General features: G+C 44.5%; 11 protein-coding genes and 1 long non-coding RNA gene across 22 annotated transcripts in view; 8 read left to right on the top strand and 4 right to left on the bottom strand.

Annotated features, from left to right (window-relative positions):
* Window positions 1–18,585: 18,585 nt before the first annotated feature.
* LOC119214158 (helix-loop-helix protein 2-like) lies at window positions 18,586–20,287 on the top strand. Its single transcript, XM_037465678.2, has 2 exons — window positions 18,586–18,792; window positions 19,502–20,287. Exon 2 carries the CDS (start codon window positions 19,543–19,545, stop codon window positions 19,912–19,914), a length of 372 nt encoding a protein of 123 aa, XP_037321575.1. The 5' UTR covers window positions 18,586–18,792; window positions 19,502–19,542; the 3' UTR covers window positions 19,915–20,287.
* Window positions 20,288–29,423: 9,136 nt separating this feature from the next.
* vangl1 (VANGL planar cell polarity protein 1) lies at window positions 29,424–61,304 on the top strand. 4 transcript variants are annotated; one of them, XM_037468942.2, is made up of 9 exons: window positions 29,424–29,571; window positions 37,239–37,476; window positions 42,640–42,766; window positions 52,647–53,078; window positions 53,520–53,695; window positions 57,279–57,412; window positions 59,174–59,321; window positions 59,431–59,665; window positions 59,775–61,304. In XM_037468942.2, the coding sequence occupies exons 2-9, from the start codon at window positions 37,406–37,408 to the stop codon at window positions 60,033–60,035; spliced, it is 1,584 nt and encodes a 527-aa protein (XP_037324839.1). In that variant the 5' UTR covers window positions 29,424–29,571; window positions 37,239–37,405; the 3' UTR covers window positions 60,036–61,304. The 4 variants fall into 4 exon arrangements, with proteins under 4 accessions (XP_037324839.1, XP_037324810.1, XP_037324830.1 ...); XM_037468913.2 differs by having other exon boundaries at window positions 57,279–57,439; XM_037468933.2 differs by lacking the exon at window positions 29,424–29,571 and adding an exon at window positions 29,584–29,706 and having other exon boundaries at window positions 57,279–57,439.
* Window positions 61,305–63,458: 2,154 nt separating this feature from the next.
* LOC119222011 (calsequestrin-2-like) lies at window positions 63,459–69,211 on the bottom strand. The gene is made up of 11 exons (XM_037478338.2): window positions 68,745–69,211; window positions 67,067–67,151; window positions 66,781–66,881; window positions 66,254–66,362; window positions 65,483–65,556; window positions 65,091–65,221; window positions 64,971–65,016; window positions 64,838–64,892; window positions 64,633–64,733; window positions 64,462–64,536; window positions 63,459–64,381 (listed from the first exon to the last, which is right to left on the bottom strand). Exons 1-11 carry the CDS (start codon window positions 68,985–68,987, stop codon window positions 64,172–64,174), a joined length of 1,230 nt encoding a protein of 409 aa, XP_037334235.2. The 5' UTR covers window positions 68,988–69,211; the 3' UTR covers window positions 63,459–64,171.
* Window positions 69,212–69,599: 388 nt separating this feature from the next.
* On the top strand, window positions 69,600–73,697 carry poglut1 (protein O-glucosyltransferase 1). Its single transcript, XM_037479182.2, has 11 exons — window positions 69,600–69,719; window positions 70,231–70,321; window positions 70,481–70,624; window positions 70,751–70,886; window positions 70,987–71,108; window positions 71,212–71,271; window positions 71,407–71,506; window positions 71,642–71,700; window positions 71,831–71,998; window positions 72,419–72,475; window positions 72,569–73,697. Exons 1-11 carry the CDS (start codon window positions 69,647–69,649, stop codon window positions 72,723–72,725), a joined length of 1,167 nt encoding a protein of 388 aa, XP_037335079.2. The 5' UTR covers window positions 69,600–69,646; the 3' UTR covers window positions 72,726–73,697.
* Window positions 73,698–73,812: 115 nt separating this feature from the next.
* On the top strand, window positions 73,813–78,713 carry timmdc1 (translocase of inner mitochondrial membrane domain containing 1). 3 transcript variants are annotated; one of them, XM_062561360.1, is made up of 8 exons: window positions 73,813–73,977; window positions 75,016–75,183; window positions 75,583–75,748; window positions 75,890–75,978; window positions 76,428–76,495; window positions 76,807–76,885; window positions 78,150–78,260; window positions 78,403–78,713. In XM_062561360.1, exons 2-8 carry the CDS (start codon window positions 75,056–75,058, stop codon window positions 78,548–78,550), a joined length of 789 nt encoding a protein of 262 aa, XP_062417344.1. In that variant the 5' UTR covers window positions 73,813–73,977; window positions 75,016–75,055; the 3' UTR covers window positions 78,551–78,713. The 3 variants fall into 3 exon arrangements, 2 of the variants coding, with proteins under 2 accessions (XP_062417344.1, XP_037318666.2); XM_037462769.2 differs by having other exon boundaries at window positions 74,851–75,183; XR_009955937.1 differs by lacking the exons at window positions 78,150–78,260; window positions 78,403–78,713 and adding an exon at window positions 77,213–77,231 and having other exon boundaries at window positions 74,851–75,183; window positions 76,428–76,885.
* An 84-nt stretch (window positions 78,714–78,797) lies between these two features.
* On the top strand, window positions 78,798–103,583 carry LOC119212161 (ATP-binding cassette sub-family C member 4-like). 2 transcript variants are annotated; one of them, XM_037462761.2, is made up of 32 exons: window positions 78,798–79,732; window positions 82,558–82,668; window positions 82,953–83,073; window positions 83,568–83,792; window positions 83,888–83,977; window positions 84,055–84,218; window positions 84,383–84,508; window positions 87,358–87,607; window positions 87,997–88,101; window positions 88,187–88,276; window positions 88,388–88,579; window positions 89,120–89,214; window positions 89,780–89,866; window positions 90,688–90,784; window positions 91,218–91,427; window positions 91,628–91,765; window positions 92,906–92,943; window positions 93,036–93,151; window positions 93,252–93,398; window positions 93,952–94,031; window positions 94,163–94,313; window positions 94,474–94,593; window positions 94,765–94,875; window positions 94,984–95,084; window positions 95,173–95,364; window positions 95,435–95,590; window positions 96,971–97,060; window positions 97,128–97,300; window positions 97,379–97,484; window positions 98,047–98,181; window positions 98,302–98,326; window positions 103,451–103,481. In XM_037462761.2, exons 1-31 carry the CDS (start codon window positions 79,656–79,658, stop codon window positions 98,314–98,316), a joined length of 3,909 nt encoding a protein of 1,302 aa, XP_037318658.2. In that variant the 5' UTR covers window positions 78,798–79,655; the 3' UTR covers window positions 98,317–98,326; window positions 103,451–103,481. The 2 variants fall into 2 exon arrangements, with proteins under 2 accessions (XP_037318658.2, XP_037318656.2); XM_037462759.2 differs by lacking the exon at window positions 98,302–98,326 and having other exon boundaries at window positions 103,451–103,583.
* LOC119212134 (ATP-binding cassette sub-family C member 4-like) lies at window positions 98,675–115,624 on the bottom strand. 2 transcript variants are annotated; one of them, XM_037462758.2, is made up of 31 exons: window positions 115,125–115,622; window positions 114,502–114,612; window positions 112,838–112,958; window positions 112,406–112,630; window positions 112,185–112,274; window positions 111,637–111,800; window positions 111,198–111,323; window positions 109,082–109,331; window positions 108,659–108,766; window positions 108,038–108,127; window positions 107,717–107,908; window positions 105,964–106,058; window positions 105,748–105,834; window positions 105,173–105,269; window positions 103,847–104,038; window positions 103,500–103,637; window positions 103,356–103,393; window positions 103,131–103,258; window positions 102,901–103,047; window positions 102,577–102,656; window positions 102,200–102,350; window positions 102,008–102,127; window positions 101,811–101,921; window positions 101,627–101,727; window positions 101,326–101,517; window positions 101,085–101,240; window positions 100,422–100,511; window positions 99,622–99,794; window positions 99,438–99,543; window positions 99,192–99,326; window positions 98,675–99,115 (listed from the first exon to the last, which is right to left on the bottom strand). In XM_037462758.2, exons 1-31 carry the CDS (start codon window positions 115,400–115,402, stop codon window positions 99,047–99,049), a joined length of 4,161 nt encoding a protein of 1,386 aa, XP_037318655.1. In that variant the 5' UTR covers window positions 115,403–115,622; the 3' UTR covers window positions 98,675–99,046. The 2 variants fall into 2 exon arrangements, with proteins under 2 accessions (XP_037318655.1, XP_037318654.2); XM_037462757.2 differs by having other exon boundaries at window positions 98,675–99,326; window positions 115,125–115,624.
* A 7,299-nt stretch (window positions 115,625–122,923) lies between these two features.
* cldn10a (claudin 10a) lies at window positions 122,924–125,804 on the top strand. Its single transcript, XM_037462771.2, has 5 exons — window positions 122,924–123,143; window positions 124,042–124,203; window positions 124,350–124,431; window positions 124,520–124,628; window positions 125,682–125,804. The coding sequence occupies exons 1-5, from the start codon at window positions 122,924–122,926 to the stop codon at window positions 125,802–125,804; spliced, it is 696 nt and encodes a 231-aa protein (XP_037318668.1).
* Window positions 125,805–129,110: 3,306 nt separating this feature from the next.
* cldn10e (claudin 10e) lies at window positions 129,111–131,045 on the top strand. Its single transcript, XM_037462770.2, has 5 exons — window positions 129,111–129,342; window positions 129,431–129,592; window positions 129,955–130,036; window positions 130,119–130,232; window positions 130,422–131,045. The coding sequence occupies exons 1-5, from the start codon at window positions 129,111–129,113 to the stop codon at window positions 130,771–130,773; spliced, it is 942 nt and encodes a 313-aa protein (XP_037318667.2). The 3' UTR covers window positions 130,774–131,045.
* On the bottom strand, window positions 130,099–132,769 carry LOC119212334 (uncharacterized). The gene is made up of 3 exons (XR_005119796.2): window positions 132,640–132,769; window positions 131,071–131,195; window positions 130,099–130,214 (listed from the first exon to the last, which is right to left on the bottom strand). It is a non-coding gene; the product is annotated as an uncharacterized LOC119212334 (long non-coding RNA).
* LOC119212318 (claudin-10-like) lies at window positions 132,346–134,052 on the top strand. The gene is made up of 5 exons (XM_037462772.2): window positions 132,346–132,872; window positions 133,064–133,225; window positions 133,304–133,385; window positions 133,470–133,577; window positions 133,685–134,052. Exons 1-5 carry the CDS (start codon window positions 132,641–132,643, stop codon window positions 133,851–133,853), a joined length of 753 nt encoding a protein of 250 aa, XP_037318669.2. The 5' UTR covers window positions 132,346–132,640; the 3' UTR covers window positions 133,854–134,052.
* Window positions 134,053–135,816: 1,764 nt separating this feature from the next.
* The window catches only part of dzip1 (DAZ interacting zinc finger protein 1), a 10,084-nt gene continuing 8,969 nt past the window's right edge, over window positions 135,817–136,931 (bottom strand). For all 4 annotated transcript variants that reach the window (XM_037462765.2, XM_037462764.2, XM_037462767.2 and 1 more), the window contains 3 exons: window positions 136,912–136,931; window positions 136,659–136,800; window positions 135,817–136,354 (listed from right to left, as the gene is read on the bottom strand). The exon at window positions 136,912–136,931 is cut by the window's right edge and continues 102 nt beyond it. In XM_037462765.2, the coding sequence (XP_037318662.2) occupies window positions 136,263–136,354; window positions 136,659–136,800; window positions 136,912–136,931 (254 nt within the window). In that variant the 3' untranslated portion in view covers window positions 135,817–136,262. The remainder of the gene's footprint in view (window positions 136,355–136,658; window positions 136,801–136,911) is intronic.

The raw sequence follows: 136,931 nt of genomic DNA, 5'->3' as shown, positions 1-136,931 counted from the left end.
AATAGAAGAAGTCCTCAAGCTTGCACAGATGGAATTAGAGAGGCGGTCAAGAAAGTCACAACGCACTCTTCTCCCCCACTTTGCATACAGCCGGCAATATTAGGTGATGAATATGGTAATGGTCCTCATTCTAGTGGGACTATCTCCTTTCAGAGAGGAAGATCTGGTTCTGCTGTTAGATTCGATTAATTCCTCTTCATGCCACTCCTCATTTTTGTGCGTGTGCCCCCCCTTCTCTCTCTGCTCCCCCTTCCTCTCTCTAACACTTTCAGGCCTATGATATTAGATGAACAATCGCAGAAACAAAACGAGCTGGAACAACCAAGATGGGAACAGATGGCACGTAATTGCCTGGTGGAGGAAGCCAGGGAGTCAATTTTTACCCGTCCTGGGGGAGTTGCAGTTGCAAAAAAAAAAGGGGGGGGGGGGGGAGTGCAGGTGCATTTGTTTTGATCAGAGATGGCCTAAAGGAAGCATCTGAGAAATATTCATCACACGTGCATCAGGGAGTGGAATCTAACAAAAAGTGTTCTGGGTGAGACCCGGGACACTTTGATCAGGCTAAGGGGGGAGATTTGTGGCTGAAGCAATGGCAGCAGATGCATCACAAATTAATATCGCACGGAAGTGTTGCAAAAACTGTAAAACTTTCAGATGGTGGCAGTCTGTCTATACTTTTGCCAACCTAATTTTAGGGTTTTGCAATAAAGTAACACTATGAATAATGTGAGAATACTTCCAATATTGGATATGATAATAAACTGGTTAGTGTCTAATTCTTCCGAGAAGCTATAAGTGACATATTTTTTATATTTGCAAACTGTATACTTACACAATGTATGTTCCAAATACTTACAGAATCGACAATGTAAATGAATGTCATTTTCATGAAATTACTAGAGAATCGCCTCTTATAGGCTATTATTATTATTATTATTATCATTTTTATTATTATATATTATTAAAGAACCATTCCATGTTAATCTGATAAACTGAATACAACAAATGCCACATTTCTTTTTTGGAGTCTACAGCCGTGCTGGTTTAGGTGCAGCACGGCTTCGGGTTCTGGGGGCAACCTGGTCCGAAAAGGGAGGCCGTGGGGGGGTCGTGCATCAAACCTGCATTCTTATAAATGCCCATCGGGAGTGACTCCTCGGTTCACAAAACAACATCGTAAACGTGTAATTATAGACTCAATCGCTAATTCAGTGCTCCACAAATACACTGAGAGTGGAGGAAGAAAGCACAGTCACCATTGACTGCGTTTTGATTATTTCAAAATGGTCTCCTTGCGCAGAAAGTTGTTGTGACCATGTGACCAATCAGGGCCCTCCAGTGTTTTCACTCAACGTTTTAGTAGTGACGCACCACACAGTGGGAATGTGACATTGGTAAGATTAAGATGTGTTGCTAGATCATCAATCAATCAATTTAGATCATCGTCGGGCTTGAGTATTGAGAGTGGTACTGATCTTCTTATCTAACCCTCCGCAAAAAGGAAATGAGCATTTTTTTCTCTAAAAGTTGTTTACTACATTCTAGTTGGCAACCATCATCTTTGGCCGTTGATCTAGCCCTTCATGTCTTCGAAAATCCTTAATTTCAGCATATGGGTTAGCTCAATCAGTCGGATGCAAGTTTTTCATCATTTCATACCCGCAGGTTAATGTCTCTGTCAAGACTACAAAGCTTGATAACACTATTTGTCTGCATCCACTTCACCCTTGGACATGAATCAGTCAGATACTGTACTGATAGATGAATTTCCTTTTTCTCGGCCCTTTAAGCTCTGACCACATCTGTTCAATTACCAGCATGGAAAGTGCATTACCATTGGCTTTGTTGTTGGAGACGCTCGATTTTCTTAGCAAAGAAGCGGATGCATTTATAATGTTGCTATCCGCTCTCTTGTGAATCTCTTCAGCGGGCAGAAGCCCGGGATCAGAATAAGCATTTTGATGAGCTATAGGCCGTCTCTTCTTTTTACAATCCCAAACTTGCGCTGCCCGCCCAATATCAAACTAATAAATTACAGCCCCCGTCTCCCACATAACTCACTGATAAATAAAAAAAGGGCTCTGCCATAGTGTGCAGCTGTGACCCAGGGTTACCTAGCAACAGGTCATGCCCAGACGTGATGCACAAGGTAGAGATACACCTCTAAGGAGTGAGGGAGAGGAGGGGAGGGACGGGGACAGAGGAGATGGAGGAGCAGGGGCTGAACGGGGGAGGAATGGGGGTCTCATCCTCACTCTCTATGACCCTTGACAGATAGAAAACGCACTCAGAGGAAACAGCGTTTGATTGACAGGGATATTTGAGGAACCTCAGACTCCTTGGTTTCATCATTATGGTTTTCAGACCGGACTTGGAGCGGCTTTACGCCTGAAAGGATAAAGATCTGTGTACTTTTATGGAGACATAATCGCATAATCATAAAACCTTTTTCATTCAGCCAAGGCACACAAAGAGACACTTGGAACTTAATTAGAATTCATGCTGGAGATGTGGTGTAAAAAAAAACACATTCACATGTTTCTCCAATCTGTGTGAGGAGCATCTTTCCTCTGTAAACATGCATTAACACTCACACACACACAACACGTTTGCCACACTCAAGTGCTCGATCGGCTCTCCAACTCCTGCGCCCGCTGAAATGTCTGATGAAAACTCTAACTGACAGGCCTAAAAAGATTGAGCAATAGCACAAGAGACGCACATCCACAGCGGTGTACAATGTCTTTGCCAGAACACGGCGGCATGGAAATGAGAGTGTTCAGTCCGCTCCCCCCCCCCCTCCTCTCCTCCACGCTTCCTCTGTTGCCTGTGCGACAAACCCTCAAGGGGACTCTGCAGCTGTGTGGGGTTAGCACATGGTCGAGTTAGGGGCCACACAAACAAACACACACGCACACGGACAAACACAGCTCGTTGTCTTTGTAAATATGGAATATTTATGCCCTGTAAACTGTAATAAGTTGTGCTTTAATGAGAATCATTCTCTCGGGATGATTGTCTGAATCTCAACTGCTGTTGACAGAGAACACAGCTGCCATTTTGAGTCTCTGAATGCTCAACGCTGCTGTACTGCTGTATCAAATGTTATTTATGAAAGGGTTCGCTTGTTATGAATCCAGGGAGAATCGTCACCAACTCAGGCGTCCCAATAAGATATATAAGCGTAATACTATATTGTTTTGGTTGACTCTCACGGCTCTCAGCAGCATCGCTTTGTCAGCAAAATATATCTTAAAAAGCCAGTGTACACTACTGAGCACCAAACAGAGCCTAGTGCAGCATTTAAGCCTCAGTTTCTCAGGTGGGTCATTGCGAAGCTTTTGGGCCTTAGTGGCAAAAGCTCTTTTCAAATCAAGGTTTTACCGTGAGGTAGTAAAAGATCACTGGGTTTAGCCTCTACCGGGTTTAGCCTAGGCCCATTCCAACCGGCACAATCTGCAGCCTAACCATTCGCCCCCTCGATGAATCCTTTAAGCCGGGACTATGCAGACAGACCGAGGTGGGAAAAACAGCGAGGAGCAAAAGGGCTTAAAGGTAATCAATAAAATGTTATAATCGATCCCTAAACAGACTGGGAGCCTGCAGAAAAAGGCTCAAATAGGTGTTATGAGGTCATTCCGTTTAGTGTGGATTGTCTGATGGTCTCAGCTGAGGTCTGTGTTTTCTTTCAGCCACACCACCTCACTGTAAACATTACAGACCCATTTAGTTAGGTCCTTTCTTTGACTCCAAAGGCTTTTTTTGGACCTTTTTCAGATCCTGTTGGTTTAGCTTTAGTAAGTCATGATGGCGATACCTGCCAATTTGATTCAGGATAAATAATAGCAAGAACTTTTGGATGGATAGCCATTCATTTTGGTTTGTCATGGTCCCCATTCATTCATTGCAACCACTTGGTTGATCCCCTGGCTCTTTATCAAGTGCTGCGCCATTATCAGGCTTTCAATTGTAAATAGTTTTGTTCCATGAACGCACCACTCACCATGACAATTTCCTCGGATGTCAAACATACTTGGCAAATAAATGTTTCTGATTCAGATTTTAAACTAAATTGCCTGCTCATTCAAGCACGCAGTCTCTTCAAAATAGACTTCCTCCTTCATGAAACAATTTACGTTTAGTCAACAAACTACTTGTTTATGAACCTCACCAGCTGAGATAGTGGGCCACGCAATGGGAGGGGGAGGGGGGGGGGTAGGGGGCGTGCACCTTCTCATGCAGATAATGGACAGCAGACACGGCGAGGTAATTCACAGGCAGCAAACATGACATACGCCATCAGATGCTAGTGTGAGTAAAACGGGCATCCATCACAGATGCTAACAACTCTGATTAAAAATACATAATCTGCAAGCGGCCCCCCTGATACCTCCGTCAAGCCATTTTGGGTCTAATTGCAATTGGTCTCCGTTATGATCAAAGGCAAGTCACACCTGCTCGCCTTTAGCTTTCGTTTCACTGGTTACAGTTTCAAATTTCATCAACGTCAAGTGGATGGATATGAAATCACGATGTAGACCTGTTTACTCGTGGTGGTCAGTACCATCACATCACTAAAGTCCTGTCTCTCCCCCAGACTTCTACTTTTTTTTTTATCGCGGTTCTGCTTTCAAATCAAACGTGACGCCTCACAGTGCACTGAGAGTAGGCATATGGGTTAAAGAATGAGTTGCCCGCGGTCCGGATGCACACACAATACAACAGACATGAGAGTAAAACCGCTTTACCCCCCACCTCTTACCCGCCACCTGTATCTCTGGGGGTGTGAGTGAGTGACAAAGCATTGAGAGGACGAGCACTGAGCCTTCACTCACGAGGCTGTGCACTCGCCCAATTTACACCTCTCCCTGTCCCTGCAAAACCCCACCCAAAATCCCCCGGTGACAGCGCCATACTAACCGCCACCTCCCTGCTGGCGTGGAGGAGGGGGGGGGGGCGCAAGGGTGTGTGAATGTGCAGCAGAGAGTGAAAGGAAGCAGAAGAGCATGTGTGGTATCCTTGTGGGAAGCAGATTTAGGCTGAGTGGGTTTTTTTTTTTTAAAGGAGAGGTTATCTTGTTCCCTTAAGTGCAGAGTTTAAGAGTCCATTGGCTGTAAACCTTACACTGTGGCTTTGATTTTTATTTTTGTACAAATCCTGTGCAGTATACCTCGGCATGGTATCCCTAGGAATAAAGTCCATTACGGACAAATCTGCAGCTGATGTACTTCCGACGCCTACGGAGGAAGTAACATAGCCGCTGATCCAAGTCCTCTTTTCCAAGTTCTTTGTTAGTGCTTTTTTTTTTTTCTTGGCTCACAAGCTGAATCTCAGAAGATTGCCAGGTCGATTTCATCCATGCTTTCCGATATCACAAATCACAATTGACCTCAAGGGTCTTCACGATCTCTGCCGCATACCAGATCCCTCATTTTGAAAAGGGGAAAAACTCCCCCCGAAAAGGCCCTTTAACAAGAACAAATGAAGTGAGAAGGGAGACTTCTCCCAGGACATACGAGTGCTAGATGTTGTGGTTCCACAATAGTCAAGCATAATTAGATTGCAGTTTAGGCAATTCAAATGACAACAGTGAATGTGATTTGAGGGATGTCCTGTTAACCTATCTCCCTCCTCCACCCCCTTTCCTTCCCATAGTAGCTGAGACAGTGCAGGGCCAGAGGGTTTGTTTAGTAGACTATACTGTATGTTAGTCTGCTTTGCCTGACTCACTGATTTTTTTATCTGAAGGAGGTTTACCATCTGTGATGGGCCGCGTGTTGATGCATCTGTGGCGCTGTCCATGGTGCTGAAGCAGAAGGAAAAGTGAGACTCTTGAGTTGTCTGGTGACTTCCAATAACTCTGAATAAGGAAAACGTTATTGTAATCTGTGTCTTTTGAATTGACACAAAACTGGAGAAAACTGTTCAGATTCAAACTTCTATGAAGAAAAGTTGGCAGTGAGTTACTTGAAGGGGCAAAAATAGTGAAACTGGAAACTGCCAAGGAAAAGCAAACTAGAACGAAACAAGGGTTGAAATAAGAACAGAACACAAAAGCAAAGCCAATCGTAGCCTCCAATTCCACATTTAAATCTTTTATCGTAACATGTTCTAAACGCACAAACAATTTCTCTTCAATCAATCTTTTATTTGATTCATTTTATTTTATTACATTTTTTCCTTCCCAACATGAGCTTACTCTCCCCACGACCGTGCCGGCTGTCAGTCACAAGTAAAGCGACAATTCGTTGGGAGCCCCAGCTGCTTGCTATTGCACACAAATTAAAGCCTGATTTTACAGCTGGAAATCTCACTTCATATTTAGACTGCCTGTGAACGTACGATCTGGCCTATCATTTAGAGCGGGGGGAAAACTGTGCACTGGTAAATGTGCCAGCACCTTTCAAAGAGTTCTACCTAAAAGCCAATGTAAAGCTTTATCCCAAGAACCACCCGTGAGAGGTTCCACCCTGAACCTATGAGAGGATGCACAACCCACCCTTGAATAGTATAGGTTCCACTAAGAAACCTCTCTGGAGGTTCAGACCCTTCTCATTTCATATTCTACCCAGAGGTTTCTACCAAAAACCCTTTTATTTTCCAGGGATTTCATCTAGAACCCAGGTGGGTCGGGACCCGCAGTGATGTCGTCTGGATTGTAGGTGTTCTCTCTCTTTAATAACCGTAATAGTGGTTGAAGAGTTTTTTTGCCCCACCACAACTTCTAACCTCTGGTCACACTCACAGTAAACCCACTCCCTTCCAATCAGAACTCAGCTGTTTAGTGATCAGCACAGCACCCAAATCACAAAAAACTGACTGTTTGAAATGTTGTACCTACTGTACGCACAGCCTATTTAACCATCTTTACAGGATTAAAGTGGAGTTAAACTGCTTTGCGGGCGCAGTTAATTGAGGCGGATGAGGTTTTTAATAAAGCGTGCAGTGTTAGCAGCTGACAAATGGCTCAGCTGACACACAGGGGAAATTGCATTTAATGGCATCAGGTATGTGCTTTGCCGGAGCTTATCACATTACACTGGTGGGTGCACATACACACACATACATGCAAAAACATGCACACTCTGTTTTCCTCTTCATTTATGTATGTATGTGTTTCCGTGCCTGTGTGCGTGCCCACATAAACACACACGGCAACATTACGTAGTTTTGTTTTGTGGTTTTGTGGTTGTTCCCTGATGGATTCCAATTACGGTGCGGCGGGATGCAGCACATAGGTTGCTAGGTAGCTTGCTAAGTATAGCAAGTGTAGACGGACAGGAAGACTCACATCGTACCTACTACTGTGACTGCTATTTTTTAGGTTCAAGGGTATTTGAAAAGGAATGACATGCCCTAGCTGCCTCTGATTGGCCAGTTGCATTTGTTGGTTGGATTGGCTGGTCCTATGAGGAGGGAGATTTGTCAGGGTAAGCCAAGTGGAGTAGTGTGGCCCTTCATCACCGTCAGTGTGGAAGGTAACCCACCTGTTACAAACTGCCAGCTTTTTGTGATTAAGAAGAGTTTTTACTTTTCGTCAGTGAATATTTTTTTTGGTCTGGTTTGACATTGGCCAGTTTGTTGTTGTACAAACACACATCAAATGTTTTACATCCATGTGTGGCCAACACAAATTGGGTGCGCCCGTTATCCCCCCATGCGTAACAAAAAACAAGATGGCGACGACAGGACAGCACAAAGAACGCTTTTACCAAGACAAACATTTGTTTCATTGACAAAATATCAAACCGGGAAAACACATCTTGTAGTTGATGGAACTATGCGGAAACAAGAAGTCACTTCACATAAAGCTTCAGAATAATATACATATGTCAGACAGTGTGGACCAAGATTTTTTCAACTGCCATGGAGCTATTTAAATGATTTAACATTAGCTTTGTTGCTTTAGTTCTAAAGTCCTCCTCCGTGTCTGACTGGACACAAAATGGGCCAGGCTGAGAGCAGAGCAGGTCCTTGCCATCTTCCTATTTTATTTTATTTTATTTCTTTGTGTGTGTTCATTTCCTGCAGATGATGTTGTGTCTGGATTCTTTGGATGCAATAAAGGCAAGAAACTGTCAGAAAGGACAACACAAATTATTTAAAGTGATATGTTGGGAGACCGCTGCATAGATGCCCTTTAGGAGTTGTCAGTTTGATATCTCACCCAGTACTGCACACACACACACATACACACACACACACACACACACAGATGCATGCACAACACACTTATCCAGTCAGAAATTCCTCATATAAGAGGACAATTAGAGTGTCTCATTTTGCTCTAATATCAATCATGCGGCTCATGAATAAAGACAATTAGGTCCTCATGATTCCATACAATTGCATCTGCCCTTTGAGCCCCCCCCACACCACCCTCCTCGATTTGGGAGCAATGCCTCTTGGGTATATGGCGCTCTCATCACTGTGACTCAGTGTGAGCCGCCGCAGTCAATAATGGGAGACAAAACAGGAGAGGCAAGGGCCCTGTTTCAGACTAGATCAGATCCTCTGGACGCGTGTCACTCTTCATTAGGGAGGCGGGGTAGCAGGGGGATGCCCTTAAGGTGAGGACGGCCACGAAGCGACGGGGGGCGGAGGAGGGGTGGGGGGAGGGCGGAGTGGCAGCTGTGGACAATGACAGAATCTCTGTCCAAGGGCCCCTCAGGCCAAACACCAGCTCTCCTCCACCCTGAACTGATCTCTCCCCTCTAGACCCACCGAGGAGGGAGGGAAGGAAGAAGGGAGGGACAGAAATAGACCAGTCACACTCAGTGGACTTTCTATCCACACTCGCTGTACTCAAGACTGCGGCTGACATTTGATGTAACCCATCGCATCACTGTGTCTAATGTCATATTCATAGAAACGCGATTGGTTTTCCTCGGGCCTGGGTGGTTCCCCTCTTACAGCCCAGCAGCTTGGATAATGTCAGGTATTAATCTTTCATAGGCCCCCGTTAAATTAAGCACTTTGATTCACTTATTATTAATTTATACTGATTGCTGCAATGTTGGCGTTCAGGCGGGCAGAGGCAGTTACTAAAGGATAGCCCTCCCTGGGATTGCCATTTGAGAAGATAGGCAGTCGTTTCACATGTAAGAATAAATGTGGCAGTATTTGCAATGTTCCACCAAGTAGGTGGGGTGAGTTTTAAGTGTCCACCTCAACTGATGTATCTCATGATCTTGTTGCAGATTTCTTTCAGTCATGATTCAGGTGATTTTAAAGTCAGAGTTATAACCGCGTCCATCTGCCATTCAGCGCTGAGCCGCTAGTGTGCTGGAGCTTGAAAAAGAGCTTCATCTGCTTCCTTTCTCTGTATCACATCATTTTGAGATGATCATTTGATTTTGTTATGATACAAATATAGATTCAACCCACTTTACATTCATCTCCCAGCTGATTTGGCAGACCCTAGCATGGCATATTGCTCATATTCTGGATCCAGAATTGCGGATTCCGCCAATAGCATTTAAAACCGCTACAAAAGAAAAAATGGTTACTGAAAAAAATACATTAGACGGTTATCCTATATTTGATAGGGTCAAAAAAATCTACATCTACACTGTTTTTGCACCCCTTACATCAAGCACTGCATGTGCACTTTTTTTGTCATAGCAGTCCATCGAACCAATAACCTCGTCTGGAAGAAGGACAGCGGGGGCCGCGGTGCTCCCTCTGCCACGCGTAGGTGGCACACACTCGCCTTATTAGCCGGGTCAAACATAATCAGTGATAGACACGGCAGGGCAACTTTAATTATGGCTGGCAGCTGGCAGCGGGGGCCTTCCTTTAGGGGCCGGGTTATACCCGTGCATGAACCCCCATCACCACCGCCACCCACCACTGGCCCAAATGGCGAATAAATCGAACCCCGCCTTTTTGTTCGGAAGGGATGCATGTGGCAGCCTCTTCATTTAAAGCGATCAAAATCTAGACAGAATTTGAGATTAATAGAGGGGAATGGTGCATTAAATTAGTGTAATTACGAGGTAAAAGCAGTATGTGTGTGTGTGCGTGCGTGCGTGCGTGTGTGTGTGTGTGTGTGTGTGTGTTTGAGCATATGAAGATGTTAAAGAAAATCCGCTGCAACAAGAGCAAATCAGTTTCTTCAAACAAACAAACAGTGCACCTGAGCGACTACAGTTCTCCACTACAGTATTTTTCTTCTTCTTTTTCTTTCCTTAATTACACAGCGCCGAAAGCCTGTTGAGCTGCACCTCGGTTGACAGAACAGATGTAGTCACACAGCTCAGCGGGCCTGGAGAAAGACGCCAGAGCTCCCATCACAAACAGCCTGTAAAAAGAGCGGGCGAGAGCTGCTGCGTCACCGGAGAAATACGGCTTCATGAAGTCTGTGACCGACACAAACAAAGGGAGGAAGAAGCACTCAAAGGCTGATATACTGTTCGGTTATATATTTATACACCCAAAATCAGCTCTGTGTGTGTGTGTGTTTTTGTGTGTGCGTGTGTGTGTGTGTGTGTGTGTGTGTGTGTGTGTGTGTGTGTGAGAGAGAGAGAGAGACAGAAAGAGAGCTTGAAGGCCCAAGCAGTTGTGCGCTCTGATCTCCCAAGGCTGTCTGATCACACACAGACACACACACACACACACACACACTTACACATGCAGAGCCCACCGATTCAGCCCCCTCTTGTATATTGATCCACTTTATTCTGCCTCAACGAGATGCAGACAGCATCCCGGCACCAAAAGCCCGCTCATAATAATCATGATATAACACCGGGCCGCGTTGAAGCCTGCCATAGGAAGGCATAAATCGGATAATGCAACAGCCGGGATAATGAACAATATCAGATGACATATCGACGTTGTCAACGCACGTGGGCTCCCCCCCCCCATCCCTTTAATGAAACATAAATATGCGTTGCGTAGCGTAGGGATTGTTGCACAGCTGCAATCACAAGTTTGTGTGTGTGTTTTTCCGTGTGTGTCCTGTGGGGGGGTAGTTCTGAAAGGAGTTGTGCACTTTGGAAGCCGGACCTTGGGACGACGCTTCCATTCACCCTTGATTGCCACTCGGCGCCTGTGAACTTAAATCCACTGTCCTCCCCTTCCTCCACTCCCGTACCCTTCAGCTTCTCCCCAACCACATCTTGCCGTAGCCATGGCAACAATGCACCCCCTCCCCCACCCCCCCCCCACCCCCCCACACACACACCTTGATCGATCCAGCGCCACCTAATACCAAATGTTTCGCCGCACCAAAACTTTAACAGATTAAAGGTATTATACCGTTCTGTGCGTCGTTATGTGCTCTGCAGACAAAGACAACAACAATCACAAAATTGCTATATTGTTTGTTTATTGTGAGCTTACTTGGAGGGAAAAATATATATAACCGCGGCCCATGAACAAAGCAAACACAAACGCACAGGCTTTGGTAGCTGCACGGCAGCTGGAGGGGGGTGCGCGGGTTTATGTGAGGAGGGATGTGTCACGTTTACTTTACGTCAACAGCCGCGGATAGCTGGTCAGGGTTCAGGGTTCACGCTGTGATATTTCACCATGCCTCCCATTCCCCATAACCTCGCAACGTCGTGTCCACGAGCTACGCGGCCCCGCTGTCCCCCTGTCCGTCTTTTTTAACAAATATATTTGTACGTCTTTGTGTTGCGTGCAGAGGGGAGGACCGACGGGATACACAATCCGAAAATAATCAAACGAAGGAAAAGAAGGAGAGATGGGGAGGAGAACGAGGGCAGAAGGAGAGGCAGAGAGAGAGAGAAAGGATGAATGAAGAGAAAGCTTATTACCAGAAAACAGATGGCCCCCCCAATTCACAGCAGTCCCACAGGGACGTGGAGGGACAACGCTTTGCACCTCCGGGTTACCAGCGCCGCGGAGAGGGGCGGGGCCCTTAAACACGACTCTGCATGTGTGCACTTTTGTTGGTTAACTTGTAAACCAAAGGCAGACTTGTGACTTCCCCTGGCGAGGTGCCATCCGGAACGATTCTCCAGGAGTTCGTGTTCAGGATTGGTTACACCGGAAGAAAAAAAGGATGCAGAGTTGACGCTGAGCATTGCGTATTAATAAAAAGAAGGGGAAAAAAACGGAATAATACTGGCGTCACCTGTTTTTTACATTTTTTTTATTTCATCAAACACGTCAGTCAACATCATCGCCGGGCGAGCTAATGTCACAACATCCGTAAAATGAGATCTCACACGCGCTCAAACCTTCACACCCTTCCAGTGTATGTGTGCATATGCAACTGTACGAGTGGACACACACACACACATGCACAGATGACAGGCAGTGAGTGGAAATGAAGGATTTGGAGTTCCATCCCGTTACATTATGCAGCAGATGGCGTTCAGGCCAAGCCCGGCCAGGCCGCTCCCAGGAGAGAGGGGAGAGAGGGAGAATGAGAGAGGATGGGGGGAGGTGTAGAAAGAGGGGTGAGGGACAAAGCTGTCGTCGTTTTTCTTTTTTACTTGCGTGAATGTGCATGTGTTTATTTCCTTTTTTTTTCTTCTTTTATGACGGACCCCCGGATACCCTGTGGAACACAATCCTCGTCGTCTTCTTCTCTCCTTAACCCCCCCCCCCACCACCCACCTACCCCTCCCTTCACCGCCGCCCAGCTGAGGCTACACCTGAGCCCAGACACGGAAGGCCCCCAACCTCAGATGACCCGTCGCCAAGAAGAAGCAGGGCGGAAGGAAAAAGGTAAGAGCGCAAAGAAAGGAGGAAAGCACGAAAAGGGAAAAGTTCAGGTCCTCTTGCTAACTCTTGTCCTCGTTGCTGCTCCACAAGATCCCTGCCTCGGAAAAAACGGAGCGCAATTATCTCTTTGGGCAAAGCAGCCGTGCACCTCGACTAATTTGTGCCTGGCTTCACACACTCATGCGCCGCAGTCCACTTGATCAAATGCCACGATCAATACGCGCATGCACACGTACACAGCGGCCTGCTAAGTCCCCCCAGATCTTCTGCCCCCGGGCGCTTTTTGTTTTGTGTTTTCCGAATTAATTGAGCCGACGCTCAAGAGTGGGGGCCAGATGTCACCGCGACCTGTGGGGATTATTAGAAATCTGTTTCCCTCATTGTTTATGTGGACCCCTTCAGACCACAACGCCTTGCGTCTCTGCGTCCAAAGTTTCTGGGGAGAGGCGGGCCCCCGAACCAGATTGCTAATGTGCAAAATAACAGTCCCCGGCTTCAGAAATAGACACAGAGCCCGAAAGTCGACATGTGGGGCATTCTGGGACTTTTGCTGTCCCACCTCCAATGCATGTGCCCAATGACCAACAGGGGCCCCCATGATGCCCTCCCGGTTTGGCCCCGAACAGCGGCATGCTCCCTGGCAGAGCTCTGGGCCTAATGAACTCATCAGCCAGCTGGAGGCCCTGGATGGAGGGACAGGGGCCACTTGGGGGCGGCTGTGGGGCCAGAGGGAAGCGAGGCAGAGGGATAGAGGAGAGAGAGGGTCTAAGGAAGATGGAGGTGAGCTCACCAACATGGTAAATGAGGCAGGTGCAGCTTCAGGAGGGGGTGGGGGGCCGAGACAGCGGGGTCAGCGCGCAGGAGGAAGGACTGTGAGAGATGTAAAATGTCGTCCTTTGTTGAAATGGGATGAAGAGGGAGCGATGGAGGCTAGGACTGGATTTGTGCCTCCAAAGTGGAGTTCAGATTGTTTTTGAATGCTAAGCTAAGGTGAAGAGATACCGATCTTCTCATATAACACTCAGCAAGAAAGCGATGAAGTGTGTCTTCAAAATGTCTTTTAAATTCCTAAATGGTTCCACTCCTAAAATCAAAGGTTAACAGGTCATGGCCAGACTTCTGTACTACTTATTTTTGCAGTAGAGGTCTGTCAGTTGGAACCACGAAGTCCATTGTTCTATGGTTCTGGTTCTACCGCAACTCCCCTCCCTCTGGCAGTCCAGGCAGTACGGTGTCATAGTGTGGTGTTGGCTCCCAGCAGTGGGGTGTGGGCGGGAAACAGAGTTTAAGGGGGGGGGGGGGCAGGAGGAGGCTGAGAAAGGAGCTTGGGGCTTTTTTTCAAAATTATGTTGAGACATCAGTATTGAACCAGGGCTAAAGTCCAAACAGCTCGTGATTGACATATTTACCCTACGAGATTAAAAGAAGATAAAAAAGCATACGTGTGAGCTGACCAAAAGGTCACACTTGGCTCTTAAAAAGGATCATACTTGTGTCGGCATCATCAACAAGACGCCATCCCAGCGCGGCCCACGGACTCAGCGTTTGGTGTTTTCCCTCGCTGGCCGTGTGTGTGTGTGTGTGTAACTGCGCGACCGAGCACCTTTTGTGTGTCCATATGTGTCTGTGTGGCGGGGAACGCGCTGCGGGCGCCCTGCTGGGAGCACAGATGGTGCCGAGGCCTGCCACCGCAGCGCTGACGACGGACACATTCTCACATGGGACCCCCAGCTTTCTGGATCCCACACCTCCTGTTCAGGCCTGAATCCACAGCCCCCCCCCCCCCCCCCCGCCGTCCCCCTTCCTCTCCTCCAAAAAAAACGTCCTATTGCACCACCCTGGAAGAAAAGCACACAGAGGAGTTTGGCGTTCCCGAATCAGATGGAGAGGTTCCGAACGCTCAGTTGTCTTGTTTTCTCGGGAAAAGAAAAGGAAATGTGTCTCCCCGCATTTCGTCTTCATATTATTATTTTTTGTTGCACAGGTTCAATTTTCGCCGGTGTGTCTGCTCCCCTCCGTCTTCCCTCACCGGTCTCTGATTTCCTGTCGCTCAACCTCTCCCAGACCCCCCCCCCCGGGCCTCCCGTGGTTCGTCGTCCACCTGAGAGAAGCCTCGTACATCTCCTGACAAAGTGACTAATCCTTCCCATTTCACAGCTCCATCCCACTGCTCCCTGAATGTGTGTGTGTGTGAGATAGGTGACAGGTGGGAGTGTGTCGCGCAAGTTCAAGGTGTTTTTTTGTTGTAACAAGCGACTCAGACAGCTGGGTCGTCCGCTCTGACTGATTAGAGAAACATCTCCATCGCAGACGTCTCGTCACTCTGCGACTTTTCCGATGACAGCTCCTTTTGAAAAGGACGCCCACCCGCAGATGAAGACGTGGTATTTTTGGTGGACCGTTTAGCCCCGAATAGAATACAAACCATCCAATATTCTCCCCCAAAACTCAGGTCTTTGTGTCTTATTTCCGCAGAAACTCTGCCGTGTCAGGCCTCAGCTGCATCTGCGATATAAGCCTTGCAAAGAATAATGATGACCATAAATCAGTGTACTGCCTTCTGTGTGTGTGTGTGTGTGTGTGTGTGTGTGTGTGTGTGTGTGTGCCACTGCATGATTATGGACGCTGCAGTGAGAGGGCTTCTCATTCCAGACTAAACTCCTGTTCATGAGGTGGTCGTTTTTTAGAGGAATAGGTCTCCCCCTCTAAGCAATAAATGAATGAATAACGTAGGATTTCTATTGCATTTAATGCAATAGTAGTGGTGTTTTTTAAGGTGTGAGTAAAGGACCTGATGTCAGTAGATGTTTCTACTGTGTGCTTTCTTTTATATATTTGTGCCAGATATCAGCTGCTAGAAAAAAGTGTTGGCATTGTACATTTTTTGCAAATCACAGATATGTTTATACATGGTTAATGAAAAATGCATGGTACAAAAATTAAGTCAATTAATAAACAAAGAAGTTCACCAATGGAGTTTGGGTGAAACAAACCAAGCGATTTCACCAAGGAGACCGCTGTTCGTGTCCCAGGAAGAACCAAAGTCAACGTTGACTTTAACCTTGTTGTGTAACGCTTGTTACATAACTTAACCGAAGTGCAATGTCCGCGAAGGGCGGGTTTTTTTTTAAACGTAATGTTGTTTTGTAATGTTACATTTTTACAAATGCCACGTAATCTGTGGATTTCCCTACATGACATTTCCATCAGATGACGGTAGACATGCAGAAGAGTGACGTAACATGAGATCCAGTGCACCCAAAACCTCTTTGACCAGCAACTTCGTGACCAACAAAGGTGTCGTGCCTCTGACCCAAAAGTCCTCTGGTGCAGTGCCCCCCCGCCTCCCCCGCCTCAGAACATCAGCTGTGCCATGTAATTGTAGCAGGCACAAACAAAACAGCCTTAGAGGGGTCCTACATGTCTTTGGCCGAGGGCCTTGCGGACCGAGGTGGGGGGTGGGGCAGAGGTGGGAGGGAGGTGGGGTCGAGTTAGACCACCAAGCATAGACCTTCTCCACTTCTCCGTCTGTGGAGCAATTAGGGTGGTGGGCTGTGTGTGTGTTGTGTCTGTCCGTGGGCTCCAGCTGTCAGGAGGCCTCTGTCTCCCGGTCCTGACATGTCTCCGATACACCCCGCTGTGAGTCTCTCTGTGTCACACAAATTCTGCAAAACCCGAGGCTAGCTGCCGGTCAACTCCCACACACTCACACACACACACACACACACACGCACACACAATCTCTCTCTCTCTGACACACGCACACAGACATGCTGAGTGTTCACTGATATGGTCCTTCTGGCACTATGGTAGTTCTTCTCTCCCTCATTCACTATGTGTGGGTTTGTGTGTGTGTGTGTGTGTGTGTGTCTGTGTGTACGGCGGCAATAAGCATGACGGTGGCTGCGGGCCACGGCAAGTCATCCGTGCTTCCCCTTATCGTTTTAATCACCTCGTTAGGCGCAGCTAGTCCCCACACGTACTGGCTACTGTCTATCTCCTGGAACCGTGCCCCCGTGACCCAAAGCTGGTGGTGCCACCGGGCACAGGGATGCACGATGGGGGGCAAGCGCGGGAGGGAGGGGGGCCGAGGAGGGGGAGAAGAGAGACTTGAGAACGTCCATCTGAAATTTAAAGGCACTGCTGAGGATTATGTCAAACAAAGTTCAAGTTGGAGCTCTTTGCCACGTTTCACATTCATTGTTTTGTTGTTACAACGTCTCACATTGTTTACTTTCATTAACTGTCATTTATCTCAAAAGATAAGTGTACATAGAGGGTGCGTGAACCGAGGGTCGGGAACGCTTCAGGACATGAAGTGATTGTTGATCTAGGAATTGTTCAATAAAGGAACACTTTAGATCGTCATACAAAAACCTGTTAAAGTCACCCCTAAAACAGCGAATGTTTTCCATCCCAAATTAGACCAAAGTTGTAAAGATCTGACTGTCAAATTGCATCTTCTCCTCTTTTCTTCTTCTCTTGTAGGAAAAGATATGTGAGACATGTTTTAATCGCATTGTCATGTCTGTCCGAGAACTGTCAGGTCCAAACAACTTTGATTGGTCTATTCTCACCTTAAATGAAACTCCTTTTTTAAAATATTATTGACACTTAAAAACTCATATCTGTTTGTGTGTGTGTATATGTCTGTGTGTGTGTGTGTGTGTGTGTGACACACTTGATAACAACTACAAACAAGGAGTCAACAACTTTACATACACCAGGATTAATTAAAAACAAATAGTGGCAAATCAAATTCACACACAGACAAGGAATTAAATAATGAAAATAATAATAAAATAATTACAATTTAGGACAACGCTTACACACTGATGCTGTCTCATTCAGTGGGAAACAAATGACAAAAACAGTGTGTGGTGCTTCCATCTCCTCTCCGAGCTGTTGTTGTAATAACTCCCATGGGAACATTTATTCCTCATCTTATCTCATCCTAAATGACAACGCAAATGTTAAGAAAAACAAGACGTTTTTTGGATTAAAGCTTTCACATTGGTTTTAATCGAAAAAATGTGACACTCTCTCCTTTACCTGCACTTAAAAAAAAGGAAGTTCGTCTTTTTTTTTCATCTGTTCGTCGGGAAGAAAAAAAGCTACGCACGTGCACAAACTCACAACACGGCATTTATTTATTTTCTCTCCCCTTCCTTTTATCATGCACACATCTCTGCTTTCCCTTTGCCCACTGCACTCCCACGGGAGGGAGAGTGCTCGAGGGCTGAGGGGCGTGAAGGGAGGGAGGAGGTGTGCGTGTGCGTGTGATGGAAAGAGAGAGAGGGAGAGAGGGAGAGAGGGCGGCGTTAGACAATGCCATTCCTCAAATATATTCCATCCCCGAAGTGAGCCTTTATTAGTCTGGATCGTTTGGATCTTATCTCGCATATGACACTCAGCGGAACAAGGACTGGAGGTAAAGAAAAGACAGAGAGACAGAGAGAGACAGAGAGAGAGCGGGGATTATCCGCGACCTGCCCTCCGATCCGCTCATCCCTGACACGGGGAGAGCCGCGCTTATCTCGCCGCTTTTATCCCCATCTTCCCGCGGCGGATGGACGAGTAGCCCCGGCTGCACTTTCTCCACTATCTTCTCTTTTGTCTCTCCATCGCCGGGATCCACACTGGAGTGCTGGTGGAGGGAGGGGTGTGTGTGTGTGTGTGTGTGTGTGGTTAAGGGGCTGCTGACTGATCCCCGCTCACATCATCATTATCATTCTTCTTCTTCTTTTTAAAATATATACACATGTATATATTTGAATGGACTGATCACAAAGCATGCTGTAGGACTTCGGGACTGTTTTGATGTGCGGAAGTATTTGTTTTTCTACCCACTTGACGTTTGACCCCACGCCCCCGCCCCCTTCGAACCCCCCCACGCCCCCCGCGTGGTTTCCAGGTCGCAAGTTGTGAAAAGAGTCAAAACTGCTGCTCCATTGCTTTTGGTTTGGTGTTAAATCATCCCGCTGAATCGAAAGTCCGTCTTTTTGTCCGAACATCGAAAATGACCTAATCTGGAGTTGAGGCGCTTCGAAGTTCGTTTCCGAAAGATTTCTCTCCTCCAAACTCTTTGTCAAGGTGAGTCTCAGATGAAGAGAAAACAATACTCTTTAAAAAAAAAAGGAATGAAGTTTGTTTTGAAATGTTTGTGAGCCCGTGAGCTGTTTTTCTCTTTCTACACATTGGCGCGTCTGCTTTAATAATAATAACACACAGTAGCTTCGATAAGTTCATCTGCAGAAGATGTCAACATTATTTCTGCCGTCTTGTGCCTCCATGCTGTCAAGTCACCGCGGCCCCAGCCAAGCAGATGTGTTCATCCCACTGTGACAGATGGCCGATTCTGATTATGTTAATTCACAAAGAAAGGCACTTTCTTCTTCTCCAGTCGTCACAAATCGCACTATAGAGAATTATAATTTGAAAATATTTCAAACCGAAAAAAAACGTTTTTGAAACATTTGCCATTTTATCGGCTCACTTTAAAGCCTCTGGCTTTGATAAATGACCGTTATGCGATTCTCTTATAGGGATTTATTATTTATGAAATTTAATGTTATTATGCAACGAACGTTGACTTCATTTTAAATTATGGGGAGGGGGGGCTGGCACCCAGAGAGGCACCCCACTGTGGCATCCCTCACACTAGGGCCTCGGGTGACAGAAAAACTAAAGCAATTTCATTTTCATTCTTTATTTCTTTACACCAATTTTCGATGCTTATTGTTGTCATACAACTTGGTAAATCGGACCAATCCGTGCTTTAATCGCCGGTTCCCGCCCACAGGTTTCTTAAGGAGGAGCGACTGCCAACGCCGGGGAACAAAAATGATGCTGAGTCCGGACCAGGCGGAGGGGGACCTCTCCTGGACCCAGTCCGACCCGGAGTCCCTGCTCAACGGCCTCAGGTCGGCCGGCTGTACCTCGGACGAGCCGGCGGAGGGCGAGGAGAGGCCCAAGTGCAGGGCCGACCAGCCGCTGAGCCGAGAGGAGAAGAGGAGGCGGCGGAGGGCCACGGCCAAGTACCGCTCGGCCCACGCCACCCGAGAGCGGATCCGCGTGGAAGCGTTCAACGTGGCCTTCGCGGAGCTGAGGAAATTACTCCCCACGTTGCCCCCAGACAAGAAGCTCTCCAAGATCGAGATCCTCAGACTGGCGATATGCTACATCTCCTATCTCAATCACGTGTTGGATGTTTGAAAACAAAGCAAAAAAAAAACACAGAGGGACAGAGATGGTTTGGGTGGAGGTGACTGGACTCTGGGTGGGGGTCGGCTCGGTGGTCAGAAGGGAATGGCAAAGTTGGCAGCAAGGCGGACTGTTGAGGGGAATGCCTTTAAAATGGTCAATTTTCGGGTGAAAAACAACAACTTTATTCATGATCCTGAATCCATTATAACATACTTATATTTAAAAAAAAATCTAATAAAAATAGATATTTCACCCCAGTTGTTTAGTACAAAATGCCAACTTAAGAATCCATGTGGAAGAATTTCTCCCGCGAATGAAAGTATGTATCGTCCCTGGACCCTGGATGCTGGGACTTTGTAATACCACCCCCCTCTCCCCCCTCCCCCAGTCTCCCTCCCCCCCCCCCCCCCCCGAGTCCAGCGTCAGTTATTGTTGACGATAGTGGTGGTTGTTTTGGGGGCAAAAGAGCTCACTGAACAAAAAGAGCACGGTGTGATCTGTTATAGCTGCAATAATAAGAACACTCGGGGGGGGGGGGGGGGGGGGGGGGTCATTTCAAAATTGCTATCATGAGTTTTAAAAATTCGGTGTAATAAAATGAACACACGAGGCATTTTCCGACACTTTGGAGTGAAGGATGTAAACGAGACAATAGCTGCTTTAGATTCTAGTTTAGGCGATGTTTTCCGTAAAGGAAGGGGTGGGCGGGGGGGGGGGGGGGGGGGGGGGGCAATGCGTAAGTGCCACTTATGACAGGAAATTGTGACCTTAACCCTTTTTTTTATAACTCAAGTGTATGGAATTATTTATTTAATTGTGTTGAAATTTAAGGCTAATTTATTTATGTTGATATAAATATTTTTTTGTATAAATGTGTTGTTTGTTGCTTCTATATTTTAGGTTGTGAAATTGAACTTGAAAAGTGATGGTGTTCTATACTCTTTAAAAAATGGCACTTTCTGTTGATCCATAGCATCACTTATTCGTTTGATGTATGTTTGATGTATTTCATGTTTTTTATTTTATTTATTTAATTTATATATTTTAATTTCACGTCTATTGCCTATCAATAGCAACGATAAAGCACTTCAAGATCGGGTTCATGGGCCCGTAAATGTTTATTTTGCCGAAATTGTTGTCTTCAAATGTCACACAGAGAATAGGAAACGGGCTTATAATTTGTGTTAAATTCTGATATTATAATCATGTAAAGAATGATTCCGTCGAACAGTTTCTACCACTTATCATAGGGCTGCGACCAAAAAAAAAACATTTTGAAAAAAAAACAAGAAAAAAATAGCCTGACTTTATCCCCGTCAATGTTTTGATGTTCTGTTTTTCGTTTTCATTCATTTGTCTGCTTTGTAACGAAATCCAATATGTAATTTTATAGTGAAGAAAAAAGCAAACATATCCTCTATCCAAAGATTTTCTGTCATTCAGGGTTGTGTAGGCTACTTGTTGCTTTATGCAGATCTTTTGTAGTAGAGGTGTCGTGTGACAGCTGGTTTCTAATGAACAAACTTTTTCATATTTTCCGTTTTTATTTGAATTAAAACGGAAATACTTGAAAAAAGGCCCGTCCTGTTTTTGAAATATATTTAGAAGATTTTCTCCGTCAGAAAAAATAGCTAATAGCGACAACAGCTGCTAATATTCAGCTGACTGGAAAGGATTACGTCACGCCTGCACGCACACGCGTGCAGTGCAAATCAGCGGTCGCGTTCAACTTACTGTACACACACGCACGCACCCACGCAATGCAAGGGGAAATAAATGCAAACCTGATTTAGCATACAGATGAAAACACACACAGGCTCAGGTTCAATACTGTACAAACACACGCACACACAATGTAAGGTGAAAACAGAAAGCTCACCCTGCACACACACATTCTCTCTCGCTCTCTCTCTCACACACACACACACACACACACACACACACACACACACACACACACACGCACGCACACACACAGTGGTCAGCAGCTAAAGGCAGTGGTAGCCTCCATGTGTGCCCCCGGCTGAAAGGCTCTCTCCCTCCCCAGAGAGGGGGCAGGTGTTACTCCAGACGAGCCAAGACAACCAAATTACTGGCCGTCTGGCACCTCCCGTGGGAAAAAACCCGGGGAGAGAGGAGGGATGGGAGAGATTGAAATTTATGAGCAAGGAGCGAGCGAGATGTATCGCCAAAAACGGACAAAAATTAAAAAAGTGAGAGACACAAATATTTATATTAAACTGCGATGTTAAGACCGCCCGTTGCGATTGCGCTATAATAATATAAAAAAATGCTGTAGTTTAGTTGCAGGGCGCGATGTGGAGGATGTGTGAACCCTTTTATTTGAGACACATTAGATTATTATGAGGGAACCTGTTCTTCTTTGCACGAGCGGGGACTGCGAATCACCCAGGAAATACCACATGTATCTTTCTATATCTTTAGCTGTCTCTCTCTACCTCACTCCCCCTCTCTCTCTTCTTTCCTTCTCTCTCTCTTCTCTTTCTCTCCTCCCTTCCTCTCTCTCAGGTGGCAGCAGCTGCATTGAGATTTTAGCAATAGTCACGTTTGGGGGTTCAAACCTTCTTTTTTTTGTATCTTTAGAAAACTGAAGGTTACATGAAATGTTCTTTCATTTTAAGGCTCAAGGGCCTGTGTCTCGTTTCTTGTTCCGTTGGGCATCTGTCAGTTTGTCAGTCAACCGCCCCGTCTGACTCTCATTTTACCTTCAGCACACAGAAGAGGTTGAGGATGTTTGTATGGGGACAAGGTTTCAGTAAGCAGTCGACCTCCTGGATGTGAACCTGAAAGCGCGACTTTAACAGTGTGTTGGGTAAACAAATGCGAATTAAGCGCTCCACCTTTTCGATTTCCGCCAAATAGGTGGAGTGAAATTCTACGCATGTCTGTCATTTGTCATTTAGTGAAGTAGAAGAAGAAGTATTTTGCAATCGAAAAAAATGACTTTGAAGATCGAGGGAAGACTTTCATTTCAGCTTGGCCAAGTTTCATGCAAAAAGGGAGCTGATATGAATCAGGGAACAATGGTGCTGGCCATTGGAAAACGTTGTTGCTTTTTCAGCGTTTCTACAGAAATACTCCCAAAGTGAGCATAATAATATACCGGTACAGGTAAAAGCTAGCTGACAAGCATGCTTTTTCGTTGCTAAAGGTAGCAGCTAAAGGCACAGAACAAACTCCCAGAAGGCTACAGGTCTGGGGAGACTCTTTGAATTAAGGCAAGAGACTTTAGTTTTTGCTGCTGCCATTCAATTGAACCAGATTCGAGAATTATGTTTATTCAAAATCTTTGGTTTAGGGAACTAAAGAAAGGTTAGGGTAGAACCTTGGTTTTGGGAACCTATAAAACAGTCCAGTGAAGATTTAATAAAATTTAGTTCTAGGAATTAGAAAGTGGACCAGGCAGTAATCTTACTTCTTGGAACAGTACTAATTAGGATTAGTCAGTTTTTAATGTTTCAAATGCTCTTAATTTTTTTTGTCTGTTGTTTTGATGGTTTTGATGTGTAAACGAGCAACTGTTTTGCAAAAAGATTGTCACCATATAAACGTACTAATAGATGATTGTTTCTGCTGCAAAAAAGTGCCCACCATGTTGAGAGCTGTGGGGACAATCCATCAATATTCTGAATCCAAAGCGACCCACTGAGGAGAACTGTAGGTCATTACGACTGATTTTTCTTCTATGTGCAGTGGGCCGCCCCCGGGACGTTACCCGTGAGCAAGCAACAGGTTTGTGGTCAGTTCCTACAATAGAACCTCTGGGACCTCCAGTTACTCTGAACGTTTATGGAGACGATATTTTCACACACTTTCAGAGTGAGCCAAGACCAAAAAGTGGCAGGTGGAAGGTTCCTTTTTCAGAACGGAATATTCCATTGCTTTTCATGCCTTCGACTGACGTGCCGTTCATATGATCAGAACATGCCTTCGACAGACTGACGTGCCGTTCATACGATCGGAACATGCCTTCGACAGACTGACATGCCGTTCATACGATCGGAACATGCCTTCGACAGACTGGCATGCCGTTCATATGATCGGAACAGGCCTTCAACAGACTGACGTGCAGTTCATACGATCGGAACATGCCTTCAACAGACTGACGTGCAGTTCATACGATCGGAACATGCCTTCGACAGACTGACATGCAGTTCATACGATCGGAACATGCCTTTGACAGACTGACGTGCAGTTCATACGATCGGAACATGCCTTCAACAGACTGACGTGCAGTTCATACGATCGGAACATGCCTTCGACAGACTGACATGCAGTTCATACGATCGGAACATGCCTTCGACAGACTGACATTCCGTTCATACGATCGAAACATGCCTTCGACAGACTGACATGCAGTTCATACGATCGAAACATGCCTTCGACAGACTGACATGCAGTTCATACGATCGAAACATGCCTTCGACGGGCAAATATGACTGGTTGTGGTCGGTTATCAGAACATTGGCATAATAACCCGTTTCAAGCTGTATGATACAGAATTCCTTTGTCTTGAGGGTTAGGGTTATGAATGAATTCATAACTTTGTTTAAGACGCTGTGCTACTTTCAAGTAACTGTGCTTTGCTAATGTCTCAACAAAGTTAGAAAACAACATTTATGGCAAACCCATAATCGTAAAGATACTCATTTACATGGGATTTGCATGAGGAGGAGGCGGCGGGTCCATGTCGCTACACCAAAGTGAGATTGGTTTGTGGTCTGAAAAAGGAATGTTCAATTTTGAAAAAGAAATCTGGCTCTGGCCACTTTTGGATGTTGGCGCTACTGCACTTTCAACTCACAAAAACTCAAAAATGTTGCTTTCTGGTCCATCTGCACACACGCAAACCTCCCAGATATGTTATGGCAAAACACCGTCATGAGTCACATGAAGACAAAGGCGGGTCTGGCTAGGGCAGGCAGCGTTAGCAAGTTTGTGTATCACAAGAAAACAAAAACAAGGAAATGCTTCCATTTTGATATCCGATAACATTTCCATTTTCATTACAGAATTTCTTGCACACATCATTCAACTGTCACAGGCCGCTCCGTCAATGCTCCGACAAGAAGCAAGAGAAAAGAAAAGAAAGGACCACCCCCCCCACGCACACACAGGCACAATATGGTTGCGTCAACAGATTGTCCCCTTCAGAACACAAAAACAAGCTCGGCGGCTCTGGCACTGGCGCGGACTTCTGCTCGAGCGTTATTGAATGGAGGGGTCCATCTGCACGCCGGCCCGCCGAGCACTGCAAGGCCATTTGTGTTCCTCATCCCGAGAGCTTCTCGTACCAATCGTCCCTCTTGAAATGTATTCTTTTCAAAAAAAAGACCCAGAGCGCAAAAGGCGGGGGGGGGTGGGGGGGGGGGTGTCAGGCGAAAAGCCCGGACCGCTGAGGGGCACCGAACAGCCTGGCTGACACTGTGGCCGGTGCTTGCCTCTCTATGTGTTGGTGCATGCGTGAGAAAGTACCATGTTTTACAGCAAACGCCCCGAACCCCCCTCCACACACACACACTCTCTCTCTCTCTTTGAACGGTGGGCTTATGTAACGGTGGAGGCCGAGGAGTGACCATATGTCAAGAGGTGCGTAGACAGCAGGGGTATTATAAAGCAGCCATTATCGGAGTATAAGGACATCCTTCATCTCATCATCATTCAGGTATACACACACTCACACACGAGAATCCAATTCAGGGCGGTCGCTCTGTGTAAATTGGACAGGGGAAGAAGAGTATGACAACAAACAGCCATATGTTCGCAGCGCGAGAAACATCATTCGTGGCTCTTTTTTTTTCTCGGATGCCGCCCTCGCTGTTGTCCTCCTGGCCCGCCTTGGAAACGTTGAAGTCGAGATCCCCGCCCCCTCAGGTGTGCTAGTAGTAGTGGTAATAGCATGAAGGGTGCTCGTGCAGCAGGAGTACAAAGCCGGGTCCATGTGTTGAAATGCGGCCCCCGGGATGGGCCGTATTATCCCTGCCTACTTCACCAGCAGGGTCCCGGGGCTCGGAGCTGGCTCGTGGCCCTTTGTCTCCCAAACAGATGGAAATGTGCAGAGAGAGAGAGAGAGAAGTGGAAAAACCATGGGAGGAGGGAGGGACGGTGGAATAGAATGGGCGGGGAGGGGTGAGGGAGAAAGAGTCAGTCTGTTCTCATTAAGTGCTGCATTGAAGACGCCCTATACACCCTCCTCCGTGCTCCCCCTACAATGCGTCAGCAGCCGCATACCCCCCCCTTCACTCCCCCCACCTCTCATTCAGACTCACGCTCCAACCATCTGTACCGCCGGCCTGTCATGAGGTGTGCGTGCATGCATTAGGGCCTCCGCCGCGGCGCGGGGCCCAATCTGGCGAGTTGAAAAAAAAAGGGGAGATATTCATTCGGTTTCAATTTGGTTAAGATCTTTGAAATCCAATTGTTGGGCCTTTTGTTGCGGATGCCTCGCCGGTCGCGAGGCACTGTGAGCATGAAGGGGAGTTTATTCAACATCCTGCTGTCACCCCGCGTCTCCGAGGACACACACACACAGACACGAGAACACACACACAGAGCCATGATGCAGGTTTCTAATTAGTGAATTATAAAGACATTATGTCGACTCTAATCCTCTGTTATTAGGACACAAATGTGTTGTTATTTGCTTATCTTTACTGCACACATTTGCAGTTAAACAACAACTTTCAACGTCTTTCAACGCACTTCGGGGCCCGTGGTGTTTATTTTAGTTATGGTCTTTGTGACTATTTAGAGTTATGTTGGTGTATATATTGCAATTTCTATTCTCTACTGTTTAAAATAAAGAAGTCAACTTATAATGATATTTTAAAAACTACATGATATTATTTTCCAGCTGGTTACAGATCATTGAAACTCCAATTATTCATTTGGCTTTTTTTTCTCGTGGTTAAATTGCTTGAAAATTTGACATGCATATGTATTTACCCTATATGTATTATTAGCTGTACATGCCTTGGCATGAACCACACACACATACACACATACATGCCAGCTCGGGCCTTTAAGCCGTATTTGTCACAGGCTGAAAGTAATTGGCCAGGGACAGAGGACCTCATCTGGCTGACTGTAAAGTGGGCTGAAACGTGTGTGGTCTTATAAACCGCATCTCCTCCCACTTCGTCTTCATTTTTTCGCGCGTTCATTTTTCTCCCCTATTTACCAAAAAAACCTTCTGAACTCATAAACTCTGTGTCTTTGGGGAGGAATCCATCCGTCTTCCGGACACCAAATTGAATTGATCTCGGGGGCCCCCACCTCGCTTTTCTTCAATACCCCCTACCCCATCTGCGCACACCTCCTGCTTTGAGAAAGTGGTGTGGCATATTAGTTAGACGCCATATGGATTTGAACCCTTTAATCACGTCTTTAAATTAACTTTAAAAAAGGTTGAGTCCAGCTTAAATTGTTTTAAAATAAAAAAGCAAGCAAATTGACACGTGATCAACACAAATAACTTTATGATATAAGCTTCATTTGGAAACATTTGAGGTGTAATATGCAGCAACCATGCAGAACGCGTTCATCCGAGCTCTAATGCACCCTTTCAAGCTTTCAGCCCGTGTAATAGCGGCAAAGTGCCACGTGGTGGCGCACCTATCTCAAAATACGCATTGACGTACACATTCTGAGACGGCATCAGCATGAATGTTGAATATAAGAAAAAAACAACCAACCAATGCAAAGTATGTTGTTATTAAACAACCTATAGCACGATTGTTTTATTTTAGTTATACATTTTTTAAGGAAATATAAAATGTAGTCTGAATACTATCTATAGAGATATCATGAGTGTTCTTATATAAATCCCTGTCTTTTAAACATTTTTAAAGCCTCTATAAATAATATTGAAATAGATAAAACCCTGTCTCACATCGTTGACACCAGTATTTGTGTTTACCCTGCTCTCTGTGGGCAGGGGACAGGGGTCGTGACCCAGTCATGACCTCCATTGTGTTCTGGGATATCTCCATGTGTGTCTGTTTGTGTGTGTGTGTGTGTGTGTGTGTGTGTGTGATAGAGAGTTACAAAGGGAGACAAAATATTGATTCATACACAGCTGTGTAATTGCTGAAAGCATCTGTTGCCCCGTCCGTGTGTGTTTGGAGTGTGTAAATGAACTGGTCTCAGACCCCCCTCCCCCACTCTTTTGTGTCATGCCACAATAGTAGAAGATGCAGCAGAGTAATGTGAAATCAATCGGTGGCGATACATGTTTTAATTGATTTGGTGTTATCTTTATTGAACCCGATGGACTTGTGGAGGTTAAAGGTGCACCTGTGTAGAGGTGGCGGTTACTTCTTCATGCATGTGACATGTTAAAATGTTAACTCTGTCATGGTATTATAACAATATTGCTGAGAGATAAGCAGTGTAATGAGGGTCAGCGTTACATTTTAAAGATGTCTGTGTTCCTCTCTATTGAAGGACAAGAAGTTATCTGACAGAAGTATGTTTAGATTCCCTTTTATTTTACAAGGCTGCTTCAAGGCCTCAGTGACTTCATTGTCTCTTTCGCTGACTGTGTCCGGACCGGATCGCTATCGCGCTACCGCTTTGTTCTGTTGTTCCGGGATTGTTTACCTTGTTGAGCTTCATGAGCCGTGAGCTAAACTCTCCTCTTGCTTGAGTGGACGAGAGAATAGATGGTGCTTTTCCTTTTTTTATATTTAAAGGGAAAGTTTTAGTTTCAAATTGTGTGACATGTGCTTCTGACATGACTGAAACAAGGGCCTTTCTTTGGAGAGGGGATAAAAGATGCTCTTGCTTGTCTCCATGGAATCAACAGTTTTAATGATCGCTGTCAGTTTCCAACGGGGACATTTGTGACATCACACCAATCCAAGTCTTGCCGAGGCTCCCATCTGCTAGTCTACTGCAGACGTCTTTGGGAGATAATCAACAACAAATCCTCAGCATTGACAGAATGGATCAGTATTTACAGTATACATCGTTCATCGCTCCTTGGAGTACTTCATTGCTTTTTCCACTTTTAAATTAGCTTTCTATTTCAGCCCATTTTGCACACAAAGGTCATAGGTCGAAACTCTTTTTTGTCCAGGTTGCCACGGTGTTTGGAAAGAAAGGGAGCAGAGGACAGTGCAAGCACATCATCTTGGGAACTTTGATCCATCTGAATTTCTTACACATGAGTAGTGAATTAAGGTTGTTTTTGTGTGCGTTAAACTACTAATCCTGAGACCCTACCGAGAACATTTGCTTCTATGACTTTTTTTGTTCAAAAACATTCTAATTTAAAGAATACGATTTAAATATAGATTTTGAAGTTGATACTCTAGTGTGCTATATATTCTGCCCCCCCCTTGTATACAACACATCACTGTACCACCGAACCCCTTCACTGTGCAGCAGGTTCACTTCTTCTCGCTTCTTGTGACATTGGCATGAGCTTCACGTTTCACGACGCGCCCCCTAGCGCCACTTTCCCGTACTATACCCCCCCCCCCCCCTGTGAAATTCCTCGCTGCCGGGGTGATTCCTACGGTCACCAGGGTCTGCTTCCTACTGTACTCACACCCTGCTCTCCGGGGGGGGGGGGAGAGAAACGGTGACGGTAACCTCTGGATTAATGACCGACTCCGGGAGTGATATCTGCGCCGATAAAGGGTGAGTTCTGCCCCCACACCGCGGGAGGCACCGACGCTGCGATGCATTCTGCAGATGTCAGTGTGCGAGCTGAAGTCGCGCGTGAAGCTGCGTTACGTGTCATAATACTGGACCCTCGTGGACTCGGCACAAAACGTATGTCACCGTCACTGCTTATTCTCTTTGCTTCACGGTCGGGACAAAGGCTGCGGTTCAGTGTTGGGCTGAAGTGCCTCTTAAAGGCAGACGTGGGAACACGCCCTTGCTGCCTCCCCTACCTGCATGAAAGGGAGCGCGTTCAACTTCGCTAGAATGCCCTCAAACTGCGGCCGGACCGACTCGCTGCCCCGACATTGGCAAAGTTAGTCGTGTTATTTTCTTCTACTCTTCTCATTCGAGTTTTCTTCGTTGTCCGTTTGGCGAAACAGACGATTTTTTTATAGCGCCCCCATCTCCTGCAAGAAAGTCACTTTGAAAAGAAAAAGAGACGAAAAGTCAACTATGTTTCGTTCGGTTGACTGGAGCCGCATTACCGCGGCTGGTGCACCGCTGCTCAGCTGTAAACTGTGACCCGCGGCGGAGGAGACGCGGACGGATACATGGCAGCACTGACAGCCCTCTGAAAGCAGCCAGTGCGCACGAAGACGCGTGGAGCCACTGTGCTCGGTTTCACGCAGTCGCGAGAAAGGTTACTGAGGTAAGGGCAGGGGAAAAAGGAGGGGTGGGTGGGCAGGAGGGCTTCCAGAGGCCACAGTGGGACCAGGGACTTTCCTTCCCCTTAGGTCCGCCTGCCTGGCGGGTCACGTGTAGGAGCTGGCCGGGTACACAGTCTGGAGCTCCACCAGACACAGAAGTGGTGACAGGTGAAGTGGGACATTTTTCACGCCGTGTTTTCCTCTTAGCTTAAATTCGGCCACGTTTATAACTCTTCCTGTTTGGTTGACTGACCGCAGTTATGAACCATAATCCAGCTCACCAGTTTTTGGTCTAGTTATTACAATGATCCATTAGCTAGCTAAGGCCTCTTTAAAATTGGTCAGAAATGCTAAGCAGGTGCTGTTGCACGTGCATAATCCGATGACGTCTAATTAATTACTATCATTTGGTTTTTCGATTTACTTTTGAAATTTTCCTTAGAAATCCGTACCCAATGAAACCAAATACATATGTTTTTGTTGAGCTGGCTGATACTGATTAATCTTTTAATTCTTGTTTTAATGGTCTACATGTGAAAATGTATAGCTAAAAAAGATGAATAGATTTGCGGAGCCAAATGTTAACATTTCCAAAATGTTCTGTCCCACTAATTAGGCCGGTTATGTAGCTTCTCTTATTGCAACATATATTGTCCCAAAAACAATTGTGATACATTATATTGTCCGCTTTATGCCACTGATATAATGATATAACAACATAACAATTCAAGTACACCATTTCAAAGAGCAATACATTTGAAATGCTTAGGAACATTTTGACATTGTAATGGGCGATAGGAAACTCCTTGCTGTTTATGGTCATTTAGGCAAACATGCATGTTATACTGTATATATAACTCTGGAGCTCCACCAGACACAGAAGTTGTGACTGCATTAGAGCAACTTCATGCCATACTCATCCTAACACAAACTGACTGAATCTAAGATAAATTGTATTAAACTTGATGTAAAAACAAGCAAATCCTACTAACTATTTTCCCATTCGAAGTGCTGAAATATAGAAAACCTGTAAGAAAAGCATATACACTGTAAGAACACACAAAGTATCTTGAACCTATGTGGCTGCCTGAGCAAATGCTTTGTGTTTACATACTCTGACGTAGTGAGATCCCGACGGACATTAAACGGCAACCACAAATGCTTCTTCCTGCATAAACTATGAAACACCGTCATTATAATGACGACATGTCTCTTTCTGATCTAGATGAGATTTGCATTTGAGAGTTGTGAACAGATTTGTCTTCTTCTTCCTCTCCATTCCGGCCCAGTAAAAAAATGGTGTTTATTTCCCTGAGAACATCTATGGCGACAGCTGTAAAGAGCTCTCAGACGTGTGTCTTATTAAGGCCAGCTACACCGGTGTGCTCCTCACTCACAACGTATATGTTAATATCAGGTCTGAACTTTTAACCTTTTAGGTTATAGTGTGCACATCGTCTAGGCACTGAACTCAAGTTAAGGGAGTCGTTGTAGTTAGGGCTACATCAGATGGCAACAGCATTTATGTTGCTATTGTGATTTTAATAAACAAGAGGTACAACAACCTCATGTGTCTTAGAAAGACTGTTGATGTCTTTGTCATTTTTCAAAATGTCTAAAAAGGCTAGATCTAATATAAGTTGTTGAATTGTCGTTAAGAGGGTGACCGTGGTGTTGCTTCGAAGAAGAAGAAGAGACTTTCTTGTTCTGCCATTTTTGTCCATTTCAGTAGTAGTCAACTTCTCATTGTTGGACTTTAGCTTTAAAGAAAAGGCAGTTCTATCGGTATGCGCAGAACACATATCCATATAAAACAACTAGGATCTCATCTGTCAGAAGTGAGAACTACCATTCCAAACATTCTTGGCCGTTACCTTACTAAGCAAAGGGTTGCTTTTGAAATTAAATTAATTTTGTCTGTTAGTAAGCAAGGATTGCTAATTAGCGGCCAAGTTTTCCATTAGCTCCTGCGGTCCACAGCGTATGCGTTGTGCCCTGACGTGATCTTTTTTGCCAAAAGCAGGCGATGTACCAGCACTCCCCTGACGATTTACCTATTGGGCACACCTGGTCTAACAAATTTGCCCACACAGTGCGACTGATTAGAAATAGCAGCTACTTTTTTGTTTAGCTTATGTCTTTCTGTAATAATCACAATAGCAAAGTCATTTGTCAGGCCGCACTGGACTCGGATTCGGCATGTGAGCTTTGAGTCGGACACTTTAAACTCTTTATAGGTGCTTGAAAAAATGAATACAAAAGGCATCCATATGACTGACTAATGTGAGACTCACTTTAGATGGCCTGTTGTGCGATGGATTTTTGGTGAAGTAAAAAATAATGGACTAAAAGTTGAAATGGTTAGCTAAAAGTTTCCTAAATGTAGTAGATAAACGGTTGAACAAGTTAGCTGATCATCTAACACATTGTTGCCAATGCAACAGAGCCCACACCTCAGGTTTAGCCAGGAGGAGAGAAGGCTAATTTCAGAGAAGTCTAATTAGGCTAGTTTAACCTGACAATCCAAGGCCACACGTAGTCTTAAACTAAGTTTATGCAACTGGCCCCGAGGTTTGTTTTCTGTGCTGAATTGTTGAAAACCGTTTCATTTTGCTGCCTGTTTTTCAGTCTGGTCTGTGAATCTGCTTATGTGAGATGCGAGACATGACATTAGATGAACGTAGATACTGTGAGAAAATGAAGTTGTTAATTAATGTCATCATCAAAGGCCGGCTGGTGTATTGACTGACCGCTCAGGATCAGCTCATTGTGGTTGCCTAGGAACAACAGCAGAAAAAGGAAAAGAAAAATGCAACAGGTAAAAAGCCAAATGTGAATCAAGCACATGGGTTTGAGTCAGACACACTTGTTACTCAGATCGGTCTGTAATCAACACTGCACAGGTGCAATGTGCACACTGTAAAACTCCAACCTCTTTAAATGCTTATACTCTCTCTTGCCCCGGCCTCTCTCATGACACGGTCACCCTCTCTCGAGCTGCTGTGAAGTCGTCACCATCAGCTCCTTCTCCCATCATGCCGCGAGGAGACTTGTTATCGCGGCGATAATAGAAGCAGAGCTACGAGGGTGTCATGGTTACGGGAGGGAGCGGTGAGGGCGAGAGGGAGAGGTGTCGGCCAACGAGCCGCATGCTGATGCAACGAATGAAGCAGGCTTTGTCTGTTTGTGTGGCAAAAGCAGATTTTATTTTTATTAACAGATTATGCCAAAAGGCTAAGGGATTCTCGCAGCCTAGTTATCCAGATTAAGTAATTTGTTAATCCCCAATTCTGCATGTAAAACCATCATCCTGTGTTGGCTAAACAGGTCATGTACACACACCATTAGCTATAAATACCTATGAGCTTTTAGCATCTTGGGCTTGAACTGGCAGTGCTCCAAGACCACGTGTTGTCTACAAATTCAGACCTGAACCTCAATGTTTCTTTTTGTCCACGCCGTTGGATTATTGTTGTTATTGTCAAGAAGAGAAACAACGTGCGATAAAGGATGAATCCCTGTTTAGTATGAATGAGCTACAGGAGGTATGGTAGGACATATATTTTAATATGAATAAAACCAATATGTAACTTCAGTATTTTGCAGTAACTTTATACTCTTTTTTTCTCATTTTTAAAGTTAATTGCCAAAATATAGACATCAAGAAAGCGTGTTAAGAATAGATAGAGGAGAAAATAAAACCTGAATAATGGGATTGAGGAAGAGTCTGAGATAAGTGTACATGGAACAAATAAGTGAGCTGTGCTCGTTGGACCCACACTAGTTTTTGGGCAGGATTAGCCACTGTTATTAAGTGGTCCATAAAGGCTCAATATGGTGCAATTTGTCTTTGCTTTCCCTCAGTGAGAACATTTATTTTTCCCAATGCCAGTGCTCCATGACATCGTTTATAAAGGCAGAATGGGCCTTACTTTGCTTCCAGTTTATTAAAAACCTTTCCGCTTTCTACAAATATTGCCATGTTATATTCAATGAAAGGTATCAAGGGTGCAAGGGGCAGCCTACATTAGGCGGCTATATTTTTTGATGAGCACAATCGTTGTACCCCAAAGCCCGCGCCTGACTGAAGAGTAATGGACCCGCATCCGGCTCAACACAACAGAGCCCCTAAAATGGTTCATTAGCTGCTTATCTGCCCGCGCCACACGGGGCAAAGCGGCGGCTCTCCTGCTGCTCCTCGCTCACCAACACAGGTCACTTTGCAGGGCAGCTCCAGCCTGTCGATTAGAGAATATTTAAAAGACACCGACATGCTGTTTGTTTACACCCCCAGCTTGCGCTTCAACCAGGAACTTTCACGCTCGGGCCGCTAACACCTGTTGGTTTGTGTGTAGAAGAACACTTTTTATCTCGCTCCGTCGAGGCCCTTCCCCAACCTCGCAGTTCTTGTGTTTCATTGAGGAATTCGAGATGGTGTTTGACACACAGAAGCCCCCCCCCGCGGTCCAATCACGTTGCCCATCTTCCTTTCATCCTCTTCACAGAAACGGACAAGCCGTCGTCTCAGCGCGGGGGGGGGGGGGGGTGGCGCCGAGGGTGTAGGATCACAGCGAGGAACCTGCCCGCTTCCTGCTTCCTTCACCCTCCCTTTTAGCGGCGAGGATTCCTGTTTCAGCCTCGCAAACTTGGATGAGGTTTCCGCCTGCTAATTTCTCTGGCACGGCAAAGACAGAAACCACATGTGAGAACTCCCCGCTGATCTTGTTCCTTTTGGATTTAGACGTCGGTGCCAGGATGTGGGCAGACGCTGACTCGTGCTTTCTTTCTGTTTGTCTGTTTGTGTGTGTATATGAGGAAACGCACCAAAGCAGGAATTATTCAATTAGCCTTGAACAGGCTCTCTTTTCTTTTGGAGGCTGAACTTGGACCATGCACTCATATAAACCCGTTACTTCCCGCCTTTGGTCAGGTGGCCTTCCCTTTTAAGAGGATTAAGGCAGGTGATGGGAAGGCTTCTCTGACTGTGTCCAGCTCGCTCGGCAGTCATTATCTGCCAGTGAGCAGCGCTTGTCTGGTCCCTTGAAAAACCTGGGTCCTTAAACCACAAAGGGTCATCGGCCCAATCCAGCTACGACTTGAATGCGCTGCTGTATTGTTGTTGTTGGCGTTTTTTATTTTTATTTGAAAGGAACGGTTTAACACTTTTTTTTAAGCGACTAGCAATCAGATAACCTAGCTTTGATTAAGTGTAAAAATGGGGATGGGGCCGTGCTCAACCTTGTCCAAAGGGAACTAACTTTCCGAAGCATTAACACTTGTTTTTTTTAATCATACATCAGTTGTTTCACATTTCAATTACCAAAGCCATTGTTTTTTAAAGCATTTTTTAGAGAGAAATTATAAGTGATCCAAAAAGGCGTTTGGGAAACCCCTCTGTATCTTGGAGAGAACCAGTTGAGGGAGGATTCGTCACCTCGCATGAATGATTCAGGCATTTCAAAATGATTTGCACACAGGCATATTCAAATATGCTAGTTGCGCAACCTTCAAAAGCATTTTTGGGCCGTCTGGGACACTCACATGAACATGCGTACGAACAGCGGGGCGGGGGTTAGGGTAGGGGGGCCCACAGATGCGCTGATGCCACAGAACTGGGTCAGGCGAGTCGTTTTGTACCGCCGTGTATTTTGGGACCAAGTGAATCGTGTTTCCCTTGAAGTCGGCAGATAGGGATCGTGCACTCAATCTGGCTCAGTGACCGCAATTGTGAACGCAGAAAAGCGCCGAAAGGGGCACCGCGTGGGATTGGGCCGTGCCACTGCCGTGTTTGGTTTGTCCCTTCTGTCCCTTCAGGACACGGTTCCTGGAGCTTTGAATCAGCCATAAATCCCATTAGTACTGGAAGGCCGTAGCAGGTTTGGATCCGGAGGCGTCCTGCAGCTCGGAGATAGGAGTGTGATGATTGATTCAGATAATTAGGAATGAATTCACACTTTCCCTAGAACATTGTAGATGAATAACTTTAAAGCAAAGAGCGTTGAGCCCCGTGGTTATAAAATGGGCTGTTTCTGTTAGCGCGCCTCAGAGAGCACATGTTCAGGAAATTGAGTCACATCTGAGCGCAATTTAGTTGATTTAGTTCCTTTCGAGTCAAGTGTCGACACTACATCTCTCATCCCACCTGGAGCTGTCTGAGGGCTGAGTCACGCCCATGACTCACCCTCCTACTTCTCTCTCTATCATGCTTTTAGTGCAGTCCCTCCTTTTTCCCGCTTACTTGGAGCACACTGAATCAAGCACGCTTTTTTTCTGCTTTTTCTCTTGGGAAGGGAAGACTGATTTCGGTGGAGATGGCTTGAGGCAGGGTCCGAACTCTCCCGGGACAGCCAGGAATGACGGCTCTAAAGAAAGTAGTTTATCGGGGGAATAAAAGCCTCCACCCGGCTGGAGAAACTTGCACATGTTAGTGCACATAGAGTGAGATGATTCGCAGACTCATTTAGTTCTTTAACTGTAGCACGTCTCATTGTGGTGTCCCCAGACGGGTTCATAGTAAGAACCATTCATCTGTTGATTTGGTTTGAAAACATTCATTAAACATAGTAAGGACAAGACGATTTGGAGCAGTTCTGTGATTGTCTTCTTCCTTCATTCTTGGGGGGGGCGGGGGGGGGGGCTTTGCATCTTAGCTTTTATCACTCCTTGTTGTTGTTAGGGTAAACTGTAAATAGTTCTCTGTGTATCCGTCAGGAATGAGAGCAAATTGCTGTTTTGCGGCAGCAGTGGTTCTTTCATGTGGAACCCTCAGCTGCTGCACCCCCCCCCCCCCGACCCTCCGAGAGCTGCCTGTAACTGAGTGTGTGTCACAGCGGGATCCGTGCATGAGGTGGTAATGAAATGATAATTAAAAAAAGGGTGAGAAAGCGGATTGATTGTGTGATGTTCTTTATTACACACAACGTCTCCGGCTTCATTTTTTAAAAATTTTAATATTTTAAAACTCTGGCCGATCTCCTTCTCGCTGTCCTGCAGGTAAATGTTTCCTCTGCGGGCCCCCCGACGGTCGCTTTTAAATCCAACCGCCGACAGCTCGACCGCCTCGTGAGCGAGTCGGTCCATCGCCTCCAGCTCGACATCAGCACCACCCGCAAAACCATCCGAGCAGCCCAACGCTACCCCGGCCCCGCCTCCATCCTGCCATGGACACAGAGTCCACGTACTCGGGTTACTCCTACTACTCTGGACGTTCCCGGGGATCCCACAGGCACGGGTAAGTTGTAATACGTTTTTGTCAAAGGTTTTTTCTTGTTTGCAGAAGCTGTTTTTTTGCGATTAGAATGTTTCTTGCCAAAATGCACCTTGGGAGTTGAGATTTTATAGGCACAGAATTGCACCTTCAACTTTTCCCCAAAGAACCTAATATGTATTGGCCTAGTTGTTCACCTTCTGTACTGATGATTCACGAACCACATGCCTGCCCGCTTGTGTTCCTCCCGTCTTCGTCTCATGGCATGCGGGGGGGTGGCATGTGTCCGTCGGCAGTGAAATGGCGTTTGAAAGGCCTCAGGAAAGCCGACTGACTGATGGCCTGTCGGACACGCTGAGAGGAGAGGAGAGGAGGCTCCTTCCCAGCCCCCAATCTAGCTTTTTCTCCCTCCGCCGTATACCCTTCTCAGTTCTCCGCTGCCACCTGTTGCTGACTAAGGAAGCTGCGGGACACCTTTCATCGCCCTTGTACTCTTTATCTCTCTCCGTTTCCCTCATCGTAACCTCGCTCTTTGCTCCCACGTGTCCTCTGCCGTGATGTGAATGCAGCAGCTGCGCCCTTTCTGGTTTGCTCTTAACCCCTCTGCCCCAATGCCCCCCTCCCATCTCAAATGGATTCCTGACAACTCTCCCGAGGATGGGAAGGCCCGGGCGTATCAGTAGTCCCCCCACCCCCCACCTCCCTCTCTCTAGCTGGCATTCCCCGGGGCAGGAATGTGCCCTTGTAGCTCAAAGTAAGAGCAGAGCAAAAGTGGTCTTGCATTGATTTGGAATCAAAGACCGGGGTGAGGGGGGTGGGGGCGTAGGAGGCTTAGTGGGTAGCTTCTGTTTCTACAGCCTTTTAAGTGAGTGACTGCAAATTGGAAAGGAACATACGGGCTTCCCCGCCAAGCGTCTTTCCCGCATCTGTGCCAAAGCCACCGGCTGGCACGTAATTCCATCTAAAAAATTAGAAGAAAAAAACAAACAAATTGTTGCCATTTGGATCCCTTTTGCATCGTTGTCTGAAGGTAATTTCCCTCCGAGGGGTACGACGGGTGAAGCAGCTCTGGATAACCGTGGTCTAATTACCTCGATGTGACGAACAGATGCAGGCACGGTGAAGCGTGATCACATACAAATAATCACACAGCGACATGATTCTGGTTTTGTTTTTTAATCTGTGCATATTTGTGAGTCAATCTCCAACATAACTCGTCGGGAAATAATAGAAGAATGGGATTGGCTTAGGTTTTCATAAACAGATGGTGCACAGTTTTTGGAGTGATTTCCTCAGTTGGCTTTCTGCCCCCCTCCCCCCATCCTGTGTCAGACCCAACTGTCGTCCAGAATACTTTCCCTTGTTATTCAGTAACGACCAGCGGCAACACCTGGCTTCCCAATGGGGAGGAGCATTCTATCAAATCCCTAGAAGTCTATGGGAAAATTACATATAATGTCTTGCCTCAGTAAAGACTGCAAACATGAGTTTATGGTCAATTGGTCGATTGGTGATGTATTATTTGGGCAGAAAGGGTAGTAGTGGGGGGGGGGCATATTGGTTGGCCTAACAGGGTAGTCACTCTGGTGCTCTGCCCGCTGCTGCGAGCGCCACACAGACTTATTCGCGACATATTAATGTCAATGTTGAACTGCCGTGCGTGGAAAAAGAAGAAGAACAACAGTTTTAATTGCACACTTTTTCAGGGTGGGGGGGGAAGTCTGTTATAATGGTAGGAGAAACACTGGTTTTTGATCTATGCCCGTTGACATATTTAGTTGAGTATTTTAGAGGGTTAAGGGATACTCAATAATTTAATAATAATTTAGTTTTAATATCAGCCTTGTCATTTTTAAGGATTATAGTGCCAACAACAATAGTAAAAAATAAATCAAATGATATAATGCATTTTGGGCTGCACGACAATTGTGTACCAGCTTTGGTATTGATGTTTAAACTTTCAAACCCCTTATAGGATCATGGTAATTTTGTGTTGATTCACCTTTCCTCAGTTTCTCCTTCAAAAATTCCTCAAATCTTGGCTACTTCACACTTTCAGATTAATACAAATTATGATGAAAATTTAAATGATCAGGAAATTGCAAATCTCATATTAGCTGCTGCTCAAGTGGAAAATTGTTTCTTTTCCAACTCCAATTAAAGGGCAGCACGTCGCATCAACATAATTAATTCAGTCTCATTTCCATTTGGAGGTTCCGTTTTCATCTCACTTTCTGGACTCAGGCCACAGGACTGTTTGTCACCCCAGCTGAGCGTGTGGCTGGCCAGTTTTTATTTGGCTCGGTGACACTACCCATTTGGCTGAGGCCGAGGCATCCACTGACACGTCGGGAACGAGTGGTGTGTCGCATGTTTCCCCCCGCCAGCCACACACAGAGAGAGAGAGAGAGAACAAATTGGTCAACTGGCGGCCCCAGCAAGCCATATTGGTCTTCCTCACAGGACCCCCACACCCCGCCCAACACACTTGAGGGATCCACGCTGAAAGTCGAATTCCGTTAATCAAATTGCGGCACAGCGCGCCGCGGGAAGACCAACGAGCCGGCTGCATGTTAATGGAGCAGGAAGAGGATGCAGGGAAGGAGTGGTGGACGAAGGTGTGCGTTGGTGTCTGCGCGTGTGCCATTGGCCAAGAAGCATTCTGGGGGTCGGGGGCAATGCGGGGGGAAGGGGACGGGCCGGCAGACACAGGCCAGTCTGCTCAAGCAACTCCCCCTTCTGCCCACGGCTGCTCGCCTCGGTGTTTCCTGCCTGTGTGCGTCCTCCACTCCGTTCAGAATGCCGTTCTATACTATTGTTTTCGTCTTTTTTTTTATTTCTCTTTGCTTCTTCTACTTCTTGCGCATCTGTTGTCTCGCCAGCCTGCTGAGAACCAGGTGTTCCCTCACCCGGTGCTCGTGATCCTGGCTGTGAGTCAAGCTTTGCTGTGATACACACATGGACGTTACGCATGCTTTGTGTGCAGACACCCACTCACACCCTGTTTACTATCAGCTGGGAGTTCACTGCCTTAAATACCTGCCTGTGACTGCTCATTACTCGTTATCTCTTGATGTGGATGTGGGGGAAGTTTAATCAGAGAGGAATGTTATGAAGAAGACCAGGCCAAGACCAGGACATTTTTTCCTAATTGTAGTTGTACTTCATCCTGCTACATTGATTTGAATGGGAATGTTTACTCTATTCTATTCCATTGATGCCTCTCAGTGGAGATATTGATAGTCCACGGAGCTGCTTACTATTCCGCTGATCACTCTGAAGTAGGATCACTATCCCCTCTCTATAATGCATAATATATATAATCCTAATCAGTGACGGATGATTGCTCCCACTGGAGCGCCGGTTTCTCCAGCAATGATGACAGCCATAATAATATTTAAAGTAATAACGGTAGCTGTAATATATTTAAAGGCTTACATGGAGCTAATCTCCTGGATTTATTCAACTGGAAACCTCAGTCGCTGTTGTGATTGTCCGTGGGAAAAACGAGTCCACGTTGTGAAAACGGGAAGTACAAGAATAGAGGCGGAAAGCAGACTGGCTAACACCCTTTAATAAAAACACTTCCATCCAGCCAACGCTACTCTGTGAGGCTGTAACAGCTCAGGTTCTGTCAGTCACACAGAATCCTCGGTTCCCCCGGCAGGCAGGATGTCCTGTCCATTACGCTTATGAATTGTTTTTTTCTTTCAAGGGTCACTAGTGTTTGTTGTCTTTTGTTAGTGAAAAGCTGCTCTGATAAAAATGATTGTGGCCAAAACGTTGTAAATGCAGCTTGAAAAGGCATAGTCACAATCGTGCAATTGACTTTGACTCGACGTATTTATTATCATTTATTTATTTTAACGCAGACGCTTTCCAAAACGTTGAGTTCCATCTGTAATTGTGAAAAAACTAAAAATATTTTTCCTTGACAAGTGCGGCACAGACCTCAGGTCTGTTCTTACCCTTCATAATAAAAGCCCCCGTTTTTTAATATGTGCCAGTGAAGGTTTCTTTTATTTTTGCAACATCCTGTGCTCGAGTGTGTTAATAGAGAGAATGGAAATTCGATTTGCTAGGTTCCAGTGTGGCTCGTAAAACTAAAGTAATTACCACGAAACAATGAGCGCACAGAAAGCAGGAAGTTATTATCGTCTGGAGACAGCAGCATCTTTTAAATGACCTCTTTGTCGTCTCCAGACGGGGAGCCGGAAAAGAACTGCCTGACGACTCTTTCAGTCGCCCCCAAGTCCAATATGTTTGTCCCAGTAACCTCGGTAGAGCATCTGCCTCCCGCCTGGTCTTAGCCGACAGCTCTCCAACATGTCACCTGGGAAACCCAGCTGCTGTCATCCAAACGAAACCTGTGCTTAAGTGTACCGTATGTCCTCCATTTGAGATGTTGGCGGCTGGAGGGGGGAGGGAGATGGACGCAGGATTAACTTAAGGCTGGTGCTGAAAGCCGGTGTTTCTTGGTCTGTGCAGGATTAGGGCGATGGGAGGATCTGTCCTGCTAATGGAGCTTGTATGCTTGAGTCAGGGGGCCTTGTGATGAGTGATGCTGTGATATGCTGTGTGTGTGTGTGGGGGGGGGGGTCTGTCGAACGTAAATCCGACGGAGACGGTTTAAAGGCTGCTCTCTTTGTTGTGTCGAGCTGTCCGTCTCTTTTACAGTGCTCGTCTTTTGTTGCCGTCAAACGGGATGAACAAAGAAGCGAGGCGGAGGTCAAAAGGCGGAGGTCAAAATCAAGGCTGCCTTTTGAAAAAGTGGCTTCTTTTCGTCAGGGGGATAAGTCCAGAAATCTATTCATAAATGATTCTTAAATGTTGCTCACTTACTATAACTACATAACAAATCTGTCAGGCCTTTAAAACCTCTGATGACCAAATTTAATTTTTTTCCTCCACTCTGACAGCGGTTATGTTTTCGGGTTCTTCTTCGGGTCCGATCTCGTTGACGTGATATCTGAGGAAATGTCCTCGAATCCAGCCCAAACGTCCCGCTTCACTTGAGGATGAACTGATTATAATGCGGGGGGGTCAAAGGTTACTGTGATATAGATATTTAGGCCGCAACTGAATAATTTGTTTGCGGACTAGGAAGGTTTCACAGAAAATCGACTAACTTGATCTACTAGTATTTCTCTGTCAATATTCGTACAAAACTGTCTGTTTGTTTTGCAGGGAGCGAAGCCGGGACCGACACAAGTCCCGCGGTAAAGACAGCCGCTCAGAAAAGTCCGTCACCATCACCGCGCCGCCTGCAGAGCCGCTGCTGGGCGACCCGGCGGCCCGGGGCGAGCAGGTCCAGGTAGGGCTCGAACACGGCGCCGCCTCACCCCCCACCCTCTGGAGTCCCCTCACACTTTGTGTCCGCCCGCCTCTACCACAGATCATGATGATGGGTATATGCGGCGGCCCGATTTAGAAAGGGATTTAGAGTACGGGAGATTTATCAACCGCTACTCCAAATGAGTTGGGATGATGGTTGAGTTTATTGGACCGGGCCATCTGGTATTTGAGGGCAAAAGCCAGACGGGCCACAACGGGATAAGGATGCGGCAGGTTGCCGCGATGGTCATCTGCACTTTTCGCCACAGCCAATTTGTTACCTAGCGTTTTGAGTGGTCTCTCTGATCCTTTAACCTCGAAATTCAGATACTAAAAGTGCCATATTTAAAAAAAAACAGTTGCAAATGATTGGTGTCATGATAAAAGGGAACACCTGAGTATGCTTGGGTGTGAAAATATCAGTATATGTATCTATATATTTGTATGTCACGTGAAACACAAAGTATATAGACAATATATGAGGAAAAACAAAATTAGACATCATTTTTAAAATAGCAGTTTTGGGGCTGTCATGATATACAGCTTTCTTCAAATAAGTCCCTTGATATAATTACATCACCGTATTCGCTTCGTTCATCCGTTTTATCTCTAAGTGTATCGATGGTGTTACAGATGGAATTTTTTTTAGTTTTGTGTTTCTTGTGCTTGCACAGTTTACAACAGTCTTAACAAGGTGTCCATCGTCCTGTTTTTGATCGGATGCAAAGTAGCCGAGCCCTGATTGTGAGTGTGACATAAATGACTGAATAGGGCTTTAAAGGCATTGGAGATGTAGGCGATACTCATCTATAGTCCGTGTAGATGGGGATCCGAGGCCAACATCCATGATCTCTTCAAAGCGGCGTGCTTTGAAAGAAGGAAACTTCAACACTCAGTTTAATGAAAGACAAGCTTTTAGCCTCTTTATAGACTAACAGCAGCCTGGCATAGTGCCCCCCTCATCAAGTGGTTGGCTTAATCCTGTGTGTGTGTGTGTGGGAGGGGGGGGGGGGTGTAAACACAGTGCAGACCCTCCAACGTTTGCCAATCGTCTATTGACCTACTTGGCGAGACTCATTTAGCAGTCTTTCTCCTTTAGTGAGTGTGTGTGTGAGTCAGTGTTTTCACAGGCGACAGGATTTTCCATGGAGCAAAGCTGGTGTTCTTCTTCCCCGCTCCTTGTCTTATTCATGCTGAGGGGTTTAACGGGTGGGGTGTTAGGCTCCGTTTTTTTTGTCATCATTGCCCAGCAACTCTGCCGAGATGCGCAGGGATCAACAGAAGACTTGACAGGAGACGTCCTCCTGGGGAAAGAAAGTTTCTCACTGTGTGTGTGTGTGTGTGTGTGTGTGTGTGTGTGTGTGTTTTCACTTGGCAGCAAGCATTCACAGCATTAAGGACACAAATATCAAAGCACATTCTGAGGATCAGTTTGACTGCCTGCATGCTGATGGTGAACCCAGAGCAGCGGGATAACAAAGTGAAACCCTGTTTGTTTAATCAAGTCTTCATTGTTGTAGAATGGGAGGGGGGGTATGCTTTGGAATATTTATTGGCTGGGACCAGTCACAAATTAACAAGGAGAGATTCCACCTCTTTGTAGGGGAATCAAACGTAAAGGATCTAATAAGTTAAGGAATTAGCTTTAGAGACGCTGGAAGGTCAACGTTGTCACATTTGCTAACATCTGCTAGCCTTTGTGCCGAGCCAAGCTAACCGCCTTCTCATCCAGCCCTCGACAAGTGAGCGAATGATCATATTTCCATGAAGGTTACACGACTTGTTGGGGAGCCTTTGTTGCGGTTCTTCACACGTTGCAGTGGGGCTTTTTGGCTGATTTGGGTCAATCCGTCGTGCTGCTGCCGCTGCGTGTACCTGGGTATCTGAGCGGATAGCCTGAGTGGATGACGGGAGCAGCTGCGGTGGAAGCGCCGCGGTGCCGGGCAGCGTTGTGCGAGGTGTCGAACAAGAGGAATGTGATATGTTTGAACCACAAAGCATTCTTTGGGAATTAGTGCCTTCCTATCACAACAAGGGGTAAGAGGGAAGGCGGGTGGGGTGGGGGCGTGGAGCTGCGTTTATTTTTAGATAAGCAGTTTGAAGATGGAACCGCCGCCCCCCCCCCTTGTTGGCCAGCTGTTGAGCAGAAATCAGGTGCTTTCTGGCAGGGAAATGTTGAACAACAATCTGTTTCAGAATGCACTCAAATCAGTGTGAAAACCCTTCCACATTTAAGTAATTTAACGGCCTACGACACCAGAGCTCTAATGTTCCTGCCTCTTGAACCCAAATCTCTGTCATCGTTCCTCCAGCAGTACTGCACCACTGCAACGTTTCTTCTAGGTCTCTTTTTTTAGAGGTAAACTGAACTGTTTAGGGGGACCTTCTTCTCTTCCAGCCTTTATCAGCGGGTCGACAATTGAGTGATGACAGAAGCGAAGGGCGCTAATCCAAGGTCATTACCTGACCTCTATGTCACCAGGGCAACCATTTAAAAAATGTAATAGCACTCAGAGAAGAATTTTATGGGTAAGAACTCGAGGTGAGGTCAATCTTAACAATTCTTCCCATGATGTCTGGCTTTGCTTTATTATCGTAGCCAAGTGTTTTTTTAGTTTTTATCAAATAAGGCCGTTGCACTCGAAAATATTATTATCATCAATGTGGTCACACATCATCTGTGCATCCTAATACCGTGGGTGAGCTTGTATTTTCATACCTTGCTGCGCACACACACTAACCCACATGCAGACCTTAACCAGTGGCAGCGCTGCGACGCCACAGTGCTCACTGGGTCAGAAGCGATGCGCTGAGAGTGGCGCCGAGGCGAGCAGAGAATGAGAGAAAAGAGAATGAGAGAAGATGCCTCAAGGGAGAGATGGATAAAGGGAGAAAGAGGTATAAAGAGAGGGAAGATGATGGGTGAAATGATGGCTCCTAATTGGCGTTGTTGACTCTCTGGACTGTTCATTAACTGTACTCCTCCACTCCAGCTCTGCTTCTCCATCCATCCATCAATACCCCCCCCAACATCTCTCCTGCTATCAGGACATCCCATGTGATCATCATTCACCCACTTCCTCCCTCCCTGCTCTGCGCGCTTTGTCGCTCCTCCATCTCCATTCGTGGCGAGCGCACGGGCTAATACAATGCCTCCCGAGGCATGATGGGAGAGATTTCTATATATAGGCGCACACACACACATACATGCACTCTGGGGTGTATCGGGCAAAGGAAGCACAGAGACAATGTTTGAGCGAGCTGGACTGAAGTGAAGTTCGAGGATGCAGGCGCCGCCAGTGATGGAGGCAGGAGACCAAGTGCTGCAGGTGCTCGAGGTGTGCGAGGCCTTAGAGGAGATAAGGGAAGTGATTGTCACCACCCTAGAAGAAGACCCTATTAGGAACTCTCCTCCTGTGGCCAGCTGTGAAACAGGGACCAAACCGAGCCAGGTAAGAAGAGAGCGGGGGAACCATAGACGACGTTCTCCTAGAGAAACGAATGACGTCTAGAGCTCGCTGTTGTTGGACGTACAGTGTACAGCTCTCACAGGAACCGCCAGGAAGCTTTTGTGGGAAAGGGTTGCTTGACTGAGAATGTCCTTTGGTCAAGGACAAGTTTTGCCATAATTTAAGCATGTAATGTTTCTGAATTTAAGAAAGTTGCAGTTGCATTGATTGATTGATTGATTTGGCTGACCAGTAGATGACGTCACCTGGTGCTCCAGGATGTTATGCCGAGTTGCTGGAAGCTCTGTGTAACAACCCTGCTCCACATATACGGTTGTCATCTGAATGTCCACGTTCATTTTTCTTTTGTAACTTTAGAATTTGGAATATGTAAGTTCTAATTGATTGCTCTTAAAGACCGCTCTTCAAGTTGAAACAAATGTATCCTTCACACTCAGTAAAGAGCTTCTTTACCCCCTAAATCTGCTCTTGAGAAGATTTCAAAGTGTAATCTTACAAAGTCATCTCAGGTTTCTCCGCCAGCTCTCCCTCTAATACCACATAATCTTCACACCACTTTCCGGGTTTTGCTAAATTGGAAGTTCGCAACCTCCCCCTCCTCCTCCACCTCCCTGTGGTTACCTGACATTCCTGTGAATAATCCTTTTCAACCACGCTGCCATTTTACCTCTCCGTCGAGCGCTGCTCAGCTGCATGCATCCCATTGTCCCGCCGCCACCCCTCTGTCCTTCGTATTAGTCGGGGAGACTATTTTTGCTTCCCTGCCTTGTCCTGACAAGTTCTTGGCAGCCTCGCTTTGTTGTTTAAGCAATGGTTGGTTTTATGGCTGAGAGCAGCTCTCTGGGAATGCAATATTTGGCATACACATGCATACACACACACACACGCACATACCTCCCAGGAGTGAGTAGAGTGCACTTGGTCCTGCTCTGAGCGAGGGGGCTTTGTTTGCAGCTCACTTATGGCTGAACAACAGAAAACAGGTTTTTATTGCATATTTGATTTACTGAATATCCAGAGCGCCAGAGACAATGGCTGTTATTTATAGAAAGAATGCACAAAAAACTCAGCTGAAAGCTTTGGAAATAGATGCAGGCTGATATAGCTGGTTAGTGTACCGTATATATATACGCTCAGTAGTTTTTTTGTGAGCCTTAGTGATAGTTCCAAAAATTGCGTTATTTAAACTCAGACCAAAATAAAATGTTCTAAGCTTTTGGGGTATTATTTAACTTTGTTTTGTCGGGTAGAGGCGGGACACATCATTTAAAAACAAAAATCAAGACACCCTGAAGGCCTTTTAAGCCCAACACATCAAGAAACTCCTTCAATCCCCACAATCACGTAAACAAGTGTATGTGTATGTGTGCAGTTCAAATTTCCTGCCCGATGCGTTAAAAGCGCGGCAGACTCAGTATCGTGATGCAGCACAGAGAAAGTGACTCCGCTCTTCTTGCTGCTAGCTCATAGCTCCTTTTGTTTGGTTATACCTTGCTCCTTTCCTTTGAGAGTCTCACAGAGACGTTTTAAAGGAATAGTAAGCTCTGCATAGACCGTAGCTTCATATTCATGACTGACATGAGTGTGCTGTATCAATCTTCTCAGCTACTCCTCCGCAAATTAATCCTGTGATTAGTTTTTTGGGTTCTACTAATAACATCTCATTTGTATTTGGTACCACGTTGTACTCCGCTCTCCACCATCAGTAGCTTATTGTTTATATTGAACCCTTCTTTATTTGTACCTCCCTTTAATACCCCTTTCATTGTCTCTTCTCTTGAGAGTGTGTGAGGATCACATCACGTCCCCGATGCTCGCCTTGTACGGCTGTCGAGTCGCCGCCCGAACGTCGCCCCTTCCCACAGCGGAGGAACTGCTTGTAAAACCTTCGTCTGGGTTGTATAAATCCCTGTCGGCGTCTCGCCGCAGTAGACCTGACAGGTGTTTAGTGGAGGTGCATTTTATTCATGACACATGTAGTTGTGCGCTGAGGATAACACACGTTGGTAATCCCCTCCGGCCTTTGAACTACCACTGGTCCTGCTTTGCCTGCCTGTCTGGATCAATTCTTCCCCGTATAATTGTCTGGCTTGTTTTCGAGCGCGTCTCTCTTGCCCTCCACACCCCCGTTGCACCCCCCTACTCCTCTTTGTTTCCTCTCTCCGAGCCGCTCCTCTTCCTCGGCTGCTGGTTCTGAAGCAGATCAGCCTGAGGTGGCTTCTCTGCTTAATCCTGTTAGGAAATGTGGGTCATTAATGTCTATTTTTAACTGTGGCGACTCACAGCCCAGGTAGAGAAGGAAGGAGCCAATGACAATAATGCCCCAAACTTTATTAGCTTCAAGGCGGCTTGTCAATGAGCCTAATAGACTAAATCAGTGACTAAATGTTCTTTAGTGCGACTATTTGAGAATCGTTTCGTATTTGTTAATTCACACGGCACGCTGACCGCCTCGTAGCTCTAGCTTCAAATAGAGTTTGCCTTTTAGTGTCCGCCACAACAAACGTGCCTCAGAGACGGTTTGTCACGTCGGGTTAAAGTTATTGATTTATCTGCTAGTTTTTGTCAATGTGGCAAACTATTATTAACAAATAGCAAAAAAAACAGGCTTCATCACAATTTTCCGGAGTCCATAATGACTTAAAATCTAAAAGATATTCAATTAACCAACACAGAAGACAAGGAAGATATGCATATTAACGAGCTGCCACCAGTAGATTTTTTTTTTCTCCGATCTAATGCTTCAAAAAAGTATAGAAGATACATCTCTGTATTCCACTGATGATAGACACCTTAAAATACTCCTTAAGCTTTGTGTGATTCAGCAACTCATGTTTCCCCTGGGTGCTCTGGAGGTGGTGAGAAGAGACCTTACAAGTAATGCCTTTTGTTCAGAATCAGATTCCATTTATTGCAAAATATAGGAATTTATCTTCATGCTTGGTGCGATATAAGAATTGAATTATTAAGATGAGACGCTCTGTACTCAAGTACATCTCCAATCAAGAGGCATGAGCAAACATCCCGGCACGGACGCTTTTTGGTTTAACAGAATAGCTCCAGAGCTGCTGAGGCATGCACGACGTCGTCCCTGATGACTTGTGAATCTCCGTGTGAAGGAGGTTCGTGGAACACTTGTCCCCCGCTAACTCAAAGAGAAAATAATGAGGCCTTGCTTACTTTTGTCGTGCGAGGGGGGATAATTGCTTGGTGCCAGTAAGAGGCCTGTTGCAGAGAGGCTGAAGGCCTCTTCAGTCCGCCCCTCTTATTATTCATCAAGAGGCTTACTGTTCTGTCTGGGGAAAAAAAGGAAACCTCCACTCCAATGGACTGGGCATGACGTTCATTAACTTCAGAGTTGATCGACTGTCACTGTTGGATCAAAACGTGCATTGTGTTAATTAAGGAAGGGTTTTATTTCACACCTTTGGTGTAGGGACATTATAATAATTTTTACTATTCTGTGGATGTACATATGAACATATATTGACATTTCTTAACAGAGGATGTTCCTATTAGTGGAAAAAGCCTCTTGAGCGTCAAACCTCAGGCTGGGCAGCTGATTGATAAGTGAGGGCCGGTGTTGCTAACCATTGTGGTGCTAACCTGGAGCAGGCCATAGACCTTTACTTGGATAAACTATAAGACGCCTGTATCTTTAGGTGCATCCCACTTGCAAGGTGGAAAGTTATGCTAACTAGCATCCTCTTGGTAAGCTAGTTGGTAAGTTAGTTGGCTAGGCTCGCCACAGATGGTTCATAACGTTTCACACAAAAAGTAGAAGTTAGAAAGCGAGGCTTACTTGTGGAGTCAGCCATGATACAGAAGAACCATTAAAGGATACGTGCCTTCCCTTGTTGTTGCACGGTTAAATGAGACGCATACACTTTGTCCCTCGAGCACAAACGTCTGAGGAGAGGAGAAGGGTCGACATCTTCACTCTTTGACCTTTGGAACCCGGGTCGCACATTCCACTGTCTGACTTGCGGAATTGGGCGCTCATGATGTTTGGGCTCTTCCTACCGGGGCGCAGACGTCAGGCTGAGGATTTACAACCGCGTTTGTCATGTCAAAGGTCAGGTGAAACCGAACCACCTCAATGAGGCTGCCAGTGAAACCAGCCAGGCAACATTTGGCATGTCGTCTCCTGTAAATGATCCCATGAACAGAAAATGTTTAGGGCTCATCACATTTTAATTGTGAAACCACTTTTCATCTGTTGTTGTCCCTCCAGTTTTATCTTGTAATTAGGGCTGTCAAAAATAGCGCGTTAACGGCGTTAATTAGCTGTTTGTTGTTAATTACGTCAATTTTTTTGACGCATTTCACGCATGCGCAGTGTGACAAATTATTCAGGTCCGGAAAGAACCTCTTCTTCTAGGGAATGCACTTCATCCTATACAACACATTACTGCCACCTGCAGGCATATGTCAGGCCGTCAGGTTCAGCAAGTTGTTTGCGCCAGAGACCCGCTCCCCCCCCCCCCCCCCCCCCCCGTTCTCGCGCAGCAGAACAGAGAAGAAGAAAAGCTCCGCCCAGCAGAGCAAGAGCAGCGCTGTTCTGAAACATGCGGAGGAAGAGAAACCAATGCGATCTAAATCCTCCCAGGTATGGGAATATTTCACACTGAAATGGGGGTGGTAGCGGATTTCTTTGCAGCGCCAGTCGTTCTAATCGCCGCGCTCGACTTCAAGGTGTAACCTTTATTATTGTTCGGTCTGAAACGGCGCGCCCAGTGACGGGTGGTGCAGCAATATTGTTGTTCGGGTGGAAATCGGGAGAAAGGTCGGTCCGGGAGATTTTCGGGGGGGGCTTTGAAACATCGGGAGGGTTGACATGTCTGGTCATGTCTGGTCATCGCAGGAGCACAAACTCGCAGCAGAGTGGGATAAACTGCAGAGGCTCGAGACCCTTCTAGAGCCATGCAGGGAAATCAGTCTGTAACTTATCAAATAACATTGATTTGATTATTTTCTGGAATGAATTAAAAAATCAAATATCAATAACATATATTTATGTAAAAAATAATAATTATGATAATAATAATGATAATTATGTATCTGTGTCCTGTTATTTATCTTTAGTATGCATTTCAGAAAGAAAAAATGGTTAGGATTCAGGTGTGATTAATCATGATTAATCCACTGAAAATTCTGATTAATTTGATTAAAATTTTTAATCATTTGACACCCCTACTTGTAATGAAGGCTAAAAATATGGATTTTCTGCTCTTTTCATAAATGTCTATGACTTTCTATACAGTAGAGGACATTCTGTTGGTATACGAGTGATAATAGTAGCCTCTTTCTTGCTTCGAACACATCCTGAGCTTTCTGCCCGGGTCCTCCCATTGTTCTGCTTCATCCCTTTCTCTGCTGTTTTAACCCCCGAGGCCAGTGGGATGTTCTCTGTCCCAACGCACCATCCTCCTCCCAACCAACCAACCCCCCCCCCGTCTACTTCAATCACAATGCATCTCCTCTCTGCTCAGTGATATAGTACATAGTCTTTGAAATAGGATTGATCTGCAATGGTACTGCTTGCTGGGAGCTGTGCCTTTTGGTCATCCAAGGTTCTTGTAGCCACTCGTTGGCCCTCTTATCGTCAGTGGGTCCCTTGTGACTGACTGTGTAAAGAGTTCTTATCTTCCTTTGTTCGGTCAGCTCTTATGACCTTCATTATCTGCGGATGCAGTGCGGTCCAGACGTCAGCAGTTGGCCCATTTGGCAGCTTACTGCATTTACTTTTTCCACTTCCTGACTTCTATTACTTTCTTTTCTCGTGCGTGCATGGAAATGACCTGCAGTTTGTTTAGTTTTGTTGAGGTGATGTTAAAAAGCTCATCTGAAAAATTTCTTATGACATCATTGTTTGACAAGAACCCACAGATACATTAGAACTGTATTCACTGTGTGCTAAAACTAGTTGTAGAAATACATCCATAGCCATAGACAATTCTGTAAATATATGCCAGAATTATAGTGATGTGTTACATCATGTATGACTGGATGAAAGACTAAACTAGACTGAATAATATGATCCATCATCATACAAACGAGGCAGCATAATTGGTAGGCATCTGGATCTACTATATCTATATCTATATCTACTGTACATACATACATGTCAAAATGTGTGAGACATGCACAAATTATAACTAATGTAACTTACACTTACGCTTTAAAAGTATATTCAGCGAGCATCAATCATTAAAACATATTCAAACAAGATGATGTAGAAGAAAATAGATAGAAAAGAGATGATATGACCATACCCGTTTCCATCCAAGAGGTTCAGAAGCTAGGAAGGAGGAAATGAGGGTTTTCAAGACCCACCCATTCTCTTAAATCCTCCCTTGTGTCCTTCCTCGTCCTCCATCTTGTCTCCAGGATGACAACTGGGGCGAGACTACCACGGCCGTCACAGGCACGTCGGAGCACAGCCTCTCCCAGGAGGACGTCGTCCGCATCACCAAGGACCTGGAGGAGAGTGTGGGGCTCGACTGCCGCCGCTACCTTGGCCTGACTCTGGCCGTCGTCCTGGGCCTGCTGGTGTTCCTGACGCCGCTCGCCTTCCTGGCGCTGCCCCACCTCCTCTGGCCGGAGAAGCTGCAGAGCTGCGGCACGGCGTGCGAGGGCCTCTTCATCTCCGTGGCCTTCAAGCTGCTCATACTGCTGCTGGCCGTCTGGGCGCTCTTCTTCCGCCCGCCGCGGGCCGGCCTCCCGCGGGTCTTTGTGTTCCGGGCGCTGCTCGCCGTGCTGGTGCTGCTGTTCGTGGCCTCGTACTGGCTGTTCTACGGGGTCAGAATTCTCGACTCGCAGGTGAGCTGGAAGCCAAATGTAGTGAAATCATCACTTGTGAGTGCACGGTAACTAGAGAATAAACATTCAATCTGTGCGTGTGTATGCGCACACAAACAAATATTTCCAAAAGCAGCGGGGGAGGCACATTTATTTTTAATGCCTTCAGGAGCTTAACAAAATTCAAAACAACCAAGACAGAAATTTGGTTTCCCCAGTGCTGTGTGTTTACTGCAAGAGTCGTAATTTTAAATCCTGATTGGCCCCTCATTCAGAATGCATGTAGGAAAAACAGTGAGCCCCTTGAAACCCTGAGATATGTATCTAAATATTCATGCGCTCTACATCTTGTCTTACATGTGAATCCTCTCCTTTTTTTTATCCCTCCAGTAGTGTGTGTGTGTGTATATATATATATATAGTTTACTATAGTACAAATGACCCCTTTTGATGTCTTGGCAGGACGAGAACTATCAGGGCATTGTGCAGTACGCCGTGTCGCTGGTAGACGCGCTGCTCTTCATCCACTACCTGGCCATTGTGCTGCTGGAGCTCCGGCAGCTGCAGCCGTGCTTCTCCGTGTGCGTGGCGCGCTCCACCGACGGCGAGGCGAGGCACTACAACCTGGGGCAGCTAAGGTGAGGAGGCCGCCCCGATCTCCGCCGCCCACGCCGATGGTTGTTTTATCAAGAGGTTTTCATGCGTTATTCAAAGGCTATGTCATTCCTTCTAACATGAGGAAGTATTCTGTTCGTATATGACTATTTTCCGGGGCGGAAGAATCAATGTTTGGTGCTCTAACAAGTATTTAGGGCAGCGGGACTGTGTGTGCAAGATCAAGACAGAATAAACTAGTGTGTGTTCATGGTAACAAAGCAACAAGTCAGTCGGTAAACCGTGTGGCTCATTGATGTGAACAGTAGAGCTCAGCAGGAATCAGCAACTCCTTCACAACACAGCGTTAAATGTCTGTTCAGCTTTCACACCAAAGCATCGGGTGATGCAGCTGATATTAAGAGCAAGCTAAGGCAATACTCAAATGTGAATGTAGAGCGAGAGAAGGAGGAAGAGGAAGCATGATGATTGTAAGAGCAGATTTATTTTGTGGGTCATGATCTGCTGATTGGCGGGCCAGTCTATATAGGATAGGAACCTTTGGGGGCTCGGCAGGTGTTTCCAACCGGACTAGAAAGGAAACAGTTTTTGACCGGTGTTTAATAATGTGTTAGCTCCTTGTGGATCTATGTGTGTAACGTATGAAGTAAGGCATTAGATAGCAAATAAATGGAGCTTAAAGCATTGGCGTAGCTTCTACAACAATAGATTCCTTAACTGTAGGAAGTAACTCATACAATAGGCCGAGGAGTAAGGAAAAAAAACGAGAAAGTGAAGATGGATGAAAATGTGCCGGGAGGAAAACAACAAATGAGAAAAGGAAAGAAAAGGGTGGGGAAGACTTCAGAGAGGCAAGTCCTCAGAAAAGAGCAGCACATGGAGGGCGGAGTACAGAGAGGAGACCCAGGAGACAGAGGCAGGGAGAGACAGAATAGAGAACGAGGGATTAATACTTAATGGGAGGCTGAAGGATCGTGTATGTGTGAATAAAAGGGAAAAAGAATACTGCGTGTGCGCTTGCATGTGTGTGTATGTGTCACAGAACAGCTCAGACAAGACAAACACGGTTTTTATGACTTTACTATCTTTGAGCAAAAACAGGAATATCCCATTTATTTTAAGCCAAACTCCGCAGCTCTCCCGCTGGCCCCATGATATCAATACGCAGCCCCAGGTCCCACATAAATCATGATGGATTTATGGATGGGCCTCTTCTTTATGACCGGATGGATGAAGTATCATCTCCCACATCTGCTCTCCCACTAAGGTCTTCTCTCTGTGTAGTTTGTGCAGGTGGACTGGTTCACACGTGTCTTGGAAGTTTATGCTGATTCTAAAATAGTCTAAATGCTGTAATTCATTCCCCTCTATGTGACCTCCATAAGCGTTCTAACGGCAATAGATCTCACTTTATAACCCTGTGCCAAAAACCTTCCACTCCTTGAAGTGTCTATGGCTTTTATCCCAAGTTTTTGAACTGAAAAACAGCTGCTATTGCCCAACCTATGCTGGAGTTTCTTTTTTCTTTATAAAAGCCAATGCTTGTATCAATTTTCGAAAATATAGGATATCAAGGAATAGATTGCCCACGCACTGAAACTCACTCACTCTAGAGGCACACACATAAAAAATCCACATAACAAGGCATTTTTCTGACAATAATTTTTAAGATAACTCAACTAATTAAGGAACCTTTAACAATCCAAATCTCCATACTTGAAGATGTAAATTAAATATATGGTGACATGAAGGTATTTAAAATGTGTAAACACTGTCCTGCTTAAATTAAACTATGCTGAAAAGCAATTTTGATTCAGTGTGTGTGTGTGTGGGGATCTGGCCGGTGTGTGAGCCGTTTCGCTCGGGGGGTGTTGTCCTTTTGTAAGCTGTGTCGTTCATGGTGCTTGGCTGGCCTCGCTTTGATGTCCGTCTGCGACTGTAAACACGCGGCTAATTAGCGGTCCCTGCAGACTGGAGCGCAGCATCTGGTGTGTGCGCACGGATGATTCGCGCATGTGCACCCACAAACATGCATCATATGTGTGTTTTCTTTCATGTGCCTCCTCCACTAACAGAAGGGCGGCTGTTGCTTTCATTCCTGTTTGTTTTTGTTCTTTCTGACGGGGTTTTGCTTCCTCATAATGGTGACCAGCCGGGGGCCCCTTCTGCCCGGCCTCTGATGCCAATCTAAAGGGCCAAAGGAAGCCTTTTTGACAAGTCAAATATGAACGAGGGGGGGTGTGTGTATGCATTCTTAGTTCATTTAACCAGTCAGTCCTGAGGAGCAACGTTGGAGGAGGTCTCCACAGCAACCGGTGAGCCTCCAGTCAGTCTGATATCAGTGTGAGATTCCTTGAGTGGTTTTGCTTTGTGTTTGCTCGGCTTAATGATTGATCTAGTCGGGAACTGCACCCACTAAACAATGGTCCTGTGTGTTTGAATGTGACAGAGCTAACTGCGGGACAACCGCCTCCGCCCGTGCTGCAATGTATTTGTTCACGCTCCAGGACAAAAAAGCCTTTGCAGGCCTGAAACATGTTAATTATTACATCTACGGATGAACTTAGAGAGACGGCGCCTATCCTCTTTCCACACACAGCCTGTAAACAATCTAACATCCCCTGTTGTAACTCTGTTAGCCCGCCCTAATGTCACACAGCGCATGTGACTCTGTGGCCTTTCTAACGACTCCGCCGCTTAATGAGCAATTTGTTCCATCGAAGGAACTGAAGCAACAAGAGGTCAGAGGCCACCCCGCGATCCTCCTTCGGGATAATGGGAAGCGCATGCAATACGTGCTGTCGTTCACGAATATCCAGTTTGCTCCTCACGTGGCGAAAGGGCACAGTGAGGACTCGCACACCTCGGAATAGGAGAGAAGGGCCTAGTTTTTAGCGGAGAAGTAGCGGTGTTGTGGGTCGGTTAACAGCTGTCAACATCTGCCAAACGCAGGTCACAGGAAGTGAGCTAGAAGCAGTTACTATATCCGTACATAAGCTGTACAATGGGAATCACTGCTTATAGTGAAGAGAAATGCAAATTCACTTCCAGGAAAGGGGATGCAGTGCTTGATAAAGGAGCCGGTGATTTATGTTGTGTAACGTGTGAGTACACACCCCGCCTGTGTACAGTTGGTTTTAACTGCTCGGTCTACAGGACATGAGCCGGCATGCTTCGTGATCCTCAGCGTGGAGGAGAACCTCTGTGTCTTTCTTTCGTACCTCCTAGAAGGGCTCAAGGAGCCACATCAAGGAAGTCTGACTTTTTTCCACATCCTTCCTTCTATCCTGTTTCCTCTGGTGTGTGTGTTTCTTGTTGTATTTCCACAAGGGAATTTATTTATTTATGTAGGTAAGACCGTTAGATCCGTTTAGTTTTTAGGCGGCGTGGACTCCTCGTTTCTCAACTTCCCTCAGCACCCACTCCTTCCCGTCTCCCCCACTCTCCCTCTCCACAGTTTAGCTTTGACAGCCCTGTCCTCTAAAATAGTTCAGGTAATTCACATCTTAAAAGGTTGAGGCCGCCTCATGGACGTAGTCCCTCGTGTTTTCCTCCGGTCTTGGTGCTCTGCCTCTCACGCTCCCCTTTACCTCCTCTCCTCCGCAGCATCCAGCGGGCGGCTCTGGCCATCTTGGAGCGCTACTACTGCGACTTCCCGGTGCACAACCCGGCGCTGCTCTCCGCCTCCAAGTCCCGCGCAGCCAAGCACCTTGCCGGCCTCAAGGTCTACAACGTGGATGGTGAGTTCCCAGAAGCCCCCGCTGAGGGTGAGTGGGACGCTGTTTGAACTTCCTGTTTAGCTCATTGTTTTTGTTTTCTGGGTCTTTAAGTTCTGCTTTTTATTTCTAACTTATTGTTATAGGGCTTCAGCTAACTGTTTTCATTCTTGAATCATCTTTTTAGCTTTTTATATCTTCCATCGGTGCTTCCAGGCAGCTTGCATTTATTTTAGTATAATATAAAAAGTATAAAAATAATAAAGTTTGATATAGTTGTTTGTTATTTTAATAAATATTATGGATTTTATATATATATATATATTTATACACTGGTACTGTATATAGATTTTTGCAAGGCAAAATCAAAGGTAAATATATTGCATTAAGTCCTGTGTACATCTTCATGTGACAAAATCCCCCAAAGCCAAAAGCTATTAGTTATTAGCTGTGTAACCCCAGAAGACTATAACTGGCACATTTCAACACTTATCTTTTTGGCATTCACAGCTGCTTTTTTGCATATATTCTTTTTTTTCTGTTCTTTTTTAACCGCCGCAATATATCACCTTTTCTGAGCGGCTCCCATCAAGTCTCTACAGGTTGACTTGCGTACCGCGCTGGAATGCGCTGCTTCCGATCTGCGCCCGTTATCAGCATGGGTGTTTTTTTAATGTACGCCCTCAAACGCTCTCTCCTCTCCTTGTGTGTCCCCTTTCCCCGCTGATGCTATCTCTTCAAGACGCCTTTAAATCTAAACTGAAAGCCTACCTTTTTGACAGTAAGTAAAAACGTTGCGCTGCTCTCGTGCTCATCATGGAAGCTGTGCAGTGTGCACGTTTGGCATCCTAGAAGCTACACTTTTTCCCACGGACACAACTTCACTCGTCCACTCACTCCTCCCTTGGTGCATGCCACAGGTTGATGGGGGCGCTGGAAGACTGGAGCCTCACCCCTAAGTGCACTAACTTCACTCCATCCTTTTTTCTCCGCCTTTCTTCAGCCTCATCTTAAATGTTTGCCGGAGACGGACGATACAGCAATAGCTGTTACTCTCCCGCCGCCATTTTCCTCCTGCAGCAGCTTCTCTCACTTGATGAAAATCGTTCCTTTATTAAAGAGTGGTGATCTCCCCCCGCCTCTATAACACTCAATTACGCTACACGGATCTGGGTGATTTCATGACGCCCGACAATTGAATTTGTTTCCCGCATTGTTCTCTAAGCTCCCACATCTGGGATTGAGGACATACATACATATTACAATGTTTATTGTACATCTCCTATTAAAGACCCATAAAAAGATTTTCACAGGTAAACTTTTTTATGCGATATAATGCAGCATACCCCTCTCCCACCCCCACGCCCCACACACACACCTCCCCCTGAATTATTCTGCTCACGAAGGATCCCATCCCTGCATTAATAATTCAGCGGCTGTGCCTTCTCTAATCTGCATTAACACCAGGCAGAGCTCATCAGCAGCCTCTCGTACTCGGGTAAACTTTTGAAGTCTTTAATTCTTTAATTAGCCCGACGCCGCGCAGTGTAGGAAACGCTTCAATAGCAATACCGATCCAATGATCATGGTGGACAATGAAATACTCTTTGTGATTTGTGCCACCAGCTGCAGCGATGAAATGAAATGGGCCGCGGTTTATCTACAATAAAATAACAATAATCGCCCCACCGCCGACCCTCTAAAAGCACGCTGCATCCTCACGTCACTATCGAGAGTTCTGTCGCTCGTTTGCCTTTACCTTTGAGGCTTCTGTGTCCTGGACAGGCCCGGGGAACAACACGGCGGCGGGGATGGTCCAGTCCCAGTCCAGGGCCATGATCGCGGCCGCCGCCCGCCGCAGAGACACCAGCCACAACGAGCTGTACTACGAGGAGGCGGAGCACGAGAGGCGTGTTCGCAAGCGCAAATCGCGGTAAGGTCGGGGGAAAACACGACGGCCTTCTTCAGCGACAGAACATTCCAGTCAGGAGTAAAACGCTTTCTTTCTTTCTTTTCTCTTTCTTTTTTTTTCTCCTCTCCAGACTGGTGGTGGCGGTGGAGGAGGCGTTCACGCACATCAAGCGCATGCAGGAGGAGGAGCAGAAGAAGGCCCCGGGGGACGTGATGGACCCCCGGGAGGCAGCACAGGCCATCTTTCCGTCCATGGCACGCGCCCTGCAGAAGTACCTGAGGACCACCAAGCAGCAGCACTGCCACAGCATGGAGAGCATCCAGCAGCACCTGGCCTTCTGTATCACCAACAACATGACACCCAAGGTCCACACGCACTTCTCTTTTTTAGAAGACTGCATCCCACCGTGAGCCGACTGGTTCCGAGTTGTGATAACTCTGTTTGTGTGTCGGTCTGCTGCCTCCCTTTGCCCAGGCGTTCCTGGAGTGCTACCTGACCCCGGGTCCCACCCTGCAGTACAGCCGGGACCACTGGCTGGCCCGCAAATGGACGCTGATCAGCGAGGCTTCAGTCACCAGCGGCCTGAAGGACGGCTCCACCTTCGTGCTCCGCTGCCTGGACTTCGGCCTGGTAGTGACCACCAAGAGGATCCCGTACATCCAGATGTCCGAGGAGTACATCGACCCCAAGTCGCACAAGTTCGTGCTGCGGCTACAGTCCGAAACCTCCGTGTAGGACACCGAACTGCTGTTTTTTTTAAATTACTCACGCTCAAATGTTTTCAGTTTGGGTTTGCAGTCTTTATTTTTTATGTTTTGGGGGGGGCTTTGTTTTTATATATTATATATGAATTTATATATCACACTCACTTTTAATGTTTTTGATTATGATGAAATCAAAAAAAGGAGAATGTTGCACAATCACCCGTTATCTTTTTCTGTTCGAGCCGAACGAGAAAGGAGCGTTTGAGGTTTCTGACGTCCACACAGAGACTCCTTTATTTCCACTGGACGGACGGACAAACCACTAAGGAATGGTGACTTGGACTTAGGTTGTCTTTAAGCCTAACAGTAACACATGACGATATCCTCACCTGCAGCATTTGAAAGCGATCCAATGCTCATCCAGATGAGATGTGTTGAACAGAGATGCATCAATCTTTCCTCCATGCTATCTCCTCATCACTGCTCTTACAGATGTGGCTCTCTCGGTGAACGACAGGTGCAACACAGCAAAATCCGAGATGCATATCCGCTGCGGTTGGGAACAACACAGACACGCCACGTTGAACTCTGTCTCTCAAGAGACATTGTGCCCGTAAAACATTCGTCCCCTCCTTGCCGGCTCAGTGACCTTCTTGGGGCTTCACAGCAGCAAGGAGGAGAGAAGGATAAACAATACTACTGATCACGCCAAATGAGGAGTCGTCCTATGTGGGTTACATAGCTGCAAAATAGAGTAAGAGTGAGAGAGTTTCTGTAGTTGTGATCCATTTTCTAAGTCTGATCCAAGTTGTTTTTTCACCCCCCACTGTTTGTGTCTTCAGAACTGGTAAAAAACAATAATCTTTCTGTTAAATTTCTGATTAAAAAAAGATAAGCAAAGAAGAAGAATCTGACTTGGTTGGAGACAAGCGTGTTTCCTCAGAAGTCAGTTTATTTAAGGTTCATGTTTTGTGCGAAAATACGGTGGCAAAGCACTACACCCCCTTGTGGCCAAATTGAGTATTACAACAAAGAAAATGGATCACAATAATGTTTTCTTTCTTTCTGGCCTTTTTGCCTCAGGCTACCGTGTATAGGGACAGGAACAACAAGTCCTCGTTTGGGAATTGAGCCATGTACGTTACAGTTAACACTAGACAACCCAGGCTGAAAGATATTGGAGGGGAGAATCCTCGGCTGGGAGGGGCTTTTATGCTGTAGAAATGGACGCTGCACTGACTTTCTCGACTCGATAAAAGGCGCCGCTAGTACACGGCATTAAACAAACGATTGAACCTTTCAGTGTTTGGATTCAGAGTGAATCACTAGTGAGAGCGGCAGCAGGGCGGATCCTCTCCCCAACAGGACCGTCGGGTTTTCCTTTACACCCATGTCTCACCTCCGCTCTTCCACAAACACGCTCGCCAGTGAGTCCTTCAAGATCACAAGTGAGTCATTTCTCTTTTTCTTTTTTTTATGAATCAGCCAGAAGAATCCAGTTAACTGCACTGAAAAGGAACCATTTTGCATCATGTCACACCCTGTTGGAAGTGATCCAAGCAGCTTCACCAAAGTGGTAAAAGAGCTCATGTGTAACTCACTCAAGAAGGAAAATATAGTTGTCTGTGGTTCCGAGCAGGGTCCCCTACTGCCCCCTGGCTGCTGAGCATAACACTGTCAGTTTGGCTTTGAAAAGGAAGCAGAGACATTTTTCATTAATGAATTACCTAAAAAAAAATATACACAAAGATGCTGTTTGTGTAAGCAAAAGCAGTATTTCACTGTAAACCGTTATTTTTTGAAAGGTCACATTTTGTACCTACTGACAGATGAAATTTGTATCATCCCAATGTTACACGGCCTCCTGTTATACACTGTAACTATTTATGTATAGAAGCATGTCTGTGTGCGTGAGTGTGCGTGTATATTTGGATGTATGTATGCCATTCCAGTTCACACGACCAGCCTTTACACCCCCTCCTCCTCCACATCACCACCGTCTGCTACGCTGTTTCCAAGTTACAAGCCTTTGTTTACCGGGACAGCTCTGTGATGATGATAACATTGCAAGGCAAGACTTGTTTCTCTTTCACAGGTATGAGCATTTGTATGAAAAAATAATAAACAAACATTTTTATGAAAATGTGTAAATCTGCTGTATAAGACCATGTGGGAAAATGAGATGAATGTCTTGTGTTGTCTATTGAGTCTTTTTGACTCTTGTTAGTGGCCTCTATAATGGATTTATTTTCTTTTTGGTTACCTTAAGAACTTGTTAAGATATTCTGTATATATTGATCAAAACTTTTGTAAAAGTCAGGTGTTTTTACCCTTTTTAAAGTCCTTCAAAATGCTGATTTTGCGACGCAATAACAAATCGGATCAGCGTGACAATGACCATTCTAGGCTCCCGTAGAAAAAAGTTTACCACGGGTGATTTGCATTTGTCCCATTCTCCCTGCAATCAAACTGCGTGTCTTTTTTTCCTCTATCTCTTTGATTACCACTCTGCCATTGTTCCACACTAACTCCTCTGCATCTCCATATGCAGTAGTTTCTGTGCCCCGGCTGCAGGCCACGCCAGCACTCTGCTCTGTCGCTGCCCATTAAGCATCCGGCCCTGCTGCCGAGCGCACAAGAGCCAAATTCCAGCTCCTCTGGCCGTGATTTGGTGGCTTTTTTTTCTTTTTTTCTTGCCGAAAAGCTCCGAGGTAATTGGCCTGCCATCAGCCTGTCAGAGCTGCGCAGCCAGGCCTTGTGGGTAAATGAATGTTGGGGCGTCCAGGCGCTGAAAACAAACAGACTTGCACCCTCCGCGAACGCGTGGACGGCCTGTCGGAACTCATCTGTCCCCGTCCTAATCCCCCACAGCACCCCTGGCTGAAGGGAGAGCGCAGGATGAGGGGCATTTGCATCTAAATGGAATTTTCTTTTTTGTATCCCCTCATCCACCCACCCCCTGTCTCTATTTGTTTGGTAATGACTTTGGTCACGTGAGAGAATCCAGTCCTCCTGCCGCGGCGGCACTCATGTAAAACACCATCACACTTGACATTCGCAGGGATTATGTCACCCGAAGGCCCCCGTAGAGCCCCGTGTCACCGTCTGCTTCCCTTTCTCCCTCCGGAGAGGTGGCGTCTTCTGGCCTCGGGTCACGTTTTTACGCTTACACAGCTAACCTCCCTCGGAGTGCGTTTGAATCTCACACCATGAGGAAAAACATCCTGTTAAGTCTCAAGCCACCTCCCCCCGTAGACCCACAATCCAGGTCCTTTGCTCTCATTAGGGGGAGTAATGATACTGAATTATTCACCGACGTTTGAATAATTCAAGCTTGTTGACCGAGGGAGGAAATGTGCCACACTTTTGTCTGGACCTTCCTAATGAGGGGTAGAACTGTCTCACTTCCACATCCTAAAAGCAGCAGCAGTTCACATTAAAGGACACACACAGTTTTTGTGTACTTTTATTAAGTCCTGAATAAATCCCCCAAAAACAATTTTTAATTCTACTCACTATAAAAAAAATGTGTTATTTATTGTCACACATAATTTACATCAATCTTGAAACTGCTACAATCAATATAATGTGTGGAATGGGATGGATATCTGAAAAAAACTCATGAGGTCAAGCAAAGATGTGAAGAAGAATTCATGAGGACTTTGGAAAGGACAGTACCATAGGCTTCCTTTATTGTGGAAGATTTCTTACCCATAAACATTGACTTTCTGGAGCCTTCTGCTAAGCGAAGATGAAGCACCTTTTATTTGCATTCAGAGGAGTTCACTTAGATAATTCTGTTTTTGTTTCCCTCATTTAGGAACCTTAATGAAAATGTAATACTGTTAACTCCCGCCTAGCACCAAGCAGCAGTGGGGCAAGAATAGCAACTAGCTAACATTGTGCAGCATTTAGCAACTCAAGAGCCAGAGAATATAGCTCTGTTTTGAGTGGGGAACGAAGCTAGCGGGAGGGCTGAAATTGGACTAGCATTTATCATTTGACGATACATGCTAATGGTGCTTCTCGTCTGCTGGATGTGTAAATGTGCCTGTTAATTTCACCTCATTTGAATTATTTGGTTTAACTTGTAAGCATGTGAATGTGGTTGTAATGTGCCCAACATGTTCAGTCTTCCACTCCGGGTCTGAACTTCCGGCCTTCGGGTTAGTCGCCTCCATCATCCTCCTCGTCCGGGTCGTGACTCTCGCTGCTGTCCTCCGGGACGTAGTCGTCGGGGTCCTCCTGGTCGTCGGCGGGCTCATCGTCGTCCTCCGTGTTCACCCTCCCCGACAGGACGTCCTCGATCCAGTCCTCCAGCTCCTCTGGGGTGGGAAGGTCCTCGTCGTTGGACATGTCCAGCCACACGCTGTCAGCCTGGAACAAGGGAGCAACCAACAAGGTCACGGTGGGTCGATCCGCAACTGGGAGGTCTTAATGTTCACACCACTACTTACATCTGTGACGTTCACCACACCAATCTGAGGTCTGAACAAGTCCAACTTGAAGGTTTTTTCCCAGTAAGTTGTCAGCTGGAAGTGTGGCGAGACAAGTTAGCTTAGACAATCGCCGACAAATCGATTTGATTCTGTTCTTTTGGAAATGTGTAGTGACTGATAAGGAAGAACCAGAGGGAAGTCGTCAGGGTCGATCCAGACGATGCTGAGCTCTGGGTTGTTGGTATTGTCTCTTGCTACATCTTTCAGGATCTCCAGGAACTCATAACCATCTGAGGGTGAAAGAACGGAGTAACCTGAGCTCAGCTTCAGGCCCTAAAGAAGCGAAAGAGCGAAACGACTGCAAAACAAAAAAAGGGGGTATGGGGGCAAAGACCTGGATCTTCCTCCTCAGCAAACGCCACAATATGAATTCCGTCCATGTCGTCCTCCTGGGAATCCAAACAAAGTTCAGCGATGTAACTAAACTCTATTCGAGACAAACCTATGAGACGTTAACATCTACTCACCCAAGTTTCAAACATATTCTCTGCCCGGAGCTTCCTCAAGGTAGCCCTGTAAAAAGCAAATGTTTAACCAGGTTCTAACAGGCATTGAAGTAACGATGAAAATGGGAATATCTAGTCGACCTTCGGTGCTGGTTGACGAACTCGACGATGTCCATCTCCGACAGAGGTCTGCCGGGCAGGATGGCCGGCTCCTCCATGAACGGCTCATAGAAATTCACTTCATTCATTTTGAGGGAGAGATGCTTGGCTACCTTCAACACACAACATGGCAGGATGTCACCGTGATGGTGAGCGGGCAGAGGGGGGGGGGGTGGTTGAGCGTGTTTGTAAAGCATGTGGCGGTGATCTTCACATCTATCTCTGCAAGAAAGCTGATTGCAGAGAGTGTAGACCCGTATGCCAAAACATCAATACCATAACATTAAATGATGAAATGCTGTGTGAGAAGTAGTGATCCTTGGATTGGGATTATAAATACAGTTAAGGACATGGTTTTGCATCAAAAGACTTACAGATTTATCAAATGTGGCAAAGAACTTGATGTAAGGTTGAAAGCGCTCCGAGGCCTCCTGAAAAGCTTTGTAGTCTGAGAAAATGGGAGAGGGGGAGGAAGAGCGGGAGAGAGATGGATCAGGAACTAAAATACAGAAAGATTCAACAATGGAACTTTATTATTCCCATTCTTCTCACATCCACATCCCAAATCTCCTGTATGTGATCAGGGAGGCAAGCGGTGGAGCGCGCTCGCTTCATTCAATTTCCTATCATGATTCCACTGTCTTCACCCAAAGTAACAAGGGTCTCCTTAATACAGTTTCATACGCTCGTAACGCGCTCCTGGCTTTGCTCCCAACAAGGTCACGACCAGGAACCAAGCTATCTCTGGACAGAAATAGGCTCCATAATGAAACTTCAGGCCGCTGTCGTATCTTGCCAGATAGCAGCTTCCTTGTCTCCCTTTTTTCAGAAGAACTATAATTGCAATTTGACCTATTAGACAGAGAACTAGAAGCTATTTAAAGGCCCTCGTGAGGCCGAGTGAGAACGCCACAGTCTAGAATAAGGTTTCCCTTTAGCACGGTGATGTAGCTCTATTAGCCTCTAGATCCCATCGGCGTCTGGGGAACACAGTGTGGCGACTTAAGGGGATGGAGGAACAGTGTAGAATAGATTTTTTTTTTAACCCATCAACCACATATGTGTTTGTTAATACAAACAGAAATGCTGGGTGGACACATCACTTGCTAAAATAGATGCTAAAACGAGTCCGGTGGGAAACTAACGAGAATCTTCTCCCTTGAAGTAGCCAATGAGGCGGATGTCCTCCTCCATCCTCTCAAAGGCTCGCAGCTCCATGGCGTTGTTGAGCATTTCCACCGGGTCCTCCAGCACCTTGGGGGCAGTATAACAGAGGTAAGTGATTTTTACCGCGCAGAAGTCTATTTTGGTAGACACAGACACAGATAATACCACGCTCAAATCTGTACGTTTGTTGAATGATACGCAACTGCCTCAAGGTCTCTGGTTAACGAGTTATATCTAATTTAATCTTTACAGGATACAAACTACTTTGTTTATGAATAGTTGGGTACCAGACCATTCAATTATATTTATATAAATATCCTTTAACCGCCAAGAGAAAAGTGACGTGAAAAGCTGCTCTTGCTGAATCATGTATTGCTATAAAATTCATAAGTTGCATGTATCTTAATAAGACAGCAGCAGGTAATTGCTTGACAATATCTTCTTTCATTGGCAGCCAAGATTACACATTCAATTTACTTTTTGATAGTGGCACCCACTCACTCACATCTAACAGGAACTCCACAAGTGTGTCTGCTGAGAGCTCGCCATCAAACTCAATGACTCTGTCGTCCTTGAAGACGTACAAGCTGCCCACCTCCTCCAGACCTAATTAAACAGAAGGGAGCATGTGCTATTAGGAAAGCTCATATCGTGGCTTTGTGTTTTGGAGAAGAGTAGCAAAGGGAGAGGATTTTACAGAAAAACACTGATGTTGGATGAACATCAACAACATGAATCCAGATGTTCATGTAATACAAGAAAAACATGGAATAAGAACATCTGAGTCATACCCAGTTTTCTGGCTACTTTGGCATCCTTCTGGGAGTCCACCATCCCAAAACCGATGTCTCTGTTCTCCAGGACCTGAGCTGTGAGCTGTGAGTTCAAACAGACAGTTGACAGTCAACGTAGAGTCATTGAAAATCATCTAATCTGGAAAAGAGACCAGAAAGGAAGTTGATGTTTTGGGACTTGGATCTAAATTTTCAAAGTTTTACGACTCTGTTTTGAAACAGGATGTCCTATTGTTGATCCGTATATTAATCTTTGGCAGTTTTTCCCAATAGGGTTCAACCACGAAAAGCTCTAACATGACAACTCACAACATGAAAATAAATCAAGATTGTAGAAAGCTGTTAAAAAGTACAACGGACAGCTCCACCAATGAACAAAAACATCCGTTTCATGGTCCATGAAGCTACATAAAGTTTTGTTATTCTATCAAAGATCCGTAAGCTTGTTTTTATCTATTTCTTTTTAATAATGTTTTATTTTGGCATCATTTTAAATTATTGTTATTTTTAAACAATTTCAGTCTATGAAGGGATTTAGTGGGTGGCACTGGCACCGCCATGGGGCAGTGGTTGCCAATCTAAATGGGGGGTCAGTACCTCAAGAAGATGAGAAGGAAGCTTTCTGATGGATAAAAAGCAGACAGTGCAGTTAAGACTTGACCTAGTCCTCGAAAATGAAATGCTTTAACTGCTCAACTCAAAACACTTTGTACGTGGTGTAACTGAGCTTGCATCTACAGCTGCAGCTTCTGCTGTCAGCACATCTTTCCATTGCACAGGTGCATTTGTGAGTGTGTGTGTGTGTGAGGGCTTAAAGGCCCCTGTGGAGTTTTCAGAACTGCTCTCGGCAGGAAATAAGAAAAGCACATTCAGTGGAGAAGAGGCCATGGTTCTGTTGAGCCGAACGTGTTCCTGCTCTCAGTGCACAACGCGCCACGGGAAAGCAAAAGTGAAAACATACTTTCATCTTGCGAGGGAAGTTAAGCAAGTCAAATCATTTCTGGTTCACAGCCAGATAGTAAAGAGTTTTGGGAACAAGCTCTAATTAGCCAAATGACCTGGAAACCATCCCTGGAAACTGACAGAATAGCCCCAAAGGATTAAGCTCAACAAAAGAGGTCATACGCCAATATTTTCTCTGATGTCGGTTTCTTTGCTGCTATTCTCCTGTTTAACATAATTTTCAAAAATATAATGTTTAGATACATTTTCTAATGTAATTCAATGTGAAACTTTTGACCTCTGTATATCTCTTAATTCCAGAATGCTAATCAAACAAAGCAAGACATTTAATTATTTGAGAAAGTGATTAATTAATATCCATTTTTGTTCATGTTGGGATGCAGGAAATGCAAATGTTCCATGCTTGGCAGTCTATTTTTCATGTCATCATTTTTCTAATAATAATACGGTTGATAAATTGCAAACATTTGGCTTTGTTCCGATTTAGTTTTCTAATGTTTTATAGATTACTAAAAAAACACTTATAGTTTTCCAGTCTGATAAAGGTCTTTGACCGGTTTGACTACACTATTTATTTGTTAATCTGATAAGGGACAGTCCACATTAAGAAAAACATTGCTGTAAATGTGTGAGGTAGCCAAAATGCTATTTTTCATTCCCAAGTCCCAAGTGACCCCCCCCCCTCTCTCTTCCTCCTCCTCCTCCTCCTCACCTCCAGCACCAGCTCTGTCATCTGGAACCGCTTCTGCAGGCCCTTGCTGGCGGGCAGCGGTTCGTGGTAGAACAGGCACAGCAGGTCGTAGCGCTTCAGAGCTTTCTTGTAGTTGCGCTCGCTGACGTCCAGCACCCGGTCCCTGCCGTCGAAGTTGGGAAACTCCAGACCTTCCTCGGCGCCGCAAAAGAAAACCAGGTGGAGGCAAAGGCCCGACAGCAGGCAGAGCCACGTCCCCCGCATCCTTGTTGCCGGGAGACAAAGTTGGCAGAGAGATCAGAGAACCTCTCGAGGCCCAGCTTGGAGAGTTGCAATATTGAAGATAAAGGAGATTTAGATTTGATCTCTGTTACCTCCCGACCAAATGTGAAATATTCTCACAAGTATTTCATCCCTGTACTCTTTCCTTCTGCTTCTGCCTTTATCTCTCTCTCTCCACCTGTATTCTGTCTCCTCCTCTCTCTCCGTCACCCGAAAATCTCCCAGGAGGGTCTCTTTCTTTCTCCATTTCTTCTTTCTCTGCCCGAAGAACTTATTGCAACGGCCCATGAGCAATTATCCATGTGATGGTCCCTTTTGTAAATTACTGTATTTATTGCCAAGGACGTGAGGATTTCATTAGCAATCTAATTATTTGATTCTAAAATGTGTGCAATGGCAAAGTGGATGTCATGCTATAAAACGAACGAATAATTGAATTGCAATCATAGAAACAGGCTGTGAAATGGAAAAGAGATTTTGTGAGAAAATCCCTTTGTCGTCAAAATATTACGGTAACGTGACCTTTAAATTCATCTCGTTGTGCGCATTACCGTAGTTACGGTATTCAGCCCAAAGTAGCAGATCCCAGATCCCGGCATTGTTTCTCCTCCCCAGACAGAGCTGGAGGATAGAAGGAAAAAATGGAGCGGTCTTTGCTGTGGAGGTTTTTAATACTCTTGCAGCTTTATGTTTTCGGTTTTGTCCCCGCGTCAGGTAATGCATATTCAAACCAGTACGGCGATATTTAAACGGGATGGTGAGACTTTGCTGTTTCTAGTTTCGCTGTAACTACTTGAGCCAACTTCTGATGTAAAGAGTCATTCATCGGTTCCCGAGCTAGCTTACTAGCCTATGAGTTAACTTGACACAGCTAACCATGCTAACTTCATGGCTGGAATGAGTTTTGATTAAACGTTTCGCTTCTAATAATATGAAATAATGTAAGCTAATTAAAAGGCTTGCCTTTATTGATGCTGTGTGTGTGATTTTTTGCACCAAATTAGCTAGAGGTGAAGTTAGTAAGCGCTAATACAAGCTGCTGCTTGCTTCCCTGTCAGTATTTACTGTCTTGATTGTAGCTTCAAGTAGTTATTATTAATTCACTGAGTGTGAAAAGGAATAACAACAGAGAAATGCCATATCTTAAGTATTTGATACTAACTCCATAAACTCTCTTCCTTATTGGATGCATCAGTTTTGTGACACCATCTCCCATTGTTTGTAGGTCAACAGTGGAAGGAAATTAGAGACAAGATAGCCAATGCAGTTAACAGGCACACTCCGTGCAACCCTGTTAACTGCAGTTGCCATTTGAGGTGGGTGTGACGCCATAATGTGTTTGCTTCTCCTTAAACGTGGTTTCTTCTTGCTACAGGACAAGGTAACATCAGTGAAAAGGGTTTGCATTCATTCTATGGGAATTTGATCATCTCTATGTTGCTTTTCCTCTGCCGTTCTCCACTTCTGACCTCCAGTGTCCTACGAGACGACCTGCGGCCCTTTAAAGGGAGAATCTCTGAGGATGTCATGGCTACGACCGTCCAGAGAGGGGTGGGCACCCACTACCAGATCATCGGTCACAAGCTGTACAGGGAACACAACTGCATGTTCCCCGCCAGGTAAGGAGGAAAAAGTGCCAGATGGATTATTTGAAGTGTTTGATTGCATCAGAACACATTTGCTTACTTCCAACATAGGCAGTATGCATACAGGATTTACCATAAATGTAATGGGTCTGGTATCAGGTGCAGCGGGGTGGAGCATTTCATCCTGGAGGTGATCGACAGGTTGCCCGACTTGGAAATGGTGGTAAATGTGAGAGATTACCCTCAAGTCCCCACCTGGGTGCAACCGACCCTGCCAGTCTTCTCTTTCAGTAAGGTCAGAACTTTAGGCATCGATATTAAAACACATACACACACAATGTTGTTTCATTAAAACTTATAACTGGTTTTGACGCATGCGTTTTGGATCTGAGTAGACAGCGGACTACCAGGACATCATGTACCCAGCGTGGACGTTTTGGGAGGGAGGGCCCGCTGTGTGGCCCATATACCCCACTGGACTGGGAAGATGGGATTTGATGAGGGATGACCTAAAAAAGTATGGTTTTATTTCTGCTGTTTAATGGTATTCCACATTTAAACCAGTATTTACAAAAGAAGAAAGGGATCCGTTGAACATAGTGTGGTGTTTGTCTTGGTAGATCTTCAGCACGGTGGCCATGGAAGCAGAAAGAGTCAAAAGGATTCTTCAGAGGCTCCAGGTCAGCCCTGCAATGTCTTTAGTTATCGCGACACATACAGCAACCATTTTTTTCATGTCATTTTTCAGCTCTGACTTTTACCCAGCTGCAAAGCTTCGACTGTTGAGTTGTTGTCTTCTCTGTTTACTTCGACAGGACCAGTCCGGAGCGCGACCCTCTGATCCTTCTGTCCAGAGAGGCTCCGGAGCTGGTGGACGCAGAGTACACCAAGAACCAGGCCTGGAAGTCGGAGAGGGTCAGTGATGCTGACACCACGCCAGGGACACACACACTGTCATAATCCTTATATGATATTATTGTAACTTGTGACATTCCAAAAAGGAATCTTGTGTTTTTTTTAACCAGCCCTTGTTTATCTGTCTGTTTTTAGGACACACTGGGGAGTCCCCCGGCCAAAGAAATCCCACTGGTAGATCACTGCAAATACAAGTGAGCTGAGATGACATCAAGGACAAAAACTGCTCTTTTCAGACGGCAACAGCTTCTCTGAGAAACAATGTACGCATCATTTTCGAGGGGCATTAACGGTCCCACCCGCCCCTTGCTGTATTCTCCCCAGGTATTTGTTCAACTTCCGAGGCGTGGCGGCCAGCTTCCGCCTCAAACATCTCTTCCTCTGCGGTTCTCTGGTGTTTCACGTGGGGGACGAGTGGCAGGAGTTTTTCTACCCCCAGCTGCAGCCGTGGGTGCACTACATCCCGGTCAAGCAGGACCTCTCCGATGTCCGGTATGTACTGGTGTCAGGCGTCTTTCTCATTTGCGCTGATGATATCTTTCAAACGCTTACCTTTTAATTTTTTATTATATTTGTAGTCAGTTAGTCCTTTCTGATGGGTAACTGCTATGTATGCAGAGTGGATGGCCTACCAACGCCTCAACCGAGTTACTTGTTTGTCATATCCTATGCTTTTGGTGTTTTAAAGGTTTAAGACCCACCAAACGACATTTACCAACAACCTGTTAAATGTGAAATTATGCTTTTTGCACATGTGGTCTGGCTTTGAAGAGATTGATTAAAAAAAATGTTGCTGTGTAAAATTGGTTCTGCAGCTGTATTTCGAGATGCGGAAAGTCTAACATACCCCAGTGGGACTCCTCCGTGTGCACGCTGATTCACGACTTGTCTTTGCACGCTGTGTCTCCTCAGGGAACTACTCCAGTTCGTCCAAGAGAACGATGCTGTTGCGCTGGAGATTGCCACAAGGTGAAGCCTCGTATTTAATGCTTGAATTATTACGCAGCGGCTCCGAGTGTTTAGTTGAGTGACGGTATTTTTTTTCCTTCTCCGTCCCCACAGGGGTAAAGAATTCATTGTCGACCACCTGCGGATGCAAGACGTGTCTTGCTACTGGGAGAGACTCCTCACAGAGTTTGGCCACCTTCTCGCCTACAAACCCAGGAGGAGGGAGAACTACAAACAGATCGTCCACAGACCCAGCAAGACGGAACTATGAGAGCTACAGCCGGCGGGACCGGGGGGGCTGTGGTGAACTCTAGATGATGAATGTAATCGCTGCACCACTGCGCCATCATTTCTCTTTTGAAGAAGCGCCATGTGCCAGCTAACCGCTTTTCTTTTGTCTTCCCCCAATGTAGCTAGTGTGAAGTTTAGTCAGTATTTGTTTGTCATAGTTGTACCTTAATATGTTTAATGTGGATGTTGGTGCACAGATATCATATTTTTACAATCAAACACTTAAAATGATGCAGGCATTACAAGCTAAGGTTGTGATTCTACATTTTACACTCCCACAACTGTGGAGCACATATATCTTTAAATTGAAATACATGAAGCGTGATGCTTCCTGCTACTCAAATATCCACCAAGGATGTACCAATAATAATACTAGTTATGACTGCTGCCATATTGTGACATATTTAATGAAGTTGAATGTATTTCAAGGCATTTCTAGAAACTGATTGGGATTCATTTTTTGAATAGAGATAGATATACTTTTTTTACTCTACCCACGTTTGTTGATCTAAAAGTCCACATCTAACCTGGTCCTATTATTTGTATTGTAAAGTGGCATAATATTGATTCTTAATTGTATTCCCTGTTTAGTACAGAGTTTGTTGATGGTGAGGCGCTCCTCTCTGCTGGACAACCGAGGAAACTGCAGCCTTCAAGTGTCCCCACGACATGTCGGGTGGAAACTACTTGTTTGCTGCAATTATGAGGTCAATGTCTTCCGTATGTTCAATAACCAGTTATTAATAAGTACTTTCACTAAGTGCCATTGGTAAGCAATAATGACAACAAGAAAACCATTGCAATATGATTTTTTTGTCTTTCTAAGAAATACCGTTTGGATCTTGCTAGATGACGGATAGCTGATATATAGTTGAATATGTTGTAGTATTCATACTGTGTATATCAATGGACTTTTAGAATGGATTTTTTTAAAGTCAATAAACATTTTGTTAAAACATTCCGTGCCCAGACCTCTTTATGTACTATGGTAGTGCAATATGCGCGATCGTGTGCAGTCCTCCACCCACTGGGGGCGCTGTTTGCACTCTGTTTGTCCGCGGCCGAGGTCAAAGGTTGGAGACCCGGCTGGTTATAGGAATGTCACCGGTGATGAACAAGCAGCAGAAGGACAAATATGAAAAACAGAAATGTGTAGAAGTAATTTGTCGGGCTTGCGGTACTTCAAATGACAGACGGTTTTATTTCTAAAATGTATTCAGCTTCTCTTGCTGGTAAGGCTTCTTTCTGTGTTTAATTGTCAGATATGTCGTAGGCTAATATGTTACCTGTTAGCGTCATTGCTCCCGTTATCGGACAACTTGGAACTAGCGTTTTTACTTTAGTTTTTAGACAACCAAAGAATGAAAACATACGACTGTAATATTAATTTAATTTGCCATTGGTATAATTTCATAAAATAGTATTTTCGTAACAGAAATACACCTTGTTAGCCAAACGTTAGATTCTAGCTTTCAGACCTGTCACAGCTGAACGACATCACTCTTAATTAAGGTGACGGTCCGCACGTGAACTGCGCAGCGGGGGACTGTCGACTATTTAGTCACATAGAAATGTACATCCACCCATGCACCAGCCAGAGACACACACCCTTCCACACTCGCACACGGCTGAAAACACACCAAAAGTGTGTTTAAAGTAGGCATGAACCAATTATTCTGTCATCAGGGTTAAGTGTAGCGTAACTTCTTGTGCTTGGCTTCTTGGTGTTTTGACCAAATTACAAGAAATGACAAAATGTTTTAATAATTTACAAATGGCCAATATTACCTCTGTTTAGTTCACTCGCTGGCAACTTTGTAAGTTGATCTTTTTTTGTTTTCTCATTTATGATATGTGCATTATGCTCGGAGGACCCCAAGGTCCCAGCAATGAAACACTGGTGTAATTTTATAGTCAATAGAGAAAAAGCCTTGCTTGTGTGCCCAGTGTGTTTTGATAGGCCTCCACTATTTAACAGCTGCTCAGTTCAAAATCCAAGTATAACCCTCCCAGGATTTTATTCGCCTTAAGGCTGTTTATTTTGCGTGATGGACTCCGACACGGAGTGTAATATCCCATCCCATGGCCATGTGTTTCTGCTACAGCCCCGATGCCTGCTGAAGCGTGATGCATCCAGAGCAGCCCAGAACGGTCTTTGCCCCACAGAGACGATGGGCAGATACCACACCTCGGGGCACTCTGAGCACCGGCCTCCTGCAGGGCCTTATCCAGAGCGTCAGGCCTCCTTCCTTCTGCCCTCTGCTCCCCAGGGTCCACGCAGCTGATGCGGCTGCTGCCCAGCCTGCACAGATGTCGTCGTCGTCCTCCTCCACTAGTCCTGCACCCAACCCCTCACCCAGCATTATGCCAAGCCACATAGGCAGGCCAGAATTCCCAGATACAGGATGGGACCGTATCAAGGACCTCTTTGACAGAGAGTTGGTATTTCTGTTCTTAACTTCTCCCCTTGTACACCTTTGTCCCCCTGCGGTCCTCATCAAGTTATTTTCTACATATTTTGAGAACTGCTTTAAAATAAAACCAGTAGTTTAACGTTGTGTTGCTGTTTATACAGCACATGTAGTATATAGGTTGAAAAGTATTTTATTTGTGTACCAAATGGTTGTTTTAATCATGTTGGTAATTAAAGTCCTTTTTATGATTAGAGCACAAGAACTTATTTCTAGACTCTACTTTCAACCAGTTGTACAGCGAGTGATGCAGAGATATTTTCGCATACAAGAATAAAGTTCTGACTTTTTTTTTTCTTGTGAGCCTTAATTTTTTGTCACTCCGGTATTAAATGCGTATAAAGCCTGCCTCTTTTCTCCCTGTAGCGTGACACAACGGTACCCAGAGGAGCTGACCAACGTGATGAAGAGTTGTGTGACTGCCGCGCTAGCCGGCCTGCTCTACGGAGGCCTGCCAGCGGCTCGCCATGCCAGGCAGAGGTACATCCAACTCAGCCAGGCAGAACTCTATACTAGTCGAGTGGAAGCAGTGGTGAGTGGCAGAAAGGGAACCGTGGGTGGGGTTTTCATGTGCCACATGTAGTAGTTAATGACTGCACTACTAAGTAGTAGTAGGCATCATGGTAATAACACAGCTGCAACCTAAGGATTGTGTCCTTTCGGTCTGAACCAGCGCTCAGCCCATAATGCAGCAATCCGCGGCTTCGTACGATACGGATGGAGATGGAGCTGGAGAGTGGCGGCTTTTGTCACCTTATTTAAGTAAGTAAACAAAAGCAAGGATTCTCTCCTAATTACGTGCACTTGTCCCTCAGCATATTTCTCAAGGGTCACCAAGTTGTTTTTTTCACCTTTTTGGCCGATTGGCCACTACTCTGACGGCAGTTCTGTCAACCATAAAACGGTTTGTGAGGCAAAAAAGGTTGGAGACCGTTGGTTTATGGTTTAGCTCAGATTCACCAATGTCACACGACAACACAGTAAACTGATTGTTGGCAGCATTAGACCTGCAACAATGTTATGTCAAGTAGCTTTCACAAGAGCACAAGTGGAAACAAACCCCAGTTCCGAGTCTAAAGGAGTTGTTTCACAGTAATATGAAGCACTTAAAATAAATATTCTACATTGATTTGATCATTTATATTTTCAATGATTATCCTCCGTAAATCTTTGTTTTCTTCATTCGTCTGTATGTTCCCTTCCCCTTTAAGCTCCGTCAGCACAGGGCTGTCTGTGTACAGAGACAAGTATACCCTTGGCCATTATGCTGCAGCTGGAGGTGAGTTACACGGGCAAGACACATGCGGCGCACAAGGCGCTAGGTCGGCCACCGTACACAGAGGACCAGTCCACCAGTGGCTGAGAGCCCTATTTCCTGTTGTCTCTCTGCTATGGTTAATGCAGACCACTGTTCAAAGGAGAATGAGTTAAAACTCTGACCAGCCAATGTGATTTTATTTTTTTGTGCCTAGACACAAGAATTTACCTTAAAAATATATTAGTCGTAAAACATCTTATACTGGCAATAATAACGAGAATTTTTAAAAACGTGTGAATGATATTAAAACTGGGTGTTGTGTGCAAGAGCAGCAGTTACTGGAGGCCTTTTCAGACTGAACCTGGGACCCCGAGGCCTGGTGGCAGGAACAATCATCGGAGCAGTTCTGGGGTAAGTGCTTCAGCAAGAGTCCATTCATGTCCACCGATTGCTTTCTTTCCCCCATTAGTCCCAATGCATCGACTAGTTACGGTGACAACCCCGTTTTCTACCTAGAAAGCCCGCTGTTACCCATCCACCAATGAGTGCTATCGTGAGAAGCTGCTACGCGTTTCTGTCTCATACAAATAATGCGTACATCCTTGCCCTCGTGTCTACATTTGAGTCTGTGTGCTTGGGAGCAGCGAGACCCCAGCAGCCAGCTGTGCACCTCCCAGCGAACCTCTGTTGCCCAGCTGAACTCCACCCCCCCTGCCCCCCCCTTAACTCTGTTCACAGTGCCAGAGGGACTCATGTGCACTGCAGAGGGCCATGTTCTGGGTGCTAGAGCAAGGAGGCCGGCCAGGGCCGCAGCTGGCACTCTCCATTTACATCGTCTCTGTTATTCCAGCCTCTCATCTCCATCGACCATGCTCTGATCTGGACTTATGCTCCGCTCCAGCTCCTCTCGCCCCTCAACCTTCTCTGTCCCACTTTTCACTCACTCCTCTGGCCACGTTCAGCTGTGCGCGCAGAACCGAGAGCAGATTTTGAATTTGATTGTGTAATGGAGATTTAGAGTGAGGTGTTTGATTGTGTAGCAGACTGGAGGGGCTGGTTTGAATGGTCTGTGATCATCAGCCCCGTGTTGGCTCTGCTCAAGTCTGTTCTCCTGTTGGCTCTAGAGTTGTATTACCTCCTCCTCCTTCTAGCTGTCTGCCTGAGCGACCAACCACCTGGAGCTTTCTCATGTGTGCAAGCCCCGGCCCAGGCTTTGCCAGGTGCAGTCGGGGGGAGGGGGGGGTAAAAGCAGGCAGCTAATCGGAACCATTACGCTCCAGATCTCACCCCAGATCCGTCCTCTCGCCTGGGCATCAAGGCAGAGGTGTGACTGGAAGGTTTGGTTGGAGGGGCTGCAGAGGAGAACAGGACTCTGTAAGACACTGCTGGGGGGAAATTCAGCCTGAATGATTACCGTGGTGGAAGTGTTATGCCATTAAAAAAGCTGCTGTGACAGCTGGGTTACAAAACGAGTTATGCAATAAAGGAAGGTGTGGTAGGAGTCTTATAACATATCATTTAGCGTACATACAGTATGTCAACTTAAATGCTTTCATTACACATTACACTAGTTGATGAACAATAGAAGTATATGGTTCATTTTCTGTTTTGAAGCATTTGAACATGTCCTGAGTATGTTTGATATTTCAAGTGACATAAGCCAACTTCTGCTCAGGTTTCCTACAGGTGCGTTGATCATCAGCATGCAGTCAATTGCAGGAGAAACGGCCAGAGAGCGGCGGAGGAGAGAGCGCAGGGAACTTTTTGACCTCAGACTCACAGAATGGTGAGATTAATCAGTAGATTTTAAGCTTTTGTAGGATTATTTTACAAAGAAAAAAAATAAAAGACCCAAATTCGCGCTCAAGTTTGTTTTTATCCTGATCCGTCGTTGCTCACCAGTCACTCTCTCTCTTTCAAATCCCAAGGAATGCCCGTCTGCACTTGACAGACGAGTTGATTGGAGATCTGAAGGTCAGCTCTCAGGCAGAAGAAACCAACAAGGACATGCAAAGGATCCAGGAACTGCTCAGTTTACCACAGAATGAGGCTGTGGCTCAGGACTCACGCAGCTAATGGTGGGATAACCGGTTCTGCCTGCTATCTGTCGCACATTGAAGGTGGGACTTTACACAAATGGGAGAATCAAATGTGTCACTTTGCCTGGATGCATACACCCTTCTCTAATTGAATGGAAACTGCTTTCCATCAGAATAAAAAACAACAACATTGTGCTTCACCAACTACTGTCCTGTATACTACACTCCTCTTTGTGAGGACCAATATGAGTTTTATATTTTTGGGTCTTTTTTTCTATATATATATATATATTTATATCTTTTCAAAGATTAAGACTTGGTTTTTTTACGGTTTGGATTAGTTTAAATTACTTTTGGGCTTAGGGCTAGCGATGAGCATTCATTTGTAATTGGTAATGTTCACAGAAATGCATTATGTCAAAGAGAGTCCTCATATGTATAGAGGTACAATACATTTACTGTTTGCGACTACAAAAAAAGTCTAGATGTTACATTAAACTCGCCCGCAATGCTTAATAAAATTAATTTGTATAAAGAGGCACATATTTTTTATTCGCATCCTCAAATTCTAGATTCTCATTGTAATAACACTTTAATTGGACTTAATGTGGGGATCTAGACAGGTTTTGTTTAACTAGAGTATTGAGAGACAATAATACCAAAGTTGCGATCGTAAGGGATACAACCTAATAAAGCCTTCTGAACTGAAAGATACACACTGTCTGCTATATTAATACATTATAGAACTTTCCTTAAGCTAAAAAAAACAGCTTGTCTTTTTTGTGTGCTTTGAATCTCCATGAAAAAACAATTTAAATTGCCGTACTTATTAAAACCCCACAATTGAACAGCGAAGTGTTGCCCGCCAGGACCTGGCCTTTCTTGCTATTGTTAGTTCTGGGAGTTGACAGTAGCTCATCAATGTTCAACTCAGCTCTATATGAAACTCAAACAACTAATGTCGATTGACATCTATCACGAAATAGCTTCTTTCTTTTTGGCACACCTGTCCTGTGTGAAGTGTGCTTTCCACTTAGCTTCTCGGGCTTTTCCGCAACTAGGTCAAATATAGCGTTGGCCCCCGGTGTAAGCAAGATGTGACTTGGCAACAGCTGGCGCCCAGAATGCAGCAGTGACTGCTGATGTGCAGATGGACAGATTTGAGGAGTCTTTTGGTCAGTGGTGCTTTCCAGCTGGAGTTGTTCCAGGTACACTCGAGGTACGTTTTAGAATTCCTCTCTAACCCGTTGCTGGCTCTGTCCCAGCACTGTTGCATAATGTGTGGGAATAACATTTGGAAACATTTTTAGAAACCTGTTTTTTTTAATTGGCGCTTCTACATTGCTTCTTAATTTAAGGGCATGTCCTCTTTTGGGTGGAGCAATATTACAATTTGTAAGCCGATAAATTGTTGATTTAATGTCTTAAAAACTATACTTGGGCATTACGTACAGGATAAATAGGCCTTTGGCTCCCTCTGTTGATCATATTGTGCAACTGAAAGGTTTTCCCCTAATAAAAAGGAAAACGAATATACTACATGTACATTTATCTCTATCCAACATACGATTATGTTAAGCCCAATCCCATTAGAATGTTTTTAATGTTTTCACAGGACAAATATGCAAGTATTTTTAAGAAACAACCCGTAAACTGGTTCTGCATTTAAAATATATTTGGATATTGGATACGTTTCTCTACTGCATACAGCCTCAGAACAAATGGAAATGGAAATTAATTAAATATTATCAAAGAAAGACAAAGGTGAGCTCCAATATCTCCCCTTTGCATTTTTGGCATTTTCACCACATAATTACCGCCGTTTGTACACTAGCATCAGGTGTTGAACATTTAAGGACGGATCAGTGTAGTTAGTGCCAGTTTCATTTGGAATGTGCCTGCTGCAAAAACATTGAAGAGTTTAAAATGGTCACGTGTTGCGCGTGTTGCCGGCTTGGGGTCAGGAGGGGAATGCAACGACAGCACACCGAAAATTACCGTAATGATTCCTACGAGTAGAGGACACATTCCAAATATGCCCCATTGTCTGAACATCACATGCAAGGTTGCGCGTGAAGATCGCTGTTTGTTCAAGGGTGGAGGAAAAGAATGCTCCAATGCTGCCTTTGTGTTGAGCTCGTAAATGGGAGCTCTTGCATGTATGGCGTAATCTGCCGGTTCTATAGAGAGAACACTCTAATCCACAATTAAAACCGAACTCGACATTACATAGTTCCGTTAGCTCTTAACGTTAATCGTTTGTTAATACTACGTATAAAGGATGATATTACAACTGTCATGCTTCTAATGGCAATAGTAGTAGCAAGTGTAGTAGTCTTTTGGGGGGCACTGAAGCGCGCATTCGTGGTTCCGCCCTGCGGGCGCCACGTCCGGTGGTTTCATATAATCCCCATTTACACCAATTTGTCCCCTTTTTGGGGAGCAGCCGGTGTTTCGGGGACGACATGTCGGAACAGCTCAACGTTGAGCCGATAGGCTGCGAGCGCATAGGAAGATTTTCAATTTTACGGGATGTTCGCCAACTACACACGTACTCGTGACGTCATATGTGAGTGAGTTGGTGTGTCGGGTCATTCGAGTGTTGTCTGTCCGGGCAGCCAACCCAAATGAATTAGTGCCAACAAACCATGGATATCAATAAAAAAGACGACAGACCCAATCCGCTGGCTACTGCCAGCTTGCTATCAAGGGTCTTTATGTGGTAAGTGCCTACTGCAGCATTAATGGGGAGGCAAGCATAACTTTATCAAACTAATGGGGTGTAAATAGCGTGGTTCCGGCCAGTAGTATTTACCTAAACATTCACACCCGGGTGTTTTGAATTTTTGTAAATAATTACGGGCGGGGGTTGTAGGTGGAACCCCAGTCATCTTATGCAGTTCTAGTAGATGGACATGGATAAGATGTTTGACATTGATCCATATTTAAAGTATGCCACACCATTGGCTGCTGGGGAATTGTCAAGGAGACACACTTTTTTTGTTCTTTTGAAATTAAGTATAATTTTACTCTTTAATCTGTTCTATTCCCCTCTAGGTCACATTACATAACTGATGTTTTTAGAATAAATACGATTTTTTGTTTTATACATTGCATGATAGTGACACAAATAAAGACTCATTTGTCAATCTTGACATAACGTGTAAAAAGGCAATTGGTTTCGTTTTCGTTGTGTTTGGTTCTGCCCTCTGTCTTCGTGGAAGGAATTGGTTTACTGAACTGTGTTGTAAAAGGACTTTAAAGTGAACTCATTGTACCTGTGCGTTCTTCTGGAACGAATAGTACACACAAAGCCAAACAAACATGTAGCCTCCTTGTGGCTATATTTGACTGTATGTTGAGCTAAGGTTAGCATGCGTGTTTTGCATTAAAATGCGTTAGTGAGGGTTTGTTGGTTCATATAGTGTTACTGAGTAGCTGATGGTTCTTAATTTGTGTTGACGACTCACCTATTCAAGAGGACAATTCAAATGTTAATAAGTCACTAAATAACTCCACTAATATTTGGATCCTCACAACTTAAACCACCTGTTGCTACTCAGAATGTAAAGTTGTTTTAGATGCACTCTTATAGAAATCTGAAGTCATTAACTGTGGGATTCATTTGGCACAGTTATGTTCTAGTGTGTTAATCATGTTTAATTCATGCAAGGTTGATTTCCTCTTGCATTCCAAAAGTATCTTTTGAAGTGTATTCAGTTTGGCCAGTAGTGAGAACAAGGTTTTGTTTAGAAGAACCTTAACAGAGCCATGCATATAATTATCACTGTTTGCCTGCATCTAAAGTGCTTAAAACGGTCAAAGTAATTCAATGCATTTGTACATCCTACTCTCCGTGCAGTCGAATCCTCACCACCTATTGGCGTGAAAAGCAGGCGCTTAGACCGGTTGTTGTGTTACTTGCCTCTACATTGGTTGTACTAGCAGTAAGAAAAACAAACTGACACGAATATATCATTCATACTGTCTGACATAAATGGCCCTGGGCTGCTGTCTAACTGCGTTAAGAACTGTCTGTTTCAGCTGGTTGACCCCGTTGATGTACCTTGGCCACAAACGGAGCTTGGAGGAATGTGACATGTTCAGCGTTCTTCCAGAGGATCAATCTGAAATACTTGGAGAGGAACTCCAGAGGTACCAGGATACAATATTACATTACATCCCAACGCTGTTCTGCCTACAGAAATGTCCTGACCTGAGTTGCGACATGAACTTATCTTAGACACAATTCCATGAAAATGACTAATATGTAAGCCCTTGCTCTTTTTCCAGTCATATTACCCAACAACCAGAGCTCGTCAATCTTTTTTGCTATGATGCATTTAGTAATACTACGAAATCCTGAGCAGGAATATGGCAATAACACTCATTCATTAATTTCCATTGCAAAATGAATATGCCCTTTTGATTTATTGCAGATTTTGGGATCGTGAAGTTAAAAAGGCCACAAAGGAGCTCAGGAAGCCAAAGCTCTCCAGAGCTCTTATCAAGTGCTACGGGACGTCCTACGCGCTGGCTGGAATTTTCACTTTTACACTGGTACGTTTGGGCTTAAGACTCGTTCACATATTTTGTCAGATTAATTCCTCATAAGTACTTTGGTGAACCCAGAGGCATTAATCCGATAATTATTTCAATCTTCTGTCCTTTCTTCAATGGCATGTTTTTTTTTCTTCTGTGAGGTAAAGAGATATTTTTTTATGTGTAAAATGTAAATGTTCAAGTTTGGAGCATAGTAACTAAAAAGGACCTCAACCAGAGACCAGATGATTCGTAACATAGATGTCTCATATTTTACAAGCATAGCGGTTTGTTAATTTTCCAGGGGCCATGCAATGATGTGATGAGGTATTCTTACTGGCACCACCAGGATAAGGGTACAGGTTGTATTTGATGAACTGGAAGCCAGAGGCTGGAAGTCTTGTTTCTACTTTGATTAGTACGCTGCCGTGGTCGAACAATTTACGTGATTGCTCAAAGAAAAAAGGCCAACTGTCAGTATTATGCTTTTTTTGTCCCTCTTTGACATAAAGGAGGCAATCAAAGTGGTCCAGCCACTTCTTCTGGGAAAAATCATTCTGTACTTTGAGAACTATGACCCAGACGACCAGAGGAGTCTTCACATGGTTTATGGTTATGCTGCTGCGATGTCCCTATCCACTTTTGGCCTGACAGTCCTCCAGCATCTCTACTACTACCATGTCCAGAGAACAGGCATGAAGATCAGAGTGGCCATGTGTCACATGATATACAGGAAGGTCAGTAAAGATTTTGCCTTATTTAGCTATTTCTAGAAAAATGCCGTGACTATTCTCAGCGATGCCAACCAGATGGGTGAAATGTTTCTCGCCAGGCTCTCGGTCTCAGCAGTGAATCCATGGTGCACACGACCACCGGACAAATTGTGAACCTCCTTTCCAATGACGTCAATCGTTTTGATGAGGTAATGTAAATTGTGGGTTTTATCTAAACACCAAGACAGACGGTCACACATCTCATGACGATCAATTGTCACTCTAGATTACACTCAACCTGCACTACCTCTGGGTGGGACCTCTTCAGGCGATGGTTGTCATCCTTTTCCTTTGGTACGAGATTGGACCGTCGTGTCTGGCAGGTGTGGCCGTTATGGCCCTCATGATACCAGTGCAGACCTGGTTTGGAAAGCTCTTTGGCGTGTTCAGGTGGGAAACAACATGACCCGAGAAGGGCTCTGATGATGATTACTTGATGCTTTTTTCTTTTTTTTTTACACATTTCTTTAATTGGTCTTTTTTTTGTGCAAATACTGTAGTTTTCTACAAAAAGCATGATGTATTTTAATGCAATTTTTATAACTGTTTTACAGGAGTAAAACGTCAGTCATTACTGACAATAGAATCCGCATCATGAATGAGGTGGTGTCTGGCATCAGGATTATCAAGATGTATGCCTGGGAGAAACCCTTCTCAGCACTGGTCACTGAAATCAGAAGGTAGGAATGAATATGAGTGTTACTCTTTGGGGGTATTCTTACCGTTACCACAAGGGCATGGGGCCATTTTGGATTTATTTTCTTACGCTGTCCACTAACTGGAAGATACATCTGTAAATTGGTTGAATATACTATTTGTTTAAATTTTCCAAACACAATCTGTGCCTAGACTATGCCACAAAAAATGTATACTTTACCCATCAAACCAAATGTAATGACCTTCAGGGTAAAGTGCCTCTACATCTCACGTTAGGTTTACTGCTTTAATAAAAGGCGTCAGAAGCTTTGATGGGTGAGTGTGATTAAGAATGTGCTTGTATTTTGCATGAAAGAGTTTGGAATTTGGGGATGTGCTCTTACTTGTCAAACTGGTTTCTTTGGATCCGCTCCAATTCTCTGGAACGTGTAGAGAACATGTTGACTGACAGTCTGCACACACTACACATCATGGTTTGCTTCAGATGTCACTCTGCGTTACTTTGGATTCCTAATCAGCCGAGCAGTGGGAGTTTTGACAGAATAAATATTTCACCATGACAAGCCAAAACCTGCTGTCACGCTGAATGTTCTGCATGGGGTAAGAGGAGAGTGGTAGTGTGGTCGGTTTTGGTAAGAGGAGATGACTGGTGGGAAACCTGGAGCCAAAGACATTTGCGCCCTCAGCAGGTTGGTGGTCCTCCACGGTGTGAGCGGACGGGTTCCTGACGATGCTCCCCGGACCTCTCGCAGCTGAAAACCTGCTCACTAGCTTTTCAACGTGATCGTGGGTGGGCTGTACGGGATTCTGTCCCCACAAAGCAGTATATTTTACACTGTAAACAAATATTCTTAGAAGTTCAGCTGCAGCCTCATTAGAACACAGTTGAGCTTCTTCTATGAAGGGTTGTTTAAGTTGCATTTTTTCTGTTAATCAACAGCAAAAGGTGAGCAGCTCTTAGACAGGCGCTCAAACGCATAATTGCTAAACAATCACAGACTTCTCTTCATTCCATGTTGTTTGGTTTCTATGGCTGGTTTTCATATATATATATATATATATATATATATATATATATATATATATATATGAAAATGTGTGAAATGCATCGCTCCCGTCATGAGTCTTGTATTTGTTATTCTGTGTTTTTTTTTAACATGTGATGCAGTTTGAACAAACGACAAAGCTCAACCTCTAATACATAACTGAGAAACTGCAGTAAAACAAAGATGAGCTGTTCCCCCCCACAGCTGGTAAACGCTGCTCCCATCACTGGTGACAGTGTTTCATGCCAGGATTTCCTCATGCTTTCTTGAAAAAGTGTTAATGTGTAAATGAAGTTAGCCTAAGATTATTGTTTAAAAAAGGCCATCCACAACCATCTTAGGGTCACTGTGTTCTTTGTCACGGCACAGCCATAAAAAAACGGTAAGTGAGGATAAAAATATGCAAGTGTTTGTTAACTGACGTGCCTATCTAGAAACCAATGAATATTGCCGTCTGTCATGAACCACCATGTTGAATGATTTACTACATCAAAGTGGAACTGAGGATTAAATGGATCGATGACAAACTGTTGACTGAAAGGAACACCTTTCTCTTACATTTTTTTCTTCAATGAAACAATGTTGTACAACTAGTTCTGGCTGGTTGATTTTAAATTCTCACTGCTTAACTGAAATCTGACTTGATGTGAGATACAACAGGAAGTTCAGCAACTTCCTCACACCGAACGCGTCGCCAGCGTTTTGCAGCACAGGAGACATACAAAGTCTATGCACAGACCCAATGACGTACAGGTGAAACTCGAAAAATTACAATATCGTCCAAAAGTTCATTTATTTCAGTAATTCAACTTAAAAGGTGAAACTAATATATTGTATAGACTAATTAAAAGCAAAGTAATATATTTCAAGCTTTATTTGATATAATTTTGGATGATTATGGCATACAGCTAATGAAAACCCCCGATTCAAAATCTCAGAAAATTGTTGGCAGTGTGCCAAGTCCTGCTGGAAAATGTTGTCAGCATCTCCATAAAGCTTGTCTGCTGAAGGAAGCATGAAGTGCTCTAAGATGTCCTGGTAGACTGTTAAGTTGAATTACTGAAATAAATGAACTTTTGCACGATATTCAAATTTTTCGAGTTTCACCTGTATTGTTAAACGACACACTGGTATACTAAATATTAAGTAAAGGACTTTTGCTCACTGATAACGTGCGCGTGGCTGTTAAAAGAGCGGTTTGGTTGTGCTTGAGCATAAGGTGTCCTTCGGCGTGGAAGAATGACGCGAAGGCGGTGAAGTCCGCTGCCCGATCCGAGCCAACGAGCTATCAAACGGGCTGACGACCAGCACCATGTACCGCTGGAAGCGGCAGTCATGCAGATACAGTTCTTGTAGAAGTCTGTGAAATTCACCGAACTGACCACAAATGTACCGCGAGAGTCCTGCGGCGCGTTTGGAGCGTCTGAGCGCAACTGCTCACTGTTTGGGAGTCAGATGTTGAGGAAGTGGACAGTAAGGAGGACGTTGATGAGGTCGAGGAAGAAAACATTTAGAGGAATGAAATGATACAACAACAAAAATGAATGAATGAAAAAGTTCTACTCACAAAATATAAAAAAGTCAATGTTATTTTTAAAGGTTGCAACCAGGACATTCAACTATCACCAGTAGTTACTGACAACTGAAAATACTTGCCCAACTAGCAAGTGTGTGTGCAACCTAATCTGAATGATTGGATTATCTAATATTCTACAATATCAAACATTTAGTTTGTAGACCTTGACTGCCTCAACTCAACTTTTGAAAAAATGTCTCCTTTTAAGCCGCCAAGCTCACTTCTCTCCTCTGTCACCCTCTATTCCCAGGAAAGAGATCGAACAGATACTGAAGAGCTCCTACCTGCGAGGACTCAACATGGCCTCCTTCTTTGCCAGCAGCAAGATCATCGTCTTCGTCACCTTCACAGTCTACGTTCTCCTGGGCAACCCCATCACTGTCAGCCGGGTGTTTGTCACGGTTTCCTTGTACGGGACAATCAAGCTCACGGTCACCCTGTTCTTCCCCCTTGCTGTCGAGAAGTTGTCTGAGACTGTGGTCTGCATTCGCAGGATTAAGGTAATTCTGTTTGTAGTCATCAATAATGTGCTTTTGTTCATGTTTCTGAGATAAATAAAGAGCTCATTACTGTTACACAATTGCTTAAAACACCCAGCAGTTTGTATCTTGCAGGAAATTTAAACCTTTAAAACACAAACTTTTTTTAATGAATGTAACCATTGAAAATATACGCAGCATTGCAGCAAACTTTATGCATCGCTTTCCAGCAGCAATGGTTTTTATTTTGCCATTCAGATCCAATCTAAATTACAAACACCTGGGACACTTTTGTTACCCAACCTAAATGTCAAAATGCTGTTATGTTAGGCATGTCATGAGTTAATAGTTTTGTAAAAAGAAAACCACTTTAAAAACAAAGGCATTTGTCAATTTATTCTCCCCCTCAGGCTTTTCTCCTACTGGAAGAGATTGAGAGAAAAAAGAGCTTTTCTTGGGAGGAAATAAAGGAAAACTCCGTTGAAATTGAGAAGTTGACCTGCTACTGGAATAAGGTGAACACTACACAATGTGTTCAAATACCAGACGCTTAATGCATTGGAAGAATTTCTTCATGGTCTGTTTGCTCTTTCCTCTCAGAGTTTGGACTCTCCATCGCTACAGGACATCTGTATTACAATGAAGTCGCACCAACTTCTGACTGTAATTGGCCCAGTGGGAGCTGGAAAGGTCGGTACACTTGTGCCAACCAGTTTAGCTTGTAACAACCAAGGAAAAGTTTTATTTACTTCACCCTTTTTAGCCAGTTCCCATGTCCATGAAAATCCATTTTCCCACCAGTCATCTCTGCTAAGCGCCATCCTGGGAGAGCTGCCTCACGACGCGGGAACCCTTAAGGTCAAAGGTCGGCTGACGTACGCTGCCCAGCAGCCCTGGGTGTTTCCTGGAAGTGTTCGCAGTAACATCTTGTTTGGGAGAGACCTCGACCCCAAGAAATATGAGACGGTCCTGCGGGCCTGTGCGTTGAAGAGGGTGAGATACCACCCTCTTGTGGCCATATTGGTGCTCAGTCTCTGTAAACCACTCGCTGTGTTGCCTGCTTTCCTATGGGACTGAGCAGGACTTGTTTGTGTGTCTTCTTTAAAACTGAAGTTTAATTAATGAATAAAACCTTTTTTGAGACCGCAGTGGTTAAAAGTAGTGCTCAGAACCACGGTGTAAAATATGCTCCTATATTTAACATGTCAGGATGCTTAAGAAAAAGCACTAGAGGGTCAAAACAAAGGCACAAAAATGCGTAATATTAATATATAAGGCTATTCCGTCATGAATTAGGGTTATTGATGCAATTTATGCTATACACTACTTTTCAATGGAAATTAAAGAACCTTAAAATTGTACTTCAGTACAGTATTTGAGGAGGCTAAATGTAGTTGGTTGCCCTTAAAGTTAACCATTAGAGTGATGCATTTCCCTCACGTGTTTAGATTGTTACATGCTTCTATAGAAATATTACCTCTTGTTTTAATGGGCACACATGTTTTTTAATTAACCTCCATTGTCTGTGTGCAGGACCTGCAGCTTCTCCCAGATGGAGACCTGACTCTCATCGGGGACAGGGGAGCCACACTCAGTGGGGGGCAGAAAGCTCGCATCAACCTGGCGAGGTAAGGAAGCAGTTGCCAATACCGCCCAATAATACCAATCTCTGGGTGGACTTGATGATTGGTGCAGGACATTAAACACCATATCAAAAATTGTCCAGGGAACTGATAACGTATATAATTGTAAGAATCAGTCGAGGTCCTGCGCTTTTAAGGCAGAGATGAAGTAGATCATCGGCATCCTGGAAAAGCTTCCCAGGGAGTCTAACTGTTGGTGGATGGAGGGGAGGGCCATGTTGTCTATGGACCTGTTGGCAGTGTGGGGCTATTGAGGTGGGACAGAACAAGGGATGAATCCCTGCTGAAGGAGGGGCCCGAGGGAATTGTGCAGCAGGACTCTGAGAACAACACAGCAATCCCTAAAGATTCGGTTGTTGTCCACTCCACAGGTTGTCTCCACGGTCTGCAGCTAGTAGCAATGCTTTAGGTGACCTCTTGTTGAACTCTCCTGGTGTCCACGATAGACTTTCTTTCCGCGGTTTGAGAGAAAAACTACTTGTGTTTGGTAAATGGCTCTTTACAATTGCATCCTGTGTTTGCGTTTCTTCTACTTCCGTGTGTGTTTCAGGGCTGTGTACCAGGACGCAGACGTCTACCTCCTGGATGACCCTTTAAGTGCTGTGGATGCCGAGGTCGGGAAACACCTTTTTGAGAAGTCAGTGACTGATATGTCTGTTCCAAATTATCTGTTCTCATGCTTGTGTTTCAAATACATGGGCCATACTTTTCCATCAAACAAGCCGCGGGTGGCAGCGTGAAGTTACCCGAGCTACAATACAAACTAAGCAACACAGTAGACTGTTTTAGGAACAAGTGCAGAACATTTTTATCATTGTTAACATTTAAACTACCAGCAAATGGTACAGAACCGGAGGGAAGGAGACTAGTTGCGATTTAGACAGCTGCCTATTCTTTCCAATTGTTAGACCTCAATAATGTCATCTGCAGACCTACACTCATAGGCAGGTTCTACAGAGGGAGAGGCTCTTTGAAAGACCAGTAGAATAGGGACTGAATCAGGAGTCTGGAAGGGTTGTTTTTCAATGTATAGCAGAGTCAAATGGGACGACAGAAGTTCCATCTGCGTACTTGTTTGTGATTACACCAGCAAAGACCTACCAACAAGCTGTGGATCACTAATGGACGTTGTGTATGACAAGAGGTTACAGAGCGGGTAGAACAAGGAGACCTGCCGCACACCCACCAGAGGCATGCCTCCCAACAGCTAATGTGCAAAACTTGGTGCAAAACATCTTGCACAACATCATTGTGGGAGAGTAGCATAATATCAACAGCAGTCAATACTGTAGTTTGAGTATTTCTGTCACTTATCTGGTCTGAACACTCCTCATTCCTACAATCTGCTTAGAAGAAGTAGTAGTTAATATGGGTATAGAAATGTGTACGGTTGATATTTGCCTCAGACTAATGGTGTATGACAACCACATAGCTGTCTATCTCTGTGCTCATGCTCAGGTGCATCTGTGGCCTCCTAAAGAACAAGACTCGGATCCTGGTCACCCACCAGCTGCAGCACCTGAAGGCAGCCGACCAGATTGTGGTCCTCAAGGAGGTAGAACAAAATATCCAGTTCCTAAGGCAATGCCAGGACCGACATGTTTTGAACGTTGAATCCTTTTTCTCTGTGTCATGCGCCCTAAATCCCAGATCCCAGTGTAGGCCAACAATTCTGAAACATCTATTCATTTTAGTTTGAATTATCTGTGAGACAGGTGTTGAAAATATTTTATGTTCTAACTAAAAAAAAAGGCTGCGACAACCTGATATTTGTTTTCTTCTTTGAATTTCTGATTTATTATTGTAGGATATTCTAAATTTGATGTCACACAACAGTCTGCTTTTTTTAACATAAATTATAAAATTAATCTTTAAATTCTGAGTTGTTGGTGGATCATTACCCCTCTATCCTGGCTAATAAACCAGACTACAAACAGCTGAGGATTCACACTATGTGACCGCATCGTCTTTCTCCTCTTGGTCTGCAGGGTCACATCATGGCCCGCGGTACCTACGATGAGCTGCAGTTCTCTGGCCTCGACATTGGGGCCCTGCAGAAGACCAACGAGGAGCAGAAGCGATGCACTCTGCCGTCTGACCCGGACAGCGTGTCCCTACTCAGCCAGAGGACGGACCACTCGCACAGCTCTGACAGCAGCCTGCTGCCCGCAGAGAGCCACCAAGCCGACCAGCTACCAGTGCGTCCTGTGCATTGTTCATTTCTTCATCATTTGGTTGTAAACAATACTTGTCTTCTTCCCTGACTGTTTCCTTCCAGCATGGTCCATTCATATACCCTTACTTGAGTTAGACTAGGTCTGTGTAGTATGTCAGCACAGAGCTGATAATTGAATACCTCTAAAGTTTGCTGCTGGCTCAACAATGACTTGGTTTACAGGTTGAAACCGTTCATACCATGGCAGAGGAGACCCGAGCCGACGGGAACATCGGCGGTCACATTTATCTGAAGTACTTCTCTGCAGGCTGTAACCCTCTGGTGTTGATGGTGATAGTGCTGCTCAGTGTCATCGCTGAGGTAAACCACACACACGCTCAGACAAACTCTCCTCTGATTGACAGCGTTGTAGCTTCAGTTTGTGGCTTTATGTTTGCAACCTCCAAAATTTTGGAGAAACTTAGTGTGCCGGGAGGTCTTGGTCCTGATGGACCTCAGTCTCCTGCCGGATGGAAGGGGCACAAACAATTTATGTCCGGGGTGAAAGGGGTCGGCTACAATCGTTCTAGTTTCTTCAGCTGCCTCAGGAAGAACATCCTCTGCTGAGCCTTCTTGGTGATGAAGCTGATGTTCAGCTCCCACTTGAGGTCCTGGGTGATGATGGAGCCCAGGAAACGGAAGGAATGCACAGTGGTGACGGGGGGAGTCACACAGGGTGAGGGGGGAAGGTGGGACTGTGTTCTTCCTGGAGTCCACAACCATCTCCACTGTCTTCAGGGCGTTGAGCTCCACCACGTCACCAGGTGGTCAGACTCCCACCTGTAGGTGAACTCATCCCCACCAGAGATCAGCCCAATAAGGGGGGCGTCATCCGCAAACTTCAGGAGCTTGACGGACTGGTGGCTGGAGGTGCAGCTGTTAGTGTACAGGGAGAAGAGCCGAGGGGAAAGAACGCACCCTCGGGGGGAACCGGTGCTGATGGACCGAGAGACAGAGACATGTTTCCCCAGCTTCACGTGCTGCAGTCAGTGATCCACTTGCAGGTGGAGTCCGGCACGTGCAGCTGAGAGTTTGTCCTTCAGCAGAGACTGGATGATGGTGTTGAAGGCTGAGCTGAAGTCAGGTTCCTGGGGGGTCCAGATGCTGGAGGACGAAGTGGAGGGCCATGTTGACAGCATCGTCTACAGTGCTACTGTTGGCTCTGTAGTCATTCAGTCCTGTGATCCTGGGCTTCTTGGGAACAGGGATGATGGTAGAGGCCTTGAAGCAGGCTGGGACGTGGCATGTCACCAAGGAGGTGTTGAAGATGGCGGTGAACACAGCAGACAGCTTCAGGGTGTGGGGCGATACTGAGTTCGGACCGGCTGCTTTACGGGGGTTCTCTCTTTCTTGGCTACTGTTGACATGTGAACCAACAGATGATTTGTCAGGGAGTCAGCAATATACATATGCACAACATATTTTCTCCCCTAATTTATTGAGGTTTGTCCTCATTCATAGGTTGCATATATTGTGCAGGACTGGTGGCTGGTCTACTGGTAAGTATTGATTTTCTATATGCTGTTTGTCCTTATTGAATCTTCTGCTGTATGCCTGGTTTGACTTTTTTTTTTTTCTTGTCATCCAACAGGGCAAGAGAGGAGTTTTTTAACTGCACAGCTGGGCCCGGTAGAATAGACGCAAGCATTAATACTACTCACCCAGTTCAAGAGCTCAATCTCAAATTCTACCTTGGGATTTATTCCGGTAAGTCTCCCTTCTTATGTTCATCAGCACAGAAGTTGACTGACTTTTTTTAGTCCTACAAAGGGAGGCTCTAAATCAGTCCTGTGTTTGCTGCTCTCAGGTTTGACAGCGGCTGCTGTGGTATTCGGCTACGCCAGGAGTCTGGTGATCTTTCGTGGGTTGGTGATGTCCTCTCAGGTTCTGCACAACAACATGTTCAGCGCTGTCCTTCGAACTCCCATTCACTTCTTTGATGTCAACCCCATAGGTGAGGCAGGATTCAATTCATTTTATTTTGTATAGCCCAAAATTGCAAATTACAAATTTGCCTCAGAGGGCTTTACAGTCTGTACACATGCAACATCCTCTGTCCCGAAACCCTCACATTGGCACAGGGAAGAAACCTTAGGGAGAACGTCAGAGGAGGGATCCCTCTCCTGGGATGGACAGACTGCAATGGATGTCATGTGTACAGAATCAACAATGTAAAAGATGTATAATTTCTATTAGAGAAATTGAATGTATTGTACAAGTAATTGCAAGTAGCAGAACAAGTGTACGGCAGGACCACTGCAGGGACAACCACCATCCACAGAGGCTTCTGTGGGGAGGGAGGGCAGAAAGATGTTGGTTTATGATGACCGTAATATGAATCATATTACAAGTAATTACAGTATATTACAAGTAATGATGATGGCAGCAGCAGGTGTCAGCAGAGCCATGCCAGGAGTCAGAACCAGGATCAAAATAAACAACTGCACTCAGTTCTCAAAAGTAGCAATTGTTATTCTAACAGACTTTTTTTCTTTCCTGCTTTACAGGAAGAATTCTCAACAGGTTTTCCAAAGACATCAGCCAGATTGACTCCACATTACCCATCACCTTTGTGGACTTCTATCAAGTGAGACCCGTTTACTATTTTCATAGGTCTACTTTTCTGTCGCAGTCGTCCCAATTAAATGATATTGACTTGTATTTATTCTCTACATTCAAACCTTTTGATAAGATCTGGATTTCCTTTGTTTTCTCCAGTTGTTCTTACAGAATGTTGGTGTGGTTGCGGTCGCTGCCTCTGTCATCCCTTTCATCCTCATCCCCGTCATTCCTCTGCTTGTTGTCTTCTTGTACTTGAGGCGTTTCTACCTCTGCACTTCACGGGAAGTCAAACGCCTTGAATCTACAAGTATGTTTAAGGCGTCTTGCAATAATTAAACCAGATGCATCAGATTCTTCTGCAGGGGCATTTTAAGAAAAAAGATGGCAAGGACAGCAACACAGATGGGTGGTCTTTGCTTTTAACAATATTCTGGCTCACGTAGTGTTTTTTGCCGTCGTCCCCTCAGCTCGCAGTCCGGTGTTCTCCCACCTGTCGTCATCTCTTCAGGGCCTGTGGACCATCCGAGCCTTTGGAGCAGAGGAGCGGTTGAAAAAAGCCTTTGACGCACATCAGGACCTGCACTCTGGTTAATACCCCTATTATCCCCTTAACACATTTTCACTGTCCAAGCTTGCTTATGGTTGGAAAGCCATTGGCAAAGGAACATGTAATTACTACAATCAAGCAGCATTGGAACCCTGAATAAAGCATCTTTAACGGTCTTCCTAAAATGCTTCTTCACTCTTTTTGATGTCAGAGGCCTGGTTTTTGTTCCTGATGACCTCCCGCTGGTTTGCACTTTACCTTGACGCCATTTGCGCCCTTCTTATCACCTTCTCGACCTTTGGATGCATCCTACTCAGAGATGGTGAGGAACTACGTTCAAGCAAAGAAGCATGACCTTGGATGTGACATAACAAATAAAGTCTACCTGCACGGATCAAGGTTTAATATCCAGGATCTGTTGGTTTCTTAGGGCTGAAGGCCGGCGAAGTGGGCCTGGTGCTGACTTATGTCGTGACCCTGGTGGGAAACTTTCAGTGGACGGTGAGGCAAAGTGCGGAGGTGGAGAACATGGTGAGAAGGTTTTAACAATCTGAGGTTTTAGTTTTTTCATGAGGTGTTGATCAGACAGATGTAGATAAAGCTCCTTCTGTCCCTTCAGATGACCTCGGTGGAGAGAGTGGTGGAGTACACTGAACTGGAGAGTGAAGCACCCTGGGAGACAGAGAAGCGCCCTCCTCCCGATTGGCCCAGCAAAGGCCTGGTGACCTTTGACCGGGTCAGCTTCTCCTACAGCAGGGATGGACCGCAGGTCCTGAAAGACATCAGCGCCACCTTTCAGCCCAAAGAGAAGGTGAGACATCTGTCTGCTAAACCACAGGCTGCTGTTTTTTCCAATCTAATGGTTGTTTCCCGTGTGTCAGGTGGGCGTTGTGGGTCGAACAGGTGCTGGGAAAAGCTCTCTGGTCTCAGCTCTGTTCCGCCTGGCAGAGCCTCAGGGCAAGATCTACATCGACGGTGTCCTGACCTCTGAGATCGGCCTCCACGACCTGCGCCAGAAGATGTCCATCATTCCTCAGGTGAGTCGGTGTCTCTAGCCGGCTGCATCTTCATGAGGACTAAGCCTTTGTGGTCTGTAGTATATAAAGTCCAGAAAGATGATAACCATCCCCTTTTTTATTTAGGAAGATGTGCTTCACCCCCTGAGCATATCTCAGGCGTAGAGAAGGAACATTTTCCATTCACTAATTGAGCTGTGTATTTTTAGCTAAAATAATATTGTACTATTAAGGCAGAGGAATCACTCAATACAGTCAATAAAAATAGCAAAAACCTGTATTTTTGCATAGGATGAGTAATTTACCTACAGTAGCTGGATGTCACCACACAGCCACCAAGTTGTTTCTTTGTGTATTTATTAGGGCCGGGACTTTAGCGCGTTAATTACGATTAATTAATTACAATGTGAATTAAGATGAATTAATTACACTAAAAATAACACATTAAACATTTTTTACGCATTTTTACACTTATTTTTTGCACCGCGGAACGTTTCTCACTTGATGAGTTTCGGAGGACCGATTATACTGGAGCACCAACTACCGTTCATGACTTCAGACAACAACAAACCACAGTGAACATGAAGGAAGAAGCTGACGAGACCGTGTCGGTTGGCCCCGTGAATGGGAAATCTTATTATAAAAAACACACGGATGGAAGCGTCGATAAGAGCGTGGTTGTGTGCAAGCTGTGCAACAAGGAATTCACATCGAGCCTCAAGTATCACCTCAACGCAAAACAATTAGCAGCTAGCGTGGGCGTTACAAGGACCCACACCCAACCCACACTGCACCAGATGACTGGTTTAAGGACCAGGGTAACTAAGTCCACGTCTGAAAAAATAACCAATGTTCTGAATGTACTTGAAAGTATTGGTCTACTTAAAAAAACATAGTTTACAGAAGGTCTACTTACCTATAGGCTACCTGAATTTCTGAAAGTACTATATTTCTAAATATGCTATTTCTACACTTGTCTGCTGGAATTGGTTGAACAAAAATAAAAATCCATGTGAAAAAAATTACTTCTCACTGTTCTCAGGTCAAATATTTATGCAATTAAAATGCAATTAATTTCAATTAATTAATTACAAAGCCTCTAATTAATTAGATTAATATTTTTAATCGAGTCCCGGCCCTAGTATTTATTAACAATTGTGAAGTTTCAGGTTCATAGGTATAATTCAAGGCATTTCCCTGCTTGCTGCGCAGGCAGTTGAGCGGCTGCTGCTATTGTGAGCTATTTGTTATGAGAAGCAGTACATGGAACGCATTGTAATAATGTCACTCAACTTAAGCGATTTTATATATCATTTCTATTGGTAGGTATTCAAGTTAAATGCAGTGCTGCTGGTGTCCCTGTCTGTGGAAACAATTGAAATGCTTAACCCTGTTTCCCAGGACCCGGTGCTGTTCACAGGCTCCATGAGGAAGAATTTGGACCCTTTTGAGCAGCACAGTGATGAAGAACTGTGGAAGGCTCTGGAAGAGGTGAGCCTCAGCTCAGCTTTCAAGAGTTGAGTTTCTAGCTGTCACTCAAACACTCACTGTGTTCTAGGTACAGCTGAAGCCTGTGGTGGAGGAGCTGCCGGGGAAGTTGGAGACGGTTCTGGCCGAGTCGGGGGCCAACTTCAGCGTGGGCCAGAGGCAGCTGGTGTGCCTGGCCAGAGCCGTACTGAGAAAGAACCGCATCCTGGTGATCGACGAGGCCACGGCTAACGTGGACCCCAGGTCTGGATCCTTCATGATATCCTGGTCTCCCTTTTAGTTTGTATCAAAGCTTCCCACACTCAATTCATTTGTCTGCAGGACTGATGCGCTGATCCAGAAAACGATACGGGACAAGTTCAGTGAATGCACCGTGCTCACGATCGCTCACCGGCTCAACACCATCGTAGATAGTGACAGGATACTGGTGAGTCCCATCTGCATTACAGCCCAACTATTAGAAACTATTCTATTTTTAATACGGGTAGATAAAATCAACCATTCCGATTGGTTGAGTCACAGGGTACACTGTACACCTGTTTATATTGACCTGAGACTTCCATATTGGGGCACTCTTAAAATAACAGGTAGACTTTACACAACTCTTAGGTGAACTTACCGTTAATGACAACTGAGTGTTCTTACTATCCTGAAGTAATTAGACATAAAGAATTACATAGGTTTTAGTGCTGATGGCGTCACACGGCAATGCAAGCTGGGCCCTTTGAGCCATAGAGCATTCAGGTGGACGTCATGCGAGGTCTAGCATGGAGACCTGGGATGTTTTCAAACGAGGCAGATGAATGTCGATTTCCAAACTAGTCAGCAACAAACAGGATATTCACAATGCTGTTGCATAGCAATAGCCACATAAAAAGTGATACAATATCGATGGAAACTGTAATATAAAAGCATGTGTACCTTATTGCTTAAGTACAGCACAACCAGCTTGAATGTTGTGACAGTTTGGCAACCTGTTCTTTTTTAAGGTGCTGGACAGTGGTACCATCCAAGAGTTGGCCAGTCCTTTTACCCTGCTACAAAACAAAGAGGGGGCTCTCTACAGGATGGTGCAACAGACGGGCCCGGCTGAGGCAGCAGCTCTACTAGAATCAGCCAGACAGGTGAGGAGCAGCCCTCACTTTGTACTGTTTTGACTTTGAAACGCTGTAAAAATTGAATTGTTCTTTCACTTGTAATTCAAACTTTTGAACTAACATAGAATTTTTCATTATTTTACTCAGGCAACAAAGTCTTGACAGTCAAGATGTAAGTAGTGTGAGAACACAAAACACATACAGAAGACGCCAGAATCACCTGCTAATGGTTAAAGTTCTTTAGTACGAATGAAGATTGCTTTTTAAGTGACAAATCATATTTACCAGTGCTACATGAATAAGCTGGTCTTTTGATGCAACTCTAGAACTGCTGCTTTATTTCAAATGTAATTCACTTTTATACTATATATTTATCATAAAGATTAGTCCAATTGTTGTCCTTGTCTTGTTAAACATTTGCAGAGGCCATCAGGGAAAATATCTCCCTAAACACAAGTAAAAACGTGTATGTTGTGTATAGATTACTCCCAAAAATGAATCCTTTACATACAATAAGACATTCTGTCACAATTGAGTACTTTATTCAAGTTTTGTCAATAAGATTGTAGGTGTTTATACAGCTTTTAAACAGAAATGAACACTTAGTCATAGCAGCTGTGTTCTGATTGTCACCTGACTTGTAAACTTCAAAATCAGTACAGTGAACAGTATAAAATCTAAAACTCTTAAAACATTTCTTATATAAATGTTAATAGTACAAGTCACTTATGGATAGATAAAAGTTCTGCTATTGATTAACATGAACAAAATGCTGCCAACTTCAAATAAGGCACTGTAAGGATTATGCAGCTAAGGCCACAAAATAAATAGTGATTTGGAAATGACACAGTGGTTGTATTTGGCTTTGCTGGAGTGCACCAGTGACAAAGGCTCACAGAGCCGTCTCAAAGAAAATGTTCGGCGACTCGCATTCGTCGCTATGGCTTCTGCTGTCATGCACCTGAAGAAACATTGTTTACAAAGTGAGATTGGGTTCGGCGTGGAAATGTTTCGCGAACAGCAGCCGCTAAACTCACCCGTTTAGCGGCCGCTAGTAGAGCTGCAGCCTCCTGCTTGCCTGTCTGCTGCACCATTTTGTAGAAAATCCCCTCTGTGTCTTGCAGCAGGTTGTAAGGCTGATCATAGGCATGAATTCTCCCTGCATCGAGGACCTATCATTTCAGAGTAAAAAGAAAATAAGCATTGTTTAACAGGATGGACAAAACACCAACTATGCTTGTCCTAGTTGCTGAGCTATATAATATAATTAAGACATAACTCACCAGTATCCTGTCACTATCTACGATGGTGTTGAGCCGGTGAGCGATCGTGAGCACGGTGCATTCACTGAACTTGTCCCGTATCGTTTTCTGGATCAGCGCATCAGTCCTGCAGACAAATGAATTGAGTGTGGGAAGCTTTGATACAAACTAAAAGGGAGACCAGGATATCATGAAGGATCCAGACCTGGGGTCCACGTTAGCCGTGGCCTCGTCGATCACCAGGATGCGGTTCTTTCTCAGTACGGCTCTGGCCAGGCACACCAGCTGCCTCTGGCCCACGCTGAAGTTGGCCCCCGACTCGGCCAGAACCGTCTCCAACTTCCCCGGCAGCTCCTCCACCACAGGCTTCAGCTGTACCTATTTTAGGTGAACGGCGTGTTCAAATGGGGTGCCAGATTTCTATAGAAAACGCGCCTTAATAAGTAGCGGAAAAAACACCCAATCTGGCAACACCAGCCACCAGCGTCGCACCACCGCTTGCGTCATCAAAAAAAAAGAAATGCATGGAGGCGATAGCTGCGTGTAGCAAAGAGGCGGCGTTTTATGAAGTTACTGACAAGGTCGGTGAGGATGGGAGGAATCGGACCTTTCTTTGCAAACATTTGCACCTTAATGATAACTGTCGTGTTTTTATTCCTTATTTAAAAAAGACCATTCAAGCAGCATGTGTTTGAGGATGTACTGTAGGGGTGAACGCTGCAGCTGCTGCTGGTGTGGAGTGAATGGACAGCAACAATGGGGAATGCTGTCCCCTCAATGCTAATATAAACCCTGGTTGGATAAGGATTCAATATTGGATATGAAGATTAAATCTGATAAAATAATTGCTGTTTGTGGTTCTGGGCTGTGGCAATAATTTTTAAAAATAATAGCTCGCAGCAACGTATGGAATCTATTTTTTGGAACTGTGAACTTAGTTCAAAACATTTGAAGTTTGAACTGAACTAGTTCATGTAGAAAGTGAACTTTCCCAACACTGCTTACCTCTTCCAGAGCCTTCCACAGTTCTTCATCACTGTGCTGCTCGAAAGGGTCCAAATTCTTCCTCATGGAGCCTGTGAACAGCACCGGGTCCTGGGGAACAGGGTTAAGCATTTCAATTGTTTCCACAGACAGGGACACCAGCAGCACTGCATTTAACTTGAATACCTACCAATAGAAATGATATATAAAATCGCTTAAGTTGAGTGACATTATTACAATGCGTTCCATGTACTGCTTCTCATAACAAATAGCTCACAATAGCAGCAGCCGCTCAACTGCCTGCGCAGCAAGCAGGGAAATGCCTTGAATTATACCTATGAACCTGAAACTTCACAAAGAAACAACTTGGTGGCTGTGTGGTGACATCCAGCTACTGTAGGTAAATTACTCATCCTATGCAAAAATACAGGTTTTTGCTATTTTTATTGACTGTATTGAGTGATTCCTCTGCCTTAATAGTACAATATTATTTTAGCTAAAAATACACAGCTCAATTAGTGAATGGAAAATGTTCCTTCTCTACGCCTGAGATATGCTCAGGGGGTGAAGCACATCTTCCTAAATAAAAAAGGGGATGGTTATCATCTTTCTGGACTTTATATACTACAGACCACAAAGGCTTAGTCCTCATGAAGATGCAGCCGGCTAGAGACACCGACTCACCTGAGGAATGATGGACATCTTCTGGCGCAGGTCGTGGAGGCCGATCTCAGAGGTCAGGACACCGTCGATGTAGATCTTGCCCTGAGGCTCTGCCAGGCGGAACAGAGCTGAGACCAGAGAGCTTTTCCCAGCACCTGTTCGACCCACAACGCCCACCTGACACACGGGAAGGAAAAACCTGGTTTAGTAATTGCAGCATTACCATGGCGTTCACTGGATACATGAAAATAGAAAGTCCAACCTTTTCTTTGGGCCGGAACGTTGCCGTCATGTCGTGCAGAACTGTTGGTCCATTGCCACCGTATGAGAAGCTGACCCGGTCAAAGGTCACTAGGCCTTTGCTGGGCCAATCGGGAGGAGGGCGCTTCTCCATCTCCCAGGGTGCTTCGCTCTCTAGTTCAGTGTACTCTACCACTCTCTCCACCGAGGTCATCTTAAGACAGAAAAAATGCATTACACGCTTGTGACTAGGAGGTTGATTTAGAAATTATAATCATGCAATGATGAAGCCAATTTCGGGAACGTGTTTGTAAGTATCTTACCATGTTCTCCACCTCCGCGCTCTGCCTGACCCCCCACTGGAACATCCCCATCAGTGTCACTGCGTAGCTCAAAGCCAGACCAACCGACCCAGCGTCCAACTCTATAACAAATATATAGGTCTTTAATTCGCAATGTCAACTATTTTTTTGAACATTTCGGTTTGTGTTAAAAGTTTAGCTTTACGGTCTCTGAGCAGCAGGCATCCGAACGTGGTGACGGTAACAAAGATGGAGCACATGCCGTCGAGACGAACGGCGAACCAGCGAGAGGTGGTGAGGAACAGGAAAAAGGCCTCTGTGCAGAAAGAAGAAAAACATCAATGGGCCGCCTCAAAACAGGCACATTTTAAAAAGCAGTGAATCTAAAGTAGGGAAGGGAACCTGAGTGCAGGTCCTGATGTGCATCGAAGTCTTTCTGGAACCGCTCCTCTGCTCCAAAGGCTCGGATGGTCCACAGGCCCTGAAGAGACGACGACAGGTGGGAGAACACCGGACTGCGAGCTGAGGGGGAAAGAGCGAACCAGAATGAATGTGTGAGTTCACACGCACTGAGTCGTATAAGAGGACACTCACTGGTGGCCTCGAGGCGTTTGACGTTTCTGGCGGTCTGCAGGAAATAGCGTCGCAGGTAGAAAAAGAGGAAGAGGAGGGGGACCACTGGGATGATGATCCAGGGGATCACAGACACCGCCACGCAGATCACCCCAAGGATCTGCAGGAACACCTGATTGGAGAGAAGGTCACATTCAGCTGAGCTACAGGAAGAAGGAACAACTCCAATACCTTTTTTTTTAAAAATTGGACTGTTCCTATAAGAGCTCAATTAGAAGCTGACACGTTATTTTAATATTTGAGTGGTTATATCCATCTGATTTGCAATAAACTCACAGTCCTGTATCATTTGTGCTGATATTAAATATATGAATAGCACTTATGCAGCTTGTCCTCACCTGAATGAAGTCTACAAAGGTCCATGGCAGGTTAGAATCCAGCTGGCCAATGTCCTTTGAGAACCTGTTCAGGACTCTTCCTGTGGGGAGAAAGTATTGTAACGTGGAGATATTTATTAAAAACCTTATTTTTCAATTTGTGTTGATAAGGATTTTAGTGTTTTTACCCTCAAAATGTAATAATGCTCCAATAAGTCAATAAACACTGTCAAAAGGCTTGTTCTAATAAATTTGATTTCAGTTGCATTTTACTTACCAGATTTTAAAAAATATAGTACAGAAATTACAATATTGCTGTACACTGGCTGTAATGTTTGAACCTACCAATAGGGTTGATGTCAAAGAAGCGCACGGGTGTCCCGAGAATGGAGTTGAACATGCTGTTGTGCAGAGACTGGGCAGACTTCACCAGCACGTGGAACAGGGAGAGGTTCCTGGCGAAGCCAAAAACAATGGTGGCAGCAGTCAGACCTGGAGAGACAGAAGGCTCCTTTACACCTCTGAAGGGGCACACAGTGCACACACAGACATACAACATGCCAACATGTTGTTACCTCCATAAACACTCAGGTAGAAGGTGGTGTCCAGCTCTGCAGTGGTGTTCAGTCGAGGGAGGGTGGTGGTGTTCAGGTCGTTTGGGAGGGTGCTGTTGCTGTTGCTCAGCTCTTCTTGCTTGTCGGCCCTGAGCAGTCAAGGTATTACCAAGTTACGTAAGACAAATGAAATGTTGAGGATTAATGGAACTGGACAATTTCCCCATCAGTGGCTTTCAGACTTACCAGTGAGCCAGCCACCAGTCCGTCATGATGTATGATGCCTAGAAGATCAAACACACAGGCTATCGGTAAGAGTTTCTTTGTTTTTCTGATTACAGCCAACGTGTCCCACATGACCTCACTGAACAAGAAACCAGGCTACCATACCTGAGCCAAAAGGTTGAGTGCTATGACAATCAGCAGAAACACGACACTGGCTCCAGCTTTCAAGTATTTGACGTACAGACGCACTCCGATGTTTCCCTGAGCGCTGCTCTCCTCTGCTACAGTCTGCACCGTCTCTCCCTGAGGGGACGACAGCAGGTTACAAAACATCCAGCACGACTGATCAAGTGGATTCATCCCTGACTGTGCAGGAAAGGAGGTCTCTCACTGAGGTGCTGAGCAAAACCCTCCAAATGAAGCCTGTCAATTAGCGGAGAAACGCAGGTCCTCTTCTAATACGTCATCTCCATTGTTCATGAACAGGTCACATAAAAAGATGATGAACAAACCGGGAGCTGGTCTCCGTCTTTGACAGACTGCGCCGAGGAGGTCTGAGAGTTCTCTGACAGAGTTCTGGTCCGGTTCAGGATGTCTTGAGGAGGCAGCTGCTGCTGCTGATCCTCCTCCTCCTTCAGCAGGGAGGTGAAGTCCACTCCGGACTGCTGCAGCTCCACGTACTTCCCCTTTGCCACCATGTGACCCTGATTTGTGCACAAACACACACAGTTAGATCACTGTGCACGTCTGACGGTTTACAACACCTAACCTCATCGTGTAAACACAGACGGGTCTATGGTAAACATCACAGCTCCTCTTTACCTCCTCCTGGGTGAACTCATGTTCTATTAACTTCACTTCACTGGCTTTGTTTCCTCCTGGGAGTCTGTTTCTGTGGAACAGACGGTTCTATCTGGTGCCTGGTTGGTCCTGCCTGACTCCCCCTGTCACCATCACTATCCTTAGAAGTTGCATTAGTATTGCTGACGCCAGCACTGCTTCGGTTATTGTTGTTCTACCACAGCTGCTGCTAGTAATGTATGTGTTTAAGCTTTACTGTTTACTTCTTTGTAAGTCTGTGCACTTCTGTGCATCCTGATAGAGGGATCCCTAGTCTGGCGCTCTCCTTGAGTCTTTTTCGTTTTTTCGCTCTGACTTGATGACAGTGTCCCGGGACAGAGGATGTTGCATGTGTGTCGACTGCCCTCCGAGGCCAATTGAGGGCAAGATAAAACAAGAGTTAACAATAAGATTGTAGGTGTTTATACAGATTTTAAATAGAAATGAACCCTTAGTCATGTGTTCGGATTGTCACTTGACCTGTAAACTTCAAAATCAGGGTGGTGAACAGTATAAAATCAACAAATAGCAAAGCTCGCCAGCAAGCCCTTATAGAAATAGACCGTCGCTTCCACATTCCAGACAAAGAGGAGAGACGTGACAAGCACCGATTAAAGAGTATAATTCACATAGTTTGGATTTCTGATGTTAAGATTAGATGAGAAGCAGCCCTGACTTTAGGAATGGCTTTGATTCAAAGACTCAAGTTGAAAACAGGACCAGCAGCCACGCTAGGTTTCTAGGTTTGTACAATGAAAGCCTGATGTATAAAAAATGCCGTTGGATTTAATGGCTTTCATGAGCGTGAGTTTGTACTTGTGCCTTCATTTGCACTACAGACGTTATTATAAACAGATCATAGAAACTGAGTTTGAACTTTCCAAAATGAAACCAAAAGATCAAAACCAAAAGATTATACTAAAAAAAGACCCAGATGAGGGATAAGTGCATGTCAGTGTGACTACATCTGGACTATTTGACTCCACATAAACACAAACCTCCTTGAGGACCACAATCTGGTCGGCTGCCTTCAGGTACTGCAGCTGGTGGGTGACCAGGATCCGAGACTTGTTCTTCAGGAGGCCACAGATGCACCTGAGTGAGGACACACAGGGGGTCAGATTTAGCACCGATAAAGTGTGTGCGTAATGATTAGAAAGAGAAACAAATCCTTAGGAGATGTCAGTGTTTACACATTCTTTATTACAGCCGTCAGTATGATTGTGGTATCCAAGCGGAAGAGACTAACAGGAAGTGGCCAATGGCACAGCTTCCTGACTCTGCTTTAGCTCTAGCATTTCAAACACAGAGAACCCTGCCCCCCATTGTAGACAAACTATTATTTATTGAGTCGTACAGCTTTACAAACGGGGACTTTCTCCTGCTGAGATCTGTCGCTAGCAGCTTTCCGTTGCAGCTTTGAAGCTTTATCCTCTGGGGGGGGGGGGGGGGGGGGGGGTGTTCCTGGGTATCTTTCTATGGTCTAGACAGCGTGTGAGACCTCTGCAACTCTAATACGGCAACATGAGCGCAACGCAATCTTAATAAAATAATCATTTTAAAAGAAACTCACTGTTCAAAGAGGTGTCTCCCAACCTCAGCATCTACGGCACTCAAAGGGTCGTCCAGCAGGTAGATGTCTGCCTCCTGATACACAGCCCTGAGGACACACTGTTGTTATTGACAGCAGGAAGCCACACACACAGATAGAGCTGGATAGAGATGAATTAAATTGTTCCATATCTGCCCTCTATGTATTAATCATTCAGAATAAAACCTGCTCCCTTACCTCGCCAGGTTGACGCGAGCTTTCTGCCCCCCGCTGAGTGTAGCGCCTCTGTCCCCGATGAGGGTCAGGTCTCCATCTGGGAGGAGCTCCAGGTCCTGCACACATACATTCATGTGGGATCACAAAGGTCAACAGAAGACTCATCACAAAAAAATGGACATCAGACTTTCAAAAAGTTTCTAAAAATATGTGTTAGAGTTGACTGAATCGTCAAACTGTTTTGGAGAAGTGGGCAGAGCCTGACGAGCTAATGCGGCTAGTCAAACTTGCAGCATATTAAAGGGCGATGACACAGTGTTTTTATCTTATCAAGCGTGCTGCAATTCAGACAGTAATGTGAGAGAGTCTCATTACAGTGGAGCAGAAATCCCGAGTTTAGAAGGCCAAAGAGATTTTAATATCCGTCACTCACAGGACCAGAGCCTTCTGGTTCGGATGACATAATGACAAATGCTTCTGGACTTCCAAAAAAAAAAAACCCCTGAAACAATCAACCAGTTCTTCCACACACCAACATAAAGACAATGGAGAGACGAACACACACACTCTTAGCGTTAAGGAATAATGTCAAACGTTTGCTAGTGCCAGGTTCTTAAAGTGAGCAGCACGGAAAAAAGAACATGTCTGAACAAGCCGTGGTTCCTCTAACATAATGTGCAAGTTCATCAATATACAGGAGTCATGCAGGCAATAGATAAGGATGTGTGTTTGCTCTGTGTAAGAGGAGAGCTTTTATTTGGATTGCCTGGATTCGTTTATGCCCACAATCACGGGACTCACAGGTGACTCATTAACTGCTCACCTTTCCTGCTGCCAGGTTAGAGACTGACTGTTAAATGCAATCGTAGTTCAACCTCTGCCCTGGAAATCCTTGAAAAATCGAATCGGCCGAAAGCTGGCTACCTCGGGGCAACATTTGTAACGCCTGTGTCAAACAAGGCTAGGAGATGATTCAAATGGCACATCTCCATGTCATGTCAGTTGCATTAGCAGACTTTAAAGTCTCTCAAACATGGGGTTACTATTTCAGTTGCCGTGGCAGGCTAAACTTGAAAGCACCAAGTCTTAAAAGAGAATTTAGATCTTTTTTCCATGGAGAAAAGCGTTGCCATTTACTACTGCCAGGCCTTTAAGGCCCGCCCCCTACACAGTTTATGACATAATCTGCAGAAGAAGCCGCTCAAACACCTGCCTCCAAGTACAATCCCAAACTTTGTTTAAAGCAGTAGTAGATAACAACCATGTGCGACCCGCGGGCCAAGGGGGTTTTGGAAGTGAGAGGAAAATGAAGCTATGGATTCACGATTTTAGCTACCCAACTACATAAAATGTCAAAAGTGTATTAAAGGCTACAAAATATTAACATTAATCTAAAAAATAATTCAGCCACCGTTTGGAGGCATTGTTCTTTTCAGTTATATTTGTTTCTAACTTTTTAATTTCAGAATTAATCCTTTTAATCGCTGCAATAAATACATTACAGTCAATATGTAATATTACTAGTAACAGAGCAGCATAATGATTGGTTGTTCACAGCTGTGTGTTATGCAGAATGACAATGTTGTGGTTTAGTGTGAGATACATCAAAGAGGCACGTTACTTGGTCTGAACATGAGACGGTCCTGTTCCGAGTGAACACCATTACATGTTATCATGTAATACATGTTATCATGTAATGAGTCAATCTGTTATCTACTTGAACAAGTACTGTGTCCTTTATGTAATCTGAAGTAGCCGATCAATGACCTCTCACCCTCTTTAGCGCGCAGGCTTTGATCACTCTCTCATACTTCTTGGGGTTGAGCTCTTTCCCGAACAGGATGTTACTGCGGATGGTTCCAGGGAACACCCAGGGCTGCTGGGCGGCGTACGTCAGCTGACCGTTGACCTCCAGCTCCCCCTTATCCAAAGGCAGCTCTCTGAGAATGGTGCTCAGCAGCGATGACTGGACGCACATAACGGCACAGAGGGAACTAATGGTTAGACTTTGGAAAGTGTACACAGGCACCCGAGAAGCTTTCTCATTCCTGCTTTCCAGGTGTGAAACAACACGGCGAGTTAGAAGATATCCGACCTTTCCCGCTCCCACCGGTCCAATCACAGCCAACAACTGGTTGGACCTCAGAGTGAGGGAGAGGTTCTGCAGGGTCGGAGCATCCAGACTCTAAGGGGGTTCAAAAACAAACAAAGAAAAACATTTAAGCACAAATTTGTTTTCTTCTTCTTCAATCAACCATCATTACCTGCCTTCTGTGGAAATAATATTTAGACTTTTTAAGAGAAATAATGTTTAGTTGAATTATTGTTTTTGGCTGTACTGTTACAAGATAAATCACATTTGTTTGACTTTCAGAGTAGGATTGGGCAAATCTTAATAACCCACCTGCGTGATTGAAAAGTATGTTTTCTTAAAATAATTGCCAAACCTGCAATGTTTATTACTACCCGCAGCTTTAATAAGAAAATCCTGCATCATTAATGGGCAGACTTTTCATAGTTCCAATGCATATGTACTGATATATGTACTTAAAACAAACCTTTGAAATTGCTATATTTTTTTTTTGTACTACATTATTTTTATGATATTTGGACAGATTTTCTAAAGGACAATGACGAAAAAGACATAAGCAGACATATCAAGCGTTTCATCTTGTGAAGTAGCTCTAGTTGTGTGGACCAGTGAACGGTATCAGACCTTGTCCCAGTAGCACACCAGGTCCTGGATCTCCACTAAGGCCTCATTTTCTCCCATATGTGGAACAATAGTTTTGTTTTTTACAATCTCATCCAGCAACAGGAACTCCTTGATCATAGAAAAACAAACAAACAGAATACAGTCAGTCCCAAAATGTCGGGGCTTAAAGAGGTTTGTTGCAACAGGCAGGTAACTCATTGGCAAGTTCATCTGGAGTAAAATTACATGTCAAGCAAACATTTTTGTTTGGGAAGCACTAGTGGGACTAAATAATAGACTTAAAGGCTGAACTGAATTTTAGAAAGAACTTTGGCTCCAGCAGAGACTTTAGGGGCCATGCTCCTGAGACTTTAACATAATATGCATTGAAAGTGGCGGGCATTTGCATCAATTTCTATTTTTTTTTTTTTAAACCCATTGTACCTGGATCCTGCGGATGCTGACTCGGCTCTCAAACAGCTTCTCGATGGCACTCGGGAAGAAGAGCGTGACGGTGAGGCGCACGGCGGAGTAGAGCGACACCGTCACAAACACGCGGCTGGCGGTGATGGTGTTCCCCAGGAGGACGTAGAGGGTGAAGGTGACAAAGAGGATGATCTTGCTGGCGCAAAAGAAGGAGGCCATGTTGAGGCCTCGCAGGTAGGAGCTCTTCAAGATCATGGAGATCTCCTTCCTGAGGGCACAGAGGATTCAAACAATCACTGATGGGGAGGGAGAGAAATGTGAGTGTCAAATTGACTCAATAAGTTGGAGATGAGTATTAAAATTGGGTATGGGGTGGGATAAATAAATCAAAAGTGTGTTCATTGGAAGATATGCCAAAGCATCATGGCATGGGAGCACCACGTGATGATTCAGCACCTTGATGAAGAGGAAGGCAGTTGGTCACTGCAGGATCCTACTTTGGTTCCCTTTTAAAGTGAGGGTTCATGCGTCTGTAAGTTTAGCGTAGAGAACAAGTCGTTCAAAGTTTTTTGATTTGTATTTCTTTTTTTAAAATAAATTATTTATTGTTCTGACAACTCCGGTACCTTAAATCATTATTATTATGTCAGTCAGTCTCGGAGATGCATAGAAAAAAAAAAGGCGAACCGACGTAGGAAAGAGCAGTCAGCAGGCGGAGTTGCTGTTCAACTTAAGTCATCCAAGGTGTGCGAGAGTTTCACATTGAATTAACTTAAAAAGTCAACGTAACATGGCACTTTTGAAGTGAAGAACATAAGGAGCCTCCACAGCTCTTCTGCCATTTACTCGTCATCCAGCTGATCAAGCTAACGTTAGCTCGCTAATAACAGCAGTAAAGCAGTTAGCAGGACTAAAGACACGTTCTTATTTACTTTTTTTTTTTTGGACCATTCATTTTTCAATCGGTTGTCTTGTATATATTTTTTGCTTTGTCTCACATTGGTTATTGTTGACAAATATATTTGTGTGTTGTACTTTTTAAGGCCATTTTCAATTCATCTCATAGCACTTGGTCGTTTTAAGCTGTATTTAGATGTGGTGTACATTTACTTAACTTGCACTACAATGATGGTAATAATTTAATGAATATGGTTAAAGTGAACATGGGGGTGTGTTTGTTAGTGTGTCTGAGTGTCTTTGCTCTATCGAACACTGAGATTAAAACAAATCCTGTAAAGTTTGCACTTTCTAAAGTTTTTTTTTTTCGCACTGTGAAATTGCAGTTCTGTTTTAGAATAAAGGGTTGGAAATGAATTGTTGATTTAATTAATGCTGGGTTTTATTTAATCCGATTGATTGAAAAATAATCAACCAATTAATCAATTATCAAAATAATTGTTTGTTGCAGCCGTAATTCCGCCCAAAAGCAAATCAAGTTTTTTGATTTGTATTTCTTTTTTTTTTTAAATAAATGATTTATTGTTCTGACAACTCCGGTACCTTAAATCATTACTATTATGTCAGTCAGTCTCGGAGATGCAGAGAAAAAAAAAGCCGCACCGAAGTTTGTTCACCCAACAAACTCCGGCTACTGTTCAAAGATTACAAAAACTGAATGTGCCAAATAAACAGGTTTTACCCAAGGGAGTCGCCTCTTTTTTTCACTCAGATTCATCATACCGTAAAGACGTTGAATTTAACACGTCCAAACAGTATCGCAGTATGGCTGAATCCAATCGGTGACACGCACAGTACTGAAAACACAGATTGCTTGTCACTGTATCCTTGACATTGCGTCCCATGGGTGTAAAAAACAAACATTAACTGCAACTAGCTGCATTTAAAGACGATGACAAGACCACTAAATGAACTGTTTCTTGAATACCAAGTAAAGCATTACAATTTATTTTAAGTGGATGTTGCCTTCTAAAAAGGGGTGGTTGTTCATGACATCATATAAGTATAAAACGGGATTGTAAATATTACATATGCATATGTAATAACATATGCAGCAGGAAGCGAAAATAGAAGATGACACCTTTAAAAAGATTAAATAGGTTTGACCGGTGAAACAGGGCCTTTTTCAACACGTCATTTGATCTATAAAATATCCTAAGATCCTGGCGTATTTTACCTTCTGACCTCAGAGACCAGAGCAGAGAAGGGCTTCTCCCAGGCGTACATCTTGATGATGCGCATTCCGGACACCACCTCGTTCATGGTGCGGATTCTGTTGTCAGTGAAGGCCGCAGTCTTACTCCTGTGGGGGAAAGCAGAAACTCAAGGTGTGATTAAATGCTGCTGGAGAAAAGAAGAAATCACAACTGCTTGAAACTTTCAAAGACGGAATTGTGTGCAACTTTGTCTACACAACTATTATTACAACAGACTGAAAGCTATTTAAAAACTCAAAATAGGTTTGATCAATACGACTAGTGATTGAACAGTTTCTTATTAATTGATATTATCTATCACTGTTGTTATGCACTTGCAGTTCATGAAGGCAAGTCTCAGCTTGACTGAATAGTGTGTGTGTGTGGGTGTGTGTGTGCGTTCGTGCGCATGCGTGCTACCTGAACTTGGAGAAGAGCCTTCCGAACATGGTCTGCAAAGGCATGAGGAACATGAGGACCACCATGCCCGCCAAGCACGAGGGGCCAATCTCGACCCAAAGCAGGCCCACAACCACTGCTGCCTGGAGGGGCCCCACCCACAAGAAGTGCAGGAAGATCGTCACCTGTGGTGGAAAAGCGCAGATTTAATAGCTGCCTCTGACTCACAAAATAAGTTAAACACTCTAACGACCTCGAGGCAGAGAGTGAAGTGAGTTCAGAAAATAGAGTCCAGCTGTGAGACTAACTATAAACAACATGTTCAAGCCGCTATAATCGTATCAGTATTTTCTTTTTTTGGAGGGAGGGTGCGGTGGAGTTTTTCTCTGCGAGGCTCTTGTAAAAGAGGATGTTGCATGTGTACAGATACAAAATATTAGAAAAAATCATATGGTACATGAATAACATCAGAAAGATATAAATAATCTGACTGCTGGCACGATGAAGGACCTTCTGAGTCGTTCAGTAGAACCCCTTAAAAATGTTAAAAGCCGTAACATTTCACATACGTCATCAAACTTGTTGACATCGTTGGAAAGGAGGTTGACGATCTGGCCCGTGGTGGTCTTCCCCATGGCCAAACTGCTAAGACGCAGAGACTTGAAAAAAAACAAAGAGCCATCATCAGTGAAGAATCACTCAATACTTTCATTCAACCGGAGCCAAGTGCAGCACAAATGTGAAAATCTATACTTTAAGAAGCACAAGCAAGCTTTCCCCACTCACTGACCTTATTGTAGATCATGTGACACATGGCCACTCGGATCTTCATGCCTGCCCTCTGGACGTGGTAGAAGTAGAGGTGGTGGAGCAAGGCCAGGCCGATGGTGCACAAAGACATGCCGGCTGCGTAGCCCAGAGTCTGGTAAAGAGCCGTCATGTTCTCCGGGTCGTAATGCTCAAAGTACAGGATCATCTGTCCCAAGAGGACGGGCTGGATCACTTTGATTATCTCCTGATAATGTAAATCAACAGTTAAAGCACAGCATGTTCTTTGGCTGCTGAGCAAAGTCTTTGTTTGTGGGGTTAAATATATTGCCAACAATGCAAAATAATTACTGCTGATCATATACACAGTTTTGTCTGATTTCTAATATTTTTAAAGCTGGAATCTACATCAAAGACCCAAAACACCTCATTCCCCAAAGCAGAGAACACTTACTTCGACGAGCGTAAAGAATCCCAGCACAGCGTAAGGTTTCCAATAGCACCGAATGATGCACTTTGAGAGACCAGGCGTGCGTAGCTCTTTGGTAGCCTTCTGCAACTCATGATCCCAGATTCTGCCATGAAAAGATACCTGTTAATTTAACTACTTTTTTTTCCTGCAGCATAGGAGTCTTGATTTATCAGGACTGGGTCAAAAACAAAAACAGTTCACTTAATTATAATAATAAATGCTGGACTGGATGCAGATACGAAAGGTCCAGTTCATGAAGAGTTTGCACTCTGTAGTTTCTAGAAACTGGGACTACTTTCAGCGGCGGATTAAATCCATTTGGTGCTCAGGAGAGTATTAGATGCAGCACGACTTTGTCTGTGTGTATGTGACCGAGTCAAAGTCAAAACTACAGAGTGTATGTTCATGTTAATGAAAGGAACACGTCACCCGGTGCAATAGAGTGGCTTATTAATGCGTTTTAACTATAAATACGGCATTCTATGGCACAGAGGAAGAATATGCAACATGCTTTGATACAAACAGACACACACACACACAGACCAAAGTTCTATGGACAGATTGCATCTCAAATCACTGGAAAGCGGCAGTCAAACTGTTCAAAAAGAATCTTCAGTCCACACCAACGGCGTGCATAAATACAGACAAACAGATATAATATACGCGACTAATACATCTCATGGGCCTCAGAGTTGGGATTTCACGCCCATTTGTTTACCGATGAATTCAGATTTCACTGTCAATTAAACGGTTAACAATGAGATTATCAATGAGATTACCACTGAACAACCTTGTTGGAGCACACACACCGTGGAGCCACCTAGTAATCAATAGCTGTCTGTCAAGTTGAATAATCGGGGGCTGCGTGCGGTCCACATTTCTATAGTAAACGGGCTGAGAAGATTTACTTTAAGCTCAATGTGACACAACCGGTGGATCTTTAGCAACCTCTGGATTCAGATGAGTTTCTGGAGGAGGGGCTTGTTTACGAACGTGGGTGGACGTGAAGCTGGACCCACGGTGTGTTCCTAAGCCTCACGCACGTGTCGTAAAACGTGAGGGCTTACAAAACAGAGTTAAGTTTACACATAGAATCATTAACAAATTTTAGATATCGTCTACCATCATATTGTCTGCTGAAGTTAAAGATTACAATGAGAACGTTGGAAATGTATGACTTGGGTTAGATAACGGACATTATTACTGCCTATGGCTGAAAGATTAGTCCAATCGACATCGCAATGCAATAGTGCACAATTTCCCCAAATCCCACATGTGCTGGAAAGGTCAGAGCACACGAGTGCCCAGAAGGTATTGCATGTGTGTTGCATAATGAAGATAAATGAGGGTTGGGCTAATATACACAACGTATAGGGTAAATATTTAAAAATGATATGTAAAACTAAAAAAAGTTACCACCACTTTGGTCATGTGGTCTCAACATAACCAATATGGTGGTACCTTTAATCTAAAACATCTGTAATTCAACATCAACACTTTAAATGAAAGGGAGAAAAGAAGAAAACTTTTGCTTCAGCTTGATACCCGTGATATGAACCCTGCACAGAGGCTCAGTTGCAAACACAACTTGTGATTGTGTACTATGCTGGTAAATGACATGACTGAAGATGATTTTACATGTTTACCTCTGTAGATCCTGTCCCAGTTTCTCAGACCTGTCCTCCGGGAGCACTTCGTACAAGTCATCTTCCTCCAACTTGCGCTTGTATCCGGTGCGGAACAAAGGATTGAGCCACCTGAGAAGAAAACAATCAGGAGTCAGGAGGGTAGGACTTGGAGCTGGACAGAGACGAGCAGAGTGCATTAAAACAATCATCTAATTTTCCTTTCAGATGATCAATTCCATATGGTAGTGTTAAGAGAAGACTTAATAAAGCAACAAAACTGCATGCGATTAATAAACACTATTTGCCTCAACTTCTTTGAATACTCAACAGCAGTAAAAACTATAGTATGACGTAAGCATGAACAGCGTGACATCGGTGTTCTAAACAGTTACACCCATGTCCGTTATCCTAAAACTCTGAAGCAACTTATTCGGCAGCTATACGCCGGTTATGAACAAACAAATGAAGGAAGAAAAAAATCTTTGGAAAAACGCTACAGAAAAGTATTATTATTATGACACCGTAAGAACATAAACAAACACTTCACAGCCCTGCCACGCTGCACCGGATCGCTTCTTTTTGAATGCCCCGCTAACAGAAGCTAACTACGGTCCCCGCACGGCGGCGTCCGGTCGACTCACCAGAAGAATATCTTTGACAAAAGCCCCGCGGTGGCTGACGGGTTAGTCTTAGTGTCTTTGCTGACTTTTTCCATGGTGGCCCACGCCCGCAAGGTGGTTTGCCACTTCCCCCCAGCCGAAAAGGTGACTCCGGGCTGCGTTGCGTAACTTCGCTCCGTGGACCTTTTATACGTCTGTCGATGCTCCGAGGCGTGTGACGCGGTTCGCTCAGGCACACGCGGTAACTGTACCGAAGACGTACAATTCGTCCAGTGGTCCCGCCCCTCACGCTCCGGCATTGGCTGAAAAAAGGGGTTAGCCCTCTATCGCGCTCACACGATTGGCTTAGAATATTGACTCCTACAATTGGCTGGGTTTTTATGAAAACCCAATTTTAATCATTTTTACTTTAGGTTAGGTTTAGCCATTAGAATAAAGCAACATTTTCCGTCACATTTTACAGCGTCAAATGCGAGCCCGGTGAAGATATAGGGATACATTATTTTTCTACTTGTATATATGTTTATAGGAGTTTAAAAGAGTGAATTAACACAATTATGTACAAATGGTTATTCTTTTTAGGTTGTGTTTTATTTAAAATGGTGCATTAAACAGAGTGGAATATAATATATAGATTATTTAAATCTCTTGTTTTATGACATTCAAAGAATACCTTTATGGTTCAAATTTGAGAGGATTCAGCATTTACTGCAGTTCAAAGGTGCCCATGTAAACTTCCTGTGGAGTGTGGGTCCTGCTTATCGCAATGACTCGGCAGAATCTACTACTTTCAATCCCCCCCACACACACACACACACATACATCCATTTTCTAAAATTTAGAAACTAAATTACTCTCAATCACATGGATATAAACATGCATCCCTTTTGATAAAGAAAGCATGTCACTGGCTTATTATCATGGATTATTTGTTATTAGAATAATTTCTCATCATAACTGCTCCCATGGTAAGTGAAATAACAGCTTAACATATCCTTTTAAGATTATTATTTGTTTTTTCCTATTTGGATCCACACAAGGTAAAAATAAAGAGCAGGCTATTTGTGACAGATGCCCTCTGGCACACTGTAGGCGTTAACTTTACTAAAAGAAAAACACCTGGGAGAGAGCGGTAAGACTGTACAAAGGCCTTCCATGCCTCACTGCATTAAACCTCCTTTACTCAACTTCTCCCATTATAAGGTTCAAGGAAACTTTCAAAGAAATCCAGTCACATGCACACAGGCTAAACTATAATCCTGGAATTGACAATCTAATGATAACAGACTGGAGCGGCTCTGGCCCCAACACCTTGTGGGTTATCCTCCTGTTGATGTTTAGTTAGCACCGGCTGGGAAAAGGGCTGAAGGAGAAAAGCCAGCAGGAGATTATTACAAGCAGCTGAACTCAGACCAATAACATTCATCAACTGCAGGGGATCAACAGACCTTTCCCATGCTTTTGCCAGTCCTTTGATAGGCCTATTTTTCTCCCTTTCAATGAGCACAAAGGAAGAAGCACTTGCATTGTTTCACTGTATTTACATGTAAAATGTATGCTGTAACGCAGTGGTGCTCCCGGACCCACCCATCACCTTTTAATGACAATGACAATGGGGGGGGGAGGTTGCGCCAGCGGTTTCGACGACGACGGGAGGGGGGGGTGCTAGCGATGTTGACGACGTCAGCTAGTTTTCACGCAATGAGTGAAGGTTAAATGCTTAGAAATACAATAGATATAACTGAGATAGTCTTGCTTCAACATCATGTGATTAAACCTAGCCAGCAAGCTAGCTACTTTTGAGAATAGCTAGCTCATAGAATGAAAAAATACTTAAAGCTACCCTAAATGTGAGACATACTGTCCACCTTTTGCTACTTCAAGTTAAATATAAACTAAGTTCTAACAAACTATGAGCTGTACTACTGCTAGACGCTAACACCGGCATGCTAACATGCTATTTTTAGTGGTTCAGCTAGTTTATCTTATTGACTTGTGCTAGTTAGCAAACAACACAAGCTACAGCTGATGTTGCGAGTAGTTTTGTATTTATTTGTTCAATGTATTGGATAAATCAAAGTTTTGAGGGTTCTAGATGTTAGTTATTATAATACATTAACTCTGTAGATTTGTTTAGGATTTATATAATACTGTATTTTATAAGCAACTTCTTGCTTATGTTATAATCACATTTTGGTTTGACCCTGCTTGGCTGAATTATAATTTGCACTATAAAGGTTATACAATATCTATATCTGGTTGATATAGATATTTGATATAAAAAGAATGCTTATGTCTTGTATTAACAATTAGGACAACTCCATTTTCATTGCCAGGAACAATGGAAAGGTTGTACTGAATAGGATGTCTTCATCAGGCTTACACAGACAACAACCTGTTCCAGCTGCTTCCCTTTCATTAGCAGATTTATAGGATTAGGGTCCCTTCTGAGATGGCCTAGCAACAGCGACCATGGTAACACATTAAGGCATCAAATATCTAGAGATTTACCTAACGATATTCTCAGCACCTTCCTGTCAATTGCAGACACTAAAAACACTCTGTTGAGGTTTCCAGGGTGCTGGCGGTGGGAACACTGTACCGGTCCCTAATGATTCATTAGTACCTGGCTCATTATGCTAATAGGACTGGTTATTTTTTAAATTTCAAATTGTTACATTTTTTCGGTGTCATATAACACAGAAATCTGGCCTGCGCAGCTGTTTAAATTTTTGTTCTGTGGTTTGTTTCTGCTCATGTGACTGATCAGTGTGGTCAGATCATGTCTTCCTATTACAACATTTTATGAAATCACAAAGCAAGCTGTTAAGACAAACAAAGAGCAACAGAACGGAAAAAAATATGAAAACAAACCCAGATAAAATAGAAAATAGATTAAATTCACTGAGAACACATGCATATACTGTAAGACATTGCCGTAGTGTATTGGAGTGTGGGGGCGATTGCTCCACTATATTCATCACACATTCATAATAACTTTCAGATTAGGATGGTACAAAACAAAAGTCATGATTTACTTTTTACTAGACGTTATAGATTACAGAATAACTCAGACTTAAATAATTCTGAGGGCTTTTTTAGAAGTGTGCGTCATCTTATCAAGCATTTGATTGGTGCGGACCTGTTTTTAATGGGTTGCGGGCCTTTGCATGGGAAAAAAATTCACAAATTTGTTTTTATTTTTTATTTTGAAGGGACTTTTTTAATGCAGCGGTGTGTCAGTATTTTTGCCGGCTTGTCCGTCCATGTTTTCAGCAGCGTGTGCCAGGTTGGCTCAAACCATTCTGATATGGGGGAGACATTGGGTTTTTAGGATAATTAAACATCCTGAATATAAGATTTATCTTATGAACTTGATTTTGAATAAATTTGAGATGATGAGAATGTTCCTTGATTTGGGTCGCGGCTTGTCATTAAGGGGTGATGGTGGGTCCCGGAGCCAGACCAGTTGAGAACCACTGCATTATAGCAAGTATACACAACCAGGTCGTGAAGGCGCCTCATTTAGCCACTCGTTAGTGACTCAACATTTTCAAGAGGGCTATGTACACACTTTTTTGTGTCAAAAGAAACACAACTTAGTTTAAATTTAAAAAAAGACTTTCCTTAGAGATAAGGGGAACGAAAGTACAAAAATGCTGATTCATTTCCGTGTTTTAAGACGCATTCCAGCCACTCTCAACAGATGTCAGTCTTTGGGAAACTTTATATTCAAATTTACAGTTGAGAGTAAAATTCACGTTACAATGCCTGCTAACACTAGATAACCTTAGGCTCCATTACCTTCAGGTCCTTTCAGAGCAACTACACTCTAAAAAGGCCATAACTTGATTGATTTAAATGTGTTAGGTCAACAAATACCTTTGAAAAGTAATCTCAACTTTACTAATAAGTAGTGCAATACACTGAAAGTGTACTGTCTTCTAGTAGGGACATCTTCTGAGGTAACTAAGGCCAAAGGGCATGTGTATACGGTGTCCGTCTGTTCACAATAAGTGTTCAACAAACCGAGAAAACTTGCTAACCGCCGTAAAAGCAGAAGAAGAAGACGACAAGGAATAGACATATGTTTCCTCTGAGCATGCGCACGTCTGCAGGAGACAGCGACACCCCACAGCTCCAGTGTTGCTGCAGAGTGCCGTTTATTGCACATATAAACCAAGTAAAACGGTTTTTGTTCTTGACTAGTTAGTCAGCAAATTTTTATTTGAATAAAAGGGTTAACATGAACACGTTTACAACGTAACAGGCTTTTCATGTGTTCATTACTTCATGTGTATTCATTTAATGAAAAGGCCTATTTCGGCCTTGAGTTTGACACCTGTGTTCAACAGGTAAGCTACAAGTAGTTTGGGAATGTGGTCGAGCAGGGGTTCTAAATTAGATTTGAACCGGGACCAAAATCATGGGTACCGACAAGAGACATTTGCACAACTATTAAGTCTGCAACAAGTAACAATTATAAAATGAACTGAATAAAAAGATCCCTCTTGTGCAGTTATAGTGACACTAAAAATTGCAGTATCATTGATAGGTTTGGAAATTTGCTGACAAATATTATGTGGTTGCATATTTCCACTTTTATAAGAAGTACCAAAATACAATTTGATCTGTCACCATTTAATGTTCTTCCCCTTTTCTACTGTGGTCAGCACACATGTTTTGTTATGTCCAATTGCCTGCCTGCAGAAAGTTCAGATTTACGAGGTCTACCTTTCTTTGTGAGGAGCCGGACAGCTTACTGAGGGTTAGGGTTAGTCACCAAGGAGGTGTTGAAGATGGCGGTGAACACAGGAGACAGCTGGTCAGCACAATGCTTCAGGGTGTGGGGCGATACTGAGTCCGGACCGGCTGCTTTCCGGGGGTTTTGTCTTTTGAAGATTGACGTCACTCTCCAAGACAGAGAGGGGCGGGGTGGGGGAGAGTAGTCCAAAGGTGTGAGCACCTGATGGGTCGGGGGGGGGTGGTGGAGTTGTGGGGAATGGACTCAGGACATTGTCTTTCAAATCTGCAGTAGAACTCATTCAGCTCATCTGCCAGGCGGAGGTCATTCATGGAGTGGGGGGGGGGGGTTTCGGCTTGTAGTTAGTGAGGTGTTTAAAGCGTCTCCAAACCGAAGCAGAGTCGTTAGCTGAGAACTGATGTTGGAGTCTCTCAGAGTAGTCGTTTAGCATCTCTCACCGCTTTGCTAAACCTGTATTTAGACTCTGTGTACTAGGGTTGGGTATCGTTTGAATTTGAATGATTCCGATTGCGGTTCCAAGCGATTCTCGATTCCGATTCTTTTAAGAGGCAGGGTCAAAAAAGTTTAAGATATTTTAAATGGGCTAGCTAACCAAGGGTCTTTCTGGAGGAAATAGTCTGACCTTCACCATCAATGTTAATTCTATGAACTTTTTATTAACTTTACTATGAATTTCTAACAGGGCTGTTTTCAACTACACTACACTAACTATTATAAATTATTAATATATTTTAAAAGGGGTACACTTCCTCAGGAGAGCTTTATTTTAGAAACCTCACAAAAACACATTTACACATGAGTGTGTGATACTGCAGGTACTTAAACGTTACCTTGCTCCCACTGATGGGCCCTTGGAGCCAGAGGAGGAGGCAGCGGAGGACGGGCGGCGCAGCGCGTCAAACACGGGGCACACGTAGGGGGTTGCCAACTCTCCCAACCCCTAATCAGGGACACTTTCGCTCTCGGGGGTGCTAGCACAATCTTTTTTTCCTTTGGAGCGCCAGCCTCACTGCTCATTTCAACCGCGCGCACACTGGTCTGATTCGTCACAAATTCACAACAACCGGGACGCTATCCATGTTCGATCGCGCTGTTACACTTCCGGTGGACGCTTCTTCGTTGGTGTTCAGCGGTTTCTATTTCCGGTCGGCGCCGGCGGACTGAGAATCGAAGCTAGTCCCGATTCCAATCGATTCTCGATACCCAACCCTAGTGATAAGCCCTGCTTGCTGTAGTGTAGCAGTGATCCAGCGTGTTCTCCTCTCTGGTCGCGCATTTAATACATTGTTTGAACTCCAGAAGTTCATGGCTGAGGTTTCCTTTGTTAAAGTCACCGAGGACAATAACCAAGGAGTCCGGGTTGTTCCGCTCCACACGCCGTATCTGGTCTGCGAGTGTCCGCTGAATGAAGCGAACTCACGGGGGGAGTAGAAGGGTTTGCAGTTGCCATCTCAGCAGCATTGCCTTTTTGTTGGACTCATCTATGCTCTGTGTGTTTTCACTAAATGCCACTGATCTGTTGACCAAATCTGGTCAAAAAGATTTCTAAAGACCAGTTTGTCGTTGTCTTGTTACAGACAATACAATATAGTTGTTTTTGTTCCTTTCCATTCATAATAAAGGCAACAAAGCCACATACACCTTGTTGGTTTATTTTTTTCCTTAGTTAGGTCATCTAGGATTTAGACTGATGTAGTTAGAGTAAAGACAAATTAGGAATTTTAAAGACATAATGATTAGTTCCGAGAAAATTACAGAAATATTTAAAATAGCAGGTTGTTCCTAATGTTCCTGCCAATTTGGTCTTTGAATTCTGAAATTCAAATATATTGTTTTGCAAGCAGCTGTTTACTTGTTATTAAACACTTTGAGTTTCAATAATGTTCTTATAGTTTTGGTCTGAATAATAATTTTTGACAAAATTAGGATAGCACTTTGAGCAAACTTCTTCGAGTTGACACAACACATTATCCATTAGTTGAGTATACTCAAAAAAGCTTTTGCAGCTAGTTGCTTAACTATTTTATGTATTCTCAACTTTTTAGTGTACGAAACTAACCCCCAAAGCTTTTGCATTTTTGAATGCAGCAAGGGAGTATTGTATTTCTTATCAATATATCATAAAATAATAATAATTAAAAGTTTTGTAATACAACTGGCAGTGCATGAAAACACATGAGCGCACAAGCAGAGGCAGTGAAATCCGTAGAAAATGTTAGGGATAAATGTTAAAATATCCAGCATCGGTTACTTCAACTGGTAGCAGCACTACAGTCAACTTAACCAAAGCTACTGGGAAAAAACCCCAATGTGGTGGAAGTAGTGAGACAGGGCATAATGCTACTACGCTAATGGCAAGCTGCGCTTTACTTCACGAGATTACAACATGCAATGTGATGCAGGATGAGGAAATGGATTCAGACAACTAGACAAGTATCTTCTCCTTTCTGCCACTTGATGGAGCTGTAATACTGAAAAACCAGCATGGAATCATAGTTGCGCTGCTTTTTCTTTTAAAGAGTGCTGCTTCTGGTTTTCCAAATTGTAGTTCCGCTCCGTGATGACAATCCACACTGAGCTGATATGAAAACACACTCGTGCTTTCGGTCAATCCACCACACTAAACTCGCCTGTCTCTGATTCTCATCTAGTGTTGCTTCTGTCGCAGACTTTTCAGATTTCAATTAAAGACTTCCTTGCGGATCTTCTTGCAGGCCCTACACACACACACAGTGTGGAGTGATGACTAGCGTGTGCGCCTCCCACCACTCACACACAAAATATACAGCAACCAATTGTGTGTCCGCCAATGGCATGCACTTTAAAAGTATCAGCTCTCCGACGTGGATGCTTGGCAAGTGGACGAGAGGCAGAACTCTCAAGGACGGCCAAGGCTGACGCACCTCTCCCCAGGGGCCGACCCACCTGCGCCTCCTCTCTTGAGAGCACTCCTGAGGGGAAAGATCTCTGTCCCAGTGGGCACCTCCAAGCCACGGGGGAGGAGGTGGGTGGAGGGGTGGCGGGGGGGGCGCGGTAGGGGGTGTTAAAAAGAAAAATGGGCAACATGGCAACAGAGATCGTTGCCTTCGTCCTGACGATCTCCGGGTGGATCCTGGTGTCGTCCACCCTGCCCATAGACTACTGGAAGGTGTCGTCTGTGGACGGGACGGTCATCACCACGGCTACATTCTGGTCTAACCTGTGGAAAACATGTGTGACCGACTCCACCGGCGTGTCCAACTGCAAGGACTTCCCTTCGATGCTGGCGCTGGATGGTGAGTTGGGGGGTGACTGTGGGCGAAGTCGTGTTTTTCAGGTCATCTGACAAAAAAACTATTTCTTTAGTTCTATTAAAGCTTGAAAAAAACGTTTCTCTCTTGGACGCATGACCCCCAGTGGGTTTCTGAACTTGATCATTCCTTTTTGACTTTAGGCCACAAACAGCCACAATGTTTAAAACTAAAGGTCACTAGGGGTGTATTTCAGTGAGTGAGCTGATGCAGCCTCCTAATGGGTCCAAATAAAGCAATCTTAGAAAGTCATAGTCATGCAGAGGTCGCTGGTTTCTCATGTCTACTTTTTGCCAATAACAACATAACAATCAGGAGAGACATTGCTTGTACATGCTATCATTCTGTCTTGACGTTAAATAACCCTTTTTTAAAACTAGTTTTAAAGTGTTCTTATCTGTTATCACTGTTAGTATCTCATGTACTGCCAATTTAAACTCTGTTGAACGTCTTTTTAACATCACGTCCTTGGTCTTAAGTGACAGTCTCCAAAAGTTTCCATGAAGAATCTGACGCGTCACAGGAAAAAAATAGATTTTTTCAATTTACTGCTGAGATTTTAAGATTGATAGTACCTTCATTTAGCTGATAATTATAGTATTATGGAGTCTCAGCAAAACTAACCTGCTCCTATAGATTCCTATTTAGCTTGTAGACATACCAATGTAATAAGAATCAGAATCCGAAGTCATTCATTGCCACGTTTGTTACACAGAAGAATTTGTCTGGGTGATTAGTGGTCTCCTTGTATAACCCTGTGCAACAAAGATGGAGTAAGTTTCTAACTTGGAACTACTCCTTTAACGTACATGGAAATGTCTACTCTAATTGTCTAGGAGCCACTAGTTTAAAATCCCTTTCCCCGCTTCTGTCTCTCACAAAGCCTACATCCAGGTGTGCCGGGGGCTGATGATCGCCTCCGTGTGTCTGGGGTTCTTTGGTGCCGTCTTGGCCTTGGTAGGAATGAAGTGCACCAAAATAGGAGGCTCTGAGGCCACCAAGGCTCGCCTGACCGTCGTCTCGGGCTTCCACTTTGTCCTCAGCGGTACAGACCCGTGCAATTAAGCTGCATTTTAGGAAGCTGTTCACTTTTGGGTTCTTTCGGTCTTCAAGTTAAAGACACAACCAGCTCTTTCTGCTTTGATTTCAGTCCAATTTGGGAGTAGAAATCCCCCTTGATTCTCTCCGCAGGCCTCTGCTGCATGACTGCGTGCTCCATATATGCTCACAGGATCACGACAGACTTCTTTGACCCCCTCTTTGTTGCCCAGAAGTAAGTATTCAGATTAACATCCACGATGAAAGGATGTCCAGTCATACATTTCCTCGTGTTTTTTGCCCGCACACCTCCACCTCTCCAGGTTTGAGCTGGGAGCGGCTCTCTTCATCGGCTGGGCCGGATCCGTGCTGTGCATCCTGGGGGGACTCATCTTCTGCTTCTCCATGCCCGAGGGCTCCAGCGACAGGCGAGTTGATGAATCTTTCTTACGAGTCCACTTCTGTCGCCGGCAACATGGGGCTTAGAGCAAATCTGATTTGGAACGACTCTCGACCGCAAACTGAATCGGGCAATTTAAATAACGACTTTAACTGCAACAGAGAGACGACTACAGCCTGAAGACATGCAGTAATCCCTCTCAACAGCTTATGTCATAATTGCCGAGGCAACAGGGCAGGTTGTGTGATCGTCATTTCGATTAGTAATGCAGCCGTTGATAGCTGAATGTTTCCTTTGTTACAGTTGAGCAATAAGGACCTTTTTCCAAGTGAAAGTCACCTTGGCATTTATATAACTCGAGCCTGCATGTCCGCCTGAATAGGCTAAAAACACAGAAAGCTAGGGGCACAGAAATGAAGGACAATACAAAGAAATATTTAGGATTTGATCTCAGGCCGACAAGGATACTTGTGGCTTTGAGAGATTTGATGACTGATCACTTTCTCGTGGCAAACTTGAAATAAGGTTGACATTTTTGGGATACCATGTAAACATCAGTCCTTTGGCATTGTCCTTAAGGCCATGTTAGCATGCCGACTCTAGCGTTTAGCTGCGCATACAACTGCATACATAGAGCTGCTAGCAGAGCTGTAAAAATACCTCTGTTAAAAAAAAAAAAGTATTCATCAAGTCTTTGGATTCATCGTGCGACCCCTCCTTCGGGTCCCGACCCCTAGGTTGGGAACCCCATCTTCCCCTCACCGAAATCGAAGTTAATAGCGTGTTTTGTTGTTAAAGCTTGTCAAATAAAATTAAAGAAATTACACTGACAATTTAGAAAATAACTTAAAATTAATTTGAATATTGGTCTTGTGTGTGGTAATTTATTTTGAAAAGAAAATCATTTCGAAATTTACAAACAAAAAGTTAGTACAAATTTGAAACAACATTCATAACTAAGCAGTATTTTACGGTTAGCTCTTTTTTGAGGGTTCAGCCCGTCTTATTATCTACAAAGAACTTTTTATTTTAGGGGGGCTTCATTTCTTATCCCTTATTTGGGGTTGTCTCTTTGCAGAGCCGAGTACTCATACGCTGGAGCTGCATCGTTTGTGACGGCACGCAACAAGTGCAGGAAGACAGTCAACAGCCTTCAGAAGGAACCGGGGGAGTCGGGCCGGCAGTTTGGAAGAAACGCATATGTCTGACATGGGACTTGTTGCCCAATCGTCCCTGGCACAAAGCCAAGGGACATTCTGTGCCTCGTCTCCAAGACAATAATGTCCAGAAAGCCTAAATCATGTGTCAGTGGACAAATTAAGCTTATGCAACATAGTCAGATTCAGCTATAAATATGGCAACTTTTTCTGTCAGAGATAGTTTCTTTTTCTCTTTTTTTAGGGCAGGAAATTTAATTTGGCACAAAACACTGTTCAAACTCTCCGGTCATCTTTCCCAAGCTGTCCTTTTTCGTCTGTGTCACATACACTGGAGACATATATATTTCATAACTTTAAGTGAATTCTCTTAACTCTTAACCCCCCGTCCCCCTCACCCCTAGGGGGGGGGGGGGGGGCAGGAGGCCCGGCTGGAGGCTTCCCCTCATATCAGCCATCCATCTCCACCTAGGAATCATTATCAACAGGAACCCCGAGATATGTTACGCAAAACCTCCTGGCGCCGAGCTTGGATACTTGAACCAGCTGGCAAAGAGCAGTGGCCCCTGTACTTTCTGCCGCCTTACATCTGTTAACAAGTGTCAGGTGTCCCAGACTCTGCACGCTTTTCAGGTATAATGATGGTATTGTCTAACGGCCGCATTGCATGAATGGATGCTGGAACCCGCAAACGCTGCGCATCAAACTTAAAAACTTTTCTTTTTTTTAAATGGACGCTTGCAAAAGCTGTATCCAAATTCATTTTGAACTATTATCGCAAAGAAATTACTAGGAATCATTAGAAATCCATGAAGCGTAATATCTAATAATTTCTAAATTATCTCTGGAATTTCTTCAAGTGCATTCAAACACTGATAATTTAAAATGAAATGACATGAACTGAAGCACCCTCTGATTACAATGCGTTCCTCTCAAAGAGGTGGGTGGAATGTGTCGGGATCCAAAAAATCTGATTACCCCGGTAGCCGATTACCCCAAGAAATAATAAGAAAAATACATTTTTGTTCTGCTTGAATCTCAGATTATTGATCCATCTCTAATCCAAGCCAGTTAATGCTCATCTGTGCTGTGAGTTAAATCTGACATCAGCATGTGTTTAGCAGGTGCAACGAGCTTTCAAGTGCGTTACTGTCGTTAAACACAAAGTGACGATGAGGCTGATTGGAATGCCGTTAGATGTGCAGGTGTTAACCATGTGGGACAAAATAAATAAAAACAAATAACATTCGAAACATTTTCTTTTGTGAAATACTGTATAGTTTGACAAAGAAAGGCATGGAATGCACACGACTCATGGGCGCCTGAAACCTCCAAGTGTGTAGTTAACTGTAATCAATGATATTATGGAATGAAATGCTTCCATTCCCAAACTTATACTTAAAGTATTCAAAACTCCACTACTTTGCATTAAAGGGGAACCTTTGAACGATATAGGACGTCTCAAAAGGAACAGAGCCAATTCTGAAATCACACCAACAGAGAGCAGCATTAATACATATTAGATGGTTACATTTGTGTCCTTATTTAATGCATCTTCCTATAAAGCCCCCGCAGCTCCGGTCACATAAGCATCCCTTTGTTCAATCCCCCACCCCAGTGCCATGCTAAGTTAAGCTAATCAAAGCTACCCTCAAACACATCAGCCGCCGTTTCCAATAACACCAGCCACCACTACCAATTACTTTGTGATAAGCCCAAAGGACCGGGAAACAAAGAGGAGCCCTTTCATCGGCGCCCAACATTCATCACTCTCCCCGACTCTCATTACCTCCGATTTTACTCTAATTGGAACCTGAGCAAAGACATTACGCTGAAATTGTGAGACCCACGGCAGTTTAATAAGTAAAATGACTAATAACCAGCAGCTTAAAAAGTCAAAGGCAAAGTCGAGAATGATGCTTCGAGCAGCTTGGGTCATAGTAGCAGTGAGATTACATATTTCATGCACCATTTAGAGGTCACTGACGACCCAAATGTACTTTTGACCGCTTAGTTAAATCTGGTATGTGCAATAAATGTATTAATATGTAGATTTTAGCACATAAACTCAACAGAGGTGTCCTTAATTCATTTGAAGTGCTCTTGATTGTTAGCATTTCAAAGACAGTGAAATAAAAAATAAAAACATTAGTCATTATTTTGTCTTCGGTTATCTCTTGTTAAAAGCAAATATATTGTATTTATTCCCTCCTGTCTCTCATTATGATTATTCATGAACCTAGGGGCATGTATATAACTATTAGATCAAATGTAAATGTGGAGCCTCGCCCATGGCATAAAATATAGGTAGTCAAAAAAGCAAGAAGTGGAGGCGTGAGTCCAATAGTCGTCAACAGCCCCCTTACTCATTGTAGTGCTCTATCCTCAAAACCACGCCCACCTTTGAGTTACACAATCAAAGATTGAGGATTTTATTTGAGGTCATCTTTCAACTGAGCGTTACAGTTTCACTGTATAAGTGACATGACTCATAGTAAAGCCACTCCTACTTTAACGGAGCCCTTTTGCCTCTTTACCGCCGATGATGTCATCTCAGCTCATGCTTCATTTGGGCCTTTTTTTAGACGTAAGGCTGCGGTACCGATTGGAGATGTGGCGTGGGCATTTAGGAGGCAGAGAGAGGCTTTTCTTTGTCTGGTGTTTGAGTAGAGTGTGAAAGTCAGGCCATGTCACCCACTGCTGCTTTAATTTGGCCCATTATTTTTTTAAATCCCACAATTTTTGGAAGTGTAATAAAAAGAACATTTAAGGACGTCTTTATTTGTACTCCTTTGTTTCAAAAGTCTTCATGATATATCGATTTAGCCATATCATTGAGTGCTTGTAGTCATTCAAGTGTTTTTAACCTTTTTGTATTTTTAATTTTAAGTTAAATTACTGAAGTTAACTCTTCATTATGAACTTGGTTCGATGCCACAAAGGGACCTCGCCTCTTTTCAACTGTGTCTGCACACGAGGGAAATGAAGCGAGATGCTCTTTTGGTAATAAGAGATGAATGCTGACTCCACAACTCCCAACTGACGCCCATGGGAACCTGAGGGACGGTTGTCTCTCACCCACACGTAGAGCAATACTTGCAACACAACAGCACCACCCACCTGTTCTGTACCTATGATCGCTTTGGTTTTTTTCCCTGCGAAGAGCAGCCGCTTCCTTGTCTCGTTCGTGTTTGGATGAGAAGTGGACCTTCGGCCCGGGAAGCACGAGTCCTTCTGCACGGAACCAAGAAGAGGATGAGAAGGAGCATTTCCAAAGTTCACTGGTGAATGGTCACGGATTAGAAACGGACGCGTCGATATCTCGACAGGAGATCAACTCGCGTCAACAAACCCGAGATGAAGATCCGCGTGGTCCAGATCTGGGGGTTCCTGATGACCGTGTTGGGCTGGATCTTCGTGGCCTGCACCATGGCCATGGAGGGCTGGAAGATCAGCGCCATCGGAGGCATGGGGGGCTCCTCCATCATAAAGGTGGCCTGGTTCTGGTCCAGCCTCTGGAGATCCTGCTTTACAGACTCAACAGCCGTCAGCAACTGCTACGACTACCCCGTGCTCTGGTCCGTGGAGGGTAGGTAACGTGGAGTTCCAGCCTGTAGAAGAAAAAATAAAAACACTAAAATATTGACTCCCCTTCATGTCTGACTGTGTGACTCAAGGCCACATCCAGATAGTGCGAGGCCTGCTGATGGCGGCTCTCTCCCTGGGCGTGCTGGGGTTCGTGCTCAGTCTGCTGGGCATGGAGTGCACCTACATTGGGGGGAAAGACCGCTCAAAGTACTGGAAGATCTACGCGGGGGCATGGTGCCATATCATCAGCGGTAATGACTCTCTTTAACGACGTACTCTTTACACCCACATATTATGTGCTTCAGCGAGCATCTCAAAAGGGATGGACCGGAGTACTCAAATGACCCCTTCATTTTTCACATGCAAATATTTGTATTCTATTGTTGTCATTCATCTGTTTGCATCTTTGATCAGTCTCAAGGCAAAACTTTCTATGCTCTCTTCAATAGATACATTTCTCACTGTATAGTGTGTTTTGAAGTCACACAAATCACACGATAATCCACTACCAAGTTCCATGTTATGAGATGAAAGATGTCATGTCACGGAGTCTGGTGGTTCCGAAGAGTGCAAATCATTAGTCATTCCTGAACTCAACATAATCCCCCCTCAGGTTTCATGTCCACGTGTGGCTACGCTGTCTATGCGCAGTACGTCTCAATGGAATACTTCAGCCCCGACTTTGACGGCCTGAGGTAACTAAACCCTTTGAATCCTTTTTGGCGACACATTGAAGCAGTACATCTCACGGCGTCTCTCCCGTTTCCACGACGCCAGGTACGACCTCGGCACCCCGATGTTCCTCGGCTGGGTTGGCTCCGCCTTCCACTTCACCGGCGGCTTCTTCTACGTGTGGTCGGTGTGCAAGCCGCTCTGCGGAGGACAGACAACGTGAGTGCTTGTTGTGACTTGGAACAAGGGGAGGCCCATAAGTACCTACTCTCTTTGTCTTCCTAAACAAACACCACCAGAGTACCAAGTGGCCTCGCTCATTAACCCCCCAAAACAGCTGTCAGGATATGGAAAACACACATAGGCTATTTAACAGCATTCTTGTATTAGTAATGTGTCTCTCTCCAGGGTGATCAAAATCAAGGCATCCAACATCCAGACACTCCCGGACCCGGAGCAGAACCAGTCCGCGCCGGCTCCTTCCGAGACCTCCTCCGAGTCCAAATTGTCGTCCGTGTCCGAGCTGTCGTCCGAGTCCGAGCACTCCGACCTGTCCACCATCTCCTCAGGAACGGCACGCACATTCACATCTGGACGCACGGCCAGGTCGGGGCGCTCGTCTGAGACCAGCAGAACCACCGGCTTTACCGTGTCATCAATGTCCAGCATGTCGAGGAGCAGCGGCAGTCAGACGGTGTCATTGTTGTCAGGCAGCTCAAGGAGTAAAAGTTCAGCGTATAACAAAAATGCTTATATTTGATTGAATGCGTGTCACCATGTGACAGACAAATACTAACAATAATATGGCGTATGTTTTTTTTCTTAAAATTATGACTGTGGTGAAAGCAAGATGTGTTTGCTTTTACTATCACATGACTAATCTTTCTCATTTAACGTCTTTTCGCTGTTAAAGTTTATAATATGTAATGTACCATAACTAGATGCCATGTGTGCCATGTAAAACAAAAAATAAAAACAGTAAACATGTTCTGCATTTATCTTATTCAATCCTTTGCTTAATCACTACTTCCTTTAAATGGTAGAAGACATTCAGGACCTTCACATGCGGCATTATTGCCTCCATTTGTCATCCTCTGCCAACATCTGTCTTCTATTTAGCTGAATGGGAAGATGTGGAGGACACGGGGCTCAGATCCCAGGCTGCACTCTTGTTGCGGACCACTGCAGGGGTGGGGTGGGGGGGGAATTAAAAAACAACAAAAGCAAGAGAATAAAGAGAATAGTTCAGCACAATGTGGGGAATATACAGATTCGACACTGACACTTGACTTCTACTGAATCACTGCAAAACGTTGCATAATATCTTATGCGGCCCTGGGTAAGCTTTCCAACGTTTGAAAAAAACCCTGTTTCCATCAATGAAACTGCCCGTTTAAATTTTTTAATTAACTTTTTCATTCTTTTCAAAATGAGTTTATTATGAGACGCTGAGCTGTGCAGAGGACAGTAAAACGTTTTTTTGTACATTGCATTTGTCTTGTTTGTTGGTTTTTACCTTCCCTCATGCAGGCGGCCATTGTTTTTACATAAACAGTTTTTTTAGACAGCAAAGCAGATCTATCAAAACCAGTGGCGGCTGGTGGACTTTTCTTTTGGTAGGTCCAGCCAATCAGTTTCAATAAACATCCCAATGCAAAAAAAGGATGCCAAACACGCATTATCACTTTGGAGTTCATAATTATTTATTTATTCTGACAGTTTAACATAATGACATCTTATTCAAACAATTCAGTAAATCAATTAATATATATATATATATATGTATAGTATATAAAACAATATTTAGAATATGATATAACTAGCATATAGTAACTACTATAAAAATCCAATATAAATATCATATAATAAATATATTATATTAAGAATAAATATATTACGTTTATATAATGTATTAGAGCTTGTATATGTATATATTGAGATGCACCTACGAACCTCGTTTGTTGGGGAAACACCCAATCAGTGTGTTGAGAAAAGACCAACTCAAAAGCCCCACAAAACTTGGATGGACAATGGATTAGTTTGGATAAAATGTGTCTGTTTTCATCCACGTCCTGGTTGTACCGCAGTCCTGTGAGCGTCCCGCCGCTTTAGGACCGTGCCCTAGCTCAGAGCGAGGACGTGCAGGAAAAGCATATATTTTGCGCAGATATCATAATTTACAAATACAATTTACAAAAACATAAATATTGACTATTTTTCAAATGTATTTTTAATATAATAAACAACAAAAATGTATATATATACATATACTGTATATATATATATATTTTTTTTTTTTGGCGCTCATGTGGTACCTTATTTTATCGCCTTTACAAATACAGTTGGTGATTCGGTAGAACCCAGTCAATTTTTTTTGATGTCAGTAAATAAGAAAGGGTATAGGACAAACTGTGAATCAGTGAGGATCTCAAAGATGCTTACGAGGCAAAACCGCATCAGAGATAAGATGACACAACAACACCGCCGGTCTGACAACTTCACATCAGCAATGACGGAGCGGGAGAGCTCGGTCCGGATTCCCAGGGTGAGAAGCTGTCCCGACTCAGACGTTGCTGCTTTTTATTCAACACATCTGGATATATAGTCCCACTGGCCGAGCACTCACCATGAACTACCGGGAGGTGGTGATGTACATGGAGATCGGCGGCTTCGTGTCCTGTCTGTGCGGCTGGGTCCTGGTGTGCTCCACCCTCCCCACCGAGTACTGGACCTTCTCCGAGGTGGGCAGCATCGTGCTGACCACCGCCAACTACTACTCCAACTTGTGGAGGGACTGCGTCTCGGACACCACGGGGGTGTCGGACTGCAAGGATTACCCGTCCATGCTGGCCTTGCCTGGTAGGAGAATGGTTAGAAATATTATATATATAAGACATAAATTTATATTTTATACTTTTGACACTCTTGAGTTAGGAAATGAAAAAATACAATTTAAAATACAAATAAATAAGAATAAACAGAATTACATTTGAAAAAAGTCTTATTTTTCTGTAAAGCTTTACTCCACTTTCCTCCGCTTCCTTTTCTAGCGTTCCTACACGGCTGCCGAGCGCTCGCCGTCTGCAGCGTCATCACCGGTTTCTTTGGAGCCGTCCTCACACTCGTCGGGATGAAATGCACCAAAATCGGCGGATCGGAGATCGCCAACGCCAGGGTGACCTTTGCGGGGGGAGTGACCTACCTGGTTTCGGGTAAAGAAACGTTGATTCCTCGGATGTGCTTGTACCTTTGTGCCGGCCATGTTCTAAGTTAGGGCCTATTTCCGGTAGGGCTCTGTGGTATGGTCACCTACTCGTGGTGGGCCAACAAAGTCATATCAGAGTTCTTGGACGTAAATTTCAAGGAACAGAAGTGAGTACGACTGAAACAGTAATTCTTATCGCAAACTATATCTAGAAACATGTTTATTGATATACCGTATTGCTTCCTGCTTAGATTTGAACTCGGGGCTGCCGTTTTCATTGGCTGGGGAGGCTCGGTCCTTCTCCTCTCCGGAGGGACAGTGCTGACTTACTTCTCTGCAAAAGAAGGCCTTCCAAAAATGTAAATATGACATTTTTAATGACTCTATGTTTATGACAAAGACTGCCCGTTGTGGGAACAAAAAGAATAGATGAACCCCCGTACGTGTATCTCCTGTTCATTGACAGCTCTGGAGCGAGGCCACAGAGGCCGGCCACTTACGCCACCGCCCGGACCGCACGCACCTACAGGCGGCCCGACTCGTCGTCCAGAGTGACTTGGGGGCCGCCGCTGTTTTACGAAGACGGGAGGAGCCGAGAGGCAATGAAGACGTTCAACATGGACAGCTTCGTCTGAGCAGGCGGAGAGGGGAACACGGCGTGGGAGTGAGAACATGACTAAAATGGAGGAAAAGGGGAATTAAGGGAATGTTTGACATTTTGGGAAATACATTGATTTGCTTTCTTGCTCTGAACTAGATGATCTATACCTCTGAACAGCAAGAGCCAGTATTCTGTTAAATTAGCACAGCATAAAGACAGGACTTTATTGCATCTCTATAGGTCAGTTATAAACACATAATAATTTGTTTAGTTTCAGACACTTTGTTTAAATTACATCCAGCTGGACCACTGATCATAAAAAGTTTTGACAAGTCAAAACAATCTTTGTAATTTGCACATTAGAGTTTTGTTCACCGATATGCCTAATCTTAAAGGTAAACTAAGCTATGCTATGCTATGCTAAGCTAAGCAGCTGCTAGCTCCAGCCTCACATCTAGTCATAGTCATGAGTGGTATCTGTCTTCTTGGTAAACTCTCAGCAAGAAAACAAATTCTTCCCAATCTTATACTTTTCCTATAATTAAGTCAAATTGGTTACTAAAGCAAACCTTGCTTATCCAGATCCTGAAAAAGTGGGTATATCTTGCTTGACCTTTCATCATGGGGCATCCACTGCACTGACCCTTTGTGTCCATCAGCTGAAAGGCTTGGCATGAAAAGAGACACATGAAACATGATCTCATAGGTCAATGGCATGTGACTTAATATTTGTTTAGAAATCTGTTCCAAATGCAACGCTCAGCATACTTTATTCACGCCGCCTAACATTTCTGTCGGTCAGGCATTCCTCAAGGTTGTGTTGAGTTATTTACAGTTTTTGTGTACATGAGTTTTGGGACCTATAGCTCACCACACATTGTATCAATGGAAAATTACATCTTCATGATTCCCTTTTGTAGAAATGTTATCTGCTTATTGCTTATCTCTCCTTGATAAAAGTTAGAAAATAGTTTTTATAGATAGTTAAAATATAAATCCAGTGATAGAATAAATTAAGTCAGCGCCGCCATTAGGTTTCCTTTCTTTTGTATTATGAATCCACAAAGACAACTGAGTTCTTAATGTGCACCTGAACTTGCTGTGATTTGCCAGAAGATGGCACTAGAAGATGGGCTCCGTGTGGCACATGGCTATGTTGGATCGACCTCAAGGCTGCATCCTGTTGAAGGGAACGCAAGACAGCCGAAGGTGTCTGCGAAGAAAGCATGGCGTGCTGGGAATTAATTATGCAAAACATGTCAGGACATTTGAGCTTCTGCAAAAAAAGAATCACATTACAAATGAGTCTCGTGGTTGGGTCGGCTGGTCAGAACTGAGCAGGGAGATCTGAGCAGCCATGGACTCCATGCACTGCATCTAAAAACACTGAGCACAGGTTAAAGGCAAAGGTCAACTTTCCAGTACACGCCCGTGTGTGTGTGTGTGTGTGTGTGTGTGTGTGTGAGGATTAAACTTTCCAGTTTCCATGTCTGCTGTGAATGAAGCTAAAGGCACAGTACGTTTGTTGAAATTATATCTACGGAATTGCCTATATAACTTTAATGTATCACCACAGTATGTTATTAAATAAAAAAATCAAATGACTCCATACTGAATAGTTTGTTGCCATGCTTATGGATCATTGGAATCCACATTAATATGCAAGGTGTACTATTTATTGTTGGATTGTCGATCAAAGTAACTACTTCTGCTGTAGTTTGATTATATTTTATAAATCGATTACATGTTTTGTAAGTAAATCTGATAAGTGACTAGAAAGTAAGTTTCATTTAGAAACCCTGCTATCAAAGGACAGGACTAAAACATAGATGACTGAATAACAGTTTAAAAAACCTGCATCCATCTACATCTGCATTTATTCACGATGTTACAATATTTCCTAGTTTTCTGGAACATTATAAAGCCTCTCAAACTGACCTTTATCCTTCTGAAAATCAGTCATAACTTCTTGGTTACTGTGCTTGGTTGAAAATAGAAAGAACCGTGACAACTCGTTTCCCGGAATCTTTCAAGTTGATTCCACATAGAAATAGATTTTATTGCTTGTATAAATATATCTATTATACAAAAATGACATCATTGCTCAATTTCACATGTGAAGGCAATACACAATTTGGTGTATAAAATTTGACACATACTACATACAGCATCTTGTTTGGAGTATATTTCAATGAATATATACCAGGTGGAGAAAAATGTAAAAAGTTAAATGGTTAAAAGGCCTAAGGCAATCAAAGCATTGGCACCAGGCTAAAAGGTGTCACCAACTATCATATTTAGAAGATGGTTTTCTCTTTCGACACAAACGTATTAAGTATTGCTCGCTCTGTATTCCGGCAGAATGACTCTGCAAACTCGGGCTGGAGGTTTCACATGGGTTTATTGAGGTCTTTGCGTCTGTGCTTGCTACGTCACCTTGCGGTTACTTATTGCTTATGTCCTCGGAGTCACTGATGTCGCTGAGGGAGCACATGCTGCTCTTCAGGGTGCTTCCTGTTTCGCCGCCAGTCAGACCTGCCAGGCAGAAGACGGCGGAGTTTATTGAACCTCTTGTACACAGACACGGGTAAGAAATAAGAATCATCATCGTACCTCATTAGCCCACAGGAAGCAACATCTTGCATTGTGTTTTTTAAAGAATATATTGCTCGTGAAATAAGAAATGGTCATCTCCCATTATGCATCAGCTGATATGGATTCATTAGTTTATCAGAACCTCTTGGGTCCTTCTTTGACCCCCTTTTTTCTCTTCTGTTTGTGTTAGCACCCATTGCCTGTGAGAGACGTGCTACCTCTTTGGGTCACATCTGGGACTCACCTGATTTGACACCTTTCCCGGTGGAAGTTCCCCACACGCTGGTGCTGGGCGAGTCCAAGCTCTTCCTCAACGGTTTGGCCGTTTCCCGTCTGTCTTCTAACGAGGACACCGCCCATTCACTGCTCTCCTCCAGGTCTGTGAACTGTGTGTGTCACACACACACACACACACACACACACACACACACACATCAAATGAGCAGGCAGCATTGTAAGCCAAAGGCCTGAGATTTTTATCGCTGAGCGAGTCTAACCGTAAGCTCCTGGACCTCAT

This window comes from Pungitius pungitius, chromosome 3, assembly GCF_949316345.1.
Source record: "Pungitius pungitius chromosome 3, fPunPun2.1, whole genome shotgun sequence".
NCBI classification, from domain to species: domain Eukaryota; kingdom Metazoa; phylum Chordata; class Actinopteri; order Perciformes; family Gasterosteidae; genus Pungitius; species Pungitius pungitius.
Note: the sequence above shows the minus strand (reverse complement) of the source record. Positions and strands in the feature narration are given on the sequence as shown.

Bases quoted from the DNA above. Each gene is read 5' to 3' on its own strand.
- LOC119214158 (XM_037465678.2), top strand. From the start codon at position 19,543: ATGATGCTGAGTCCGGACCAGGCGGAGGGGGACCTCTCCTGGACCCAG.
- vangl1 (XM_037468913.2), top strand. From the start codon at position 37,406: ATGGACACAGAGTCCACGTACTCGGGTTACTCCTACTACTCTGGACGT. The intron at 53,696-57,278 runs GTGAGGAGGCCG...TCTCCTCCGCAG, and splicing joins TACAACCTGGGGCAGCTAAG to CATCCAGCGGGCGGCTCTGG. The intron at 59,666-59,774 runs GTCCACACGCAC...CCCTTTGCCCAG, and splicing joins CCAACAACATGACACCCAAG to GCGTTCCTGGAGTGCTACCT.
- LOC119222011 (XM_037478338.2), bottom strand. From the start codon at position 68,987: ATGCGGGGGACGTGGCTCTGCCTGCTGTCGGGCCTTTGCCTCCACCTG. The intron at 66,882-67,066 runs GTATGACTCAGA...CTGTTTAATTAG, and splicing joins CAAAGTAGCCAGAAAACTGG to GTCTGGAGGAGGTGGGCAGC. The intron at 64,537-64,632 runs GTTCTTCCTTAT...CCACACTTCCAG, and splicing joins ACCCTGACGACTTCCCTCTG to CTGACAACTTACTGGGAAAA.
- poglut1 (XM_037479182.2), top strand. From the start codon at position 69,647: ATGGAGCGGTCTTTGCTGTGGAGGTTTTTAATACTCTTGCAGCTTTAT. The intron at 70,322-70,480 runs GTGGGTGTGACG...TCTGACCTCCAG, and splicing joins AACTGCAGTTGCCATTTGAG to TGTCCTACGAGACGACCTGC. The intron at 71,999-72,418 runs GTATGTACTGGT...GTGTCTCCTCAG, and splicing joins CAGGACCTCTCCGATGTCCG to GGAACTACTCCAGTTCGTCC.
- timmdc1 (XM_037462769.2), top strand. From the start codon at position 74,873: ATGCATCCAGAGCAGCCCAGAACGGTCTTTGCCCCACAGAGACGATGG. The intron at 75,749-75,889 runs GTGAGTGGCAGA...GGTCTGAACCAG, and splicing joins CTAGTCGAGTGGAAGCAGTG to CGCTCAGCCCATAATGCAGC. The intron at 76,496-76,806 runs GTGAGTTACACG...GTGCAAGAGCAG, and splicing joins CCATTATGCTGCAGCTGGAG to CAGTTACTGGAGGCCTTTTC.
- LOC119212161 (XM_037462759.2), top strand. From the start codon at position 79,656: ATGTGCAGATGGACAGATTTGAGGAGTCTTTTGGTCAGTGGTGCTTTC. The intron at 88,580-89,119 runs GTGAGATACCAC...GTCTGTGTGCAG, and splicing joins GGGCCTGTGCGTTGAAGAGG to GACCTGCAGCTTCTCCCAGA. The intron at 93,399-93,951 runs GTGAGGCAGGAT...CCTGCTTTACAG, and splicing joins CTTTGATGTCAACCCCATAG to GAAGAATTCTCAACAGGTTT.
- LOC119212134 (XM_037462757.2), bottom strand. From the start codon at position 115,402: ATGCCGGAGCGTGAGGGGCGGGACCACTGGACGAATTGTACGTCTTCG. The intron at 112,631-112,837 runs GTAAGTGTTCTC...TTACATTATCAG, and splicing joins GATTCTTTACGCTCGTCGAA to GAGATAATCAAAGTGATCCA. The intron at 103,259-103,355 runs GTAAGTCTGAAA...TTGACTGCTCAG, and splicing joins GACTGGTGGCTGGCTCACTG to GGCCGACAAGCAAGAAGAGC.
- cldn10a (XM_037462771.2), top strand. From the start codon at position 122,924: ATGGGCAACATGGCAACAGAGATCGTTGCCTTCGTCCTGACGATCTCC. The intron at 123,144-124,041 runs GTGAGTTGGGGG...TCTCTCACAAAG, and splicing joins TTCGATGCTGGCGCTGGATG to CCTACATCCAGGTGTGCCGG. The intron at 124,204-124,349 runs GTACAGACCCGT...TTCTCTCCGCAG, and splicing joins CTTCCACTTTGTCCTCAGCG to GCCTCTGCTGCATGACTGCG.
- cldn10e (XM_037462770.2), top strand. From the start codon at position 129,111: ATGAAGATCCGCGTGGTCCAGATCTGGGGGTTCCTGATGACCGTGTTG. The intron at 129,593-129,954 runs GTAATGACTCTC...ATCCCCCCTCAG, and splicing joins ATGGTGCCATATCATCAGCG to GTTTCATGTCCACGTGTGGC. The intron at 130,037-130,118 runs GTAACTAAACCC...CCACGACGCCAG, and splicing joins CCCGACTTTGACGGCCTGAG to GTACGACCTCGGCACCCCGA.
- LOC119212318 (XM_037462772.2), top strand. From the start codon at position 132,641: ATGAACTACCGGGAGGTGGTGATGTACATGGAGATCGGCGGCTTCGTG. The intron at 132,873-133,063 runs GTAGGAGAATGG...TTCCTTTTCTAG, and splicing joins GTCCATGCTGGCCTTGCCTG to CGTTCCTACACGGCTGCCGA. The intron at 133,226-133,303 runs GTAAAGAAACGT...TATTTCCGGTAG, and splicing joins AGTGACCTACCTGGTTTCGG to GGCTCTGTGGTATGGTCACC.